The 144,179-nt window shown below is 40.9% G+C and overlaps 1 protein-coding gene and 3 pseudogenes across 1 annotated transcript; 2 read left to right on the top strand and 2 right to left on the bottom strand.

The window, feature by feature from the left end:
* Positions 1-27,094: 27,094 nt before the first annotated feature.
* Positions 27,095-120,727, top strand: LOC148775438 (patched domain-containing protein 3-like; annotated as a pseudogene).
* LOC129554663 (ankyrin repeat domain-containing protein 26-like) lies at positions 34,052-102,733 on the bottom strand. Its single transcript, XM_088844333.1, has 15 exons — positions 102,504-102,733; positions 96,967-97,036; positions 92,272-92,423; positions 90,661-90,834; positions 88,680-88,713; positions 87,675-87,801; positions 84,763-84,973; positions 83,862-84,045; positions 82,790-82,921; positions 79,739-80,692; positions 77,688-77,840; positions 73,316-73,385; positions 41,494-41,626; positions 34,780-34,955; positions 34,052-34,194 (listed from the first exon to the last, which is right to left on the bottom strand). Exons 1-15 carry the CDS (start codon positions 102,731-102,733, stop codon positions 34,052-34,054), a joined length of 2,943 nt encoding a protein of 980 aa, XP_088700459.1.
* Positions 120,728-120,830: 103 nt separating the features above from the next.
* On the top strand, positions 120,831-125,133 carry LOC148775437 (patched domain-containing protein 3 pseudogene; annotated as a pseudogene).
* A 2,811-nt stretch (positions 125,134-127,944) lies between these two features.
* Positions 127,945-131,070, bottom strand: LOC148775436 (patched domain-containing protein 3 pseudogene; annotated as a pseudogene).
* Positions 131,071-144,179: the final 13,109 nt, after the last annotated feature.

Raw genomic sequence — 144,179 nt, 5'->3', positions numbered from 1 at the left:
ACCCCCCCCCCCAACCCCAACAATGCATCGCAAGGAGACTCAGGATGAGAAAGCATAGTATATTGGCCCCATTAGCTAAGATGCAGATCACAGCAATGATTTCAGTGAGCCCAGACTCTTGCATCTTCCCATACAAAAAACTGCTCAATTATTAACCTTGAGATGTCTGTTTTTCTTTAGTTACCAGTAATCTCTTGAAGTTCAAACTACCTGGTCTTTGTTGCAAAAACTGCTGTCTATCCTGTCTCCTCACCTCTTCAGAGTGTTCCCTGAGTGATCTGAGAGTCCTGTCTCCCAGGCTTGAAGTCCTCAGAGTGTCTGCTGAATAAAACTTAACTCTCAATTTTTAGGTTGTGTTTTTTTTCCAGTCAACAACTTCTAAGAGAAAACAGGGAGGCAGATATTTGAGAAGCCACTATGAACTTAGAAAAATTCAGCACAGATTGAACATAAGGGCAAGAATATCACTGAAAAAAACTGATTTTCTGAAGTTCATAGGCTCTTTAGCATTTCAATCCTTGTCTATGTTTGAACTACGCACTGCTGTTCTTATAACTCAATGTTTCTTTGTTGTAGTGTAGTCTCTGAGTTATGTCTGACTCTTTGCAACCCCAAAGTCTGTAATCCAACAGGCTCTTCTGTCCATGGGATTTTTCAGGCAAGTTTACTGAAGTGGGTTGCCATTTTCTTCTTCGTTTCCTTCCTGACCCAGGGGTCAAACCCACATCTCCTGCTTGGCAGGTGGATTCTTTATCACTGCGCTACCTGGGAAGGCTGAATGTTTCTTTTCTCATCCTCAGTCCATTTTTTAAGACAGCAAAAATTTTATTATTGCTGGAAAATGCCTGCTTCAGTGAACAGTAAGTTTCTTGGGGCCACATAAACCAAACCAAGAATCAATCAATCAATATCTCTCTCTCACACACACACATACACATATTTTTATTGTGAAATATTGTGAAGTTGCTCAGTCGTGTCTGACTCTTTGCGACCCCATGGACTGTCGCCTACCAGGCGCCTCTGTCCATGGGATTTTCCCGGCAAGAGTACTGGAGTGGGGTGCCATTTCCTTCTCCAGGGGTTCTTCCCGACCCAGGGGTCGAACCCCGGTCTCCCGCATTACAGGCAGACACTTTACTGTCTGAGCCACCAAGGAAGCCCCTGTGAAGTATTACCTATGTCTAAAATGTACATGTATAGTTTAACAAATAGTTTAAAACCATGTGCCAGTACAACCACCACCCAGGTCAAAAAATAGAAATTTTCTAACACAGAAGTGACTCATCTGTGCTGTCTTTTCTACTCCCAGCTCCCCTCCCATCCATGAGAGGATACCACTTATCCAGACTTTTATGCTAATCATTTCCTGCTTTACATTATATTATCATCATGCATGTATCCATAGATAATGTGTTTAGTTTTGCTTGTTTTCAAATTTCTTAAGTGGGATGATAAATTTTCTCTTGCTCTTAATTTTTTAAATAAGAGGTATCTATTTTGTGTGCAACTTTAATTTATCCAATTTCATTGCTATAAAAATTGTACTTTATAAAAATCCCACAATATCTTTATCCTGTCTGCCAGTGATGACAGTTTGAATTGTTTCCAGTTTTGGGTAATTTTATAAAACACACTGCTGTGAACCTTCTTGTGTATGTATCAGGATATAGCTAGGAGTGGAATTTCTGTGTCATACCTGGTAAGCATATCCTGAACATAACCATGTAGTGTGAAACCACCTCCCGAAGTTGTTTTGTCATGAAGTCACATCTGACTCTTAAGCGACCCCATGCACTGGAGTCCTCCAGGCTCCTCTGTCCGTGGAATTCTCCAGGTAAGAATACTGGAGTGGGTAGCTATTTCCTCCTGCAGGGGATCTTCCCAACCCAGGAACTGAACCCAAGTCTCCTGCATCTCCTGTATTGGCAGGAGGATTCTTTATCACTGTGCCACCTAGGATGCCCATTTAAATCAATAAATGTCTCTGAAATTTTTAATTTTTTTTCCTCTAAAGGGTTTTGTATATTTGAGAAACATGTATGCAGGTCAGGAAGCAATAGTTAGAACTGGACATGGAACAACAGACTGGTTCCAAGTAGGCAAAGGAGTACGTCAAGGTTGTATATTGTCACCCTGCTTATTTAACTTATATGCAGAGTACATCATGAGGAACGCTGGGCTGGAAGAAGCACAAGCTGGAATCAAGATTGCCGGGAGAAATATCAATAACCTCAGATATGCAGATGACACCATCCTTATGGCAGAAAGTGAAGAGGAACTAAAAAGCCTCTTGATGAAAGTGAAAGAGGAGAGTGAAAAAGTTGGCTTGAAGCTCAACATTCAGAAAATTAAGATCATGGCATCTGTTCCCATCACTTCATGGGAAATAGATGAAGAAACAGTGGAAACAGTGTTAGACTTTATTTTGGGGGGCTCCAAAATCACTGCAGGTGCTGATTGCAGCCCTGAAATTAAAAGACGCTTATTCCTTGAAGGGAAAGTTATGACCAACCTAGATAGTATATTAAAAAACAGAGACATTACTTTGCCAACAAAGGTCCGTCTAGTCAAGGCTATGGTTTTTCCTGTGGTCATGTATGGATGTGAGAGTTGGACTGTGAAGAAAGCTGATCGCTGAAGAATTGACGCTTTTGAACTGTGGTGTTGGAGAAGACTCTTGAGAGTCCCTTGGACTGCAAGGAGATCCAACCAGTCCATTCTAAAGGAGATCAGTCCTGGGTGTTCATTGGAAGGACTGATGCTGAAGCTGAAACTCCAATACTTTGGCCACCTCATGCGAAGAGTTGACTCACTGGAAAAGACTCTGATGCTGGGAGGGATTGGGGGCAGGAGGAGAAGGGGACAACAGAGAATGAGATGGCTCGATGGCATCACCAACTCGATGGACGTGGATTTGAGTGAACTCCGGGAGTTGATGATGGACAGGGAGGCCTGGCGTGCTGTGATTCATGGGGTCGTAAAGAGTCGGATATGACTGAGCGACTGAACTGAACTGAGTCTGATGTATTCATAGATAATTGACTTTGTTTGATGCTGTTGTAAATCGTAATTTTAAGAATTTGCTGCTTTACAGAAATACAATTGGAATTTGTGTACTGATTTTATATGGAGCTACCCTGCTAAACTCTCTTCAGTTCAGTTCAGTTCAGTCGCTCAGTCGTGTCCGACTCTCCGCGACCCCACGAATCACAGCACGCCAGGCCTCCCTGTCCATCACCAACTCCCGGAGTTCACTCAAACTCATGTCCACAGAGTCGGTGATGCCATCCAGCCATCTCATTCTCCGTCGTCCCCTTCTCCTCCCACCCTCAACCTTTTCCAGCATCAAAGTCTTTTCCAGTGAGTCAACTCGTCGCGTGAGTGAGGTGGCCAAAGTATTGGAGTTTCAGCTTTAGCATCAGTCCTTCCAATGAACACCCAGGATTGATCTCTTTTAGAATGGACTGGTTGGATCTCCTTGCAGTCCAAGGGACTCTCAAGAGTCTTCTCCAACACCACAGTTCAAAAGCATCAATTCTTCGGTGATCAGCTTTCTTCACAGTCCAACTCTCACATCCATACATGACCACGGGAAAAACCATAGCCTTGACTAGGCGGACCTTTGTTGGCAAAGTAATGTCTCTCCTTTTTAATATACTATCAAGGTTGGTCTCTTACTGACTCTAATATTGTATTTGTGAATTACATTGTTTCATCTACAAACACAACCATGTCATACCTGAATTATGCCAGTTTTATTTCTTCCTTTCCAATCATCAAACTGTTGTGCCTTCCTCTTGCTTTATTGCTCTGCCTAGGAGCACTACTAAAATGCTGAATTGAAAAAGAGGTAATGAACATTCTTGTCTTTTCTTGAACTCAAAGGGGAGCTTCCAATGACTCATCATTATATCTGAAATTTATGGAAGGTTTACTGGGTTGTTTACAAATAACTTATCTTCTATTCACAACTTCTGGGAATTTTTGATCATAAGTGGAAATGAATTTTATCAAACACATTTTTCTGGATCTGTTGAGGTAATTATAGGATTTATTTCATTTGTTAATTGCATTTATTGTTTTTCTAATGTTAAATCTGCATCTTTGGGCTTCCCTGGTGGCTCAGTGGGAAAGAATCCATCTGCCAATGCAGAAGACGTGGGTTTGATCCCTAGTCTGGGAAGACTCCACATGCTGCAGAGCAACTAAGCCCGTGTGTTGCAACTATTGAGCCTGTGCTCTAAAGTCCGGGAACCACAACTGCTAAGCGCACGAGCTACAGCTACTGAAACCCATGCATCCTAGAGTCCATGCTCTGCACCAAGAGAAGCCACTGCAATGAGAAGCCCATTCACTGCAAGAAGAGTAGCCCTTGCTCACCGCAACTAGATAAAGCCTGCATGCAGCAATGAAGACCCAGCATAGCCAAAAATAAATACATAAATAATTCTTAAAAATATCTTCATCTTTTATATAAACCTTTCTTGGTGATGATGGATGATCCTTTTTACATGTTACTCACTTTGATTTGCATATGAGTGTCCTTTCCTGTGTTGCCCATGTCAGACTTTAGTATCAAAGTTAAGCTTCTCTCACAAAGTAAGCCTTCCTTCTTCTTACTCCTATTATCTCCTATTATCTGGAAGAGTCTGTGCAGTATTTCCTTGAAGGCGACTTAGTTGTATCCCATTATATAAATGCATCACATGGGTTGTCATGACGGCTTAGAATCCCAAGGATCCTTATCCACAGATCAAGTCTTCATAGTCCTGTCAACTCTATCCCATGGGTTTTCGCTGAATACACACTGGTGCTGAGCCAAGGCCTGGGAGCAGGCAAGGAGAGCTGAGAGAAACTTCTGAAGGTTTCATTCAGTGTAAGGCATTGGCTGGCAGCTTCTTATGGCTAAGGGATGTCAGAGGGCTGACACCAGTCCCTCCCTGAGAGCACTGCATAGGCTTCCAAAGCCTGAGGGTAGGCTGCAGAGAGACCTCCTGAGCCCAGATTGGGAATCATAGATGAAAAGCGAAGAGAACTTCCCATGGACCCCAAAAGCTAGCAGCTAGCCTGTAGAACAGAGAGAGATCTCCCATGATTTAGCAAGCTGGATAACTTGGCTACAGAACGAGAGAACTGTAGGGTCCCATGCTCTGCTGAAGGGAAAGTGCTAGTTTTTCTCTCTAAACATTTAAAGCTAGTAACCTGAATCTAGAAAACCTGAAACAAAGTCCATACTCAGCTCAACTACAGATTAGATGGTAGCAGAGATGGTAAAGAATCTGCCTGCAATGCAGGAGACCTGGGTTCAACCCCTCAGTCAGGAAGATCCCCTGGAGAAGGGAATGGCAACCCACTCAAGTATTATTGCCTGGAGAATTCCATGGACAGAAAAACCTGACAGCTTATAGTCCATGGGGTCACAAAGATTCAGACACAACTGAGCAACTAACTCACACACAGATTAGATGAACTCAGGCCCCTAACCAGAAGGCCTTATTGAATAATTGAAATGCACTTTTCTGGAAATAAATATTATTAACTTCCTTCTCCATGTCTTGGTTAATATAAAAAGATACATTCAAAGAAGCAAGAACATATAAGCTAAGGTTGAAAAAAGAAATGGTCAATAAGAGCAAACCCAGAGATGGCCCAGATGTTAGGCTTGTCAGGGACTTTCCATAATTATAATAAATAATAAATGTTAAGGGCTCTAGTGGGTAGAAAATGGACACTGCACAAGTAGATGGGCAAAATCCACAGAGAACTGGAAGTTATAGAAATGTTAGAAAATATATAATAGATATAAGAATCATTCAATGAACTTAGCTGACTGGACACAGCAGATGAAAAAAAAATTGGTGAAGCTTGTAGACAAGTCAACTGAAATTATCCAAAATTAAACTATACAGAGGGAGGGAAGGAAGTTAAAAAGCAAAAAATCTGAGTTCTGAAAGATAATAGCAACAATAGCTGAACCCTGTACATGTAATAAAAATCAAAGGAGAAGAGAGTGGAGCACAGAAAAAATTTGAAGAAATAATGGTTGAGAAATTTCTTCAGTTGATTAGTGATACTAACCCACAGATTCAAGAATCTCAGTGGACTCCAAGCAGGATAAACACAAAGAAAACAGCTGGGGTGGGACTGTTGGACAGTCATGTCCAACTCTTTGTGGCCTCATGGACTGTAGTCCACCAGGCTCCACTGTCCATGGAATTTTCCAGGCAAGAATATTGGAGCAGGTTTTCATTTCTTACTCCAGGGGATCTTCCTGACCCAGGGATTGACCTGCATCTCTTGTGTCTCCTGCAGGCGGATTCTTTACTGCTAATGCCGCTTGGGAAGCCCTGACATACCAGAGTCAAACTGTACTAAAAAGCAAAGACAAAGAACAGATCTTAAATGCACCCAGATGGTGAAAAATCTTCACTTTCAGGGAAACAATAGTAAGGATGATGGCTAAATTCTCTCAGAAATCAAGAAGACCAGAGAACACTAGAACCATATCTTTAAAGTCCTGAAAGGAGAATTTGGGGGGTAAAAAGCTGTCAAGCTAAACTATTATATCCATTGAAAACCTCCTTTAAAAATGAAGGTAAAGACATTCAGTTCAGTTCAGTTCAGTTCAGTCGCTCAGTCGTGTCCGACTCTCCGCGACCCCATGAATCACAGCACGCCAGGCCTCCCTGTCCATCACCAACTCCCGGAGTACACTCAAACTCATGTCCACAGAGTCGGTGATGCCATCCAGCCATCTCATTCTCCGTCGTCCCCTTCTCCTCCCGCCCCCAACCTTTCCCAGCATCAGAGTCTTTTCCAGTGAGTCAACTCGCCGCATGAGGTGGCCAAAGTATTGGAGTTTCAGCTTTAGCATCAGTCCCTCCAATGAACATCCAGGATTGATCTCCTTTAGAATGGACTGGTTGGATCTCCTTGCAGTATAAGGGACTCTCAAGAGTCTTCTCCAACACCACAGTTCAAAAGCATCGATTCTTCAGGTAAAGACGTTACAGAGTACCATTGGGAGAACTCTTTCCCAACAGACAGTCACTGCAAAAAAAGTTAACAGGTTTTAGGTTGAAGGGAAATGATACCAAGTGGAAGCAAGACTCTTAAGACAAAATGAAAGGATCAAAAGTATAATAAATATGTAACTTTAGACTTGCTTGGCATAAAAGCTTGGCTTTAAAACCCAAGTCATGGTCACCAATCCTTTGCCCTAAGGGAACCAGAGCCTTTTCCTCTCAGAGTGCAGGCTCTCCAGCTGCAACAAAGAGTTGGCCCCTATCTCCAGCTCTCTGGTGACCTTGGGAAGGTGGCACAGTGGTAAAGAATCTGCTTGCAAAGCAGGAAGTGTGGCTTCAATCCCTGGGTTAGGAAGATCCTATGGAATAAAAAATGGCAACGTACTCCAGTATCCTTGCCTGGAAAATTCAATGGACAGAGGAGCCTGGCTGGCTACAGTCCATGGGATCATAAAGAGTCAGGGCTGTGTCAACTGAGCACAGCCCCTACAGATGTTATCCTTGGGGCTCTTTCTTTCTTCTTAACTATATTCTTTAAAAAATCAGTTTACATTGAAACAGGTTACTAACTGCTTGCATTGTGGCAGAATTTTTACCATCTGGTTAGATCTGGAAAGAAAGGAGCAGTTTGTGGGGCTGAGAGTGGGTCAGTGGGAAAGCTCTGTCCAGCTCACAAAAGAACTCATACGCAGAAGCCAATGGCTGAACGCTTCTTTGGTGTTTTGGTCCAAGAGCGTTCCTTGTTCTGGGCAGGCAGATGTGGTGAATTGACACCTTTTGCTTTATTGCTGTTACCACTGCTGCTTTAGTTTAGAATTCACAGCATGCAGAGCCCCAGAGCGTGTCCCTCAGCCCACCCCCAGGGACACGATAGTGCGCTTGTCTTTCAATGCTGCAAACAGCATTTTCTTTCCCCCTGAGTTTCCAGCACTGTTTCCAGTTGTTGGCCTTTTGTGTATCTTCTCAGGTATTTTAACGAAAAACTTAGGTTACATCAGGTAAGTCGTTTGTTTTTTTGACAACTTTTTATTACTTAAATTCATATGTACAGGAAAGTTGAAAGAATTTTACAGGAAGTTTCCATACACCTTCCACCTAGATTCAATACCTAAGGTATTGATTTTGCTTATTAATGATAAATTTTAAGACCCACAAAAGATAGTTTAAGCAGATTATTATTATGCTCATCCTCAGGACCTATGAACATTAAATATGCTTTATAATGTTAATAATAAAAATATTTAACCACAGAAAAACTGGAGTATAAATAATTTTTCTATAAATGATATGTCAGCATTACATTAATAAATGGAGAACTGAAGCAATCATTTTAACAACTCATGTTTCATAAAATTTTATTGAGACTTACTTGAATAAATTTTTACAATGATCCACCTCATTCTATAGATTAAAATTGGTTGAATAATGGGGAAGGAGAAATAAATGACCCAGATGTCAGTTTGGGCCTATGTTGTCCCAAGTAAAAATTTACCTAAACTAAAACCAATTTGGGCTTTTGGTGGCTCAGAGAGTAAAGAATTCAACTGCAATGCGGGAGACCTGGGTTCAATCCCTGAGTTGGGACAATCCCTTGGAGGAGAGCATGGCCACCCACTCTAGTATTCTTGCCTGGAGAATCTCCATGGACAGAGGAGCCTGGCGGGCTACAGTCCATGGTGTCGCAAAGCATCGGACATGACTGAGCAACTAAGCACAGCACATAAATCAATTTAGAATTCAAGACATCTCCTTTTATAGCTAATTTCTTTTAAAGGACATTATATAGTCATATGGGCTTCCCTGGTGGCTCAGACGGTAAAGAGTCTGTCTGCCTGCAGCAGTTTCTCGCAAGAGAATGAGAACAAGAATGAGAAGATTCTTGACTTTGTAATTCATCACCTTCCAACAGGCTCACAATTTGGGAGAAACCGACATCAGCCACTGGGCTGACTTCTTAGAAGCTGAAGGATGAAGGCCTCAAAGTCCTTTACAAGGAGCACTTCAACTCCAACTTCCTTTAAAGGGCTATGTTTTTATACCAAAACTTAGTTGTAATATTCCTCCACTTTACATTTTTCTCCTCGCAATACAGCATTTTAAGCAGCCCAGCCAAGGGATGCTAAAGCAGTCTTAAGTCTTACATAACAATTCCCTGCATATTATTTTTTTTTTTAAATTGCTTTTCCCTGGCACACATTACAAAGAAGTTTTCCTATATATCAAAACCAAAGCCTTGGACCGAGCCCATGTTTGTTTCAACTTGAATCACCACCCACCTGGGTCTGAGTCAGGCTGGCAGTCCAAAGGGAAAATTCTGCCTAAGTGTATTACTGCCTCTGGATCTGTCCCCCTGCTCAGGAGCACAGAAGCAGATCAACTGGGAGAGGCCACAAGGCAAATTTGCCTGGAGATGAATTCTGGGAGGCAGCAGGGTTGAGAGTAGCCTAGCCATTTGGCGGGGAGTAAGTTGCAATGACTTCTGAGAAGAACCATTTGAGAAAGAGCAAGGTTGCTCATGATTCCTAAGTCAGGGCTTGCTGAAGCATTTTTTTTAAAGCTAGAAATGCTTTCAAGGCAAGCTTTTTCATTTTGGAGAAGTTTAAGACCTGAAAACCGGCCACCTTTGGTTATTATAAAACTTCAAAATGTATATAAAAATTTAAAACAAAGACGTTCAAGAATTTACTTAAAAAGTAACTAGAATTGATTCATTCTTTGCTTCTAGAGGTCCTTTTCAATTCTAGATTTTACATATTCTAAAAGTAGAATCTTTTTCCAATATAACTTTCAGGAAAAGGAAAGGTGGTTTTTATTTACTAATTGTGGCTCTTTCCTTTTTCCCATTGACCAGATTCTTCCAGGTGATTAAACTGCCAGTTGGCTGAGTCCAGCTGTCAAGTATCTTTAGCCCTCTAAGCCTCTAGGATATTGCTCATCAAGGACAGGCATTAATTCTTCTCTGTCAAAGGGTCTAGCAATGTGCTGGGTGAGAAGCTGGTGAGGAGGAGGTATTCTGTGCCTTATTTGGGGTTAGTCAAGAACCTGGAAGCCTGGGAGACCATACCGGCTACTCTAGGAGGTTTTATGGCTGTGACTGGAGAACATCATTTCCAGCTCCCCACTGAGTGGCTGGATAGATTGGGACATGTTACTTCACCTCTCAGGCCTATTTCCTCATCTGTAAAATGGGGCTAATGGTAACAACCACATCAATGCACTATTTTGTATTTTATAATGTATTTTTATTTTTGACTGTGCTGGGTCTTTTTTGCTGTGCAGGCTTTCCTTTCGTTGCAACAAGCAGGGGCTACTCTTTAGTTGCAGTGCTTAGGCTTTTCGTTGCAGTGGCTTCTCTTGCGGAGCACAGGCTCCATGAGAGCCTGGGGAGTGTGGGCTGCAATAGTTGCAGCTCCCGGGTTCTAGAGCACAGGCTCAGTAGTTGTGGTGCTGGGTTTAGGTGCTCTTCCTCATGTGGGATCTTCCCAGACCAGAGATGGAACCCGAGTCTCCTGCACTGGCGGGCAGATTCCTCACCACTGAGCCACCAGGGAAGCCCCAGTGAGCTGTTTTTTAGATTAACTAAAATAGAAAGATCACAAAGTAAATGTTAAACCTACGTCAGCCATTGCTATCAGACGTCTGAATGTGTGTTTGACGCATGTACCTGTACTACAACCAAATGTCATTTGCACCAGTACATCTGCACTGTCAGCTCTAGCCAGATAGATCTAGTCAGATATAAACTTCTTTCATGACTGTGAAAAGATCACCAAGAGGAAACAGTGAATTGACTGCTCCGGCAGGGGGAGAGCCGGAATCTTTAGGGCATTTGCCCCCACCCTCCTTTGCAGCTCTCTCCACCTTGTTTGGACCAAGAGAAAGCACTCCTGGGAGCCTCTTATAGCCGGGGTCCCCAACCTCCAGGATCTAATGCCTGATGATCTCAGGTGGAGCTGATGCAATAAAAATAGAAAGTGCACAATAAATGTAGTGGACTTGAATCATCCAGTAACCATACACCCTTCTATCCACAGAAAAACTGTCTTCCACAAAACTGGACCCTGGTGCCAAAAAGGCTGGGGACCATTACTGTACGGAGCAGGCTTTGTGTGTTTGTGTGTGTTTAAAGTTCTTCAACAAATACACTAAGTTCTGCTTTGGGGCTACATCATGGATCCACAAAGAAAACCCAGTAGAAAGAAACATTATGGATGCAGAAACATCATCAAGACCTCACAAATGCTTGAGTACTTTTGCTGCCTGTATGTACAAACAGACCCTTGAAAGGACTCAAAAGGTGGCCCAAATAGTCACTACGTGATAATGCTTTAAATTTCACTAGTGCCCATATGGCTACAGTTTAGTTTCATATAAATTCACATTAAATAAAATTACAAAATGCAATTTCTCCCCCCAGGGGCGATTTTATTGATTTTGCATCAATTTTCCTAAGTATATTTTCAAAGTAGAGGTGTGTATACTTTGTCATAGTAAATAAAATTAATAGATACTAGAAAGTGGGCATCACTGAAAGATATTCAGATTCTTTCATATCTTCTGCTTTCTAAATGAAATGTAATTAGTTTTGGCTTCTGTTGCCAAAGAAACATAGGCGAACTCTTCCTTTCATTTCCATTTGAGAACCAAAAATCCGATCTCTTTTTCTGTGCCCAATAGCAGACAGTTGTTTAACTTGTTCCTTGTTAATGAATATTTCTATTAAACAATTTGATCCCATTTTACAGGTGAAGACTAGAGAGAGGTACAGGGAAATGAAGTAATTCACCTAATCTCATGCAGGCAGTAAGTAGAAAACGTAGTGTTCTGATCCAGAGTCTACCTCCTTTACTACTTCCATTGTCTTCCTGCCAACAAGGGGAACTATAATAATACTTATCTACTGTATTAAGGAAGGTGTCAGAGGCTTCCCTGGTGAAGAATCTGCCTGCAATGCAGGAGACCTGGATTCGATCCCTGGGTGGGGAAGATCACCTGGAGAAAGGAATGCCTCCACACTCCAGTATCCTTTCCTGGAGAATCTCATGGACAGAGGAGACTTGCGGGCTACAGTCCATGGGGTTGCAAAGAATCAGACACGACTGAGCGACTATCACTTTCACTTCACTTTTTGAGCAAAAGCTGAAACTCCAATACTTTGGCCACCTCATGCGACGAGTTGACTCACTGGAAAAGACTCTGATGCTGTGAGGGATTGCGGGCAGGAGGAGAAGGGGACGACAGAGAATGAGATGGCTGGATGGCATCACTGACTCGATGGACATGAGTTTGAGTAAACTCCGGGAGTTGGTGATGGATAGGGAGGCCTGGCGTGCTGTGATTCATGGGGTCGCAAAGAGTCGGTCACGACTGAGCGACTGAACTGAACTGAACTGAACAGAGTGTACACACTGTGGGCTTTAGCAGTGTCTGTAATATGCTATTTCCTCAACTTAGGTCATGGATTCACAGGGATTTATTTTCATGTTTCCTAATTTACATCAATGTCACTTATGAACTTTTATATGTATCATCTACTACACAATTAAAGCTGTTAAAAAAATCTCAGGACTGGTATAAAGATGCGTGGGTAAAATCTAAAGACTAATTCTTTAGGCTGCTTTAAAATTTGACTTGTTCCTACATGGCTGGGGAAAGGAGAGACTGGAATGGTGATATAGGAAAATGTGGAGAGCAAATCTCGAATCTGGTCACACACTGACTGGTAAGACAACTTGTTCCTCTCAAATCCACTTTTCTCAGAACTACTCTTTCTCCAGTAATTCGTGATTATGGTGGGAGATGAATGATTCCACTTCCTGGATACCACTGATTGGAACCAAGAGTGCTCCCTGGAGAAAAGATGCTGTAACTCTGGTAATTCATTTCCTGGCCTGAGTCGATCTATCTTTAAGCAGGCACGTGATTCAGGCTAAGCCAATCCGTGTCCTTTACCTAGAATTTTAGGACCAGAATTGGAATACTGTTAACATTTAAACTCAGATCTGGTAGTATATTTTTGGAGAAAAATTCATTTGTATTCAAAAAAGGACAAGCCACTGGGAATCTTGATGGCATTCAAGGTTTGATTCCAGAAGTTCTGAAGGCCCAGCTACACCCAAGACCTTCCAAAGATAAGTTGTTTTCTAAGAATCCACAATATACATTTAATAAAGTACCTTTTTAAAGTACTTTTTAAAAAGTTTTTTTATAGCCTATTAGAGTTCTAATTTCCTTACATTAATTAATCAGCAGGTGGTACTGCAAAGGGGAAAGAAGACACTTATCCAGATAATAAGGACTTTCTCTACTAGTCACTGAGAGTTGAAGAGGTTATAGGCTCACAGCAACTATTTCTACTGAACAGCCAAAAGAAAATACAAATAGCAAACCAAGAAGTATACCCGTGTGTGTGTGTGTACGCGCATGTGTGCTTGCGGTCAGTTGCATCCAACTTGACTTTGTGACCTCATGGTCTGTAGTCCACCAGGTTCCTCTGTCTATGGGATTCTCCAGGCAAGAATACTTGTGTGGGTTGCCATTTCCTCCCGCAGGGGATCTTCCCATCTCAGGGATCGAACTCTGGCATCTCCTGGATCAGCAGGCAGATTCTTTACCACTGAGCCACCTGGAAAGCTATTGGTCATGTCAAAAAGCAGACAAAAGAAAAATCACCAGAGTTACAAAAAAGAGGATTAAAAAAAAAAATTGAGAGGCAAAGTAGGAATAACAGCTCCCAATAAACATGAATAAACTATTTAAATTCTGTGCAAACACATCAGTTCAGTTCAGTCGCTCAGTCGTGTCCGACTCTTTGCAACCCCATGAATCACAGCACGCCAAGCCTCCCTGTCCATCACCACTCCCGGAGTTCACTCACACTCATGTCCATCGAGTCAGTGATGCCATCCAGCCATCTCATTCTCTGTCGTCCCCGTCTCCTCCCACCCCCAATCCCTCCCAGCATCAGAGTCTTTTCCAGTGAGTCAACTCTTCACATGAGGTGGCCAAAGTATTGGAGTTTCAGCTTTAGCATCAGTCCTTCCAATGAACACCCAGGATTGATCTCCTTTAGAATGGACTGGTTGGATCTTCTTGCAGTCCAAGGGACTCTCAAGAGTCTTCTCCAGCACCACAGTTCAAAAGCATCAATTCTTCGGCGATCAGCTTTCTTCACAGTCCAACTCTCACATCCATACATGACCACTGGAAAAACTATAGCCTTGACTAGACGGACCTTGGTTGGCAAAGTAATGTCTCTGCTTTTTAATATACTATCTAAGTTGGTCATAACTTTCCTTCCAAGGAGTAAGTCTCTTTTAATTTCCTGGCTGCAGTCAGCATCTGCAGTGATTTTGGAGCCCCAAAAATAAAGTCTGACACTGTTTCCACTGTTTTTCCATCTATTTCCCATGAAGTGATGGGACCAGATGCCATGATCTTTGTTTTCTGAATGTTGAGCTTCAAGCCAGCCTTTTCACTCTCCTCTTTCACTTTCATCAAGAGGCTTTTTAGTTCCTCTTCACTTTTTGCCATAAGGGTGGTGTCATCTGCATATCTGAGATTATTGATATTTCTCCCAGCAATCTTGATTCCAGCTGGTGTAAAATAAAAGGTGTAGACCAGATAACTGCCTACCTCCTTACTAGCTCTAAAATTCTTTAGCTCTGATGTTAAAAACATCAATGGTAATTTATAATGTTTTTAAAGTCCTCAAAATGTGACAAATATTAAAAATGGAGGTCTTAGCTAACTTAGTACCAAGGATAGAATCAGACCAACTGGTTCAGAATCTGCTTTATTGGCTAGTTATCAAGTTTGCATTGGTGAAAAATTGTTACTGGTGCTCAGAGGTGATTTGTAAGTATCAGATATAGCCCAGGCTCTGTAGATGCTAAAATTACATAGAAATGGTGTATAAGGACACAAGAAAGCAAAATCCAATCCCTATCATTTTATTTCTTCATGGTTTTTAATTTGAAATCACTACTCAAGATCCAGCTCACATTTATTTTCCTTTTAAAGTCTAGTTTGTTTTTCCGTTCACACCCGTGGTCCACTTTATCATAAATATTTTCTCTATTGTAATTTAGTATAATATGTATATAGACAGAGTAATGATTACAAAGTATTTTTGACAAGTATGGAAAATAGTAGTTAATGTTTTCCATCTGCTTGCTGTATGCTGTGTCATGAAAAGAACCATTGGTCCTACAGAATCAGGAAACACCTATGCAAGTACATGACAGAAATACAAATGCTTAATGAATTAATTTTGATCACTTAGACATTTTTGTAAATGTTACCACATGTTGTTTAAATTACCCATTATCAAAACTAGTGCCCAAATGCTATCACTTCCCAGAGCTTCACTATGGAAACTTTTAAAACTTGTAATTATTTAAATTTATTTGTGGAAAATGAACTCATTTCTTTCTAGATATCTGATTTCTAAAGCTGAAGTTCAGGTTCTGAAATCTTCCTTCTAAGAACTTTTGCAGCACTGCCACAAAGAGTTTTGTTTAGTAGACTTAAGTTCTCCAAAAAAAGTCAAAACCAAGAACTCTATCTAACAACCTCAGATTCAAACTACTGATTGCAAAAGGGAATGCAGAATGTGTCACAATTTTGATCTGCAGGCTTGGAAGGCATTGCAGATTGTCCATGTTCTAGGAGGTCAGGTGGCGCTAGTGGTGAAGAATCCGACTGCCAATGCAGGAGATGCAATAGGTGTGGGTTTGATCCCTGGGTTGGAGAGATCCCCTGGAGAAGGAAATGGCAACCCACTCCAGTATTCTCGCCTGGGAAATGCCATGGACAGAGGAGCCTGGTGGGCTACAGTTCATGGGGTTGCAAAGAATCGGACATACCTGAGTGTGCACACACAGGAAGTCACCAGAGCTTGGTTCCATGTAGGGATCCAACTGTCCTCACCTCACTCCATTCTTCCAAGGGATTGTGCCAGAGGAAGAGAGCTCCGTCAGGACAACACGGAGGAGTCTAGGAACTCTTTCTAGACAAGTCTGTTTCACCAATTTGGCACAGAGATCAGAAAGGCTTCCCATAGCCAAGGTAATTGTTCTAAATATTGCAAATACTGGCATAGGAATTTGTTGTTTCTTGAATAACGATTGGGTTCTTATAAAAGCAGCACTACCTCAAACTCCTTGAAGGTAGGTGTTCTAATTATGCCCATTTAAATGCCCAAGGTGACACACCTAAGATGTTGCCCAGCAAAGGGTGAACACAGGTGCCTGACTATGGAGCTGGTGTTCTCAACACTGCATAAGGTAAAGGGCTAGATATTGGTACAAATGACACAAATAGAACTTCTTGTCTTAGGCGATGTTATAGGGGATTTTGGGCTTCCCTGGTGGCTCAGAGGTTAAAGCGTCTGCCTCCAATGCGGGAGACCCAGGTTCGATCCCTGGGTCAGGAAGATCCCCTGGAGAAGGAAATGGTAACCCACTCCAGTATTCTTGCCTGGAGAATCCCATGGACGGAGAAGCCTGGTAGGCTACAGTCCACCTGGTCGCAAAGAGTTGGATATGACTGAGCGACGGAACAGATAGGGGATTTACTGAGCAGATTTCCTGGGCTGAGTTTTTTAGTCTTATATTAATGTTTACAGAATGTGGTTTATCAAAATTCATATTGCACATACAAATTTCACACAGTGAAAATTCAAAGAAAAAAAACAGGCATGAAATCACACAGCTCGTCCATCTGGAGTACTGGCAGAGTAGGTATCAAAGACTCTGCACTGTACTGCCTTCTCCAAATAATTAAGCCAATGTAAAGTCCACAGCGGCCAGGAGCTCCTAGAAACAGGAAAAACCTTGAATACACACATACACATGTACATTTTGCCTGAGGAGAGGTGACATATTGGATATTCACATCCCAAAACATGAAGAACCACTGCACTAAAATCTTTTAAATTGTAGAACTGTGATTCCCCCCATAACTTTTATTATATTGGAAGAATGTTTATCCACAAAAGAAAACCTGCCCTGTTTGTTATATTTCTCATGGTAAGGTAATAAATTAGTATTGTGATTTATTAAAAAGCAAAGTAAGAGAAAAACTAAAAATGCACTAAGATTTACAATGCATATATAATACAACCATGTTAAAAAGCAACATTAAATTGGGATAAAGTGAATTGTTTCATCATTAATACAGGTCTTAGAGTCTCTGAGAAATCTTTATTTTACTCAATCCTGAAGGGAAAGGAACAAATGGCTCCTTTCTGCTTGAAACACCTTACAAAGTCACTGCTCTGAGGTTACATCTTAGAGATAATCCATCTTTAGCTTTCATGTTGGAATTCAAATGCATTGTTAGAACAGGATTTAAAAAACTTCAATTGAATGTGGGTAATATGGTGCAATCACTGAACATCTTTGATGAAAAGCACCTATTGTGCTGAGAAATGGCAAATTTTAGTGATTCAACAACTGACTTGAATCCTCAATATCGTGGTACAAAATGGAGCAGGGAGTGTGAGAAAGAAGGGTTTGCTGATGTAGATATTATCAGCTTGAGAAGACTGAGGATTTTCAGTCTGAGGAAAAGACACATTACAGCACAGAAATATAAAAATCTGACCCAGTCCTAATCTCTCTTTTATGTAGCAAATGAGTACACATCATCTTTAGTGTCTGCAAGGAAATTGCATTGGAACCATACAACCTCCTCTTATTGAGTTTTGTATTATGGAAGGGATTATTATAATCCCTTTTGAGAGTTAACAAATATAAGGATTTCTCCTTTCAGGGTGTAGGAAACAAAACAGAGAATTTATATTCTTGTTATATATTATCACTATATGATAATATACTGATTGGAAGTATTTGGATCTAGGATTGTCAATATAAGTTGACAAGCTAACTTATTCAATAGGTTATAATTCAACAAGTAAGTTGAATAATATATAAGAGAGGAATTGTATGGCACTTTATACAAGAAAAGTTTTTTCCAAAGTGGACAATAATATTTGATCTCTGTGCTTCTTTTTTGAGGAAATTTAACTCTAGAAGTTCCTGGTCCTATGGGGCTCAGGAAATAGACTGGCAGTGGACGGAGTGCTTGCTGAATAAAATGAAGTATGCTCAGACACAAGTGCTCAGGGACAGATTCTGCATTGGTGAAACCATACTGGCCACTTTAATAAATAAATCCCAACATTTTGGTGACTTACCACGATAAGAGTGTAATTCTCATTCATGTAACAGTCACTGTTGATGCTCCTAGTCAGTGAGTGGCTATCTTGAACCCAGTAATTCAGAGACCCAGGTTCCTGCCAACTTCTGGTGTCAGAATCCAAATGGCCTCTTCTGTTGCCTGTGTTTAGATGGCAGATGGGACAGAGAGCTTCTTAAAGGTCTTGGCCTACAGGTGACACACATCACTTCCATGTACATTTTGTAGTGACTACTGGTCACGTGGCCACACACAGAAGTCAAAGGAATTAGAAAATGTAGTCCTTGATTGAGCAGCCATGTTTCAGTCAAATTTCATATTATGGAAAAGGAGCAAACTTTCCCTTGAAGCAAGCATTCAATGTCATTGACTTTTAACCACTTTACATTACATTAAAATAAATTTCCAGACGGATTACTTTTAAATGCAAACTTTTCCCTCTTCAGCAAGTGGTGCTGGAAAAGCTGGACAGCTGCATGTAAATCAATGGAGTTAAAACACACCCTCTAACCATACACAAAAATAAACTCAAAATAGCTTAAAGATCTAAGTGTAACATGACACCATAAAACAATTTAAATATAACCATGACACCATAGAACATAGACAAAACATTCTCTGACATAAATCACACTGCTGTTTTCTTAGGTCAGTCTCTCAAGGCAATCAAAATAAAAACAAAAATAAACAAATGGGACCTAATTAAACTTACAAGCTTCTGCATAGCAAAGGAAACCATAAACAAAATGAAAAGACAGTTCTAATGAGGTGGATGAAACTGGAGCCTATTATACAGAGTGAAGTAAGCCAGAAAGAAAAACACCAATACAGCATACTAACGCATATATATGGAATTTAGAAAGATGCAAATGATAACCCTGTATACGAGACAGCAAAAGAGACACAGATGTATAGATCAGTCTTTGGGACTCTGTTGGAGAGGGTGAGGGTGGGATGATTTGGGAGAATGTCATTGAAACACGTATGTTGTCATATGTGAAATGAATCACTAGTTCAGGGTCAATGCATGTTATAGGATGCTCGGGGCTGGCATGCGGGGATGACCCAGAGGGAGGATAAAGGGAGGAAGGAGGTGGGAGGGGGGTTCAGGAGGGGGAACTTATGTAAACCCGGGGCGAATTCATTTCAATGTATGGCAAAACCAACCAATATAATATTGTAAAATAATTTGCCTCCAATAAAAAATAAATTAATTACAAAAAAAAAGAAAAGACAACCTACAAAATGTAAGAAAATATTTGCAAAAGATGTGACTGTCAAATGACTTATTTCAAAAAATACAAATAACTTACATAATAACAAAAAAACAACTCAGTCAAAAAATGGGCAGAAGACCTAAATAGACATTTCTCAAAAAAAAAAAAAAGAAAAGACACAGATGGCCAATAGGCACATGAAAAGATGTTCAACATTGTTAATTATTTGTTTAGTTGCGAAGTCCTATCCTACTCTTTCTTATCCCATGGACTGCAGCCTGCCAGGCTTCCCTATCCTTCACTATCTCCCGGAGTTTGCTCAAATTCATGTCCATTGAGTCAGTGAAGTTATCTAACCATCTTATCCCCTGTCACCCCCTTCTCCTCTCACCTTCAATCTTTCCCAGCATCAGGGTCTTTCCCAATCAGCAGGCCAAATCATTGGATCTTCAGCTTCAGCATCAGTCCTTCCAATGAATATTCAGGGTTGATTTCCTCTAGGATTGATTGGTGTGATCTCCTTGCAGTCCAAGGGACTCTCAAGAGTCTTCTTTCAGCACCACAATTCTAAAGTATCAATTAACCAGCACTCAGTCTTATTTATTGTCCAACTCTCACATCTGTACATGACTACATGGACTTCTGTCAGCAAAGTGATGCCTCTGCTTTTTAATACCGTCTAGGTTTATCACCTGACCTGCCTCTTGAGAAACCTGTATGCAGGTCAGGAAGCAACTGTTAGAACTGGACATGGAACAACAGACTGGTTCCAAATAGGAAAAGGAGTACGTCAAGGTTGTATATTGTCACCTTGCTTATTTAACTTATATGCAGAGTACATCATGAGGAATGCTGGGCTGGAAGAAGCACAAGCTGGAATCAAGATTGCTGGGAGAAATATCAATAACCTCAGATATGCAGATGACACTACCCTTATGGCAGAAAGTGAAGAGGAACTCAAAAGCCTCTTGATGAAAGTGAAAGAGGAGAGTGAAAAGGTTGGCTTGAAGCTCAACATTCAGAAAACAAAGATCATGGCATCTGGTCCCATCACTTCATGGGAAATAGATGGAAAAACAGTGGAAACAGTGTCAGACTTTGTTTTTTTGGGGTCCAAAATCACTGCAGATGCTGATTGCAGCCATGAAATTAAAAGACGCTTGCTCCTTGGAAGAAAAGTTATGACCAACCTTGATAGTATATTAAAAAGCAGAGACATTACTTTGCCAACCAAGGTCCGTCTAGTCAAGGCAATGGTTTTTCCCGTGGTCATGTATGGATGTGAGAGTTGGACTGTGAAGAAAGCTGATCGCTGAAGAATTGATGCTTTTGAACTGTGGTGCTGGAGAAGACTCTTGAGAGTCCCTTGGACTGCAAGGAGATCCAACCAGTCCATTCTAAAGGAGATCAATCCTGGGTGTTCATTGGAAGGACTGATGCTAAAGCTGAAGCTCCAATACTTTGGCCACCTCATGCGAAGAGTTGACTCACTGGAAAAGACTCTGATGCTGGGAAGGACTGAGGGCACAGTGAACTAAAATGGACTGGAATGGGTGAATTTTCTGTGATTATTATTTCAGTGTGTCTGCCTTCTAATGCCCTCTTGCAATACCTACCGTCTTATTTGGGTTTCTCTTACCTTGGTCGCGGGGTATCTCTTCACAGATGCTCCAGCAAAGCGCAGCTGCTGCACCTTACCTTGGACGAGGGGTATCTCCTCACAGCTGCCCCTCCTGATCTTGCACGTGGAGTAGCTCCTCTCGGCCCTCCTGCACCCGCGCAGCCACCACCACTTGGACGTGGGGTAGCTCCTCTCAGCCGCCGCCCCTGGCCTCGGGCATGGGGTAGCTCCTCTCAGCTACGCGACACTGGGCTCCGAGCACGCAGACATGACGCCAGGCTCTGCGACTGACCACGCGCAGAAGCGTGGCTGAGAGGAGCTACCCAATGCCTGAGACGAGGGGTGGCGGCCAAGAAGTAGGTGCTAGGAGAAAAATTAAGGTGAAAGGGGGGGCTCTGATTATACATCAAGGGGGGATGTCTCCATGATTATTGTAACAGGGGCAGCCTGACCTCAACTACAATCTCCATTTGTCATCTGTAGGGAGGGAAGTCTCCAGGAGACCTGGTTTTCATTAGCAATAGTTTCGTCACTCTTGGGCAGGGTTCAGGCCCAGTTTACATCCTGTCTTTAAGATGGATGACAGGCCTCAAGATGGAGTCTCTCCTGCTTTCCTCACAAAAGTAACACAATATTGTAAAGCAATTATTCTCCAAGTAAATAAATAGAAACCTCCTGAAAGGCTGTTGCTGAGCTATGAAAGAGGCTGGGATTCTTGGCCTCCAGAGGAGAGGAATTCAATCCGGGACCAGTGACGAGACTTGATCGTTCAGAGCTTTTGTGTGATAAAGTTTTATTAAAGTATAAAAGAGATAGACAAAGGTTCTGACATAGAAATTAGGAGGAGGCAGAAAGAGTGGCCCCCTGCTAGTCTTCAGCAGTATGTTATATTCCTATCAGTAGGCTGTTAATTCGGAGAAGGCAATGGCAAGCCACTCCAGTACTCTTGCCTAGAAAATCCCATGGATGGAGGAGCCTGGTACGCTGCAGTCCGTGGGGTCGCTGAGGGTCGGACACGACTGAGCGACTTCACTTTCACTTTTCACTTTCACACATTGGAGAAGGAAATGGCAACCCACTCCAGTGTTCTTGCCTGGAGAATCCCAGGGACAGGGGAGCCTGATGGGCTTCCGTCTATGGGGTCACACAGAGTCGGACACGACTGAAGTGACTTAGCAGCAGCAGCAGCAGCAGCAGGCTGTTAATTAGAGAAAGGAAATGTCTCAAAACTCAGAGTGTTATCAGGCCCCTCATCCAAAACATACATTTTGAGATAACATTGGCACAAGGTGAGTTGTCTCAGGCCATAAAATGATTGACATGAATTTTGAAGAAAGGCAGGTTTCCAAGCAAAGACATAGTCTTATTAACATAACTTAAAAGAATATTTGCAAGAGTAAAATATACTGGTTTGTCAAGTGGGTTCTGAGTCTTAGGTGGAACCAATCTGAAGAAAGAGTGTTCAGTTCAGTCGCTCAGTTGTGTCTGACTGTTTGTGACCCCATGGACTGCAGCATGCCAGGCCTGGACCAAACACCAGCTTCCGGAGTTTACTCAAACTCATCTCTATTGAGTTGGTGATGCCATCCAACCACCTCATCCTCCGTTGTCCCCTTCTCCTCCCACCCCCAATCTTTCCTAGCATCAGGGTCTTTTCAAATGAGGCAGTCCTTTGCATCAGGTGGCCAAAGTATCGCAGCTTCAGCTTCAGCATCAGTCCTTCCAATGAATATTCAGGACTGATTTCCTTTAGGATGGACTGGTTGGATCTCCTTGCAGTCCAAGGGACTCTCAAGAGTCTTCGCCAGCACCACAGTTCAAAAGCATCAATTCTTCGGTCCCCAGCTTTCTTTATAGTCCAACTCTCACATCCATACATGACTACTGTAAAAAACATAGCTTTGACTAGACAGATCTTTGATAGCAAAGAAATGTCTCTGCTTTTTAATATTCTGTCTTGGTTGGTCATAACTTTTCTTCCAAGGAGCAAGAGTCTTTTAATTTCATGGCTGCAATCACCATCTGCAGTGATTTTGGAGCCCCCCAAAATAAAGTCTGTCACTGTTTCCATTGTTTCCCCATCTATTTGCCATGAAGTGATGGGACTGGATGCCATGATCTAAGTTTTCTGAATGTTGAGCTTTAAGCCAACTTTTTCACTCTCCTCTTTTACTTTCATCAAGAGGCTCTTTAGTTCTTCTTTGCTTTCTGCCATAAGGGTGGTGTTATCTGCATATCTTAGGTTATTGGTATTTCTCCCGGTTATCTTGATGCCAGCTTGTGCTTCATCCTGTCCAACATTTCTCATGATGTACTCTGCATATAAATCAAATAAGCAGGGTGACAATATACAGCCTTGACATACATCTTTCCTAATTAGGAACCAGTCTGTTGTTACATTTCCAGTTCTAACTGTTGCTTCCTGACCTGCATACAGATTTCTCAAGAGGCATGTCAGGTGCTCTGGTTTCCCATCTGTTTAAGAATTTCCACAGTTTATTGTGATCCACACAGTCAAAGGCTTTGGCATAGTCAGTAAAGCAGAAATAGATGTTTTTCTGGAACTCTCTTGCTTTCTCAGTGATCCAACGGATGTTGGCAATTTGATCTCTGTTTCTTCTGCCTTTTCTAAATCCAGCTTGAACATATGGACGTTCACAGTTCATGTACTGTTGAAGGCTGGCTTGGAGAATTTTGAGCATTACATTGCTAGCGTGTGCGATGAGTGCAATTGTGTGGTAGTTGGAGCATTCTTTGTCATTGCCTTTCTTTGGGATTGGAATGAAAACTGACCTTTTCTAGTCCTGTGGCCCCTGCTTGGTTTTTCAGATTTGTTGGCATTTGAATGTAGCACTTTCACAGTATCATCTTTTAGGATCTGAAATAGTTCAACTGGAATTCCATCACCTCCACTAGCTTTGTTCATAGTGATGCTTCCTAAGACCCACTTGACTTACATTTTAGGATGTCTGGCTCGAGGTGAGTGATCACACCATCCTGATTATCTGGACTGTGAAGATCTCTGTCGTGAAGAAAGACAGAGTCTAGGGTAAATATATAGTTCATTAACATAGGTTAAGAAAAACATTTCCACAAAAAAATGCTTTGCTTAGCTCAAGGTTTGAGAAAAGTTAAGTTCAAATGGAACCAGGTGTAGTGATAGCAACACAGAATTTTAAAAGAAATCTCCTTTTAAATTTGTATAGAGAAGGGAAAAAATCTGACACTTGTAGTACTTGTAGTTTGTTTCCTCCTGCCGCTTAAGAGAGAGATAGAAATGTCTAACACTTGCAGCCTATTTTCTCCCTTTGGAGACCCCTAGCCTTCCTGCCTGTTACCTTCTCACTCCCATCTTTTGTTTCAGCAAATGTGAGCTCAGCTTACACTGAGGTCTCTCTGCTATTGCAGTAGCCTGAATAAAATGTTTGGCCACCTTAAAAAATAAAATGTATACTTAAATGTATAGCTGAATCACTGTGCTGTACACCATAAATTAACACAACTATAAATCAACTATGCTTCAACAATTTAAAAAAGGAATATATGGACATTTTAAATATTATATTATATTTGATTATAATTATATTAGATTATAATTACTGCAAGGGAAAGTGAAAATGAAAGTCGCTCAGTGGTGTCCGACTCTTTTCGACCCCATGGACTATATAGTTCATAATACTGGAGTGGGAGCCTTTCCCTTCTCTAGGGGATCTTCCCAACCCAGGGATCAAACCCAGGTCTCCCGCATTCCAGGCAGATTCTTTACCAGCTGAGACACAAGGGAAGCCCTAGTGCAAGGGAAACGACTGTTTATTATATAACAAAATCCAGAACTCATTTAAAAAATTAAGTTAATTCAACTACAAACATAAGGCTTGGCAACCAGGAAAATGGGGATGGGAGAACAGGGTAGGGGGATATTTATCGCTCAAAATACAGGAACAAGTGATTGTTTCCTTAGTACATGAATAGTTTCTGTAGTGAAGAAGAAAATTTGAATCGCCCAAAAGGGAAACCAGGAAAAGGTTAAGATGACAATTTACCCAAAGAGGAAATATGGTGAGTCTAAGTAACAAATTAAGAAGCACAAGCTGGAATCAAGATTGCTGGGAGAAATATCAATAATCTCAGATATGCAGATGACACTACCCTTATGGCAGAAAGTGAAGAGGAACTCAAAAGCCTCTTGATGAAAGTGAAAGAGGAGAGTGAAAAGGTTGGCTTGAAGCTCAACATTCAGAAAACAAAGATCATGGCATCTGGTCCCATCACTTCATGGGAAATAGATGGAAAAACAGTGGAAACAGTGTCAGACTTTATTTTTCTGGGCTCTAAAATCAATGCAGATGCTGATTGCAGCCATGAAATTAAAAGACGCTTACTCCTTGGAAGGAAAGTTATGACCAACCTTGATAATATATTGAAAAGCAGGGAAATTACTTTGCCAACAAAGGTCTGTCTAGTCAAGGCTATGGTTTTTCCTGTGGTCATGTATGGATGTGAGAGTTGGACTGTGAAGAAAGCTGATCACCGAAGAATTGATGCTTTTGAACTGTGGTGTTGGAGAAGACTCTTGAGAGTCCCTTGGACTGCAAGGAGATCCAACCAGTCCATTCTAAGGGAGATCGATCCTGGGTGTTCATTGGAAGGACTGATGCTAAAGCTGAAACTGCGATACTTTGGCCACCTCATGCGACGAGTTGACTCACTGGAAAAGACTCTGATGCTGGGAAAGGTTGGGGGTGGGAGGAGAAGGGGACGACCGAGAATGAGATGGCTGGATGGCATCACCGACTCTGTGGACATGAGTTTGAGTGAACTCCGGGAGTTGGTGATGGACAGGGTGGCCTGGTGTGCTGTGATTCATGGGATCGTGGAGAGTCGGACATGACTGAGCGACTGAACTGAACTGAACTGAAGTAACAAATTAAAAAAGGAAAATCAAAATAAGATACCAATGACACAAATCACTTTAATAACATTCTGGGATAGACTGTGCAAAAAAGAACTTCATGAGGGTGTAAATTGATACAACTTGTATGAGTGAGTGAGTGAAGTCACTCAGTGGTGTCCAACTCTTTGTGACCCCGAGGCCCATAGCCTGCCAGGTTCTTCTGTCCACTGGATTTTCTAGGCAAGGATACTGGAGTGGGTTGGCATTCCTTTCTCCAGGGGATCTTCCCCACCCAGGGATCAAACCCACATCTCTGGTGTCTCCTGCATTGCAAGCAGATTTTTTACCTGCTGAGCAATTGGGAAAGTCCGACTTCTATGAATTTTATCAATAACTCTGAAATTTAAAATGGGATATCCTTTGGTCCAGTAAAACCCCTTCTATAAAATTATCTCACAAATACCGTTCTTGTGTTCTTAGAAAAAGATTAGTTCACTTAGTACTGTCCATATCAGCAAAACATTCTAAACAACCTACAGATCTATCAATAGTGTTATGGCTAATTTATGTTTCACCCATGCTATGGAAAATTATAAAGCAACTCAAAAGAATAAGGTAAATCTACATATAGTTACATGTTAAGATCCTTTGATGTATTTGGTGAAAAATGTCATCTGCATACACAGATTTTTTTTGTTGTTTTTTTGCTCAGTCCTGTCTGACTCTTTGCCACCCCATGGACTATACAGTCCATGGAATTCTCCAGGCCAGAATACTGGAGTGGGTAGCCTTTCCATTCTCCAGGGGATCTTCCCAACCCAGGGATCAAACCCAGCTCTCTCATACACAGATAGTGCAATAATATTTATGGAAAAGATATACTTGCATATATCTGGATATGCTTGCAAATGCAAAGAAAACAGTTTGTAAGGATAAGGGCCCACTTTCTAACACTTCTGTTAAGAAGAGGAATGCGATAAAAGGAAGTTTTAGAACTGGGGTTTGGGTTCTTCCTTTCCCACTTTTTATTTTATGCATTTACTTCTAACTTTTTACAAGGAGAATGTTATGTCTGTAAAGAATAAAAATAAGAAACTGTGCTGGACCAGGTTCACCAAAGTCTTACCTGAGAACCATGCTTCTGGATGATCCTCTCAAAGGTGAACTCTGCCACTTAGAACACAGGGAAAATCTGTGCCTTTCGTGTGTGTGTGTGTGAGAGTGTGTGTGTTTGAGTGTGACTGTGTGTGTTTGAGTGTGAATGTGTGTGTGTGTGTGTATACCCAAACAAGCCAAATTCTCCCAATCAATTGTAGGTTGTGTAAGCACTCATTTCATTTGCCTTTAAGAAGTGCCTCTTGTATTAACTAAATCCTGAGATGATGGGTGCCAGGGACAAATTGGTGGCTAGTTAGAACATGGCATTTGGTCCCATCACATAATGGCAAATAGATGGGGAAACAATAGAAACAGTGACAGACTTTATTTTGGGGGCTCCAAAATCACTGCAGATGGTGACTGAAGCTGTGAAATTAAGAGACACTTGCTCCTTGGAAGAAAAGCTATGACCAACCTAGACAGCATATTAAAAAGCAGTGATATTACTTTGCTACCAAAGGTCTGTCTAGTCAAAGCTATGGTTTTTCCAGTAGTTATGTATGGATTTGAGAACTGGACTATAAAGAAAGCTGAGCATTTAAGAATTGATGCTTTTGAAGTGTGGTGTTGGAGACTCTTGGACTACAGGGAGATCCAAGCAGTCCATCCTAAAGGAAATCAGTCCTGAATATTCATTGGAAGGACTGATGCTGAAGCTGAAGCTGCAATACTTTGGCCACCTATGCGAAGAACTGACTCCTTGAAAAAGACCCTGATGCTGGGAGAGACTGAAGGCAGGAGGAGAAGGGGAGGACAGAGGATGAGATGGTTGGAAGGCATCACCGACTCCATGGACATGAGTTCGAGCAAGCTCCGGGTGTTGGTGAAGGACAGGGAGGCCTGCCGTGCCGCAGTCCATGGGGTCGTAAAGAGTCGTACGTGACTGAATGACAGAACTAAACTGAGGCTACCATGTGACTGCCAACGACGTTCTAGCATCCCGGCACGAGCAGCCCGGGTTCAAACGGATTCGCTTAGAAGTTCCCCAGGAAACCGTTGGGTGGGTGGAGAGGAGTGCTCGGTCCAACGGCTCCTTCTGATCTTCTGTGCTCTTTCCTTCCTGGAAATGAGCCTTAATCCCTCGAAGGTTGCACCAGAGCCAGAGCGGGACGCGGGGCAACAGCCTGGGTCCGAGTCCCAGGGGTCCGGGTTGGAGCTGGGGCCTGACCCGGACAGCGAGAGCTGGCTGCCCGCAGGGCCTGGCCCAGAGCCGGAACCACCCGCGGCCTCCGGTCAAGACCGGGAACCGAGCTTGGCTGGGTGGTCGGGCAGAGCGCACAGCCCCCTCCCGAGTCGCGGCGGAGGATCCGCCACCTCCGGCCAGCATCGCGGGCTGAAAACCAACTGGCCCAGCGGCCCCGCTGCCACACCAGCTGCCTGGAGGCGCCACTGTCCCGGGCCTTTCGGTAGGTGACCTGGAAGGCGGGACTCGCACCCATGGATCTGCTGCTGCCCATGACGTTAAAGGCCTTTCTCGGCACTGGCCTGACTTACCAACTCCAGGATGAAGAAGATGACCTCGAGGAGCAGTACATCCCGGTAGGGAGCCCCGGCAAGGGTGAGTGATGCTTTGTGCAGGACATTTCACCGCCAACGACTCTCTCTCATCTTCTCCGTCTCTAGGAAGAGCACCGAGGTCAATTATGCCTCCATCCTAGTGGTCTCCAACACCGAGACACTGCTGGAGCTGGAAATCTTAGAAGAAATTTGCAAGATGGATGACCCGGTGCAGGTTTTGATTGTGACACAGAACAGTGGAACCCAGATCCCCTACAACAAGGTATGGACTAAGAACCAGGGCTCCTGTGTCCCCCCCCCACCCCCCCACCCCCCGCTCCAATCCAGTCTTGTTCGCCTGGAAAACGAATAAGGGCCTCAACCTGAAAACCATCACCTTCCCCATCTATAGCCAAGCCAGTCAGATCATTTACCTGGCCATCCTGGGAGGAACTGCGGGAGGATTGGGCTGAGCCAGTTACTCCTCCAGGCCAAAGCCATGTGGCTGCAATACTACCTGAAGACAGGAGAAAGAGAGGAAAACTAAGGTAGCAAGGCGTGGATGATCCATTTCCTGAGAAGATTGGCAGACTTGAAAAGAGTCTGCCCTTGAAGAAAATCAAGGTACCTAGTGGCTGGGCTGGGAGGCCAGGAGAAGGTGGGAAGGTTAAGAGGACTTGTTCCAAGGACCATAGCAGCAGCACTCTCAGGTTATCAGATAGAGTCCTTGACTGGAAGCTTGGTGTGCTCTGCTCTAATTGATCCTTAATCCAACCTTCTTAAAATGGCACACTGAAAAAAGCCAGGAAAGAATCTAAAAAAAAAGTGGATATGTGTATAACTGATTCACTTTGCTGTACACATGAAACTAACACAACATTGTAAAGCAACTATACTACAATAATTTTTTTTATTAAATTAAAAAGAGATAGGTCCCTAAAAAAAAAAAAAAAAAGAAGAATGCCACAAATCTTAAATCCTTGATAGAATTCTGGTTAAAAACACAAATTGTACATTCTCAGGGTAGGTTTGTTCAGTACAGATGTTGATCTTCAAGTTTAATTTGGTTTTCTGGTCAAATTGCTCTGAAATTCTTACTTCCAGTTTAAGCCTTTGCTGTTTCTGGGGGCCTCCTAAACTTTGGAGTTCATTAGAATAAAAAGACAAAACTTTAAATAAAAGTTACATGATATTTTTGAGAAAGAAAGATGAGCATTTAAAAAGTAAATTATAGCATAGTGCCAGGCACATATTAGCTGTTCAGTAATTTTTGGGCTGGCAAACCTAGTACTCTGAATAAAACTGGTGAAAATGAGAAGACACCTTCTGGAAAAAGCCTTTTAATACTCAGTTTCTGAAATGGTGTTTGTGCAGTTAAAATAGTAAAAGATAACAACCTAATAGAAGTTTAGAAAAAGTCATAATGTCTATAGTAATTAATGCTTTCACAGTTTTGTATAAGATTCAGATTTTGTATGTTCAGGAGTTTTAAACTTTAGATTTTTGAAAGAAGCTTTGAAAAGCATGCCAGAGATTTGTGGGAAGAAGCAAATCTTTATTACCTTCTATATTCTAAAATCATAATCCATATATTTTGATTTTTTACTGAATTTTAATGTTTAAATCAATAAACTGTGTTGTAATATCATATATAACTCACACACAATATCAGAATTGAAGGTTATTTACCTGACTATGTTTTTGTGGCAGGTCCTCTACTTTATATCACTTTCTAGACAACTGGAATTTGAGGCAACTTCTATGGCAGTGGTCCCTTTGTTTCAGCTGGCATACCTTCTAATCATATTGGTTGCAATTGTATCACGTTAAAGGTAAAACAATTTTATTAGTAAACTCTAAAATATATTTTATTGTGCAATAAATGTAATGTCTAGATATGTCTGGATAGTATGTAATTTCCTCTTCACAGCAAAGATTTGACACACAGTGGAACAATGTTACAGCTCTGTTATGGCTCAGAGTTTTATTCAGCAAGCAAAGGAAACTATACCCTCAAGGTATGAGGGCAGGCTGACCCCAAAGGGGAAGCCTCAATCCATCTTGGCTTCCTGTTTTTATACATTTGTCTCCTCCCCCTGAGTCTGCACTATGTAAACCGGGCTAGCCAGGAGGGCTGTTTGTTTCACTTGAGGTTCTCACTTCGGTCCTCAGGTTTTCTTTTGTTCCATTTTTGCGTGCTTTTTCCTTTCTTGTCTTTTAGCCACCACCATTTGGAACTCCTTTTTCCTATTCTAACTATCTAACATTCCCACCTCAAGAGATGGGAGGCCCAATTCTTTGGGAAGTGGGGCGTTGAGCTCTCCCTGGCTACTTCCTGCTGATGTGGGATGGTGAGGGGAAAAGGACCTCCCTTCTTGCTAGTCTGAAGCCTCAGAGTCCTTATAGTGGTGTCCATCTAAGAGTGAGTGATATTTTCCGTGGTTGGGTGTAGTTTTATATATCCTTGTTGAACTGGCACTGCATGTTGCAGCTTGTTGACCTGGGCAGAGACAAAATGGGTTAAACAATAGATCATACATGGAGCAATCATAAGCAGCATCAATATGGTGATAACAGGGATTAGTAGGGTCGTTAGTCAAATTCTAACTCCAAATTCTCCATCACCAGAAGGAGCCCCCAAAGAGAGATTGTAGCCACCCTGAGAACTCTGCAGCTTGTTCTTTGAGATCCTGTAGGATATGAATGTTTTTCTTGAGGACTGTGAGACTTTCTTTAACTTAGCTGGAGGTACTTACCCAGAAACAACACATCTCATTCAAGATGGCTCAAGTCCCTCCTTGTTCAGGGATCAGGAGATCTATCTCTTGTCTATTTTGGAGTACAACCCCTGCCAAGCAGTGTTGGCTCTTTAGATCTATCCTGAGAAATCTTATCCCCAGAAACTTAATTTTGGGGGCATTCATTAGAATGGCGCTCATTTGTAGTCCTGAATAGGTATCTGAGATCTCTCAGGGGCTCACAGGTGTATTGAGTGTCCTCTTCTCTTTCATTCCATGGCTTGACTCATGAGTAGTGAATCCAGGAGTTGTGCCCTGGTACCTTGACTGCTGTGGGGGTAGAAAGTATTACAGGATAGGTAGGAGCCCTTCCATGTGGGTTGGAGATGAGCCTTTGGGGACCCATCTTTCCAGACTTTAAATAGGACTTGAGTCCCTGGAGCATACAGTGGTGGCTCTTTAGAATCTTTTAGGTCCTGATTGTCACCCTACAAGTATGTATCTTGTTGGAATTGCCCAATGGCCATGGTATAAGACCAGAGGATCTGAGCCTCTGGATCTAGGAAGAGGTCATTGACATAAACAAAAGGTCTCCCATATTGCCTCTCATAAGGACTAAGACCAACCTTTTCCTTAGGGGAAATATGGGTGCAGAGGAGAGCTATTGGTAAAGCCTCTTTCCATCCCAGGGAGGTCTCCTGGGCTTATCCTTTTTATCACTGATTTTAAGAGTTGGTTGGTTCTTCCTACTTTTCCTGAAGACTGAGGCCTCCAGGCACAATGGAGATAATAAGTAATGCCCAATGCTTTAGAGACCTCTTGAGTGGCCTTAGAAGTAAGTGATTTCCCATTGTCATTTTGTAATGATCTGGGCAGACCAAATCTCAGAATGATTTCATGGAACAGTTTTGTTGTTTTATTTTTTACCACCTCCTCAGCCTTCTCAGTCTGGGTGGTAAAGCCTTTAACCCATCCTGTGAATGTATCTATCATGATAGTAGGTATTTATATCCTTGAGAAACTGGCATCTGGGTGAAGTCCATCTGCCAGTCCTCTCCTGGGTAGGTCCCACACCTTTGGATGGGCTGGGTCAGCTGGGGTCTTCGAGCTCCTATGGGGTCATTTAATTGGCAAATGGGACAAGAGGAGACCACTTGCCTTATAGTCATGTGGAGGCCTGTTCCTCTGAAGGACCTTTCTAGTAATCTTTGGAGGCCCTTCTCCCCTAAATGAGTGGTGGCATGTAAGGAGTTAACCAACTTCCATTGGAGGTTCCCAGGCGGAAAAAGGAGTCCCTCCTTTTGGAACCATCCCATATGATCTTTATGAAAGCGCTTACTCTTAGCTTTAAGAGTCTCACCTTCAGTATATGAAGGAGTTTCTGGCAAAGTAGTCTGTGGAACTAGGGTGGCAACCCCATCAGGTCATTATTCTGTAATGCTGCTCTCTTAGCTGCTTGATCTGCTGTTTGGTTCCCTCGTGCCACTTCCATGCTCCCTTTTTGGTGTCCTTTACAATGGGAGACTGAAACCTCAGCGGGCAGGTGGATGCCTCCAAAAGCCTAAGGACTTGATCACCATACTTGATTGGGGACCCTTGGGTGGTCAAGTGGCCTCTTCCTTTTCAAATAGCAGCTTGTGCATGTAGCACCAGAAAGGCATACTTGGAGTCAGTGCAAATGGCTACTCTTTTTCCTTTTCCCAACTTTAAAACTCGATTCGGGGCTATGAGCTCAGTCAATTGGGCTGAAGTACCTGGTGGCAAAGGTTTAGCCTCTATGGTCTCAAAATTGGAGCTTACTGCATATCCAGCTCTTCTTTTTCCACTCAAGACAAAGCTACTTCCATCAGTGTACCAGATTTCCTCAGGATTGGTCAGAGGATCTTCTGACAATCCTTCTTGGGGTTTTGTCCAGTGGTCCAAGGTTTCTAGGCAAGAGTGAAAGGTGAGAGAGCCCTCGGGGGTAGGCAGGAGGGTAGCAGTATTAAGAACCTCACAAGGGGATATAGGCAGGCCTGGATTTTCCATCAGTACTACTTGATGTCTAAGGATCCTTTGATCAGACACCCATAAATGGCCTCTCCCATTCAGGAGTTGGTTCACCTGGTGACTGGTAAAAATAGTTTGCCCCCAAGAGAGAGTTTCGGAGAAGGCAATGTCAAGCCACTCCAGTACTATTGCCTAGAAAATCCCATGGATGGAGGAGCCTGGTAGGCTGCAGTCCATGGGGTCGCTAAGGGTTGGACACGACTGAGCGACTTCACTTTCACTTTTCACTTTCACACATTGGAGAAGGAAATGGCAACCCGCTCCAGTGTTCTTGCCTGGAGAATCCCAGGGACGGGGGAACCTGGTAAGCTTCCATCTATGGTGTCACACAGAGTCGGACACGACTGAAGTGACTCAGCAGCAGCAGCAAGAGAGAGTTTTAAAACATCTTGTATCAGGACTGCAGTAGTTGTAAGATTTCGAAGGTAGAGAAAGATCTCTTACCAATAATGGAGTAGGATACTCAGGAACCACCAGAAACTGGTGGGAAAATATTTGTCCATTCCAGCAACAAAGAAGTGCTCAGGTGAATCTTTTTATAGTTGTTTTTCTTATAGCACCAAAATGGTACAGGTTTGGGAGGAGAAGGCTCTGGAGTAGGAAGTCAGGACAGAGTAGGTAGCCCTGTGTCAACCAAGAAATTCTTGGACCTACCTGCCACATCCTGTTGCATCCTTGACTCCAGCCCCATGATGGTTATCTGTGACAGGCAGGCTGGCTGGAGTGAGCCGCTTCAGTTCTGTTGCACCCTCGTGAGGGAAGGCTTGGCACTTGACCTTGAGGTTCTTGGGTCCTGAGGGCAGAGTGCTGCCCAATGTCCCAACTAATGGCATTTGTAGCAAGCTGTTTTAGGAGACTTGTCACGGTTTGGATACTCTTTGGCCCAGTGTCCCACCTGTCTGTAGTTTAGGCATTTGCCTCATACCTTGTCATTTAAGGACTTGGGGTTTGCCATAGGGCTCCCCTGGAGCAGGGCCAGCATCTGGGCATGGCTTGTCTCTTTCCTTTTCTCCCTTTCCTGGGCCTTGGCATCCTTCTCCTGTTCTCTGTTATTAAAAGTATTGGTGACTATCTGGACCATCTCATTTAAAGAGTCAGCAGGGTCCTGCAGTTGTAGCTGTTGTACCTTTATCCTGATGTCTGATGCAGATTGGAACAGTAATTTGTCCTTTAAAATCACCTGCCACTCATAAGAGTCTTAAGTCCAGATTGGTAAACTTTTGGAGGGCCTCTTTTAGACTTTCCAGAAAGGCAGTGGGGTTCTCGTTGGACTCCTGAGTTATTGCTGAGACTGGGCACAGTCCCACAACTAATAGGCTTCCTTTTATTTCCATGGGTGGACTTCCTTAGGGGTAAGTCTTTTTGAAGCTTATCCTACCCGGTGCTGTTGTAACCTGAGAGCCAAGAATCCCCGGGTCAGGGTACAGATCCCCAGGCAGGTTGAGGAGTGACAGCCTCCTGGAGATGGAATCCCGGGGCAGGTTGAGGCAGGTCGACCTCCTGGGACTCCCAGACTGGAGTTGGGTGTCTCCAAGGTCTCCAACATGGCTAGTGCTAGATAGGATTAAGGGGCTGTAATCTTAACTCATTGCTGGTTTGTCCACTGAGGATGGAAATAGATACCATGAGGTAAAGCAATCCAAGCCTGTGCCCTGAGACTGGGAACCTGGTGAAATAGTCATAAGCCTTATGCTCTTATTGCTCTGAGGTAATGTAAGTCACTGATTTCCTCCCCTAGTCCTCCATAAGAGCATTTTAGGGTGTTTCCAATGGTAAACATTTTGTTGTCATAGACCCACTTTAGGTAATAGCAGAAGAAATGACAAAGGAGTAGGTTATCTGGTCCTGCTATGGGCATTAAGAGTATTTTAATAATAAGTGGGGTGGAGTGATGTTGCCTACAACGGGGCAGGGTCCTGGTTGTAGGAATTAGTAAGTGGCTTAAGAACATATTGATAAGAGGCAACAAATCAGATGTTCCATAAAAGTGGAGTGGAGATTTGATCCAGGGGTATGTTTGTAACTTTAGGAGAAGGGTGGTAATGGTTTGGGCCCAAACAGCCTTCAGGGCTAACTCCCAAAGTGGCAAACATTATCGCTAGAAGCCTGCCCAATTGCCCTTGGAGGGATGCCACCAACAGATGGAGTTCTAGCAGGCATTGTGTGTCTGTCACCCGCCCTAGCAGGTTCACTGAGAGATGCTGTTATTGCACATGTTGTAGGAAACATGGAAGATGAAGGCCTGAATATCTAGAGGGATTGGATATTACACAGTGTTTCCCTCCCAAAGGCCAGCTATCTTCTGGTTGTCCCTCCAGAAGATTGTAGAGGCAACATTGTGGGCCCAGATGGGGCTCAGAAAAAGAGCATGAAACAGGAGCAAAGGGGGCAGAGCACAACTTTTGAAAGAATGACATAGCCCAAGGGCATATTATAAACTGATTAAGATGACAGACAAGTCAAATTCAACTAAACCTTGATTCTCAATCTGCAAGCTAAATGACACACGCAGAGGCAACAGGATAGTTCCAAGACACTATCAAAAGACCAAGGAGTGGCTGGTTCCCCAGTTGTTGGAATGATTCTCCCACTCATTAGCATATGAAATCACCCAGCTTTCAAAAACTAACCACACCACATTCCATGTCCACTGCACTCTGATGGCCCACGCCCTGTGGAGTGTGCTTCTCTCTAAATCTGAACAAATCTACCTCTTACCTATCACTGTGTCTCTCACTGAATTCTTTTTGCAATGAGACATCAAGAACCTGAGCCTCATTAGGTCCTGAAACCAGGCACTGTGGGTTTTGGCCGGGCTCAAGTCCCAGTCAGACACGACTGAGTGGCTAAGTATAGCACAGAGTCACGTGGGTTTGAGTCCCAATCTTAGGTAAACGGTTTCAAACACAACTTTTCCCCTTCAGGAAAGATGATGACCTGCCCAGTACTTAGTAAGCAGTGGCGTAGATGGAGAGAGGAGCTGAAGGATGGGATGAAAAAGCAGTGGGAAAACATGCTGAGGAATCCCCTTCAAAGCCTGCTGGAAAATCTGCTAAATACCTGACCTGTGCTCACAGTTTTCATTGGTCTGATTCTTGGCACAAAGAAGATTAAGGACAGAAGAACCCTCACCCACTTGGGCAACAGCTACTAAGGTACAGCAGATAGTAGAGCCTTCGGGACACACCTGCCAGAGTCCCTCAATGCACCCAGTGCCTCTTGCCTGTTTGCAGGGGGTTCAAGGAAACAAGAAATGAGAGATTGTAAAGGAATTAAGATTTTGTTAGCCATATGTCCTTCCAGCCATAAGGGTGAGGACCTCCTACCTTAACCAGAGGTCTTCTGGAATATGAGATTGAGTCACGTGAGCTTTCTGCCACGTTTGTTTTTGCTGTCCTGGCTTCCAGCATGCTGGCCTTCTTGTCACTTGCATTGCACTGGGTTTTCTTCACATTCAGCTTCCACTGCGGGAGCTTTTGAAGAGTTGGTTTCTGCTGTGCTTGGCCTCTACCTCATAGGGGCCAAGACGAGGTTGTTTCAGCCAGGTGAAATCTGAGTTACGGCACAAGATATGTCTGGGGCGTGTGTAATTCCCTCAGTTCTGTCTCTCTGCAGGAAAGATTTGAAATGGTGGCCGGGTGTTTGAGCTTGATTACAGCTTAGAGTTTTATTCAGCAAGCAAAGGAAAATATACCCTCAAGGTGTGAGGGCAGGCTGACCCCAAAGGAGAGATCTCAGTCCCTCTTGGCTTCCTCCTTTTATCCATTTGTCTCCTCCCCCTGAGTCTGCTATATGTAAACTGGGCCAGCCAGAGGGGCTGTTTATTTCATCTGAGGTTCTCACTCTGGTCCTCAGATTTACTTTTGTTCCATTTTTGGGGGCGTTTTCCTTTGTTTGTCTTTTAGCCACCACAATTTTGAACTCTTTTTTCCTGTGCTTCCCTGGTGGCTCAGAGGTTAAAGTGTCTGCCTCCAATGCGGGAGACCCGGGTTCGATCTTTGGGTCGGGAAGATCCCCTGGAGAAGGAGATGGTAACCCACTCCAGTATTCTTGCCTGGAGAATCCCATGGACAGAGAAGCCTCGTAGGCTACAGTCCACGGGGTCGCAAAGAGTCGGACACGACTGAGCGACTGAACTGAATGGAACGGAACTACCTAACATATAATATTTCTACCATAAAATGTACCATTTCAAAAAACACTTTTAAGTAGACAGATCAGTGGCATTAACTGCATTCATAGTGTTGTGCAATCATCATAACTATCTATGAATATTTTCCATCACCCCAAACAAACTCAGTAACCATTAACTAATGTTTCCCCATTGTCTTCCCCAAATCTCAGCTAATTTTTAATCTAGATTCTGTTTCTATGAATTTGCATATTCTAGAGATTTCATATAAGTGGAATCATATAGTATTTGTCCTTTTGTGATTGACTATTTCACTTATAATGTTTTCAAAGATTATCCATGTTGTAACATGAGTTCCTTTACATGGCTGAATAATATTCTATTTTACATATATACCACATTGCTTATCTGTCATCTCTTGATGGGCACTTACTGCCAATTGACACCCATAATCACAGAAACAATAGCAAAAGTTCCCCACAAAGCACACAGGGGATGAGGAATTAACAATCAGGAAACAGTGAACATAGCTGTTGATGCAGCAGTCCCATTTTGAACAGTGTTTCTAATGTTGCAGAATACTGACCAAAATATACGAATCCCTAATGGTATACAACCATCCCTAATGGTATACAACTTCACACTTCTTGGCCATGTCTCGGAACTGGTGTCACATCAGTTTCTTATTGAAGAAGAAATACCCATGGTTTGAATGAAGGCCTGGGAACAGTTGATTTCCTGTGATGGTGTAATATTAATGTTATATACAAAAAGTGGAAATTCCATTTAAAAAGTGGGTTCATTGCTTAGAAAAATGTCTTATCATTTATATCTCGATGGAGGTTTTCCATATATTTGACATATTCTCGTAACCAAAACTCTGTAAGGATTTTCTCGACGTACTCACTGTTTTCAAACTCTGCCAGATGACCTTTCTCCAATTTTTGCCTCTTTGTTTCTTTATCCCAGTAGTCGAGAATCTCAGTGATGAGAAGCATAACCGTGGGACCATAAGTTGACAAATGTTCTTCTTCCACGTTACAATATGGTGTGATGGAGGAGTTGTAACTTGCCAAATTTTGGAGGCCTAAAGCTTCCTGCACTTGGAAACATCCATATATACTAGTTATGATGTAGAAAAAGTATAGGCGAACTACAAGAGCTTGGACTCAGAGCTTGTGAGAAAAGGATGCTGCTGCTGCTGCTAAGTCACTTCAGTCGTGTCCGACTCTGTGTGACCCCATAGACGGAAGCCTACCAGGCTCCCCCGTCCCTCGGATTCTCCAGGCAAGAACACTGGAGTGGGTTGCCATTTCCTTCTCCAATGTGTGAAAGTGAAAAGTGAAAGTGAAGTCGCTCAGTCGTGTCTGACGCATAGCGACCCCACGGACTGCAGCGTACCAGGCTCCTCCATCCATGGGATTTTCTAGGCAAGAGTACTGGAGTGACTTGCCATTGCCTTCTCCAGAGAAAAGGATAGGCTCTCTCAATAATAGATTCACAGGACTCCATAGGTAAAATAGAGCGTCAACAGGAATTTGCTGTATGGCTCAGGAATTTCCCACCAGAGGCCTTTCCCACCACGATCTCCTCCCTCACATCCCCTCGATCTGTCTCTCTGCAATCAACAGTAGCCCTCGCCCTGGGATTCCTCCACAATCTCTAAACTCCAGCTCCCAGCTGCTGTACCTTCCAGAGGTCCTGCATCCCTGTCCATGGTTTATATGGCTGCCACAAGGACTGTCTGATTCCCATTCCATTTAGGCTGCAACAGATCAGCTCTTTCACTCTCAGCCGTAAATGTTTCTCCTCTGACTCAGGTAGTTGCCCCGATGTGTGGATCAGACCCCCGCTTCAGTTCCCCTACCAGCCAAAGGCAGGTCCAGTCCTAAGACTCTTGTTTTTCCCCCTGGTTCCTTCATCCTACCGAGTTTTGCATGGTTCTGTATATTCTTTTCCACTGGCCAGGTAATCCTGTCCGCTCTCAGCTGGTGTTCTGCATGCACTTCTGTGTCTGAAGGTGTATTCCTCATGTATCTGTGCAGAGAGGTGCACTCCACGTCTACCTACTCCTCTGCCATCTTGTTCTCTCCCCTCTCAGGATATTTTAAATAGCATTTTTAAATGGTACTTCCAAGCCAGGAAACGTGCCTTTGCTTTTAGTCTATTGACTATTCTTCATAGCGCATTTTCATCATATTCAGTTCAGTTCAGTTCAGTCGCTCAGTCGTTTCTGACTCTTTGTGACCCCATGAATCACAGCATGCCAGGCCTCCCTGTCCATCACCAACTCCCGGAGTTCACTCAAACTCATGTCCATCGAGTCGGTGATACTGGATTGGGCCAATCAGGAATTCTGCAGTTGGTCATTGATTTGTTAGTGGCCTTTCAAACTAACTTTCAAAACAAGGTTAAGAATACTGGGATAAAATTAGGCCATGAGCAGCTCCAAATACCATCACAAGAAACGATCTGAAAAAATGTCCTGAAGATGTATGCTTTGGCTGCAGATAGGACACACATCCCTATTATTGTTGAACCTACACTCTGTAGCACAGTGTAGCCTAGCAGATTCAATGTCTCCGTGGGTTTTCAGTTTACTGAGGGCTCTGAACTGGAAACACATGCATAAGAAATGTGAGCAGAAAAGTCAAAGGAAAACCCTATTCAAATGACAAGATTAATCTTGGCAATGATATCAAGATTGTCATTCCAGAAAGCCTTAAAACCCATGACGCCCATAATCAGAGAAGCAATAGCAAAAGTTCCCCACAAAGCACACAGGGGATGAGGAATTAACAATCAGGAAACAGTGAACATAGCTGTTGATGCAGCAGTCCCATTTTGAACAGTGTTTCTAATGTTGCAGAATATTGACCAAAATATACGAATGCCTGGTTGTATACCATTAGGGAACTTCACACTTGGCCACGTCTCGGAACTGGTTTCACATCAGTTTCTTATTGAAGAAGAAATACCCATGGTTTGAATGAAGGCCTGGGAACAGATGATTTCCTGTGATGGTGTAATATTAATGTTATACACAAAAAGTGGAAATTTCATTTAAAAAGTGGGTTTATTGCTTAGAAAAATGTCTTATCATTTATATCTCAATGGAGGTTTTCCATATATTTGACATATTCTCGTAACCAAAACTTTGTAAGGGTTTTCTCGACGTACTCACTGTTTTCAAACTCTGCCAGATGACCTTTCTCCAATTTTTGCCTCTTTGTTTCTTTATCCCAATAGTCGAGAATCTCAGTGATGAGAAGCATAACCCTGGGACCATAAGTTGACAAACGTTCCTCTTCCACATTATGATATGGTGTGATGGAGGAGTTGTAACTTGCCAAATTTTGGAGGCCTAAAGCTTCCTGCACTTGAAAACATCCATATATACTGGTTATGATGTACAAAATGTATAGGCGCACTACAAAAACTTGGACTCAGTGCTTGTGAGAAAAGGATAGGTTCTCTCAATAATAGATTCACAGGATTCCATAGGTAAAATAGAGTGTCGACGCAAATTTGCTATATGGCTCAGGAAACCCAGACGAGCTCTGTATCAACGTAGAGGGGTGGGATATAGAGGGAGTTTGGAGAGAGTTTCAAAAGGGAGGGGATATATGTATACCTATGACTGATTCATGTTGAGGTTTGACAGAAAACAACAAAATTCTGTAAAATAATTATCCTTCAGTCAAAAGAGAAATTAAAAAAGAATAGACTCATTGGATGGATATCAGCTTTATGTTCATCTTGGAGAAAGTACATGGGAGGCAGAAGGACTATTTTAATGAGGAATATTTTGGTCAGGAGTTTCCTGTGTCTTCAGCCAGTGTGGACAGACTACTTCTCTTTTATCATCCATGGCCATAAATGCTCCAAAACAGGGCAATGTTATGAAAATAACAAAAGAGCAGGGTTGTTCCAATATAAATGCAAAAGTGTTGTACAGACCTGACAGAGGTCATAATTCCTGTATAGAAAGCGAGGACATTGGTGATGGTGGTGCTTGTCACGGATACTGCCACTTTTGAGTAGACATTGGACATCTGCTTGCTTATGCTATTCATTTCATCAACCCCAACACCTGTTAGAGAAAGAAACAGAGTCTCCATACGTTTTTAACATCCATCAAAAATTAACAAGATCAACCCAAACCGTTTTCTTTACCTGTCTCTCAAGATCTCACACTGATCTTGCAGGGTGCTTGTGTGAATGAATTACATGTCCTGAGCAAAGCAAGTGATGGGCCATGCTCTGGGGTTTTGCAGTGCCTTGAAATGACTGAAGGCAGACCCCCAAATGGGAGCCTTGTTGGGGTTTATATACTGACCTCCCAATGCCAAGAGACCCAACGTCCCTGCGAGGGCAGCGGCCAGAAATGGGTGAAGTGTGTGGACTGAATTTTCTTTTCTCGGTCACCTTTTCCTGGTCTCTTTGACCATTCTATAATTGCATGGGGAATTAGAACTACTAACCTAATCTGTCAGATCATAGACTTTCAAGGGACTTGTGATCCATGCCGTTACTCTGTACTTTTACATAGACCTCAAACTATATGGATGGAAGTGCCTAGCCTTGCTAGGAGCTGAAAGTTACAGGAGCACGTTTGGGAGTGAGGTGTAGCTCTAGTTCCAGGAACGTCTCTCAGACTAGAGGCCATTCTCTTGGCTGCCTGCCTCAGGGGCCAGGGTCCTAAAAGTAAGTCTTTGTCATGGCTGTGCCTCTGATCTATGTGGGTAGCAGCATTGCTGGTGACCATGAGGTTTTTGAAGACACAGATCGGGAATTGCAGGATCTGGTCAGATTGGAAGTAGGGTGGGCTTCTTCCTTTGGTAGGGCTAGCTCTTAGCAGACCAGAGAAATCTCTCCAATGGCTTGTCCCTCAACTCCCTAGATATTCCTTTTGTGAAATCACTAGGAATGAACTGGAAGGATTGGCCTTAGTAGCTTGAGGACAAAAATCATTTTCTTCTCGCTGGCCGACCCTCCACTCCCTCTTTTGCTATCACATATACTGGTGTGGTAACACTCAGAAGAGACATCTTGGGTTTTTTGTTCATCTCTTTATAACTCAACACTTCTACTGTTGTCAGGACTATACTTGGGAATGTGTGCAGGCACATGGAACATGGATGCTTCGCCTAGTAGTCCTAGCTTGGGAAAAATTCCGGAAAAGCTACTCTGCTCCACCCTCGGTGGCATCAGAGGAGAAGCGAAAATCAGACAAAGGTCTTAATGGTGAGGAACTGGACATCAGTCTGAGATGCCATCAGGTCTACCCCTGGTGCATCTCCACCCCGCTTCGGTGGTAGAACTGGGAGGTACGGGTAAGGCACCTGTGTCGGTAAGGGACAGACTAAGTCTGAGCATGGAAGGAAAACTTCGGTGGAAAGTCTGTGTAGACCCCCATCGAGAGCAGGGAGGGACGCCTCCGGTGAAAAGAAGCCATGGCTGTGGATGCCACATGTTTCTCTTTTACAGATGGGAGCTAGCAGTTCCAGAATCACTTTAAAATGTATTTTTAAAAACTAGGACAAGTTTGATCCCCAGAGTTTAAAAAAAGACAGGCCTGATCTTTTTCTGTGATACCGAATGGCCATGGTATCCTTTGGAAGATGGGGAACACTGACCAGTTGAATGGTCTCAATTATAATACAGTTTTATGATTAGATCAGTCCTGCAGAAAACAAGAGAAATGGGTAGAAGTGCCATATGTATTGCTCCTTATCTGTCTGCGAGACATGCCAGACTTATGTCCTAAGGGTGAAGATTTCGGTGTGAAACCTTCAGCTGCCTCCTGTTCTCTTACTTTGCCCCTGTATCTGGGGCTCCCAACTTAACAGGCTGAGCCATGGTACCCTTCCAGAACAGGTTGTCTCAGTCTCAGTAGAAACTCAAACAGTCCCAATTCATAGAAGCCTTTACAAGACTAACTTTATGACCTTACTTGGAGAGATATAATGTATGTCTTGGGACAGATGCTGACTCTTGACCTGAGAACTCAAGTTTTGGGATGAATGGCTTGAGCATGAGACAAGGGGAAAGAGGGAACACAAAAGAGCCCTCCTTCCTACTAAGAGCCAAGCAGTTCCCACAACAGAGCCAGAATGGGACTATAGCATGGCTAAAAGGTAGGATCAGAACCACTTTGCCAGGTGTATTCTTGAAGGACTCAAGGGAATTCACACTAAGACTTTAAACTACGCTAAGTTGGCTGACATAGAACAGGGAGAGAAGAAAACTCCTGATAAATTCCTAGATAGACTACAAGAGGCTCGGCTCTCTGCTGATCCCGAAAGTACAGAGAAAGGAATGATCTTAAAGATAGATTTCTTATTCAGTCAGCTCCAGATATCTGCCATAAGTTATGAAAACAGGCGTTTGGACCAGATCAGTCTTCAAAAAACTGTTACAGCTGGCTCAGATGGTATATTATGGTAAAGAATACAAAGAGGAAAAGAGAAAAAAACCTGGCAAAAGACTGAAGCCCCAACAATGGCTGTTAGATCCACTCTGAAACAGCCTGTGAGAAGGGCCCAGAGTAACCCAGGTGAAAAGGAGTGGACTATTATTATGGTGGAAAGGAGAGGCATCTCAAGCGGGATTGCCCTCAGGCACCTAATCTGCACCTGGCTTCATGTCTGGTCTGTAAAACGACCACACCTGAGGAGAGACTGCCCTCTGAGACATAGGACCCAGGGGTTAGACTCTCGAGGCAATTGGGACTGAAAGTGCCCAGGAGTCCGCAAACAAGCTCCCATCCTAATTATATCTGTGAAACCCTGGGTATTAATAACTGTGGAGGGCCAGTCAGTCGACTTTCTTTTGGACACTGGGACAACTTTCTCTGTGCTCACTGAAGCCCCTGGCCTGCTTTCCTCCTGATCCACTACTGTAACGGGACTGTCAGGATGAGCCAAACACTATTATTTCAGTCATCCTTTAAGCTCAACTGGAACTCTGTGCTGTTTTCTCAGGAGTTTCTGATCATGCTGGAGTCTCCCTCATCCCTTCTAGGGAGGGATATACTGAACATGGTCCAGGCTTCTGTTTTCACGAATATGGAGCCTGCTCTTTTAAGTGAACAAAATGTAAATCCTATTGTGTGGGTTGATGGAAAAACTGTGGGTTGAGCCCAAAATGCTGTTCCTGTTATTATCAAGCTCAAAGACCCTCGCTTATTTTCACATCAAAAGCAGTATCCACTAAAGCCTGAGGTTAAGGAATGGGCGAAACCTTATTGTACTGACTTCTCATGAAGTCAGTGGGATCTTAAACTCTAAAGTTCAGAGAAACAATGGTCCATCTTAAAGCTACTGTAACTCAAGGAGTGTCAAAAGTTCTAGAAATAGAATATCACTTACACTGATCCTGGAGATCCCAATCTTCAGGAAACGTTGAAAAGGCCAATGCCGTTATTAAAAGATATCCGTGTAAGCTAACTCAGGAAACACAAGACAGTTGCTTGAAAGTTTTACCCGTGGATTTAATGAGGGCTTGAACTGCCCCTAAGAAGGGACTGTGTCTATGACAGACTGTTTTTGTGCACAGATATTGTCATAGATCCTAAAACCTTAGAATTAACTATGTGACTCAGCTTTCAGCTTTTCAGCCTCCTCGTCAGGGAAAGGCTTTGTGTGGTGGATTTCTCTGCTTCAAGGGAGGACTTTCTTCAACTCTGTGAATACCTTCACTGACAACAATTGTATATGACACCTCTTCTTGATCTGATGACATCAGTTCAGTTCAGTTCAGTCGCTCTGTCGTGTCCGACTCTCCGCGACCCCATGAATCACAGCACGCCAGGCCTGCCTGTCCATCACCAACTCCCGGAGTTCACTCAAACTCATGTCCACAGAGTCGGTGATGCTATCCAGCCATCTCATTCTCTGTCGTCCCCTTCTCCTCCCGCCCCCAACCTTTCCCAGCATCAGAGTCTTTTCCAGTGAGTCAACTCGTCGCGTGAGGTAGCCAAAGTATTGCAGTTTCAGCTTTAGCATCAGTCCTTCCAATGAACACCCAGGGTTGATCTCCTTTAGAATGGACTGGTTGGATCTTCTTGCATCAAACACTCCTAAAATGGACTGATGTAATTATGGACATAATGTAACTTTTAATTTTGATTATGTTTTAGGTTGGTTTAATGTCTGTTTTGCCTTAGATCTGTAACTGTAAAACAGGGTTTGTCTCTAACCGTCTGAAAGCTTTTAAGTTATGAAAGGTTGTCCAGGCTCCTATGAGTGCCCCAGCCTCCTCCAACTATTACTTGGGGCCCCTGGATCAGAGACCCTCAGTATGAGGGTTAGGAGAATATGTTGCATCAACAACTTCGGGACAATGCCCCTCAACAGCAGGAAGTAATTATGGAATGAAAACAACAGCCCTTTCCCTAGGCAACATGATTCTCTTAAAAGAAAAGGGGGAATGAGAGAGTCAATTCCTAGGTAGGTTGATAAGTCCAGGGTCCCTGAGGAAGGAGGAAGGGGTCTGGAGCCCTCAAGAAGGAGAAAGGGGTCTGGGGCTCCCAAGGAGAAAAGGACAAACATTCTTTTCTACATTGCTTTTTCTTAGTGAATATAACAATGTATCTTGCTCAAGGACATGTTTCTCCTTAACAAGAACCTTCTGACTAATCCTGTCATCTTAAAATGTATATTATGGGAGTGGATCTGGTAAGATCTTTCTATTGTTTGTTCTAATCTTGTTCATTTAAGATGTATATTGTGGGAGTGGGTCTGGAAAAAGTATATAAGGGCTTGATAAGACTAGCTAGAGGGACACTCTGCTTCCCCCTTCTGATGTCTATGTCAGAAGCATGCTCTGTCCCATTTTATACTTTAATAAAACTCTGCTACACAAAAGCTCTTGAGTGATCAAGCCTGGTCCCTGGTCCAGAAGAAGCTGAATCTTCTTCTTCAGAGATCACAAATCCAACATCATTCACCATAAGCTATCATACAATTAGCCTGTTTTTGTTTTTTCCTATTCTAAATCACACTGAAATGAACATACTTATTCTATTTTGTGAGCACCTTTCCAATAAATAGGACAAATTCCCAGAAGTGTAGTTGGCAGGTCAAAGTTACTCCGTTTTAAATTTTTAAGTCTTTTGATTTGTTGCAAAGTTATATTTTAAAAGTGTACCAATTTACAAATTTTCTTCAGCAGAATATGTGTTCATTTGCATAGAACTTTCCCCAAACCTTCAGTCTTGCTATAATATGCATTAATCTAATAAGAAGACAAGGTGTCTCACTTTTGGTTTAACTTGCATCCCTTCATTAATCGAAAGGTCTAAGATTTCTTTCTTATATTTTGAGTGATTAGTATTTTGGATTCTGTGTGTGTGTGAAATGACTGTTCATGTCCCTGGTGTGTGTTTTTCCATTTGGGGTACTAGATTTTTCCAACTCTTAAAGGCACATAGTTCCATTTGATTTTCTTTAACTCCTGATTCCTCATTTTGGATCTGTAGAGTCACCTATATATAATTCTTTAGCTTAATCTAACACAATACCCTTCCTTTACCCACCCCACACCCCCACATACACAGTGTGCAGCCTCACACTTTGTTTTACTTACCTAGAATAAGAAATGGTGAATTTGCAACTATGATCTCATATGGTACCCCAGCATACAACATCAGGCTAAAGCTGCTCACCACTGCCAAGGCAGCAGAAATGACTCCAAAGGCTGCAACCCACATTTTGTTTTGTATTCAGTCATACCTGTAAATTTTGAGGGAAAAGTCACGGAACTTGTGCTGGTAGCTTCCATACTGAAATTCTAGGAATTCATAACATTTTTGACTCAGACACCTCCTCAGAGCCCTCTTATGCAATAATTCCCATACCTGTCTGCTGGAGAACTTCAATTTCCAGGCACTATCCCAGACCAGTTGAACAGAAGAAGGAGGGGGAGGAGGGGACAGGAAAGTTGGGAATCTGTGCTGTTACCAAATTACAATGGTTGATTCTAATGCAGCAAGCCAAGCATGAATCCACCAACTGACCTTTCAGAACCACAAAGATATACTAAAGCATTGCAAATAGCTATGATCTTCACTCTGATCTTCAAAGGAGCGTGAATGGAAGCAAGCAATATGAAAGTGCCTACGTCTAGGTATCTTCTCACCTACTTATGAGTCCACTTAGCCATAAACACAATCCTAAATATCTCCTGTATGTCAAAGCTTATTTAACATATATTGTAGCTAACAAAAAGAATGAAAGCCTCCTTCTAGAAGATTTTCGTGGTTCTACTCTGCTAGAGAAGTGTGCTCTAGAAAAGAGGCTGTGTATGTGTGTGCTCAGTTGATTCAGTCATGTCCAACTGTTTGTGACCCTATGGACTATAGCCTACTAGGCTCCTCTGTCCATGGGAGTCTCCAGGCACATAATAGTGGAGTCGGTTGCCATGCCCTCCCTCTAGTGGATCTTCCCCACCCAGGGATCAAACCCATGTCTCCTGCAATGCATTTCAGGTGGATTCTTTACTGTTGAGCCACCAGGGAAGCCCAAGAAAGGTGGCTACTAACTCCAAAAAAAAAAAAAAGTAACGTGCTCCATTTTGCATAACACGTCTTATGCCTGTTTCTTGGTTGGACCAACAAAAATGGGAATATATATATAGCATTTTAAAAAGACTGGATTTAATACTTTAACTCCCCAACAACCACAACTTTACATCTTAAAATATTGACAACAATCTCTTCATTTTTTATGTTTTACTTCATTGCTAACTGCTTCAAAACAATTGATGGATAACTGCCTCCAGAAACTTTTAGTAGGAGAGGGAAACTCAATTTGATTTGAAGACTAGCAAAGTCAGTTATGGAAAAGCAGCTACTGATTCCCAAAGAGCAAGAATATAACTAAAGACCTTATACATGCAGGCTACATTAAAATAACTAAACTTTCTTCTTATTAAAACAACTCTGTGTGTCTGTATTTCATTTTTTCTCAAAGTATTGGTGCTATTAGTTAAACTCAGGGCCCCAAAGCAGCACACACACACACACTCAGGGCCCCAAAGCAGCACACACACACACACACACCCCCCCCCCCCAAAGCAAAAGGATTTTTTTTTTGTTACAGAAAAAAATTTGATTACAACCAATACTTTCTGTGGACTTCCCTATAGCTCAGATGCTAAAGAATCTGCCTTCAATGCAGGAGATCTGGGTTTGAACCCTGGGTCAGGAATATCCCCTGGAAAAGGAAATGGTAATCCACTCCAGTATTCTTGCCTGGAGAATCCTATGGACAGAGAGGCCTGGCGGGTACAGACCACAGGGTCACAAAGAGTTGGACATGATTAAGTGACTAACACACACAAACACACAATACTTTCTTAAAGCAACAATATTGGTTTACAGGAGTTTAAGATAAAAGTACCACAGATGAACCTTGAAATCAGAAAGATTAACAGGATAAAAGCTACATGTGACATGTTTAGCCCTATTCCCTCTTTCAGTTTTCTGGATTGGTGGTATAAATTTTTCAGAGGATGGGGGGAGTGAAGTATATTATTGGCTAGAGCTATTTGACTTTGACTAGCCGCTGTGTTGATTCTCCCTAAATGACCTTTATTTTTAATAATCAATAGGCAATGGAAGGAAAGATATGAATGCAGAACACTAGTGAATACACTTGGAGATTTTCTAGTCCCCAAGAAGGACTTTGGTTAAACAGTTTATCAGAATGACTTTGGATAGTCTTAGAACTTTAGATTCCTGCAGTCCTGGAACACAGCTCTGCAGACTCTGAGCTACAGTTCGTAGATAAGTTGCAGAATCCATGTGTCTAAAAATGTCTTCATGTGATTCCAGTGCCCAGGCTGACTTGGGCATCACTGGCAGCAAATGACCAATCAAATCAGCTCACTATTAAAAACAGAAACTATACCAGGAGTTCCCCGGTGGTCCAATGGTTAGGACACCGCAGTGCTTTCACTTCTGGGGCCTGGATTTGCCCCCCAAAAAGGCATAAATTGGTGAAATGAAGGATCAGTTCAGTTCAGTCGCTCAGTCGTGTCCGATTCTTTGCAACCCCATGAATCACAGCATGCCAGGCCTCCCTGTCCAACTCCTGGAGTTCACTCAAACTCATGTCCATCGAGTCTGTGATGCCATCCAGCCATCTCATTCTCTGTCATCCCCGTCTCTTCCCACCCCCAATTCTTCCTAGCATCAGACTCTTTTCCAGTGAGTCAACTCGATGCATGAGGTGGCCAAAGTACTGGAGTTTCAGCTTCAGCATCAGTCCTTCCAATGAACACTCAGGATTGATCTCCTTTAGAATGGACTGGTTGGATCAATAAGCTATGATTTATACAGAATATTAAATACCCAAACAATAGAAGTAAGTCCTTCCTTGTCAGCAATTATTTTAAATCTAAACAGATTAAACTTTCCAATCAAAAGGATATATTGTCAGAATGGATAAAACAGCATGATTCAACTATATGCTGTTTACAAGAGATTCCCTTTAGATCCAAAGACATAAAAAGATTGAAAGTTAAGAGGACTGAAAAAGATACTCCCTTGAATAGTAACCAAAAGAGACTAGGTAGGAGTGCCTATATTGATAACAGACAACATAGATTATTTCAAAAACTGTTAAAAGTTTTGAGACATAAAGGCATTACTTATGTATAAAAGGGCCAGTTAATCAAGAAGATATAATAACTATAAACATAAATGGACTTCATAACAGAGACCCAATATATATGAAGCAAATATTAACAGTATTATAGAGAGAAGTATATAGCTCTACAATAATAGTTGGGAAATTCAATACATCACTTTCAATAATGGATAAAACATCTAGGTAGATCATCTATAAGGAAAAGGAAAACATACAAAATACCATAAAACTTAGGAGATGTAGTGACACCAGTGCCCAGAGGTAAATTTATACTACGTTCCAAAAACAGAAAAGATCTCAAACCACCTTGTGGATTTAGATACCTTGTGGAACCAGAAAAAGAAGAGAAGGCCAAACACAAAGCTAATGGTAGGAATAAAATAAGAACAGTGATAAATAAAATTGAGAATAGAAAAACAATAGAGAAAACCAACAAAGCCAAACGTTGGTTATCTAAAAAATCAACGAAATTGAAAGACATTTATCTAGAGTGATAAAGAGGAAAAAAAATATAAATAACTAAATCAGACATGATGAATGGGGACTTCCCTACTGAATTTACAGAAATAGAAAGGATTTAAGAGATTACCATAAGCAACCTATGCCAACAAACTGGATAACATAGATAAAACACAAATCCCTAGAAATACACAAAGACATAACACTGACTCAAGATGAAACTCTCAACAGAACATGTAACAAGTAAAAGGATTGATCCATAGTCAAATACCTCCCCCCACCTTCAAAATAAAGTCCAGAATTGATGGCTTCACTAGTGAATTTTATCAAATATGTAAAGAAGAATTAATACCAATTCTTTTCAAACCCTTCCAAAAAAAACTGAAAGGAAGAGAACACTTCTTAACTCTTTTGATGAGGCCATGATTACACTGATAGCAATGCCAGACTAAGACATCACAAGGAAGCTACAGATAACACTTCTTATTAATATAGATACAAAAGTCCTTAACAAAATTCTAGCAAACACAATTCAATAAGCCTATGAAAAGTATACATCATGACCATATGGGAAAGGAAGAGTGGTTCAACATGACAGCATCAATCAATGTAATGCAGCACACTACCAGAACAAAGGATAACAACCATACGAATCCCTCACAAGGTACAGAAAAGGCACTGGACTGAACTCACTGTCTCTTCATGATAAAAACTCTCAAAAACAAGGAATGGAAGGAAAGTTCCTCAAAATTATAAAGGCAGTTATGAAAACTGCATGGCTAGGAACAAGATAAGGATGCCCACTTTTATTAGTGACATTCAAAGATATGATGTCCATGTGTAGAGTCTTGTGTTGTTGGAAAAGGGTGTTTGCTATGACCACTGCGTTCTCTGGGCAATTAGCCTTTGCCAATAGAGTTTTTGCTGTATATATTCAGCAAAAACAAGACTGGGAGCTGACTGTGGCTCAGATCAAGAACTCCTTATTGCAAATTTAGACTTAAATTGAAGACGGTAGGGAAAACCACTAGACCATTCAGGTATGACCTAAATCAAATCCCTTATGATTATAAGTGGAAGTGAGAAATAGATTCAAGGGATTAGATCTGACAGACAGAGCCCCTGAAGAACTATGGACGGAAGTTTGTGACACTGTACAGGAGACAGGGATCAAGATCATCCCCAAGAAAAAGAAATGTGAAAAAGCAAAATGGCTGTCTGGGGAGGCCTTACAAATAGCTGTGAAAAGAAGAGAAGTGAAAAGAAAAAGAGAAAACAAAAAAAGATACCCATTTGAATGCAGAGTTCCAAAGAATAGCAAGGAGAGATAAGAAAGCCTTCCTCAGTGATCAATGCAAAGAAATAAGAGGAAAACAACAGAATGGGAAAGACTAGATCTCTTCGAAAAATTAGAGATAGCAAGGAAACATTTCATGCAAAGATGGGCACAATAAACGACAGAAATGGTATGGACCTAACAGAAGGAGAAGATATTAAGAAGAGGTAGTAAGAATACAGAGAAGAACTCTACCAAAAAGATCTCATAACCCAGATAATCACAATGGTATAATCACTCACCTAGAGCCAGGCATCCTGGAATGTGAAGTCAAGTGGGCCTTAGGAAGCATCACTAAGCTAATGAGGTTGATGGAATTCCAGTGGAGCTCTTTCAAATCCTAAAAGATGGTGCTGTGAAAGTGCTACACTTAAAGTGCTAGCAAATTTGGAAAACTTAGGACTGGAAAAGGTGTTTTCTTTCCAATTCCAAAGAAAGGCAATGACTAACTACCACACAATTGCATTCATCTCACATGCTAGCAAAGTAAAGCTCAAAATTCTCCAAGCCAGCCTTCAACAGAATGTGAACTGTGAACTTTCATATGTTCAAGCTGGATTTAGAAAAGACAGAGGAGCCAGAGATCAAATTGCCAACATCCACTGGATCATACAAAAAGGAAGAAAGTTCCAGAAAAACATCTATTTCTGCTTTATTGACTACACCAAAGCCTTTGACTGTGTGGATCACCATAAACTGTGGAAAATTCTTAAAGAGATGGGAAACCAGACCACCTGACCTGCCTCTTGAAAAATCTGTATCCAGGTCAGGAAGCAACAGTTAGAATTGGACAGGGAACATCAGACTGGTTCCAAATAGGAAAAGGAGTACTGTCAAGGCTGTATATTGTCACCCTGCTTATTTAACTTATACGCAGAGCACATGAAGAGAAGCACTGGGCTGGATGAAGCACAAGCTGGAATCAAGATTGCCGGGAGAAATATCAATAACCTCAGATATGCAGATGACACCACCCTTATGGCAGAAAGTGAAGAGGAACTCAAAAGCCTCTTGATGAAAGTGAAAGAGGAGAGTGAGAAAGCTGGCTTAAAGCTCATCATTCAGAAAATGAAGATCATGGCATCTGGTCCCATCACTTCATGGGAAATAGATGGGGAAACAGAGGAAACAGTGTCAGACTTTATTTTGGGGGGCTCCAAAATCACTGCAGATGGTGATTGCAACTATGAAATTAAAAGACGCTTGCTCCTTGAAAGAGTTATGACCAACCCAGGCAGCATATTTAAAAGCAGAGATATTACTTTGCCAACAAAGGTCTGTCTAGTCAAGGCTATGGTTTTTCCATTAGTCATGTATGGATGTGAGAGTTGGACTATAAAAACGCTGGGCACCGAAGAATTGAAGATTTTGAACTGTGGTGTTAGGGAAGGCTCTTGAGAGTCCTTTGGACTGCAAGGACACCCAACCAGTCCATCCTACAGGGAATCAGTCCTGAATATTCATTGGAAGGACTGATATTGAAGCTGAAACTCCAATACTTTGGCCACCTGCTGTGAAGAACTGACTCATTTGAAAAGACCCTGATGCTGGGAAAGATTGAAGGCAGGAGGAGAAGGGGACGACAGAGGATGAGATAGTTGGATAGCATCACCGACTCAATGGACATGAGTTTGACTAAACTCTGGAAGTTGGTGATTTACAGAGAGGCCTGGCGTGCTGGAGTCCAAGGGGTTGCAAAGAGTCTGACACGATTGTGCAACTGAACTGATTAAATATAAAAAGTACAATTTTATTGGAAAAACCACTTTTTATCAGACTTACTAAATTAAGATGCATCTATTTCCTAAAATAGATTTCAATCCTCACCAACATTATTCTCATTTTACATTGTTGTTACAGTTATTGTACACACTATGAAATCTTTTTCATGAAAACGAACATGAAAATGGAACGAACTCTATCATAGCAATGTCCGTTACTGAGCTGCCTCTGATAGGGTGATTTATCATCAGCATGATTTTTAACGATCTAATTTCTGGGGCTCAATTAGGTTATCCATCAATTTTCATGAAAGCAAAGTATTAGAAATCATCTGAGTGGCAGAAAGATTTAATACTAAATGAATAGACTCATTCACTTTCTCAAAAACAGCACTCTGTCTGGCACCTGAGAAATCTGTGGGCCCTGGAGAAACTCATCACAGTAAGCAGAGGGAGAGAGGCAGGTCTCACCTTTATGGGGAGGTCTTTGTAGAAAGTGAGACCCTCCACCCCACTGGGACCGCTCACAGTCTCTCAGCCCTCGGCAGAGCAGCCTCTGGAAAGTGTGTACAGGCAGGCTGGGGAGCTTCGATTTCTTTTTAATTCATGTACTGATGTAACCTTAGCAAGCATTCACATAGCACCAAGCATGTGGGGGCCCAATTGTGAAGGCTACCCACTTGAAAAACATTTGGGAAAATCTTTTTATTTCCCCCTCTTAGACATTAAGCTAAGAATATTAAAATCTAAAGAAAGCTGTTTCACTTTTGAATTTTTGAAACCAGTTTGCTCCCCCACCCCAATCTTTTTTCCCGAAGAACACACAGTTGTATAGAAAGAGACTTTAAGTTATCTGCTCTGGTCCTCAGAGCTCCAAACTGAATCTCCTGTGAGTTCATATGTGGCCTGATGTGTTCATGACGACTACAGGCCTCTCTAGTCTCCAGGGGACCTGAGATTGGTTGGTTTTCATGGACTGTTACCTGCTAGGGCAGTGTTCCTCTGTGCCCCAGCCTTCCTATTCAGATTATCCATTTTTAGATGGACATTTTGGTACAACAGGAAGGTGTCTGTGCTACTGATGTGGGGGCAACACCCACTGCAGCCATGAACTTGAAGCCTTATGATCAGCTCTCAAATAACCACCAGTGGATGGTCAATTTGATGCCTCCCTAGCTGTCTCTCTGGGCCCCATGGTCCATGATGGTGTGGGCCAAGTCAAGAGAGGACTATGATTAGAGGCAGAGTACAAGTAAAATCCAAACATATATGAGTGGTATGTGTGCATGAGAAAGAGACTGTGTCTCATCAAATGACTGCTTTTTATTACATCCAGAGCCACGTGGATTGTAATCATCTGGTTTGAATTGTCCATCTTTTCATTGCCAAACACAAAGAGTTGGCCGCATTATCATGATGAAGGTGAGAAAACACAGTTCAAGTACCACCTCTAGGGAGAGATGTCCCTGAAGCTGTTCACTCTATGGAAAGAGGGCCGGGTCCCCTGACTTGGGTCACATTTTGGAACATCGCAGGCATATGATCTAAGACACCACCACTGACAATACACAGGAACAAGTCCCTGCTAGCCTTTCCTCCAGGAAGACTCCAGGACTTGAAGTTAGAAATCAGTCATTATGCTATGCATCAGTGCTGAACATTTTGGTTAGCATGGAGATCCAGTCAGACTCTTCACTCTGACTACAGCTCAGAACTCAAACAAATCAGTCATATCTGCTGGGAAAGAAGGTTGGAGAGCAAGCTGGTGGAGCGTCTCTGTTCTTGGAACACAGGAACCGTGAAGTGTGTCTGCCTGTATCTTCATTCCACACACTGCCTTCACTCTACACAGAACAAGAGTGCTGGTGAGAGCCGGAGGCCAACCGCGTGGATGACTGGTCCAGCCTCAACCGGAACTGGCTTGGCCCTTGGGAAGCCTGTGTTCTCACCTGTGAAGCTGCAAAATAACCAGTGCATTTTTATAAGCTTCTGCAAACTGAGGAGAACAGAAATCAAAACAGCTGGAAGAAACAAGATAAGGCATCGAAACTAGTTTTTGATCTTAAAACCACTGGAGGTTTCCTGGGAAATTATCCTCCCAAACTCCCATTTATGGAGAAGGAAATGGCAACCCACTCCAGTATTCTTGCCTGGAGAATCCCAGGGATGGGAGAGCCTAGTGGGCTGCCATCCATGGGGTCGCACAGAGTCGGACACGACTGAAGTGACTTAGCAGCAGCAGCAAACTGAGGAGAACAGAAATCAAAACAGCTGGAAGAAACAAGATAAGACATCAAAACTAGTTTTTGATCTTAAAACCACTGGAGGTTTCCTGGGAAATTATCCTCCCAAACTCCCATTTATGGTAAGACAAGGAGAGCAGAAATCAAACAGTTTGCTTACAGGTGAAGGGGTAGAGCTCTCAGTGCTTCAGGTCATGAGTTCTAGATGCGAAGGTTCAGGGAAACATGCCAGTGACGTGCCAGGAAATAAACACCACACAGCGAGGCCATGAGCAGGATATTCTACATGCTCAGTGAAAACTCCTGGACAAATTCGGCTTAAATATTTTATCCTTAACGCTTTGTAGAAGGGCTGGGGAAGGAGAGCAGGGTGAGGAAAACAAGGCAGCTAGATTAAAATTTCTTTCATGTAATGAGATAGGCAAAATATAGCTAAAAATAATAATATGTCTAAGTGTAAGTCTTGAGGAAGACAGCTCTTTTTATTCAATAAGTAACTTTTAATTAGACTAATGTTCCTCCTTTGGTTTCAAATAGTTCTGATTCTCTTCTTAAGATGCTAATTGTCTACACCCTTCATGTGGCTTATGACCGTAATTTTAAGTTTTTAAAGCAGCTGCATGATGTAAATATGAATCTGTGAAAAGCAGGATATACATACAATACTATATATATATATATATATATATATATATATACACACAATAAATATGTCATGTTAAGCTTTCCTATCATTTACCAACTTATTAAATTTTTTATAAAAATGGTTCAATTGGCACCAGAACACTGAAAAAACAAGGAGATATGTTGCTGAATCAGAAACTTCTGGCTTCTCATCTTTTATAACTCCTCTGAAGGTAGTTAGCAAGATTCTTCTTTTAACCCTGGCCATGCTTTGCCACTCTGCTATCTTTAGTGTAGGTTTATGGATGTTCATAATGTCCTTGCTTAACAACTGTCATAGGAAGCAAATTCTATTCATTCATCTCAAATATCCGGTTCACTCCCCATCAATCAGGGCCCAAGCCGTGTCCAAGCCCCTCCCAGAGTTGTCCTTCTCTCCTGACCACTCTAGTGCACATCCATGCAACTTCTTCCTAAATTCCTGCAACACTCTCTTTGGTATCACTGAAAATTCAAAACTTACCGCCTGACATTGTCATTTATATATATAGACATATAATATATAAAATGCCGTATGTAAGATATATGTAAAATATAAATATATAAAAATTATATAGAGTCCCTTGAAATAAAGAATTCCATTGAATTGGTTTCAGATGACTTGGTGTATTTTTTCTTGTCCTCTACTTGTGTGATATCCATCTGAAATTCAATTATTATTAGAACTGCAAGAAATAGAGGAATAGGATCTTACCTCCTAGAGGTCCCATGTCAGTACACGTTCCCTGGTCTCATGCTCCCTTGAGCTCTCCTCTCTCTTTCATCTCCAACTTTTTATTCTTTTTATAGTTTTTTGTACAATATTTTCTCTTTACCTTTTTATTTTGAAGTATGTTTCATAACTTCCATCTTTACTGTATAATCTTTCTCAGAAGACCAAGTACACACTCCATCCTCACACCAGCTCTGTGTTTAGGAGCTGTTTGACTGGGTTGTCTCTGTGTTTGACTTACATTTGCATATTCCACAATATTACCACATGCCAGGAGAGGCAAAACATTTTCCTGTCTGTTTCTCATTTTGACCCATGTCACGCTAAAATGAAGCAAAAGAAAGGGTTGCAGACAGACCATTGAATGCATTGTTTAACATGCTGGCCTTTTATAATTGCATTTCATATTTTCCAAAGATGAGCCCATGCATCAGAGCTCTGGCCAGTCATTTGGCGCCTTCTGCAGGACACAAAGAGCCTCAGGCTGGGAAAATCAGATCTGATTTAATGAACATCAAGGTGGCCACCACATTCCTAGAACCACTCTGAATAAACCATTTCCTGCTGTCAAAATAACTATACTACCCAAAGCAATCTACAGATTCGATGCAATGTCTATCAAATTACCAATGGTGTTTTTCACAGAACTAGAACAAAAAATTTTACAGTGTGTATGGAATTACAAAACACCCTTAAGAGCCAAAGCAATCTTGAGAAAGAAAAGCAGGAGCTGACAGAATCAGGCTCCCTGAGTTCAGACTGTACTAGAAGCTACAGTAATGAAAACACTGGTACTGACACAAAACCCAAAAATATATGGCATAGTTCACTAGAACAGGATAGAAAGTTCAGAAAGAAACCCACACACCTATGGTCAATTAATCTAGGACAAAAGAGGTAAAATGATGCAAGGAGAAAAGACAGCCTCCTCAATAAGCTGTGCTGAGAAAGCTGGACAGCTAGTATAAGAATGAAATCAGAATACTCCCTAACACCATCCACAAAAATAAACTACAAATGGATTAAAGACCTAAATGTAAGGAGAGACAGTATAAAATTCTTAGAGGAGAACATAGGCAGAATACTCTCTGCCACAAATCACAGCAATATCTTTTTTGACCCACCTCTTAGAGTAATGAATATAAAAACAAAAATAAGCAAATGGGACCTTACTAAACTTAAAGGCTTTTGCACAAGATACCATAAACAAAACAGAAGACAATCAACAGAACGGGGGACAATATTTCCAAATGATGCAACTGACAAGAGATTACTCTCCAAAATATTCAGGCTTTCCAGGAGTCATGTACACATGTGAGAGTTGGACTATAAACTAGACTGAGCACTGAAGAATTGATGCTTTCATACTGTGGTGCTGGAGAAGACTCTTGAGAGTCCCTTGGATAGCAAGGAGAATGAACCAGTCAATCTTAAAAGAAATCAACCCTGAATATTCATTGGAACGACTGATGCTAAAGCTCTAATACTTTGGACACTTGATGCGAAGAGCCTACTTACTGGAAAAGACCCTGATGCTGTGAAAGACTGAGGGCCAGAGGAGAAGGGGGTGACAGAGGATGAAATGGTTAGACGGCATCTTCAACTTGATGGCTGTGAGTTTGAGCAAACTCCGGGACATGGTGAAGGACAGGGAAGCAAGGTGTGTTGCAATCCATGGGGTTGCAAAGAGTTGGACATGACTGAGCAAGGTAATAATAACAATAACATGCAGAGGTTCACAAAGAAATGTGACTGGAAGGGGAAACTACAACTGGGAGTTGACATCACTCACTTCAGTTCCGTCGCTCAGTCCTGCCAGACTCTTTGCGATCCCATGGGCTGCAGCACGCCAGGCCACCTTGTCCATCACCAACTCCTAGAGCTTACTCAAACTCATGTTCATTGAGTCAGTGATGCCATCCAACCATCTCATCCTCTGTCATTCCTTTCTCCTCCCGCCTTCAATCTTACCCATCATCAGGGTCTTTTCCAATGAGTCAGTTCTGTGCATCACGTGGCCAAAGTATTAGGAGTTTCAGATTCAGCATCAGTCCTTACAATGAATATTCAGGACTAATTTCCTTTAGGATTGACTGGCTGGATCTCCTTGCAGTCCAAGGGACTCTCAAGAGGTTTCTCCAACACCACAGTTCAAAAGTTTCAATTCTTCGGCGATCAGCTTTCTTTATAGTCCAACTCTCACATCCATACATGACTATTGGAAAGACCACAGCTTTGACTAGATGATCCTTGGTTGGCAAAGTAATCTCTCTGCTTTTTAAAATGCTATCTAGGTTGGTCTAGCTTTTCTTCCAAGGAGTAAGCGTCTTTTAATTTCATGGCTGCAGTCACCATCTACAGAGATTTTGAAGCTCCAGAAGACAAAATCTCTTATTGTTTCCATTGTTTCCCCATCTATTGCCATGAAGTGATGGGACTGGATGTCGTGATCTTAGTTTTCTGAATGTTGAGTTTTAAGCCAATATTTTCACTCTCCTCTTTAACTTTCATCAAGAGACTCTTTAGTTTTTCTTCATTTTCTGCCATAAGGGTGGCATCATCTGCATGCTGCTGCTGCTGCTGCTGCTAAGTCGCTTCAGTCGTGTCCGACTCTGTGCGACCCCATAGACGGCAGCCCGCCAGGCGCCGCCATCCTTGGGATTTTCCAGGCAAGAACACTGGAGTGGGTTGCCATTTCCTTCTCCAATCATCTGCATACCTGAGATTATTGATATTTCCCCTGGCAATCTTGCTAATTTAACTTATATACAGAGTACATCATGTGAAATGCCAGGCTGGATGAAGTACAAACTGGAATTAAGATTGCCAGGGGAAATATCAATAATCTCAGGTATGCAGATGATTATTGATATTTCCCCTGGCAATCTTAATTCCAGTTTGTACTTCATCCAGCCTGGCATTTCACATGATGTACTCTGTATATAAGTTAAATTAGCAAGGTGACAATATACAGCCTTGACATACTCCTTTCCCGATTTGGAAGCAGTCTGTTGTTCCACAGCCAGTTCTAACTGTTGCTTCTTGACCTGCATACAGATTTTTAGGAGGTAGGTCAGGTGGTCTGGTATTCCCATCTCTTTAGGAATTTTCCACAGTTTGTTGTGATTCCCACAGTCAAAGGCTTTGGCATAGGCAATAAAGCAGAAGTAGATGTATTTCTGGAACTTGCTTGCTTTTTCGATAACCCAATGGATGTTGGCAATTTGATCTCTGGTTCCTCTGCCTTTTCTAAATCCAGCTTGAATATCTGGAAGTTCATGGTTCAAGTTCTGTTGAAGCCTGGCTTGGAGGATTTTGAGTGTTACTTTGCTAGCATGTGAAATGAGTGCAATTGTGCAGTAGTTTGAACATTCTTTGGCATTGCCTTTTGCTGGGATTACAATGAAAACTGCCCTTGTCCAGTCCTGTGGCCACTGCTGAGTTGTCGAAATTTGCTGGTATATTGAGTGCAGCACTTTCACAGAATCATCTTTTAGGATTTGAAATAGCTCAACTGCAATTCTATCACCCCCACTGGCTTTGTTCATAGTGATGCTTCCTAAGGCCCACTTGACTTCACATCCAGGATGTCAGGGTCTAGGTGACTGATCACACCATCATGCTTATCTGGGTCATGAAGATCTTTTTTATATAGTTCTTCTGTGTGTTCTTGCCACCTCTTCTTAGTGTCTTCTGCTTCTCTTGGGTCCATACCATTTCTGTCCTTTATTGTGCCCATCTTTGCATGAGATGTTCCTTTCGTATCTCTAATTTTCTTGAGAAACTTCTATTCTTTCCCATTCTATTGTTTTCCTCTATTTCTTTGCATTGATCCCTGAGAAAGGCTTTCTTATCTCTCCTTGCTATTCTTTGGAACTTTGCATTCAAATAAGTATGTCTTTCCTTTTCTCCCTTGCTGTTAGCTTCTTGTCTTTTCTCAGCTATTTGTAAGGCCTCCTCAGACAACCAGTTTGCCTTTTTTGCATTTCTTTTTCTTGGGGATGGTCTTGATCACTGCCTCCTGTACAATGTCACAAACCTCCGTTCATAATCTTCAGGCACTCAGATCTAATCCCTTGCATCTATTTGACACTTTTACTGTATAATCGTAAGGTATTTGATTTAGATCATACCTGAATGGCTGCAAAGAATGTAATCAATCTGATTTCCGTAGTGACCATCTGGTGATGTCCATATGTAGAGTCTTCTCTTGTGTTGTTGGAAGAGGGTGTTTGCTATGACCACTGTGTTCTCTTGGCTAAACTCTGTTAGCCTTTACCCTGCTTTATTTTGTACTCAAAGGCCAAATTTGCCTGTTACTCCAGGCATCTTGTGACTTTCTACTTTTGCATTCCAGTCCCCTATACTGAAAAGGACATCTTTTTTTGGTGTTTGTTAATTCTAGAAGGTCTTGTAGGTCTTCATAGAACTGTTCAACTTCAGCTTCTTCAGCATTACTGCAATTACTGGGAGTTGATATACTACTTAATAAATGACAGGGAGTAGGGGAAAAAGGCATCTTGTGAAAAACAGGTGACTTGGTGAGGAGGGATACTTATGGGAGAACAAATAACATTTAGGAAAGATAAATGGTACCTCAGGTGTATGTATGGGAGATAAGGGAGTTTTGTGAAAATGTTTGTTTGGTGCTTTTTCCAAGACTTTTTCCAAAAAGCAAAGCAAAAATAGATAGATAGGTAGGTAGATAGGTGAAGAAAAGGTGAAACGTCTTAGGCAAATCTTATTTATCCATGAGGAACTTTCTCTAATTTTAACACTGTCTCCAAAAATAAATCAAAAGTCAATTAAAACAGACTTAAATGCATTCCTTTTTATAGCTGAATAATACACAGCTTCTTTATCCATTCATCTGTTGATGGTCATCCAGGTTACTTCCATTGTAAATAGTGCTGCAATGAACACTGGGGTACATGTGTCTTTTTGGAATTTGCTGTATGATGCAGGGAACTCAAAGCTGGTGCTTTGTGACAACCTAGAGGGGTGGAATGGGGAGGGAGGTGGGAAGGAGGTTCAAAAGGGAGGGGACATATGCATACCTATGGCTGATTCAAGTCAATGTATGGCAGAAACCATCACAATATTGGAAAGTAATTATCCTCTAATTAAAAATTTAAAAAATTTTAAAGTTCACTCATTTAAAAGGCGAAAGCTCTGGCAAATCTTATTTCTCCATGAGAAAGGACCTATGAATCTGTGTTTAAAGTTACATATAGTAAGTTTTATGCCTATATTAACAATTGTAATACATCAAAACATTGATGGTAGCCATAACAGCAGTATCTAAATCTTTGGGTCTATATATAGTGATAAAAAGTGGAACATACAAAAAAGCTATCAATCAATACCACTAAATATTAATGACAAGTCTGGCTCTTTGGGTGCTGTTTAAACAGCTGGTATTAGGGCTCAGTCTGAGTTTGTAAAGGGCATCCCTGGTGGCTCAAATGGTAAAGAATCCACCTGCAATGCATGTGACCTGAGTTTGATCCCAGGGTCTGGAAGATCCCCCTGGAGAAGAGAATGGCTCCCAGGCTCCAGTATTCCTGCCTGGAGAATTCCATGGACAGAGGAGCCTGGTGGGCTACAATCCATGGGGTCGCAAACAGTTGGACATGATTGAATGACTACATTATTGCTTAGAATATGGAAAATTCAACAGTGCTGGTTTTTAAATCTGCTTAAAAGTAAGTTAGATGCAGAGAAACATCACTTAAAATGCTATGTAAATTTTCATCATACACATGCAATACAAAAAAATTTTCCTTTAGTAAAGATTTTCTCATCATCTTTAATGGGAAACAACGAAATGTCATGGAAACAGTCCAGTAGGGAAACTTTTTATGATTTATCATTCTAAATCATATATTTTTCCTTCAAAATCTGTGTATACTCTGCTTTTGCTTTCAAAATGTGGTCATCATGCACATTTGACCCATCTGCAGATACTCGAGGAAACACTGTAAAAGCATCAGATGCAAATTCAGCATCAACTGGAAAGAAAAGGAAAGGATTATATTCTTTACATAAAATACTTGGGTTAACTAAGTATTAGCAAGAAAAACAAAAAACCCGCCAAAAACCTGAGACCTTTCCTAGTGTTCTGAAAAATGAAATATATCTATAGATGGCGCGACATAAAATACAAGATTACAATTTTATAATCTGCTCATGGTTGCATGTGTGGCTGAGTATCAGAGTTTCTGGTTTTCTCATCCTTCATTCATTTATGCAGTAACTATGTGCAAAGGTGCGCATAGTGACAAGCACTGGAATTATAAGATGAAGCTGACCCAGTCCACCCTGAAAAATGAAAAGGAAACTGGAAAAATAGACAAACGGGCAATTTCCATACAGAGTCATAAATACTAAGACAGATATAAAAGATGGCACATGGAACACTCAGAAGGGACAGCCAGCTTTGTGTCAATCCTGCTAGCTTTTTGGTGGAAGTGATATATATGTAGCTACCTGAAGGACAGGAAATAGTACAGGAGATGGAGGGGAGAAGCACATATAAAGATCAGAGATGAGGAAGCGCACCTGTGGGATCCTACACAGTGTGGCTGGTTAGATGCAGAGCTGAGGGGCAGAGGAGGGTAAAGAGATAAGGCCAACTTTTTTGGCAGGACCCAAATTGATGTGGGTGTTTGGAACTTTTACTGAGAATAAAAGATAAACTGGTGACAAAGTAAGTGACAGAGAAATTTTAAAGTCACCCACCAAGTGACAGCTACACAAATGTGACTGCTTGAGTCTGGGTTTCCTAGCCTTAACCACTACCAACACTTGAGAAGTTGATGAACTCCACGTTTTCTGAAAATTGTGTCAGGTGTAGGCAGATAGTTCTACAGGGATGGAGGAAGTAGAAGAAGGATATAGCCAGAAATAAAAAGAAATACACAGACCTTTAGAGATTGTTTTTCAAGCTATGGAACATGATGAATAAATGAGGAAGAAGGATATTTTTCACTATGACTGCTCATACTTTCACATTTTTCATTAGCTATGTATAAGAAAAAATACTTAACATGGCATCTGCTATCCAAACAATGGAGAGATCCCATTTACTACTTACAGTGTATTTCAGAAATCAATGTCTAAATTTAATTTTTATGTTTTAGCAACATACCTTTTCTTATTTCTCTAGCTATACTCCTGTCCAACTCCTGCTGCATCTGAAATAAGTCATATATTATTTATGTTTAAGATAAACAAGAGATAGTATCATCAGTTCAGTTCAGTTCAGTTCAGTCGCTCAGTCGTGTCCGACTCTCCGCGACCCCATGAATTACAGCACACCAGGCCTCCCTGTCCATCACCAACTCCCGGAGTTCACTCAAACTCATGTCGACAGAGTCGGTGATGCCATCTAGCCATCTCATTCTCTGTCGTCCCCTTCTCCTCCCGCCCCCAACCTTTCCCAGCATCATAGGAATGACATAAAACTTACTAAATGCGACTTTTAAATAATATTTTTAGATACTAGACCTAACTTCAACATTACTTCAGTAGAAAAAAAAAATCACATAAATAAAAGAAAATGAATTCCTACTTATTCTGCTTACAGATAACAGAACATATATATGGAATGCTATTTAGATTAATCTGATAAAAAATACAATAAATATCAGTCTATAAAGAAATGCAAAAGAGCGAAATGGCTGTCTGAGGAGGCCTTACAAATAGCTGTGAAAAGAAGAGAGGTGAAAAGCAAAGGAGAAAAGGAAAGATATAAGCATCTGAATGCAGAGTTCCAAAGAATAGCAAGGAGAGATAAGAAAGCCTTCCTCAGTGATCAATGCAAAGAAATAGAGGAAAACAACAGAATAGGAAAAACAAGAGAGCTCTTCAAGAAAATTAGACATTCCAAGGGAACATTTCATGCAAAGATGGGCTCGATAAAGGACAGAAATGGTATGGACCTAACAGAAGCAGAAGATATTAAAAAGAGGTGGCAGGAATACACAGAAGAACTGTACAAAAAAGATCTTCACGACCAAGATAGTCACGATAACGTGATCACTGACCTAGAGCCAGACATCTTGGAATGTGAAGTCAAGTGGGCCTTAGAAAGCATCACTATGAACAAAGCTAGTGGAGGTGATGGAATTCCAGTTGAGCTATTTCAAGTCTTGAAAGATGATGCTGTGAAAGTGCTGCACTCAATATGCCAGCAGATTTGGAAAACTCAGCAGTGGCCACAGGACTGGAAGAGGTCAGTCTTCATTCCAATCCCAAAGAAAGGCAATGCCAAAGAATGCTCAAACTACCGCACAATTGCACTCATCTCACACGCTAGTAAAGTCATGCTCAAAATTCTCCAAGCCAGGCTTCAGCAGTATATAAACCGTGAACTCCCAGATGTTCAAGCAGGTTTTAGAAAAGGCAGAGGCACCAGAGATCAAATTGCCAACATCCGCTGGATCATGGAGAAAGCAAGAGAGTTTCAGAAAAACATCTATTTCTGCTTTATTGACTATGCCAAAGCCTTTGACTGTGTGGATCACAATAAACTGTGGAACATTCTGAAAGAGATGGGAATCCCAGACCACCTGACCTGCCTCTTGAGAAACCTGTATGCAGGTCAAGAAGCAACTGTTAGAACTGGACATGGAACAACAGACTGGTTCCAAATAGGAAAAGGTGTACGTCAAGGTTGTATATTGTCACCTTGCTTATTTAACTTATATGCAGAGTACATCATGAGGAACGCTGGGCTGGAAGAAGCACAAGCTGGAATCAAGATTGCCGGGAGAAATATCAATAACCTCAGATATGCAGATGACACTACCCTTATGGCAGAAAGTGAAGAGGAACTCAAAAGCCTCTTGATGAAAGTGAAAGAGGAGAGTGAAAAGGTTGGCTTGAAGCTCAACATTCAGAAAACAAAGATCATGGCATCTGGTCCCATCACTTCATGGGAAATAGATGGAAAAACAGTGGAAACAGTGTCAGACTTTATTTTTTTGGGCTCCAAAATCACTGCAGATGCTGATTGCAGCCATGAAATTAAAAGACGCTTGCTCCTTGGAAGGAAAGTTATGACCAACCTTGATAGTATATTAAAAAGCAGAGACATTACTTTGCCAACCAAGGTCCGTCTAGTCAAGGCAATGGTTTTTCCCGTGGTCATGTATGGATGTGAGAGTTGGACTGTGAAGAAAGCTGACCGCCGAAGAATCGATGCTTTTGAACTGTGGTGTTGGAGAAGACTCTTGAGAGTCCCTTATACTGCAAGGAGATCCAACCAGTCCATTCTGGAGGAGATCAATCCTGGATGTTCATTGGAGGGACTGATGCTAAAGCTGAAACTGCAATACTTTGGCCACCTCATGAGACGAGTTGACTCACTGGAAAAGACTCTGATGCTGGGAAAGGTTGGGGGCGGGAGGAGAAGGGGACGACGGAGAATGAGATGGCTGGATGGCATCACCGACTCTGTGGACATGAGTTTGAGTGAACTCCGGGAGTTGGCGATGGACAGGGAGGCCTGGCGTGCTGTGATTCATGGGGTCGCGGAGAGTCGGACACGACTGAGCGACTGAACTGAACTGAACTGATAGTACACATAAGTTCAGAGAATTAGGGAATGACCCATAATCCTAGGAATGACCCACAAGATTACTATCTTCTGCCCTAACAGCTCCTGCCCTAAATATGTACTTCTGAGACCTTTGATTTCTAGGTGAGGATCGTGTTCAAATGAAGGAAGTAGTCTGAAGTCGAATGTTAATAAGGAGAACACATCTGCAATTTTCTTTAAACTTCTCCATTTAACGAAAAGACAGAAAGGTGGGAAAATTACACACAAGAAACGATGTACCAGCAAGTTTCAACTCTGAAGATGTTTAGTGAGAAGTATTCTCTCATAAGTGTTAGTTTCCGAATTATGTCCCATAGAAGGGGAAGGTCCCACAGGGGTCACTGCAGGGTTGAGAAACAGAGAAGTCACAGCTGCAGGGCCTCTGGCTACTCTTTAGCTAAAAGGCTCTATACTTGGCTCTGTTTTATATAACATGGTTCCATGCAGAAGTTTTTTTTTCAAAGAAACATTGTTTTCTTTGAAAAAAAAAAAAACTTTTTTTTTTTTTAAGGTATCAGAGTCATTGATTTAGTCAAAGTTCCTAATTCTACAAAAGAAGTAACAAAGGCAGTGTCCTTCTTACTGAGTCAAGAGTCCTATGCCAGCTACTTCCTCAGATTAAGGAAAAAACACATAGATTTTTAACTATAACATAGATAAAATGAATATGTAAAACCATAATAATAATGCTTGTGGCATGACATGACTTACTAAGTAAATGTGTTTTAAATGCATGAACAAGAATAAAATCGATATCAAATTCCTATTTGTATCAATCGATATAGTTAATTTAGAAAGCATAAATGTTTTTTAAACACAAGACAGGGAACTTGAAGGAATCTTTAGTTGATCAAGCAGGCCAAAACTGAAGAGATTCAACCTTAAAAGGATATTTGTTCATTTCTTCTGTGATAAAACCTGGCTTACTAAAATGAGCCAACAATGAATTATCCACATTCTGGGTTATTGAGGACAAAATTTAAAATACACAACAGGGGTCTCTCTTTACTGTTTAGCATACTTCTATCCAAGCTCTCATCATCAGTTGGTATATACAAAAAGTATGCATGTAATCTCAATTATAATCTAAATCCAGTCAGAAACTGCAGTTGAACTTCATTTCCTCAGCCTGAAGTTTCAAGGGGAGGACTTATACTCCTACCCTCCTTATGAGAAGCGAAGAGATTTACCTAACAGGTGAGTCTGGGAGAAGGAACTAAGAAGTGCTTGCTTGGTTCTGAATCTCTTCTTTGAAAAGATGTATGTGCCCACAGCACCGTGAACTTGGGTCTACAGTAAGCAGCCTGCCCCTGGGATGGGGGTCAAGCATTTGCTTCCTCCTCTTAGGCCTGCGTGGGGAAGTGTCTGACTTGGGATGAAGTGTTTGGAGGCCCACTGTGACTGCACAACTAAAGCACATCCTCCAGGTTCATGGCTCTCAAGTTCTAAGACCCAACGTAGCTGCAGTGCTTTCGAAGAAACCTTAGATTGCTCTTCTACGATGGGAAGAAGCCAAATGAGAAAACAGGTTGAGACTGCATTTAACAAAGGCTATTTTTCTCTGCATCACCAACATCATGAAAACAACATCAAAACCATAAACCCGTGTTCACTGACTGAAATGGATATTTTAATCACAATGATTACACAATGAAAACTAGCTGCAATTTAAAGACTCCCCATCATTGCTATCTCAGTCATCATTCATTCAGGTAATGTCAAAACAAAGACAAAAGTGAACTTCATTTACAATTTTTAAATATTTGATTTAACTACAAACTTAGAAACATTCTAAAATTGCTTAGCAAGATTTTTTTAGAAATTTAAATCAAAATTCTGTAAGTAAAACAGCAGTTAAAGATGTACTCTTGTATAAGAAAATAACAAAAAATGTTAACCTAAAACCAGAAATTAATCTTTAAGTATTACAAGTTTGTTTAGTTCATAAAAAGGATTTATTTAAGATTCCTTCAAATAAAAAACATCCATATGTGGTTAGTGTTTAGATGCGAGTCATTCACTTATGCTTCAGTTCAGTCAGTCAGTTCAGTCGCTCAGTCGTGTCCGACTCTCCGCGACCCCATGAATAACAGCACGCCAGGCCTCCCTGTCCATCACCAACTCCTGGAGTACACTCAAACTCATGTCCACAGAGTCAGTGATGCCATCCAGCCTTCTCATTCTCTGTCGTCCCCTTCTCCTCCCGCCCCCAACCTTTCCCAGCATCAGAGTCTTTTCCAGTGAGTCAACTCGTCGCATGAGGTGGCCAAAGTATTGGAGTTTCAGCTTTAGCATCAGTCCCTCCAATGAACATCCAGGATTGATCTCCTTTAGAATGGACTGGTTGGACCTCCTTGCAGTACAAGGGACTCCCAAGAGTCCTCTCCAACACCACAGTTCAAAAGCATCGATTCTTCGGCGATCAGCTTTCTTCACAGTCCAACTCTCACATCCATACATGACCACGGGAAAAACCATTGCCTTGACTAGACGGACCTTGGTTGGCAAAGCAATGTCTCTGCTTTTTAATATACTATCAAGGTTGGTCATAACTTTCCTTCCAAGGAGCAAGCGTCTTTTAATTTCCTGGCTGCAATCAGCATCTGCAGTGATTTTGGAGCCCAAAAAAACAAAGTCTGACACTATTTCCACTGTTTTTCCATCTATTTCCCATGAAGTGATGGGACCAGATGCCACATTCAGATATGACCTCAGTCAAATCCCTTATGATTATACAGTGGAAGTGAGAAATAGATTTAAGGGACTAGATCTGATTGATAGAGTGCCTGATGAACTCTGGACGGAGGTTCGTGACATTGTACAGGAGACAGGGACCAAGACCATCCCCATGGAAAAGAAATGCAAAAGAGCGAAATGGCTGTCTGAGGAGGCCTTACAAATAGCTGTAAAAAGAAGAGAGGCAAAAAGCAAAGGAGAAAAGGAAAGATATAAGCATCTGAATGCAGAGTTCCAAAGAATAGCAAGGAGAGATAAGAAAGCCTTCCTCAGTGATCAATGCAAAGAAATAGAGGAAAACAACAGAATAGGAAAAACAAGAGACCTCTTCAAGAAAATTAGAGATTCCAAGGGAACATTTCATGCAAAGATGGGCGCGATAAAGGACAGAAATGGTATGGACCTAACAGAAGCAGAAGATATTAAGAAGAGGTGGCAGGAATACACAGAAGAACTGTACAAAAAAGATCTTCACGACCAAGATAGTCACGATAATGCGATCACCGACCTAGAGCCAGACATCTTGGAATGTGAAGTCAAGTGGGCCTTAGAAAGCATCACTACGAACAAAGCTAGTGGAGGTGATGGAATTCCAGTGGAGCTATTTCAAGTCTTGAAAGATGATGCTGTGAAAGTGCTGCACTCAATATGCCAGCAGATTTGGAAAACTCAGCAGTGGCCACAGGACTGGAAGAGGTCAGTCTTCATTCCAATCCCAAAGAAAGGCAATGCCAAAGAATGCTCAAACTACCGCACAATTGCACTCATCTCACACGCTAGTAAAGTCATGCTCAAAATTCTCCAAGCCAGGCTTCACTTATGCTTAGGGGTAGAAAAACTGTGGTGGTTGCAGCAGAGCCTGGAAATGATTATGAACCACTGCCAAAGTGAAATAATTTAGAAATTAAATCAAATATCTGAAAGTATACTTTCGGTTACTAGACAATAAGATTTCTAAAGTTGAATTTAAATGCAACTTTTCAAGAAATTTAAGAATTTAATAAGTATCTCTTAAAACTCAGAGATCTAGAACAAAAATATCATTAAATGTCTCCTTGATTATCACATTTAAGTATGGTTTTACTTAGTGTGCATAAGTCAAAGAAATAACTCAGAAGTTCACCAAATTAAAAACAAGGATCATTCATATCAGAAATCTGAAATCCAATGAAAAAAATAGAATAGAACTAACCTTGGTCAAGTAAGTCTCCATGCTGTCATTTGAAGGGCATGGAGTTGAGGTAGAAAATCCTCTGTTTGCTCTTGAAATAATATTTCTGTTGAACCCTGAAGCAGGATTGAAATTTCCAACAGAAGAGGACTCCAGGACTGGCCTCGTGCTAAAAGTGTTGTATAAAGATCTGTTCTGCTGTTTCTCCACCTTAAGTTCAGAGCTGATCTCTATCAGCCTCTCATCAGTCCTGGGTAAGATGGAAAACACCAATTTCGTTCATGTTTCCCTAAATGATTGGCATTTTTTAAAGTTGCCATATAGTAAATGGAATTCCCATTAAACTGTTCGAACACGAAAAGACAGAGCAGACCTACTGTAAACAATGAACTACAGTTGTAACCTTGTTTTAAAGAAGTACACATGTGTCTGGGGCTCCTCAAGTAACAAATCACAGTTGGGAGAGGAGAGAAAGGGCAACGGAGAGAAAGGGAGGTGGCCTCACAGTGACTACCTGCTGCCCTCTGGGACACACCTGCCTCCAGGAAACAGTTCAGGGATGAAGAAACACACAAAGTCACTTTCAAGTGCTTCCTTTTACCACCCTGTATATACGTTTCACTCATGACCTTGGAGAAATTAAGCATTTGGCTCTGAGGTATCATCTAGAGCCACAATCTCAAGGGGAGGACGAGAAAGTCAGTGGGTGAGACTGAAAAGAGCTAAAACAGCCCCAGGCACAATTACAAATATCTCCTGCTTTCCCAAAGTTCACTTTATGTTACTTCACTTCTACTATGGGCCTATGTCAGCACCTGTTTCTGATGGTCAAAAAAAAAAATCTGAAGACAAATTTTGGTCTCATTTAAAAAGCCAAAACCCTAAACAGTAGTGTGCATTTTAGAGTGAGAGGCATCACGCTCCCCAAGCAGGGAGACCGACCCCACTGAGCTTCTTCCCTGGGAGCCACACCCCACATCAGCCATCAAGTCGCCACAGCCCTGAACCTTGTCTGGGAGCACCTATGCTTCGCTTGGGCATATTCATTTTAGCATCGACTAGCAGAATGTGTCCTCGGGTACCTGCTTCTTTGCTTTATGCTGTTTTGGTTTATGAAAGGCATCCTAGGAATGCTCTGCTTTCAGATAGAGGGGAAAGCTGGACTAGGCACTGGAGGTGGGATCTGCCCTTTCCATCTTTCACACACTCCCTCAGTCAGGTCACTATATTATATTTAGCCACTTTGTGATTTATCCTGCCTTTCACCCCTGTGTTAATTTCCCCCCTTTTCACAAGCATGCCTCTACACAGTGTAGAAAAACTTGATACAGTACTAATAGTTTGTCTTAAGGTGCCCCCTTAGCAGTGACTATCCAGTTAGCTTTCACTTCCTAGTAATCTCAGGAACTGTGCTCGATAAAAATTAGGCTTTAGAGACAAATTAATGAAGTAAATTTATTTTCTGTGATTCTGTGTTTTGACTTACTTGTCTAGTTTATCTTGCAATGACTTTCTTACATCAAGTTCTACTAGGTAGAGATGCTTATATTTTTCCAACTCTGCTTTATTAGAATCTCCTTGCAAAGTTTTCATCTTAGAGAGTTCAGATTCTAGGTCTTTAATTCTGAGTTCCATCTGTTGAGATCCTGCTTGTATCTAAGGGAAATTGAAATAGATAACATTTTAAAAATAATTCTAACCTGGAAAATTATATTTGTTTCCTTTAGTTTTGAGTCAGTGATTCAGAGAATGATTACAAAGGTGAAAAAAAAAGAGAAGAAGTTTAAAACAATTATCATCAATGTGAAGTGAATTAAATCTGAATTATAAAATTAAAGTAGAATGACTGTTATAGTAGTACTTATGTAATCTGATAATTCAAAGAATAAGAGGATCAACTTAAAATTTTTAAAATTGAATGAGACAAGAATAATTCAAGAGGATGGTATAAGTTCTAAACCACAATATTTTCTTTTCTTCCTAATGGTCTTATTTTATACCAACTGGTCTTATAAGTAAGAGGATTCTCTAGTGAGAATCATTCTGATAGGACAATTTAGTGATAACTGTGGGGGAAACTGAAATATTTAAAGGGAAAACAAGTGCCCCCCTTCCTTCCAGAAATCTACAAAGCATACTGCTCTAAGGGAGGTAGAGGAAACACACAAGTTGTATATGTCTGAAATGTAACATACAGTGAAAGTGATTTCAAGCACATGACAGATCAACAAATTAACCTACAAAAATAGGTTGACTTCTTTTAATTTCTCTGCTTAAGATTCTGTCTCACTCTTTCTTCAGTAGCCTGTTGATACTGCTCTACTTGACTATGTTCTATCATATTCATTTCTATATGACTTTTGAGGGTCACTACATCTTGCTCCAACTTCTTTTTCTTCTCCCTAGTTTATTCACATTTCTTTTGCATTCATTTCATGATAATAACTCCTGTTGAAATACTTGATTTTTCTGCATCCAGGTGCAGACATTTTGAAGACGCAGTTTCCAGCTCTGCTGGAAAATCATCAATCTTCAAGAAGAAAACAATACCATTTGGTAGGCGGAATGTGGATTAAGCACAGCCTGATTCAAACCCAGGATCAAATTAAAACGATGGTATCTGTATTGTAGAATGTAGGACCAGGGATTACTCAGAGAATCAAGAAAGATGTTCACACTACCAAGATTCACAAAATATATTCTTCACTGTCATCTTTGTCAAACAACATTTGCACTTGATTTTATACTCTTTTATTGTTCTACAATAATATTTTTCTATCTTTCCTCCATAAAATGACTACAAGTCCACTCTTAGTAGAACGTCTCTTAATCCTTCCCCCATCTTAATGTCCCAGGGTTTTAAAATAGTTTAAGGGATACTATATTGAGTTATCTAGGGCTAAGTTAATAAATGCCCCCCAAAGAAGGCTGTGAGAATAAGACTCTAATTAATAGGTCTTATAAATACAGATTCTAATCCCATAATCCTTTTTCTGAACTACAAAGACTTTTTGCCAATTTGAATTGCAGTCCAAAGAGAAATGATTTGCAAAGATAAAGAAATCCCATCCCCTAACAGTTTACAGAGATGATCCGTACATTTTTCTGAACAGCAACAACAAAAAATGCCTCATTCTTGTAATCCTTTGTTACCGACCTTTTATGCAAGACAGTTCAGTTCAGTTCAGTTGCTCAGTCGTGTCCAACTCTTTGCGACCCCATGAATCACAGCACGCCAGACCTCCCTGTCCATCACCAACTCCTGCAGTTCACTCACACTCATGTCCATCGAGTTGGTGATGCCATCCAGCCATCTCATTCTCTGCCATCCCTGTCTCCTTCCGCCCCCAATCCCTCCCAGCATCAGAGTCTTTTCCAGTGAGTCAACTCTTTGCATGAGGTGGCCAAAGTATTGGAGTTTCAGCTTTAGCATCAGTGCTTCCAATGAACACCCAGGATTGATCTCCTTTAGAATGGACTGGTTGGATCTCCTTGCAGTCCAAGGGACTCTCAAGAGTCTTCTCCAGCACCACAGTTCAAAAGCATCAATTCTTCGGCACTCAGCTTTCTTCACAGTCCAACTCTCACATCCATACATGATCACAAGAAAAACCATGGCCTTGACTAGACGAACCTTTGTTGGCAAAGTAATGTCTCTGCTTTTTAATATACTATCTAGGTTGGTCATAACTTTGCTTCCAAGGAGTAAGTGTCTTTTAATTTCATGGCTGCAATCAGCATCCACAGTGATTTTGGAGCCTTCAAAAATAAAGTCTGACACTGTTTCCACTGTTTCTCCATCTATTTCCCATGAAGTGATGGGACCAGATGCATAATCTTTGTTTTCTGAATGTTGAACGTCAAGCCAATCTTTTCACTCTCCTCTTTCACTTTCATCAAGAGGCTTTTTAGTTCCTCTTCACTTTCTGCCATAAGGGTGGTGTCATCTGCATATCTAAGGTTATTTGTATTTCTCCCAGCAATCTTGATTCCAGCTTGTGCTTCTTCCAGCCCAGCGTTCCTCATGATGTACTCTGCATATAAGTTAAATAAGCAGGGTGACAATATACAACCTTGACGTACTCCTTTTCCTATTTGGAACCAGTCTGTTGTTCCATGTCCAGTTCTAACTGTTGCTTCCTGACCTGCATACAAGTTTCTCAAGAGGCAGTTCAGGTGGTCTGGGATTCCCATCTCTTTCAGAATTTTCCACAGTTTATTGTGATCCACACAGTCAAAGGCTTTGGCATAGTCAATGAAGCAGAATTAGATGTTTTTCTGGAACTCTCTTGCTTTCTCCATGATCCAGCGGATGTTGGCAATTTGATCTCTGGTGCCTCTGCCTTTTCTAAAACCTGCTTGAACATCTGGAAGTTCACGGTTCACATATTGTGGAAGCCTGCCTTGGAGAATTTTGAGCATGACTTTACTAGCATGGGAGATGAGTGCCTTTGTGCGGTAGTTTGAGCATTCTTTGACATTGCCTTTCTTTGGGATTGGAATGAAGACTGACCTTTTCCAGTCCTGTGGCCACTGCTGAGTTTTCCAAATTTGCTGGCATATTGAGTGCAGCACTTTCACAGCATCATCTTTCAGCATTGGAAATAGCTCAACTGGAATTCCATCACCTCCACTAGCTTTGTTCATATGATGTTCTCTAAGGCCCACTTGACTTCACATTCCAAGATGTCTGGCTCCAGGTGAGTGATCACACCATCATGATTATCTTGGTTGTGAGGATCTTTTTTGTATAGTTCTTCTGTGTATTCTTGCCACCTCTTCTTAATATCTTCTGCTTCTGTTAGGTCCTTACCATTTCTGTCCTTTATCGAGCCCATCTTTGCATGAAATGTTCCCTTGGTATCTCTAATTTTCTTGAAGAGATCTCTTGTTTTTCCTGTGCTGTTGTTTTCCTCTATTTCTTTTCATTGATCGCTGAGGAAGGCTTTCTTCTCTCTCCTTGCTATTCTTTGGAACTCTGCATTCAGATGCTTATATCTTTCCTTTACTCCTTTGCTTTTCGCTTCTCTTCTTTTCACAGCTATTTGTAAGGCCTCCTCAAACAACCATTTTGCTTTTTTGCATTTCTTTTCCATGGGGATGGTCTTGGTCCCTGTCTCCTGTACAGTGTCACGAACCTCCGTCCGGAGTTCATCAGGCATTCTATCTATCAGATCTAGTCCCTTAAATCTATTTCTCACTTCCACTGTATAATCATAAGGGATTTGATTTAGGTCACATCTGAATGGTCTAGTGGTTTTCACTACTTTCTTCAATTTAAGTCTGAATTTGGCAATAAGGAGTTCATGATCTGAGTCACAGTCAGCTCCTGGTCTTGTTTTTGCTAACTGTATACAGCTTCTCCATCTTTGGCTGCAAAGAATATAATCAATCTGATTTCAGTGTTGACCATCTGGTGATGTCCATGTGTAGAGCTGTGCATATCTAAAAATATTCCCTGTAACACCAATGTATACTTAGACAAGATTCCCCCTCATGGAAAAAATGGCAACAGTGTAAAATTAGGGGCTAAACTCTTCCTCAGAGACTAGATAAAATGGCTGAAGTGAAAAGGCTCCATGAGAGGTGGACATTCAGGAAAGCTCCATGAAGGAGGAGAGACTGGGCACCAGGTCTCAAATAATGGAGGCCTAGTCAAGAGGAAAAGAAACTGTAAAGACAGAAAGGATAGCCTGAGCAAGGGCCAAGAAAGCTGAAATCAGCCAGTTACCTCTGAGGATAAAATTCAACCACAGGGAAATAAAAACATGTCTACACAAAAACGTGTAAATCAGTGTTAACAGCAGCATTATTAATAGCCCCAAGGTGGAAACAACCCAAAGCTCCATCAACTGATGAATGGATAAATGGTTTAGCCACGTACTATTGATTGATTGACAACCAACAAACAGAAGAACTGATACAGTGCAATCACACAGATGAACCTTGAAAACATGACGTCAGATGAGAAAAGCTAATCCCAAAGAAGCACATATTGTATAATTCCATTTATATAAAATACCCAGAACAGGCATGTCTACAAAGACAGATATTAGACTAGGGGCCGCCTGGGGCTGAGGGATGGAAGGCCACGGGTGGTGGCTAAGGGATGCAGGGTTTATTTTGCAGGGTGATGGAAAAGCTCTAAAATTGACTGTAGTCACAGGTGACATGTCTCTAGACGAAGAGATATTGAACTACACACATTGAGTGGGTGAATTCTATGATATGTGAATTATATCTCAATAGCTTTTTAAAAAAATCCAATGGTAGGATCTAGATAATCTTCTTAATTCTCTAGTTTGGATGTACGTACTATATCTCATATACTTAAAAAGAAAAGGAAAGAAGGCAATGCCTGTATTTCACCTGGTTTTTATAATACCCTTTCTGCACAAGTTATTCTGAAATCCATGAAATAAATAAATACATAACTCTACAGCCAGTCATACAAAGAAAGATGAGAAATGATAAATTTCTGGAACCTTCCATTAAACATTATCCTCTGATTTTATCTGGCTAGCCTCATTATGTAATACAGCTATCACTAAAACAAAAAAGTATTATTTCAAAGAAAAAATGTCTCTCAACTTGTGTGAACAATGAGGCACAATTCTCAACTTTCCTGAGGGTAAATAATATAAGAAAAAGATATATAATGCAAATGGCAGAATGAAAGTCAGAGTTTAAGAAATGAGTGCATTATAAAGATAAGAAAATTGTAATAAATTACTTGTAATAAAAATACAAAAGAAAGCTGACCGTGAAAATGAGTGTCCTAAAACACTTCATCCTTCGTATTACTTGCTGACATGTTCAATTTCATACATACCTGACTTGTGGGTTGATGTAAGTTGTTCTTTAAATCCTGTATCTCAGCTTCTAAGTTAGCAGAATAACGTGACATGATTTCCAGTGAAGTCTTTGACCCAGACCACTTTTTCAGGGCATCAGTCAGTTCTTGCCGAAGTTGTCTCACAACTGCCTAATAAGATGCTCTGTCACTGAGTTTATCAAATCACTTTAATATTCCGTTAAGAATAGGTAACTCCAACATATGTACTTTGAAAACTATCACCACAGACAGCAACTCACCTTCTTTTCCCTCCTCACTGAATCTGGTTACAGACATGGAAGGGGCCACCTTCCAGCCTTTCTGATATTAAGTTATTCAGACAAAAGATGGAGACACGCTGTCCACGCCCTGCCCCTCCCAATAAATCTGCAGAGCTTCACCACCTCACAGCCAGAAAGAAATAGGTTTGAATGTGGGACAAGTGGTGGAAAGTTCCACTCTGTGGAACATTTTCCCTCTTTCTATATTAGAAACTTCGATTAACTTCAGAGATCTTCACATATTCCAACCAGTGCTCAGATCTTTCCAACAGATTCCTACCTCAGCAGAAAAATGAGTCCATTCCCTTGTGGCTTATCTATTTTCTATCTAGCAGTATGTCTATCGGAGAAGGCAATGGCAAGCCTCTCAAGTACTCTTGCCTAGAAAATCCCATGGATGGAGGAGCCTGGTAGGCTGTGTGGGGTCGCTGAGGGTCGGACACGACTGAGCGACTTCACTTTCACTTTTCACTTTCATGCATTGGAGAAGGAAATGGCAACTCACTCCAGTGTTCTTGCCTGGAGAATCCCAGGGACAGGGGAGCCTGTTGGGCTTCCGTCTATGGGGTCTCACAGAGTCGGACACAACTGAAGTGACTTACAGCAGCAGCAGTATGTCTATATTAATCCCAAATTCCTAATTTATCCCTCCTCCCCACCTTTGCCCTTGGCTAACCATAAGGACCTACTGTAGAGCACAGGGAACTCTACTCAATTTTCTGTAGTCACCTACGTGGGAAAAGGAACTGAAAAAGAATGGATATGTGTATAAGTATAGCTGAATCAATTTGCTGTACATCTGAAACTAACACAAAATTGTAAATCAACTATACTCCAATATAAAAGAAAAATAAAATTTAACAAATGAGGTTGCCCCCATGGTCTTCAAGGAGCCTCGTTAACGCGGCCTCTTCTACCTGTCTCTGGACCGCAGACCCTACAACCCTCCCCCTGACTCACTTCATTCCTGCTGCTCGTGAATCCTGACACCCTTCATTTTTAGTGGACAAGCTTGTATCTGAATGATAGTATTTGATACTGAAAATGAGAATTATGAGCAAATTGTTGTAAAAATATCCTGAGTAAATCATAAATAGCAGTGGGAAGATTAAATCAAGAAGAATTTTGCTAAAGCTCGCCACTTGAGTCCCAAATTATGTTTTAATGATAAGTAGATGCATTTAAAGGGTTGAGAGGCTTTAAGAATAAATGACTCAAGGCTGAAATGTTTCCCGTATTAACTCAAATTGACGTGAATAAACATAATATTATACCAACAAATATGACACAAAGCTATGACAAGCTACCAAAGCCAAAGTATGATATAGCCTCTGGGAAACCTGGAATTGACTGTCAAGGTAATCCATGTAACTGAAGCTTAATTTTGAAATGTTCATTTTAGGTTTGAGCATTTCATTTATCTGCTTCATCACAATACTGACATGTGGTAACATAAAGATTAAAATTATACCTTAACAGTAAAAGAGTAAATTACTAATATCTGTCTGTTATTAACAATCTAGAACTGAATCTCTTAATATTTCGTAGGACATGATGTCTCTACTCAAAGTAAAGCATTTCCTGGGTCTAATTTTTATTTGCTGGATACAAGTTGTGCTTTTAGGCTGGTTTAGAGACCATGGACTCACAACCTATGTATTTTTTATATTCAACTAGATTCAACATTTAGCCAGAATCAAGCCAAAATCAAAACTTTGAATTTTCTTTCAGGAAGTCTGAGAATTATTTCTTCTTCTGGATACTTACTTCTGTTTCTGCTTTTTCATTTTCGTACTGATACATTCTCTCTTTTAAATAATTCCATTCATTGATTAACTCCTTGTTTCTTACTTCCAGCATCAGACCTTGTTTCTCACTTTCAGCGTGAAGTTTCCTCATGATCTGCTGAAGCTGGTCTTGGATGGTAATGACTGTCTTCTTACTGTCAGCTTTGTTTTGTACATCATCCAGTTGCTGTTGGAGCAACATGTTTTCACTCTGGAGTTGAGATACTGTTTCCTCTAAGGAGTCCACCTTTCCAAGGTATTCATTCACTTTGCCTTGTTCATTCTGATACATGTGTTCAATTTCCTGCTTTTGACACTCTGCTTGGCAAAGGTCTCTCTGGACACATTCTAACATCAAAGTTTTTTCTCTAAGATTATCTCTCGTGTGCTGCAACTTGATTTTTAGCTCACTGAATTTACTTTTCACTGTAGAAAGTTGCTGGGAAAGCGCCTCATTCTTATCTTTTAGGTTAGCCACATCAGACTTCATTTTGTCCTGCAAGCATAACCACTCGTCTTCTGCTTTCTGGAAGGCAAGTTGCAGGTCTCTTTGTAATGTCTGACCTTGATCATGATTGTGAAAGGCAGCAGCCAGTCTAGAACGGTAGGATTCCACTTCTGTTTGCAGTCTTTGTTTGCTTTCTTTTTCTTTCTCCAGCTTAGACTTTAGCATCGTATTCTCAGCTGTCAGAGCACTAAGCTGGCCTGCATACTGGGATATAGTTTTTGCCAACATTTCTTCATTCAGTTTTATTGCCTTTTGAGCATCCTCATTCTTTGCCTTGATAGCTTCAATGTCCTCAAAATGGTTCTTTTCCTTTTCCAGGTTCTGGTTTTTTAATGCATCTATTTCCAGTCTTAGCATGGCAATTTCATCCCGCAGCATGTGGTTTTTGCACACCAGGTCTTCTGCTTCTTCACAACCAGCAGAAGCCTAAGTGAAACAAAGGAGATTTTTAGTTAGTACACAATAAAGTAACATTTCATGATTTCCTCTGAAATGAAAGACTATCCTGTATGTTTATACAATGAAAGGCTGCACCAAGTGTGTCTCCAAACAGAAAAAATAAGGCTTGATACAAACCTCAGGCTTTATAAAAGCAGAAATTTTCAAGCGTTCAAAAATTTAATTGAATACAATGAATCCATGAAAGTAAAAAAGAAATCCCAAGAGACTTTTCAAGAAGCTCAGACCTGGAGAGTCTTTTCTCTGAACTACAATAAACCCAGAAGGCTTAAAATATAAGATTTATAGATCTGACTACACTTAAAAATTGCATCTGATGTGAATATTTATACAATGAAAAACTGCTAAATCATAAAAAAGAATGATATAATGCTATTTGCAGCAACAGGGATGGACCTAGACATTATCACCCTAAGTGAAGAAAGCCAAAGACAAGTATTATATCATACTGTTTATATGTGGAATCTAAAATGAACTTATTCACAAAACGGAAAGACGTAGAAAAAACACTTATGGTCATCATAGGGGAAAGGTGGGGAAGGGGAAGGGATAAATTAGGAGGTTGGGATTAACATATACACACTAGTAGATATAAAATAACCAACAAGGATCTACTGTACAACATAAGGAACTACACTTAATATTCTGTAAGAAGAATCTGAAAAGGAAAATGTGTGTGAGTGTGTGTGTGAGTGAGTGTGTATGTGTGTTAGTTACTCAGTCATGTTTGACTCTTTGTGACCGCATGGACTGTAACCCACCAGGCTCCTCTGTCCATGGAATTTCCCAGACAATACTGGAGTGGGTAGCCATTTCCTTCTCCAGGGGATCTTCCCAACCCAAAGATTGAACCCAGGTTTCCTGCATTGTAGGCAGATTCTTTACAGTCTGAGCCAGCAGGGAAGCCCCATTTATATAATATACACACAAATATACAAATATATCTGAATCACTGTGCTGTATACCTAAAACTAATGCAATATTGTAAATCAACTATAATTCAATAAACAACACCACTTGCTGGCTTCATAAATACTGCATCTGATACCTCCTTTACAGCCACTTCACTGTAAGAGTGATCACTGTGTATATATTTAAATTTATTTAAATGTATCAAATAGGTTAATTTAATATTTACATTTTATAGATTTAAACAGATTAAATTTCATACAAAGATTTTCCTTGAGAATATGCTACCTTCTAACATTTTCATAGTCAATTATAAGAATTATACCTATTAACAACTGTACTAAGTACTTCTACAAACATCAATTAACACATTAGCTATAATGATTCTGGAAAGGGAGAAGTTAAACATATAAGTAAGCTGCAGGCATTTGGCCACGTCTTCTGACTCTACTAGTCATCTTACATCAAACCACAGTTACTTCTCTAGTACAAACATATCAATACAAACTAAGCCTCCTATTTCATTCACGGCACATACACTAATGGTAAAGAAGGTAACATTTAGAGAACTCTTCTTAGAAAACCATGAGATTATTTGCTGCTGCAATAAATTTCATTATCTTTCCATAATGTTTAACATAGTAAGATGGGGGAAAGACAAGGAAAAACACTTAATAACTATCACTAAATATATATGATGGCGTATCTATCACTGTTTTCAAAAGTTCCTTGTACTGAAATGAGACACTACGCAGAGTGTTCATTTTCTCACAAGTAGAAGAATGACTTCCAAATATGTTCTCTGAACTGCCGATAGTTTCCTCCTTACCATCAGGGGAAGTGATAAACTACCCTAATGATGGATCGAGGAACTGAATTCACTACCAAAACCCAGGATATCTATTATTAGTAGCAGGTGCTTTTTTTTCCCCCCTTGGTGGGGGAGAGGGCCTTTTATAAGTTTATTCTAAAGAAACAACTTTTTAAAGTGCTCAAAAATGTTTTTACAATGGATGTCGCCCTTTTTACAAGTTGAAAAACAATAAATGATGTGAAAAGGTCGTTGACAGGGTATTGGTTAAAGAAATGACAGTGGAGCCAAGAATGAGCTCTGATTTAGACACTGAAGGTGATGACATGCGTGGAGTGACAGACACCATCACCCAAAGCAGAGGGACTTTGTCGGGTAGCGCAGTCGATGGGGGAGCACACGCGGTCGTCCTGGCCTAAACCACAATCAGGGTTCCGGGTCCTTCGAGACAGTCGCAAAAGATTTGAGATCAATTCCTATGGAAAATAATAAAGGCCTGTCCTTGGATGAGGCCATTGTATATCCCTACCTGACTGCTGTAGACAAATGGATTTGAATTACAAATAGTACTTTCCTGAGCTCTCCCTAAGAGCTTTTCGTTGTGGGAGACCTGCTGCTAGGACCTCAGGGATGAGACCCAGTCTGTATTTGAGAGGGATATCGGGCAGGGGAGTGAATTCCTCTGCTCTGAGATGCCCCTCGAGAACTCTTTAGAATGAAGGACAATCAACTTCAAGAGTGTCTGGTTTCTACCAACTGCTGGAAAAAAATTCCATGGTGAGCATTCCTGCACCTCTCGAGGATGCCAGTTAACAACTATCCTTGAGGACTCCACTGTGAGGGACAACTCAGCTGGGAAAGCTGGAGCCAGCTCTGAGCTGTTCACGGGGAAGGTGGACTGGAGGGCTGATGGGCACAGAGGGAGGGGGGTTCATGACCCTCAGCCACCTGCCAGATTGAAGGCCAGAGGTAAGTTGATGTAAAATTAGGTACCATCTTCCCTCCCAGTGCCCCTTCTCTTCTAGACCTATTCACTCTTGAATGGTCCCTCAAGGCAGAAGGATCTGTTGCCTGAGGTGGGCAAAGAGCTTAACCTCTAGTTTCTACACTGATCTCAACCCTGTGGTTTCTCAGTATCTATTGTGTGAGCTACTGACCATGATCTCTTCGTCCTTCTGATCATAAAAGTGCACCCAGCATTTCGGGATTATAGAATTCTTATTTCCAGCTCTGTTACTTTGGGAATTTTGAATTTCTTCGCTTTTGTTTTTAAGAAGTAACCTAAACTTTCCTATAACACTAAATAACTGGTACAGCACAAAATAAAATGGTACTTTTCAAAAAAAGGGGGATATTAGAAACAATATTGATGAAATAGTGTTAGAAATTTGAAATTTTCACCAAAGATAACTCTACCTGATTCCGATTATTTGTCACAGTCCTCAGTTCCATTTCTAGTGCTTGGAGAATGTGTTCAAATTGCTGCTTCATTTCAACTTCTTTACTATATTCATCTTCTCTTGTTCTTAACTGCTCCCTAATTTTTTCGCATAACATATTGGCATTTCTTCTGTTCTCTTCTTCTTGCTTTAAAGCGAATCTGCAAAATTTAGAGATCTCTTCTTAGAAAATTATGAGATTATTCACTGCTGCTAGAATAACTTTTGATCCCTCTTCACAATGTTTAAAATAGTAAAAATGGGGGGGGGATACAATGAAAAACACTTAATAACGATCACTGTTTCCATACAGAGGGTTAAAAATGAAACTGCGTAAAATTTTGTTTTTATTTTGTCTTGAGAAAAATGGCTACTTCATACATCTGGGAGTCGGAATGTAAAACAATATAAGCTTTCCTAAGAATAGTTTAGAAATATAGATCACAGATCTTCTTTAAAACTTCTCATACTTTAACCCAATGATACAATATTATTGAAGAAAATGTATTCAAAATAATTAGAAAGGTAGAAATGAATTTATAGAAAAGATGTTCCTTTCAGTATTAAATAGAATACACAAAAGTGGAAAACAAGCGAAAGTCAATTTGGTAAATAATTAATGGGGTTTTCATTATGGTGGACTTCTGTATGGTCATCAAAATAATGATTTGGAAAAACATACATTAAGTTATTAGAAGCATTCACTGTTAAGAACCTGCTATATTATTTCGAAGAATTTCACACTCCACAATACTAATGATGTTTTCTCCCCTGTAAAATCTGAGAAGGTAAGTTAGTCCTTATAATACGTCTACATCTCTGCAGTATTCAAGGAAACAACAGTTCAAATATGTCTTTAAATGTGAGATGTATGGTACCTCAAGCTGCCGAGCTCTCGTTCCCACTCCACTTTCTGATGCTCTAACTGTGATTTCACTTCTTTGGTTTCTGACAGCTCTTTTTGTAGCCCACGAAGCTCGCTTTTCATTTTGTGAACTTCTCTAAGTAGTTCACAGTGGCTTCTTTGAAAATCTACTAATCTGTCAGGTGAAACAATTGCATCCTGAAGTTTCAACAAGCTACCAGAATCTGCATGACGAAGAAAACAAAGATAGAAATAAACAAAAAATTTATGTGAGTAATTTTTTAATATAAAGGACTGTGCCTTTCACAGTCACTCATCCACACACTGAACAAATATTAAGTGTCTATAATGTGGAAGACATTACTCTAAGGTCTGAAGATAAAACAGATGCCCCTGGCTCTTGTTTAGCTTGAAGTTTAGTACAAGGGAAAGACAAATCAAATAATTATGACCTCAGATAGATACTATAAGAAAACAGAGTTCTATGATAACATAACAGAACTTGACACAAATTGAGTGCAGGAAAAATTTCCCTGGGGAAGAGATGTCACACTGAGAAATGGAGGCCGAGCAGGAAGTAGTAAGCAGAGTAGAGGAACAACCCTGTGGACAGTCTCCAGCTACCATATGTTTCTAACCAACACAGAGTTAACAGCTACCGATTTACCTTCCTAAGTGGAACAAGCAAAAACAACACCGACAAAATGCATTAAACAATGATTTTCATGACAAGGACTTCAGTAAATGAAGGACAATGATCCCCGAAACACAGGAGGTTAGCCTAAGGAACGTCCCAGCTCACTCCAGGCCCCGACACAGGGAGAAGGAATGGAAGCACAGTCCACTGGACTCCCCAAGTGGAGGTGATGAAGCTGAGTCTGGTGAAACCAACGCTGGCAGGGTTCCGTTCTCACAGGACAGAAGCGTGGAGAGGAGAGAGGGGAACACAGAACAAGGACCCTGGAGATCTAAGGAGGAGCCCCTCAGACAGTGCACACGTGTGAGAGACCACCTGAGACCAGGGAGAAACCACCTGGAAAGACTACAGGAAACCATGCCCGGCGCTCACTCAGGCGCAGGAATTCTATCTATTCTGCTGAACCAGCCTGGAAAAGCTCCTACTTAACAGCAAGGTCTTGCCTCCAAGGCAGGAAATAATCAGCCCTAGCCCCAGGGCCCCTTTGGATGCAACTAACAAATAAACTGTGGAAAATTCTGAAAGAGATGGGAATACCAGACCACCTGACCTGCCTCTTGAGAAATCTGTATGCAGGTCAGGAAGCAACAGTTAGAACTGGACATGGAACAACAGACTGGTTCCAAATAGGAAAAGCAGTACATCCAGGCTGTATATTGTCACCCTGCTTATTTAACTTGTATGCAGAGTACATCATGAGAAAGTTGGGCTGGAGGAAGCAGAAGCTGGAATCAAGATTGTAGGGAGAAATATCAATAACATATCATATCAGATATGCAGATGACACCACCCTTATGGCAGAAAGTGAAGAGGAACTCAAAAGCCTCTTGATGAAAGTGAAAGAGGAGAGTGAAAAGGTTGGCTTGAAGTTCAACATTCAGAAAACAAAGATCATGGCATCTGGTCCTATCACTTCACGGCAAACAGATGGGGAAACAGTGTCAGACTTTATTTTTCTGGGCTCCAAAATCACTGCAGATGCTGATTGCAGTCATGAAATTAAAAGACACTTACTCCTTGGAAGGAAAGTTATGACCAACCTAGATAGCATATTAAAAAGCAGAGATATTACTTTTCCAACAAAGGTCCATCTAGTCAAGGCTATGGTTTTTCCTGTGGTCATGTATGGATGTGAGTTGGACTGTGAAGAAAAGCTGAGTGCTGAGGAATTTATGCTTTTGAACTGTGGTGCTGGAGAAGACTCTTGCAAGTCCCTTGGACTGCAAGGAGATCCAACCAGTCCATCCTAGAGGAGACCAGTCCTGGGTGTTCATTGGAAGGACTGATGGTGAGGCTGAAACTCCAGTATTTTGGCCACTTCATGTGAAGAGTTGACTCACTGGAAAAGACCCTGATGCTGGGAGGGATTGGGGCCATGAGGAGAAGGGGACGACAAGAGGATGAGGTGGCTGGATGGCATCACCGATTTGATGCACATGAGTTTGGGTGAACTCTGGGAGTTGGCAATGGACAGGAAGGCCTGGCGTGCTGTGATTCATGAGCTCGCAAATATTCAGACACGACCGAGCAACTGAACTGAACTGAACAAATCATGAGAAGCAAGAGCACAGAAGGATCTCTGGAAATCTCTCAATATTTGGAAACTAAGTCACATGGATCTAAATAACCCCTGGATCAAAGAGGTAATGAAAAGAGAAAGTACAAAATATTTTGAGCTGAAGGAAAGTGAAAACATTAAGATCAGCAGACATTTTAGGAACTAGACAAGCTGATTCTAAAATTCATGTAGAAAGAATGGTAAAAAAAATAAAACCAGATGAAGCTAGAGAATTGTGACCTTTAACATGCAGCAAAAAGAATCAACAGTTGGGCTTTAAGCAAGGCGGGAACATGATGAGGCCTGAATTTTTAAAAATAGGTAATAATTACAGTTGCTGTGCAGACCGAGGTTCCGTGAGGTGGAGTGGCAGGGAAAGAAGTCCCTGAGATTATTGCAGTTATTCTAGGAGGAAAATGATGCTGACCTGACCGTGGGTGAAGGCACAGGAAAGAAGAAGAGTCAACAGAAGGTATAGTGAGTGAGACGATCATAGGCCTGTGGCTCAGAGTATACACTCACTTTCATGTTCCTTTAATGCAAAAAATACTTCTGAGATGCACAGCACTGTGACATATCCCTGACTCTAGAGCAGTGCTGACAAAGTATGCATATATCACTACTCTATACACAGACAGACTTTCTGATAACATTTAGACTGCAGTCCTACCTTTACACCCCACGTCAAGAGTTTCTACTTGCAACGTGGAATTTGTAGAGTCGCTATCTTCAGAAAAAGTCTCAGACGACTGAGTTAAGTCATCCAGGTCATTCACGTAATTAATTTGTTCTTTGACCTACACACAAATAATACTGTTTCACAAAGTCCTTAAAATATGTATAAAATATACTAGGTGTACAGAGGTGGTAAATATCTCTTTATCAAAGCAAAAACAGACATTTCTTAAAAGAAGAGAGTTTTATCAAAAGGATAACTTTATCAACAGTGTTTCTAAATGATGCATTCCCAAGTAAACTTCTCTACGACAAAGGAAGATTTTTTACTTTACCACTATTCCTTTTACAAAGTATTTTTGACAAGGATAATATTTTTGAAAGTTCATTTTTCATGAGAAACCAGAACTATAAAGGTTGCATAGAAATACAAGAAACTATTCTTAAGTAATCTTTTAAAACTTTGAACAGAGTTACAGATTTTACCATTTGGTATAAACTGGTATATATAATTTAACCAGAACCATAAGAAAATTAGTATTGTGTGAATTCTGAAGCACTTTCAACGTGTTGTAGGAATAATGTGGACTTTCTTGAGTTTTACACATTCGTAAGTAAATGGTCTGTATCTCGTGCCTTTGTTGGTTTTCTGTGAGCTGTAGTTTCTGGGAAGTGAGCAGCTCTCATTCCTGTAACTCTTGTAATCCAGTCATTCGTGTGCCTCCTTCATGAGGATTCAATACGGCTGTGGTGCTGTTATCCCTCTGAAAGGAACTCTAACTTGGTGTAAAGCCCCAAAGGTCTGTTACTTATTTTTATTTTATATTGTACTATATTTCATTTACAGTGTTGTGTTTGTTTCAGGTGTATAGCAAAGTGATACAGTCATATATATATATATATCATTTGGTGAAATTTTAACTGTTAATGTTTTTGGCATTGTGCTTTGTACCATTTATTAAATAAAAATTTTTTTAAAAAGTTCATTTTTTTACTATACCTTCTTTTTTTCATATGGTGTTTTCCTTGCAGGCCTAAAAGAACAAATGATTCTCTTCAGGCTAATAGTAAATATTCAAAAATACAAACAATACCTAAAGTTTTCTCTTTTTATATAAACTCTTTGCATTGGCAAGTAATTTTCTATAAAAGGATGCAACAATAAACAAGAGGAAAATTAAAGGACAAAGAAAATATGTCAGTAATATTAATAAAGTATTAAAGTTAGATCCAAGGAAAAGGAAAAACATAATATTACTTGCGTTATGTGATAGGAAACAGTATACCAGTGTTTTTTGAGCCTGTCCTTTTCAATAAGAACTTTCATGGCAATAAAATCTATCTGGGAGGTATTCTTTCAGTCCTTCTAAGAAAGAAACCTATTTGAATAACCAAGATATTAGCTTTCTGAGGACTTCCTAGGCATTGGTTATGCATTATTAGAAACACTTGACATGTCTTAAAGGCATTTTAATCCTCACAGTCATTCTGGGAGATAGGTATAGAAAGAAATGGAGCACACAAAGGCTGAGGAACTTGCCGAAGCTCACTCAACATGTCACCAACAGACCCAGAATTCAAGCCCAGGAAATCTGGCTTCAACACTGCTCTTCCAAAATATGCTGAGAAAGTAATATTGAAAAGTCTTGTTAAGTAATATGAGAGCAAATGAATCTATAGTATTATTCCATGTCTAGCTATAGCTAAAAATAATCATTTCTGAATCTTAAAACATATTTTTCAAAAATTATAAAGACTTCAGAGATAGGCAAGCCTAGAAATCTACTTTAATAAAGTTTTGTTTTTTGTAAAGAAATTCATCAATAGGCATTCATTCAACCATTCTGTTTCTTCATACATCTGACTTACGTTTATTGAGCACATATGTGTTAATGACATTCTTAGTACAGGAAGCATGGTTTTTGTCATTTAGATCTTTATCATCCAAAAGGAATAATTTGTGAAAGATTGTTAATAATTTTTTTCTATTGAATATAAACAAAATCTTCCCCTTTTGCCTGGAATCTGTAAACAACTGTGAAGTTAATATGATGTGACGTTTCAGAGTATCTTACAAAATCAAAGCTACTCATGATGTTACTATCAACTAGAATCATCAAGGAATGATCAAATCCTATTCAGTATAGCCTAAGTGTTTGTAAATTCACAATTATATAATTTTTGAAAATCTATATATGATAGAACTAGTTTAAGGAATCATCTGCATATTCTATTACATAGGAATATTACTCTTCAGAACCAATGAGCAAGCCCTTATCATAATACTAATACATGAACAGTATTAGTTCATATATTGTACTAAATGTACAGAAATATTATGTACAATTAGTTTACTGTAATACTTTAAAGATAATGTCATACAATCAATAAGCTTTCTAGTATTGGAAATGCAAACAAGATGAAACTAAATAAACATATCCTCTGCTGGCTCATTTCCAATAGCATACATACTCTAAAAGCTCCCTTCTTAATATAGAACAAGAAACACCTTTGAACTCCACATTCCCCTTCAGTTACCATCCAGTTCTTCATTGCCTGTCCCAATAATATTCCCTAGACCTGGGTTCGATCCATGGGTTGGGAAGCTCCCTGGAGAAGGAAATTGCAACCCACTCCAGTACACTTGCCTGGAGAATCCCATCGACAGAGGAGCCTGGTAGGCTACAATCCACGGGGTCGCAAAGAGTCAGACACGACTGAGCGACTTCACACACACACACACACACACAGGGAATGTTCACATGTATTCACTACAGTCCAGCTTCCAAGGGGACTATTTTCTGAAATGACTTCTGGCCAAAGGCACTGGTCCTCACCTTAACCTTTCAGCAGTGTTCATCCACTAGAGTTGAGGAATCTCTTGTCTTGGCCTGAGCACTGTATAATGCTGCTCTATTTCCAGAAGAGGTATTTAATGCTAATATTTCTTCTCCTACAAACAAAAAACCTGTAGAATGTACCTGTCATCATCCTGATCCACTTCCCTTACAATGCTGTCATCATTGACATGCAGCAGATCACCAGTCAGTGAATTGGTCTTTTCAAATATTGGTGCAATCACACATTCTTCTGGTGTCCATTTGTCACTGTTCTTTTTCTTTACTTCTTTCTTCCTGTGTACACCAGGATCGCTACTTTAAAAGATCCACAAAAAAACCCAATGTTTTCTAATAATTTGATTGATAAAGAATAAAAAAAGTTTTTATAAACTCTTACCCGTCTGAAGTCATTGATTAATTCACAAAACAGTTATGAAGTACCAACCATATGCAAGGAAACAAATTCTTCCTTCAAACACAGATATATAATTATGATACAATATGATATGTAAAAGTTGACATATGAAAGCAGTAAGTGAAATAAGGAAGGATTTGCAGAAGTGGAGAGAGGAGGTCATGAGAAACAGAAAAGGAAGAAAATCATTCACTTGGAGATTCGAATATGAGCACAAACATCAGGCACATGGCATCTAGGTTGTTTCCTAGGAACCTGGAAGGAAGAGTACAAAATACATGGAAGAAAGTAGAGAGATGCCTCTGGAAGAACATTGAGAAGAACCTCAAGAACTACACCAAAAACCTGGATGGAGTCCACTGGCTAAGCATCTTGACTTTTAGACATGGGAGTCATAATTAGATTTACACTATATTTGTTATTTTGCTTCTAAATATAATAATGGTGAATTTAGGGATTTCCCTGGTGGTCCAGTGCTAAGGAGTCCACCTGCCAATACAGGGGGCACGGGTTCAATTCCTGGTCAAGGAAGATCCTGCATACCATGGTGCAATTAAATGCGTGCTCTGTAACTATTGAAGCCAGCACCCTAGAGCCCATGCTCAGCATCAGGAGAAACCACCACACTGCGAAGCCCAGGCATTGCAGCAGCAAAGAACCAGTGCAGTCAAAGATAAATTTAAAAAGAATTCAAAGAAAAAAGTAACAATTTAGATGATATTTTAAATGACATGAGGCACATATACCATGAAAGAAGAAATCAAGGAAATATTTGGAAAGGGGAGGGGAGTTTACTTTTAAACATGATGGGGTGACATCAGCATCATGGCTGAAAGACAGGGGTCTCCTCAGTTTTCTCACCACCAACAACAATTTGGCCTCCGTCCATGGACATACTCAAAGTGCTAGGAGGAAAAAATCTGCCAACTAAGGGTACTCTATCCAGAAAAGTCTCTCAGAAATGAAGGAGAAATAAAAACTTTCCCAGACAAAGCAAACCTGATGGAGTTCATCACCACTAGTCCCGCCTTATAAGAAATGCTGAAAGAAGTCCTCAAACTGAAATGAAAGGATATTAATTAGTGACAAAAAATAAATTTAAACATACAACACACTGGTTAAAGCAAGTATGCAGTCAAATCCAGAATACTCTAATATGTAACATGATGGTATGTTAACAAAGGAACTCTAGTATTAAGCCTAAAGGACAGAGTGTTAAAAATAACTATATCTCTAGTAAAATAGAAAATCTGTAAATCACAAACATTAGCTCAAGTTGAAATTATTTTATAGGAAAATAACAAGTGACCTGCTGTTAAATATTGATATAGGATTACCTATCAGAACCTTCAATCTCCATAGCAGGAAACTCCTGGTTGCCGTTTCCTCCACTCTTTCTCTGCTGAATCAATCCACTCTTATCAGCAGCATTGCATACGTTGTCTGGTACTTCCACGTCACTACTTTTGTGCTTCTTTTCTTCTTCAATCTTTAATGAAAGTTTGACATTAAGAATAATTGTTACTTCTTTACTATAAAGATCTTTGTTTTCAATTTTATTATTTGACTCAGTGTTTGCCCTGAATTTAACTGACAAAAATATTTTTCTGTTTATTTTATCACTTACAAGTCACAGAAATTTTTGTAAAATCTGCTCCTTTCTGTTTGAGGAAAAGAAACAAAATTCCCAAAATTTCAAAAATGGCTTTCTTAATCAGTTCAGTTCAGTTCATTTCAGTCGCTCAGTCATGTCCGAATCTTTGAGACCCCATGAATCACAGAACGCCAGGCCTCCCTGTCCATCACCAACTCCTAGAGTTCACTCGAACTCATGTCCATCGAGTCGGTGATGCCATCCAGCCATCTCATTCTCTGTCATCCCCGTCTCCTCCCACCCCCAATCCCTCCCAGCATCAGATTCTTTTCTAGTGAGTCAACTTGTCGCATGAGGTGGCCAAAGTATTGCAGTTTCAGCTTTAGCATCAGTCCTTCCAATGAACACCCAGGGTTGATCTCCTTTAGAATGGACTGGTTGGATCTCCTTGCAGTCCAAGGGACTCTTAAGAGTCTTCTCCAGCACCACAGTTCAAAAGCATCAATTCTTCGGCGATCAGCTTTCTTCACAGTCCAACTCTCACATCCATACATGACCATGGGAAAAACCATAGCCTTGACTAGATGGACCTTTGTAGGCAAAGTAATGTCTCTGCTTTTTAATATACTATCTAGGTTGGTCATAACTTTCCTTCCAAGGAGTAAGCGTCTTTTAATTTCATGGCTGCAATCAGCATCTGCAGTGATTTTGGAGCCCCAAAAAATAAAGTCTGACACTGTTTCCACTGTTTCCCCATCTATTTCCCATGAAGTGATGGAACCAGATGCCATGATCTTCGTTTTCTGAATGTTGAGCTTTAAGTCAACTTTTTCACTCTCCTCTTTCACTTTCATCAAAAGGCATTTTAGTTCCTCTTCACTTTCTGCCATAAGGGTGGTGTCATCTGCATATCTAAGGTTATTGATATTTCTTCCAGCAATCTTGATTCCAGCCTGTGCTTCTTCCAGCCCAGCATTTCTCATGATGTACTCTGCATATAAGTTAAATAAACAGGGTGATAATACACAGCCTTGACGTATTCCTTTCCCTATTTGGAACCAGTCTGTTGTTCCATGTCCAGTTCTAACTGTTGCTTCCTGACCTGCATACAGATTTCTCAAGAGGCAGGTCAGGTGGTCTGGTATTCCCATCTCTTTCAGAATTTTCCACAGTTTATTGTGATCCACACAGTCAAAGGCTTTGGCATAGTCAATAAAGCAGAAATAGATGTTTTTCTGGAACTCTCTTGCTTTTTCTATGATCCAGCGGATGCTGGCAATTTGATCTCTGGTTCCTCTGCCTTTTCTAAAACCAGCTTGAACATTTGGAATTTCACGGTTCATATATTGCTGAAGCCTGGCTTGGAGAATTTAAAGCATCACTTTACTAGCATGTGAGATGAGTAAAGGTGTTCAGTTCAGTTCATTTCAGTTCAGTCGCTCAGTCGTGTCCGACTCTTTGCGACCCCATGAATCACAGCATGCCAGGCCTCCCTGTCCAACACCAACTCCCGGAGTTCACTCAAACTCATGTCCATCGAGTCGGTGATGCCATCCAGTCATTTCATTCTCTGTCGTCCCCTTCTCCTCCTGCCCCCAATCCTTCCCAGCATCAGAGTCTTTTCCAGTGAGTCAACTCGTCCCATGAGGTGGCCAAAGTATTGCAGTTTCAGCTTTAGCATCAGTCCTTCCAATGAACACCCAGGATTGATCTCCTTTAGAATGGACTGGTTGGATCTCCTTGCAGTCAAAGGGACTCTCAAAAGTTACATCATCACAAATATATTTTATTTTATTTGCTGCCATTGTTTTATTCAAATATATTCATATTTACACCAGGAAGTAGTTAATATGACAGGATTTTAAAGACAGCATCATGGAAAAAACAAAAACTTATAAGCAATGCTCCAGAGAGGACATTAAGCACACTACACACTGTACATATGAGTATGAAAGTGTAATTAAAAAGCAAATTTGGCTGTAAAAAAATGCCAAATAAAGATGGTAACAGTCATTCTAAAACAAACTGCAGAGTCAAGAGGAAAGAAAAGATTGGCAAGTATAATTTAGAATGATTACTCTGGCAGCAACATAAAGATGAACATCAGAAGAGCAAAACTAGAAAAGAATATTTCAAGATCATAGTTGAGAAATGAATTAGGGTAATAAAATATGAAAAATGTTAAGCAGGTATAAAATACTGAACTTGCTGAGTGACTAGATGCAGTAACTTCAAGAAAGGAGGAGTCCAGAGTTTTTCCTGCTGTGGCATTTCAGTGATTCTGTCTACTAGGATGGGGAAGACAAATAACAAGGTAGCTTACAAAGAGGCAGGAAGAAGGGACAGGTCAAGGACAACGGCTTCAGTTTGGGGTGTAAGAAATGAATTTGAGGCATGCGAGGGACTCAAAAGAAAAGATTTGGATAAATACCATTGGGCTAGAAATAGAGAAACTTTTTCAGGAAAAGCATATACCCTTAGGATAATTATTTGTGAAATATACTAAGCTGGTATAATTAGTATAAACATAGGCAGAATTCTGAACTTTTGAAAATAAAACAATACCAGGGGAACAAAACTATGAGATTAAAATTGTCAGCTATATATTTCAACATCTGTTTCAAAGATATGAAGCTGTAGTTTCATAAATATATGAAATATTCACTTGTGGGATATTAAAATAATAAGCATTTTTAAGTTTAGTGAAAACATTTAATTGTAAAATGCCAATTCAAGATGTGACAAGAAGACTCCTTTTTAAAATTGATCTTAAACAACAAGTTTGAAATTGTAGAAGATGAATGCTTATGTGAGGATGTAATTATGAATCATTTTAAAGTACTAGCATGCTATAAGAAAGAAATAGAAAATCCTATTTGAAAAGAACTCATACAAAATTGATAGAGAAATCAGAAACTTTACAGACAAGTAGAAGTTAAGAGAATTTAGCACCACCAAACTAGCCTTACAACAAATACTCAAGGGACTTATGTATCCAGTAAACACAAGAGAAATGAAAGACCTACAAAAACAAACCTAAAACAATTAAGAAAATGCCTATAGGAACACATATATCGATAATTACTTTAAATGTAAATGGATCAAATGCACCAACCAAAAGATACAGAATAACTGAATAGATACAATAATAAAAGCCATATATATGTTGCCTACAAGAGACCCACTTCAGACCTAGAGACACACACACAAGTGAAAGTACAAGTGGAAAAAGATATTCCATTCGAATGGAAACCAAAAGATATGTACTCCTTTCCTGATGTGGAACCAGTGTGCTGTTCCATATCAGGTTCTGACTGTTGCTTCTTGTCCTGCATACAGATTTCTCAAGAGGCAGGTCAGGTGGTCTGGGATTCCCAACTCTTTCAGAATTTTCCACACTTTGTTGTGATCCACAGAGTCAAATGGTTTGGCACAGTCAATCAAGCAGAAGTAGATGCTTTTCTGGAACTCTCTTGCTTTTTTTATGATCCAGAGGATGTTGGCAATTTGATCTCTGGTTCCTCTGCCTTTTCTAAATCCAGCTTGAGCATCTGGAAGTTCATGGTTCACGTACTACTGAAGCCTGGCTTGGAGAATTTTGAGCATCACTTTGCTAGCTTGTGAGGTGAATGCAATTATGTGGTAGTTTTAACATTCTTTGGCATTAAACTGACTTTTTCCAGTCCTGCGGCCACTGCTCAGTTTTCCAGATTTTCTGGCATATTGAGTGCAACACTTCCACAGCATCATCTTTTAGAATTTGAAAAAGCTCAACTGCAATTCCATCACCTCCACCTGCTTTGTTCCTAGTGATGCTTCCTAAGGCCCACTTGGCTTCACATTCCAGGATGTCTGGCTCTAGGTGAGTGATCATGCCATCCTGGTTATCTGGGTCATGAAGATCTTTGTTTGTATAGCTCTGTGTATTCTTGCCACCTCATTTTAATACATTCTGCTTCTGTTAGGTTCATACCATTTCTGTCCTTTATGGTGCCCATTTTTGCATGAAATGTTCCCATGGTATCTCCAATTTTCTTGAAGAGATCTCTAATCTTTCCCATTCTGCCGTTTTCCTCTATTTCTTTGCATTGATCAAAAGGCTTTTTTATCTCTCCTAGCTATTCTTTGGAACTCTGCATTCAAATGGGTATATCTTTCCTTTTTTATTTTGCCTTCTGCTTCTCTTCTTTTCTCAGCTATTTGTAAAGCCTCCTCAGACAACCATTTGTCTTTTTGCATTTCTTTTTCTTGGGAATGGTCTTGATCACTGCCTCCTGTACAATGTCATGAATATCCGTCCATAGTTCTTCAGGCACTCTGTTAATCACATCTAATCCCTTGAACCTATTTTTCACTTTCATTGTCTAATCATAAGAGTAAATACTACATGAAACTAAATTCAGAGCAGGAAAATGAATTTCACAACAGAACACTTTACCTTGGTTTTAAAATCTAAGATTTCAGCATCAGATTTAGGCCCTAAATCAACGCCAGCTTTATTGGGAAACCTTTAAAGCAAAAACATACAATAAAAATGAGTGAGTTCATTTCTTTGAACAAACAAACAAACAAAAAAACAAGTGAAAGTTTTCTATATATTAAATGAACTTTCTTGACATGAATAAAATTTGGCCTGTTTTAAAATAGCTTTTTTTTTTTTTTTTAAAGATTTTTTAATGTGGGCCAGTTTTAAAGTCTTCATTGAATTTGTTCCAATGGTGCTTCTCTGTTATGTTTTGGCTGTCTGATCCCAAGGCATGTAAGATCTTAGCTTCCCTGACTGAATATTGAACCCACGCTGCCTACACTGGAAGTCTTATTAACCATCTTAACCACTGAAACCCCAGGCAAGTCTCCAAAAAAGTTTTTAGTTACCTATTTCTGCTTCCATCTCTCCCAACCTATGAAATATCCAGTTAACACTCATTCTTAGTTTCCATAACAGAAAATGACAGCCAATATATTGGCAGAGCCTAAAAATAATGTTTTCACCAAAAGTTCTAATAGCTGAACAGAAAATCCAATTGATGGATTGAAATAATTTTTGTTTGCCCAAACTGGGAATAAGCCTGATGACTTAAAACAAAGTGGAAGAATAGGCTTTTCCTTCTCCATTGTCTGTTCCTGGTTCAAAGACTAATCTGAGTCCGTCCAAAAGGGGAGTCTAGGTCCATCAGCAGGGAAACCACTTATTGAGAAGGCACCAGTTCTCTCCTTTACTCTAAAAGGGAGTACAGGGAGTTTCCCCACAATGTCAAAACTTAAAATGTAGACAAGTCAAAGAACTAATTTATATCTATCTTTAACTTATATGCTATATGGGTACTTCTCAGTCTCTGCTGATGGACACGGGAGTAGATGTGGGAGCCAGGAAAGCCAACTGTCAAATCACAGGCCAACTCATTTTAATCACGGAATCACAGGTCAATTCGTTAACCTCCTGAAACCAGAGTTGCCTAATTAAGTAAAAGTAGGACACAGCTACTTTACAAAGCTGCTGTGATGACTCTATGAGGTCACAAATGTTAAGCATGTAATACAGTGTGTAACCCAGAGTAGAACGCTCAGCAAACATTAGTTTCTCTTCTCCATGTTCCCTTAGTCAAACATATAATTTAAAACATCCTGAAAATCCTACCTGCTTAAAGAATCTTCTTCAGAACTCTCATCCAGATGCATTTTAAATCAACAAAAGGAAAATACAGAATATTAAAACCTCAAGACTGATGCTTTGTTTAAAAGTATTCCTTTCAAACCACATCTGGGGACCACACTAGAAGGAACAGTGATTGTACTATACTCGTAGGCCACGAATGCCTAAGAACCACTCCTCCCCTTTATAGTCATCAAATGCAAAACAAAAAAATAAAGAAAGAATTGCTGTTTACAATGACCATAATCCTAACCAAACTCCAGGAGACTGACAGAAAATGATATTATACCATTAATTGAATCAGTACTATAAACTGATCATAGCACCCTTAAACAGCACAGTATTTCTGGACTTCCATTGCCTGGAGCAATGAACAGAGACTATAGGTGTCTTGCGGGGACATGACAACTTCTCTGACTGTTCAGTTCACAACAAAAATGCCTTATCACAGGGAAGCTTGGTCTATAGGCACTGAACTTCAGAGCGCGGTAAAACATAGGAAGCAAAGTCTTCTCTTCCTGGCCCTCTTTCCAAAGGCAAGAGAAGTATGAAAGATGTAGTGATTCCAGGTCTAGAAAGGATAATCTCTTGAAAGGGAGGTGGGGGAGGGCAAACGGGTAAAGGGGGTCAACTCGGTTGTGAGAATGGGGACTAGACTTGTAGTGGTGAGCATGCAGTAGGGTACACAGAAGCCGAACTTTAAAAAAAAGTCTAAATATATATATATATATACATATATACATACACACACACACTAATATGTTTAAAAAGAATCTCTTGAGATTCTCTCCTTCCATTGCTCAAGAGTATCTGGACCAAATAGAGCAGGATGGTCCAAACAGTGCTGTGTACTAGTGAGGGATATCATTATATCAATCCTCCCATTATATGTCAGATGTTTATAGAAATCATGCTTTTTCAGCTTGGAAGGCATACATCGTCACATGCTAAGCTGATGAACAAGGCAAGGGAGGGAAGGAGGGAGGGAGCCACGCACTCCGGTGCGTTTGGACAACATCTCCCAGTGGTCGTCATGGTCTGATGCTGGAGGGATGACTCACGTGCAGTCACTCCATGGGGAGATGAGCACTGCAAGCCTGAGCCTGGAGGGCAGGGGCCGTGATTGTTAAATGTTCGCACCCTGTGACATCAGAACACTACTGAGTACATAAAAGACTCTTGGAAGTTATCTGTTTAGTGAACAAATGAAGAAATAAATAGGCATGTTTTCTTTGAAAATTTTGTTTAGAAAAATACAGAAATTAACCAGAGACAACTCTTTTCTATTATGAATGTATTGAGGACCAAGGCTCTGTCATCTCTGTATCTCCTCTGACTAATATATTAAACCAACCTACTGTTCTTTGATAGATGTTTTTGTTGTTCAGGCATCAAATCATGTCTGACTCTTGCAACCCCATGGACTGCAGCTCACCAGGCTCTTCTGTCCATGGGATTTCCCAGGCAAGAATACTGGAGTGGGTTGCCATTTCCTTCTCCAGGGGACCTTCCCAACACAGGGATCAAACCGTATCTCCTGCATTGGCAGGTGGATTCGTTACTACTGAGCCATCTGGGAAACCCCCTTTGATTAGCTAGAGGTCTACTCAGTTAGAGGTATCCTCAGACACCCTGTGCAATGTGCTAGGTGCCACATTGAGAGGACCTAATGCTGTTTTTTTTAAAGTATTTTTTGTGCTTTTAATAGAACCTGCAGAATCCCAAGTTGATCTATTTGCATATCTATTATGATAATCTTTTAACTGATGGCAAGAGAACATCTTGTTCTTACAAAACTATACTGTCATGACAATTATCTAACACACAAAAGAAAATATCTGGTTCTAATGAAGTCAACCTACCTCACTCTATTTGGATCTGTAAGGAATGAAGTTGGTAATAGAGACCTGCTTGGTACAACAATAGGCAAAATAACTGGCTCTCAACCAGGCGTCGCTTTTCAGCCTTCTGTACTGTTGGTAGGTATCTTTCAGAAATAATCTCTCACTATTATGCTGCACACTGGCTCTGCTTTGGAGTTCTTATTGTTTATCATTTCTTATCCTACCAGGAAGGGATTATTCAGGTTCTCAGTTTTAATGATGGTAACTATTTTAGTGAGACTAATCACGACACAGTAACTACTAACTGTTCACTCACTAAATGCAAACCATTTCTAAAAATGAATGCTTACTTTCATAAGAAGTCCAATTTGATTTAATATGACTATAGATGAAATATATATCATACTAATTTAAATTTTTTTAAAATTTACACAAAGATCTAATATATGACTTTAGGGGCCATATTAAATACATGGATTTCTTTTCAGACAATACTGTCTTTGATGTTAAATCACCTACAATTAACTTCTTAAAGAATTAGGAATACTAGAGTATTAAGAAATTAATTTAAAAGATAAAACACACATGTAATTTACACCAATTTTATCATAGTTCTTTCATTATTGAAACTTCTCCACTCCTACTTTATCTATGGTAGAATCACCAAGAGTAATTTGGTATCAGATGATGTACCTGGGTTGCTATTTTCAGGAGAAGTTTCAGATCTCTATTCTTTATATTCAGAAATCAGTTGGTGAATGCTATGTATTAAAAATGTGATAAATAATATTTTAACACTAATATGAAAAACAACTACCAAATTCTTAGATAATTTCAGACAAAGTTGTCAGAAGATATCAATCCTCAAAAAAAATTCTAAGAAAAATTGAAAGCGACAAATTATTTTTGTTTGTACTACATTCCTATTAGTGCCAAAAAGACCAACCTGTCTGCTAATTCGACTTGCCTATAGACAGCTTGATCGACACAGTTTCAAACTTTTTTTGAGTTGTTAAAATGTTAATTCAACCTCCAGATTTCTTTTCATTTTTTTGTGTGTGTTTGTGCCAAAATCCAGGAAACTCCAGCATTCTTGCTTTTGAAATAATTCTTAGCAAGGTTTTTGGGGTGGAAGGGAGGCTCACAAGGAAGGGGATATATGTATACTTAGAACTGATCTATGATGTTATACAGCAGAAAACAACACAACATTGTAAAGCAATTATTCTCCAATTGAAAAAATTAAAGTTAAGAAGCAATAGAAATGGAAAAAAAAAAAGAAGGTCTCTGTCAGCAGGAAAAAACTATATAAATAGGTGAGTTTTCTTCTGGTACTTTTCTCACTGTGTATATTTAAAATATTTGATCCACACTGCATCTGAAACTTTTTGGTGAGATAAAAATCTAGTTACTTTTCTCTTTTATCAGGTTATTTCTCCACCATCTACACACAATGTGTCTTTCCTAACAGAAAATGTCATCAGTATCAAGTTCTAAAGTTTTACCTACATTTGGGTGTTTGGGCATTTTCTCTTCTGTTCCATTCATTTATCTATCCCCTTTACAGTTGTTAGTGAATGAATACTCTGTGGGCACTTATGGCACATTTTGATATCAAGAAGGGCAAGTTTTAGTCTACTATGTACAATTCTAATTTCATCGCAACAATTAAAGACAGCATATGTAACCCAAAATGTTTAAAATCATATGTTGATTTTGTTTAAATATAGAAAGACCATACATCCTAAGAAAATGTCTTCCTATTCAAGGACACAACAAGTTTCCTACTTCAAAGCTGTCTTCTAAGATCCTTCAGCAAAGAACATATACACCTAAGTGTTCAGTTCAGTTCAGTTCAGTTGCTCAGTCGTGTCCGACTCTCTGCGACCCCATGAATCACAGCACGCCTAACGAATACTGAATTGTATCTGAAGAATTTTTAATCCAGAAGTTGACCTCTCATGGGAATTATTTTGCTCACTAGGCAGTTTTCTGTAATATATAACCTTATGGTATAAAAATATGTACGTTAAAAATAAGATGCTGACACCATCAGAAATCTGTCCACTGCCGTGATCCACAATTAGCAATCCATGAAGAAGTGTTTTCATAAATCACATGAGAAAAAATGTGAGAGCCAAGAGGTTCCAGAAGATTTCTTGAAGGCTATAGAACTTGAGAACTCTTACTTGTAAGTACATCATGCTAACCCATGTAAATAAAAAGTGGGAGGAAGACAGAAAAAACAGATGCTATTCATGTTTCATTTCATTTCTGTGATTACTGACATTCAGTTAAATGACTTCAAAACCATCAGTAAAGTGCCCTATAAGGGGAATTACAAGTGGATCTGAAACAAGTTAAGGCTTTCCGCTGCCTCTAAAGTCTGTGGAGTGCTGGATCTCAGGAAGGTGTCCAAGAGCCTTGTAGGGGAAACTCACAGGAGGGACCCCTGCCAGGCCCTTCCACCCCGCTTACCTGTTCATCTTGTCCCTGTCATTCAGGTCACTGCTCCCGGGCAACAAAACCTGCTGCACTTGGGCTACATTGTGTACACTGGGAGCTTTGTTGATCTTTCTGAGGTCCTTGTCTTGGATGCAGGACCCGGGCTGGAAATTGGTTCTGTGACCGCTGTCTGTCACTGGGTTGATGGAGGAGCCAAAGGGCAAGATGCCCTTCTTACTCCCGAAGCCAAAAATCTTCTTCATGGCAGGGCTTACAAGCTCCAAACACACCTTACCTCCCCCTCAGCACTTCAGAGTGCCCTAAACCCAACACAAACAGTACAGGTAAGCCAGAGCAATCCTGCCACAACCTCCCAGTTGGGAAGTTCAACAGTTTAGAATCTTTCATCCCAGAATGATCGTTGCTAAGCGACACCTTGGAACACATTGCCCATGCGCACAGAGGCTTGGTGTGCCAGACTGACAAGTGTGCATGTGCAAGAACTGTAAGTTCATTTTCTGAAAGAAACAAACAATATCAATAAACCCTTACCTAAACTAAGAAGGAAAGACAGGAAACTGAAATAAACACAGAAATCAAAGCAGCATTAAAACTATATAACTGTCAAAATAACTATACTACCCAAAACAATCTACAGATTCAGTGCAATTTCTATCAAATTACCAATGGCATTTTCCACAGAACTAGAACAAAAATATTTTACAGTGTGTATGGAAACAGAAGGCCCCAAATAGCCAAAGCAATCTTGAGAAAGAAAAGCAAGAGCTGACAGAATCAGGTACCCTGACTTCAGCCTACTCAGCAAGCTTCAGTAATCAAAACACTGGTCCTAGCACAAAAACAGAAATATAGTGAATGATCAATGGAACAAAACAGAAAGTCCAGAGAGAAACCTATGCCCAGTGGTCAATTTATCTGTGATAAAGGAGGCAAGACTATACAAAAGAGCAAAGACAGCCTCTTCAACAAGTGGTGATAAGAAAACTCAACAGCTACATGTATAAGAAGGAAATTAGAACACTACCTAAAATCATACACAGAAACAAACTCGAAATGGACTAAAGACATAAATATAAGGACAGGCCCTATAAAACTCTTAGAGGAAAATATAGGTGCAACACTCTCTGACCTAAATTACAGCAGTATCTTTTTTCATCCACCTTTTAGAATAATGAAAATAAAAACAGAAATAAGCAAAGGGATTTAATTAAACTTGAAAGCTTTGGCACAGCACAGGAAATCATAAACAAGACAGACAACAACCCACATAATAGGCAACAATCTGTGCAAATGATGCAACTGACAAGGGATTAATCTCCAACATTTTCAAACAGCTCAAAGAGTTCAGTATCAAAAAGCAAACAACCCGATCACAAAATGAATGTAGTATCTAAATATACATTTCTGTAAGGAATACCTACAGATGACCAAAAAGCACATGAAAGGATGTTCAGAAAGGATGCTCCGCATCACTAATTATTAGAGAAATGCAGAAATACTACAGTGAGGTATCATTTCACACCAATCAGAATAGCCACTATCAAAAAATCTATGAACAATAAATATTTGAGAGAGTGTGGAGAAAAGGGAACCCTCCTACACTGCTTATGGAATGTAAGTAGGTACACCCACTGTGGAGAACTCTATGAGGTTTCTTTAAAAACTAACTATAAACTTGCCATATGATTCAGCAACCCCAGTCCTTGGCGTATATCTGGAGAAAACCATAATTCAAATAGGTACATGCTCTCCAGTGTTCACTGAAGAACTCTTGACAATAGCCAAGACACGGAAGCAATCTAAGTGTCCACCAACAGAAGAATGGATAAAGAAGATACAGTGTACACACACACACATACACACAAAATGGAATATAACTCGGCTATAAAAAGAATGAAATAATGCCATTTGTAGCAACACAGAAAGATCTCAAAATTACAAAACTAAGTGAAGTAACTCAGAGAAAAACAAATATCACATCACTTATATGTGGAATCTAATCAAAATAAGCTTATTTGCAAAACATAAACCAACTCACAGATCTCAAAATCAAATTATGTTTATGAAAGGGGAAACATGAGGGGAGGGATAAAGTAGGAGATTGGGGTTAAAACATAGATACTATTTTCCAGTAGTGGTGTATGGATATATGAGAGCTGGACCATAAAGAAGGCTGTGCACCGAAGAATTGATGCTTTTAAACTGTGGTGTTGGAGTAGACTCGCGAGAGTCCTTGAACTGCAAAGATATTAAACCAGTCAATCCTAAAGGAAATCAATCTTGAATATTCATCAGAAGGACTGATGCTGGGGCTGAAGCTCCAATACTTCGGCCACCTGATGTGAAGAGCCGACTCATCAGAGAAGACCCTGATGCTGGGAAAGATTGAAGGCAGGAGGAGAAAAGGGACAACAGAGGACGAGATGGTTGGAGAGCATCACCGACTCAATAGACATGAATGTGAGCAAACTCCACAAGATAATGGAGGACAGAAGGGTCTGGCAGGTTGCAGTCCATTGGTCACAGAGTCAGACATGATTGAGTGACTAACACTTTGAATCTGAAATTGGAAAACTTAACGGTGCTGGGTTTTAAATACGCCTAAAAGTAAGTTAGGTGCAGAGAAAATACTTAGTATCAAAAGTACTTAGATACTATTGCTTAAAGGTAGTATAAATACTACTTAAAATTAGTATTTTTAAAATACCATATAAAGTTTTATCATACACACAAAAATATTTCCCTTTAATAAAGACTTTCTCATCGTGTTTAATGGGAAACAGCTAAAATGTAATGAAAAACGTCCAGAAGGGAAATTTTTACTATTTACCTTTTAGATCACATATTCTTTTCTTCAAAACCTGTACATATTCTTGTGATATTTTCAAAAGTAGGTCCTGATACAGATTTGGCCCATCTGTAGATCCTAGAGGAGACACTCCATAGAACTCAGATTCAAATTCAGCAGCAGCTGGAAAGAAAAAGGATTACATTCTTTACCTATAATACTTGAGTTAATTAAGTATTAGTTAAAAAGAAAAGCAGAGATATTTCTAAGTGTTCCAAAAAATAAGACATACCTATAGATGACAGGAAACAAAATACAAGATTACAATTACATAATCTGCCCACGGTCCCACATGTGGCTGAGTATCAGAGCCTCTGGTTTTCTCATTCTTTGTTCATTTACTCAGTAACTATATGCAAAGGTGCTGTGACAAACACTGGAATTACAAGATGAAGGTGACCCAGTCCACCCTGAAAAATGATATCCTATAAACTGCAAAAACAGACAAACAGGCAATTTCCATACAGAGTCATGACTCTCAAGTACTAAGACCCAACGTGGCCACAGTGCTGTTGAAGAAACCTTAGATTGCTCTTCTGTGATGGTAAGAAGCCAAATGAGAAAACAGGTTGAGACTGTATTTAACAAGGGCTATTTTTATCTGTAAGACAAACATCATGAAAATACCGTCAAAACTGTAAACCCAAGTGCATTGACTGAAATGGATATTTTAATCACAATGACTACACAATGAAAACTAGTTGCAATTTAAAGACTCCCCATCATTGCTATCTAAGTCATCATTCATCCAGGTGATGTCAAGACAGAGATGAAAGTGAGCTTCAGTTATAAGTTTTAAATATTTAACTACAAATTTAGAAACATTCTACAACTGCTCAGCAAGATATTTTTTAGAAATTTTAATTAAAAGGCTATTAGTAAAATAGTAATTGAAGATGTACTCTTATATAAGAAAATAACAAAAAATTGTAACCTAGAATCAGAAATTAATCTTCTTAGTATCACAAGTTTGTTTAATTCATGAAAAGGATTTCTCTTACGATTCCTTCAAATGAAAAAAAAATCCATATGTGGTTAGTGTTTAGATGCCAGTCATTCACTTATGCTTAGGGGTAGAAAAACTGGGGCGGGTACAGTATGGCTTAGAAATGATTACGAAGCACAGCCAAAGTGAAATGAATTAGAAAGTAAGTCAAACATCAATATGTATACTTTCAGTTACTTGGCAATAAGATTCCATTTCTAAATTAGAATTTAAATGCAGCTTTTCAAGAAACTTAAGCATTTAATAAGTATCTTAAAAATGAGAAATCTAGGACCGAAAAAGGTCACAAAATTTCTGTGTCTTTGATTACCACAGTTCCTTATTGCTTTTACTTAGTGTGCATACGTCAAATAAACAGCTCAGAAGTTCACCAAATTAAAAACAAGAATCACTTATCAGAAATCTGAAACTCATGGCAAAAAGATAATAGAACTACCCTTAGTCAAGTAACCTTCAAAGCTGTTATGTAAAGGGCATTAAATTGAGGTAGAAACCACCATATTTGCTCTTGGAGTAAGATTTCAGTTGAGCACTAAAGTATTATAGACATTTCTAACACAACGGGGCTCCAGGATTGGCCTCGTGGTCAGAGTGCTGAATAAAGATCTGTTCTGCTGTTTCTCCATCTCAAATTCGGTGCTGATCTCTGCCAGCCTCTCATTAGTCCTTGGGAAGATGGAAAACACCAATTTCGTTCATGTTTCCCTAAGTGGCTTGCATTTTTAAAGTTGCCAGATAGTAAATGGAATTCCCATTAAACTGTTAGAGCAATGAAGACACAGAGCAGACTTACTATAATCAATGACAGTTGTAACCTTGTTCTAAAGAAGTACACATGTGTCTGGGGCTCCTCAAGTAACAAGTCACAGTTGGGAGAGGAGAGAAAGGGCATCGGAGAGAAAGGGAGGTGGCCTCACAGTGACACCTGCTGCCCTCTGGGACACACCTGCCTTCTTCAAAGAGTTCAGGGATGAAGAAACACACCATCCCACAAGTCACTTTCAAGTGCTTCCTTTTACCACTCTGTATATACGTTTCACTCATGACCTTGGAGAAATTAAGCATTTGGCTCTGAGGAATCACCTAGAGCCACAATCTCGAGGGGAGGACGAGAAAGTCAGTGGGTGAGGCTGAAGAGAGTTAAAACAGCCCCAGAAACAATTACAAGTATCCCCTGCTTTCCCAAAGTTCACTTTATGTTACTTCACTTCCACGAAGGGCCTATGTTAGCAACTGTTTTTGATTGAAAAAATAAAAAGAATATGAAGAGAATTTTTTATTTAATTTCAAAAGGCAAAAACTCAAAACAGCGTTCAGTGTATGTTTTTACAGTGAGAGGCACTGCACTCCCAAGCACGAAGAGTGACTCCACTGTGCTCCTTCCCTGGAAGCCACTCCCCACATCTCAGCATCAAGTAGTTCCAGCCCTGAATCCTCTCTGTGAACATCTGTGTTTCTCTTGTGTATACTTATTTTATGCACCAACTAGCAGAATGTGTTCTCTGTTAGCTGCTTCTTTGCTTTATGCTGCTTTGACTTAGGAAAGGTTTCCTAGAAATGTTCTGCTTTCAGACTGTGGGAAACCTGACTAGCACTGCAGGTGGGATCTGCCCTTTCAATTCTCCCCACACCCCCTCAGTCATGTCACCATGTTAGTTTTAGCCACTTTGTGAATTACCCTGCCTTTCAAACCTGTGTTAATTTCCCTCTATTTCACAAGCATGCTTTTAGGTACTGTACAAAAACTTGATAACAGTATTAACATAGACTGTCTTAGAGCGCCCTCTAGGAGGGACTATTTAGTTAGCTTTCAGTTCAGTTCAGTTCAGTCGTTCAGTCGTGTCCGACTCTCTGTGACCCCATGAATCACAGCACGTCAGGCCTCCCTGTCCATCACCAACTCCCGGAGTTCACTCAAACTCATGTCCATCGAGTCGGTGATGCCATCCAGCCATCTCATTCTCTGTCATCCCCTTCTCCTCCCGCCTCCAATCCTTCCCAGCATCAGAGTCTTTTCCAGTGAGTCAACTTGTCGCATGAGGTGGCCAAAGTATTGGAGTTTCAGCTTTAGCATCAGTCCTTCCAATGAACACCCAGGATTGATCTCCTTTAGAATGGACTGGTTGGATCTCCTTGCAGTCCAAGGGACTCTCAAGAGTCTTCTCCAGCACCACAGTTCAAAAGCATCAATTCTTCGGCAATCAGCTTTCTTCACAGTCCAACTCTCACATCCATACATGACCATGGGAAAAACCATAGCCTTGACTAGACAGACCTTTGTTGGCAAAGTAACGTCTCTGCTTCTTAATATACTATCAAGGTTGGTCATAACTTTCCTTCCAAGGAGTAAGCGTCTTTTAATTTCATGGCTGCAATCAGCATCTGCAGTGATTTTGGAGCCCAAAAAAATAAAGTCTGACACTGTTTCCACTGTTTCTCCATCTATTTCCCATGAAGTGATGGGACCAGATGCCATGATCTTTGTTTTCTGAATGTTGAGCTTCAAGCCAACCTTTTCACTCTCCTCTTTCACTTTCATTAAGAGGCTTTTGAGTTCCTCTTCATTTTCTGCCATAAGGGTAGTGTCATCTGCATATCTGAGGTTATTGATATTTCTCCCAGCAATCACTTCCTACTAATCTTATGCACCCGGCTGTATAAAAATTGTCTTTCCAGACAGAGTAATGAACTAAATTTATTTTTTGTGATTCTGTGTCTGGACTTACTTGTTTACTTTATTTTCCAATGACTTTCTGTCTCCTAGTTCTTCTAGGTAGAGTTGCTTATATTTTTCCCACTCTGCTTTATTATGATCTTCTGGCAAAGTTTTCATCTTGAAGAGTTCAGATTCCAAGTCTTCAATTCTGAGTTCCATCTGACTTCTTATGAAAATATTATTCTTGTTTTGCAACTACTCTAAGTTCCCTTGAGATGCTGCTTGTATCTAAGGCAAATGTAAAAAGATAACATTTTAAAAATAATTATAACTTGGATAATTATACTTGTTCCCTTTAGTTTTGAGTCAATGATTCAGAGAGCAGTTTTAAATGTGAAAAAATAAAGAGTGGAAGTTTAAAACAATTATCATCAATGTGAAGTGAATTAAATCTGAATTATAAAATTAAAGTGGAATCAATGTTTTAAGAGTACTTATATAATCGAATAATTCAAAGACTATGAAGATCAACTTGAAATTTTAAATGCTGAAGAAGACAACTTAAGAATAATTCAAGAGGATCGTACCGGTTCTAAACCACAATATTGTCTTTTCCTCCTATTAGTCTTGCTGTATGCAAATTGGTCTTAAAAGTAAAAGGATTCTCTAGTGAGAATCATTCTGAAAGGTCAGTTTACTGGTAACTGTGATGGAAACTGAAATATTTAAAGGGAGAAACAAGTGCCCCCTTCCTGCCAGAAGTCTACAAAACAAACTTCTCTGAGGGAAGAAAAGGGAACACATAAGCTGTATACATCTGAAATGTAATGTACAGTGAGGTGAATTCAAGCACTTGACTGATCAACAAATTAACGTGTAAAAATAGGTTGACTTCTTTTAATTTCTCTGTGAGATCCTGTCTGGCTCTTTCTTCACTCTCCAGTATACACTGCTTTACTTGACTGTGTTCTATCATATTCAGTTCTATATGACTTCTGAGGGTCACTACTTCTTCCTGCAACTTCTTTTCCTTCTTCTCTAGTTTTTCATGTTTCTTTTGCATTCCTTTCACAGATGATAACTCCTCTCAAAGTACTTGATTTTTCTGCATCCAGGTGCAGACATTTTGAAGATGCAGTTCCCAGCTCTGCTGCAAGGTCACCAGTCTTCAAGAAGAAAACAATACCATTTGCTAAAGAGGCAAGTGGACTGAGCATAGCCTAACTCAAACCGAGGATCAAATAAATATGATGATGTCTGTATTGTGGAACGTAGGACCAGGTATTACTCAGAGAATCAAGAAGGAAATTCAAACGACCGAGAGTCAGAAAATACACTCTTCACTGTCATCATCTTTCTCACACAACATTTGCATTTGATTTTATACTTTTATTGTTCTACAATAAATATTTTTCTACCTTTCCTCCATAAAATGACTGCAAGTCCCCTCTTAGGAGAACATCTCTTACTCCTCCCCACCCCCCACCCCCCATCTTAATGCCCCACGGTTTTCATAGAAGTGTGAGGTATACTGTATTGGGTTATCTAGGGCTCAGTTAATATATCCCTCCCAAAAGAAGACTGTGACAAGACTCTAATTACTAAATCTATAAATATGGATGCTAATCCCATAAGCCTTTTGATGAACTACAAATACATTTTGCTCATTTGAACTGCATTCCAAATCAGTTAAAGAAGTTCCATTTCCTAATAGTTTACCAAGATGATCTATACATTTTTCTGAGAATAAAAATGCCACATCTTGTCATCCTTTGATACTTTCCATTTATGCAAGACAAGTGCTGTGCATATTAATAAATATTCCCTGTTAGACCAGTGTGTACTTAAACAAGATTCTCCCTCATGGAAAAAATGATGACAGCGTAAAATTAAAGGCTAAACTTCTCTTCACAAACTAGATGGCAAGGTCTGAAGACAAAAGGTTCCCTGAGAGCTGGACAGTTAGAAAAAAATCCATGAAGGAGGAGAGACTGGGCACCAGGTCTGAATAAATGGAGGACTACACACGCTAGTAAAGTCATGCTCAAAATTCTCCAAGCCAGGCTTCAGCAGTATGTGAACCGTGAACTCCCAGATGTTCAAGCAGGTTTTAGAAAAGGCAGAGGCACCAGAGATCAAATTGCCAACATCCACTGGATCATGGAGAAAGCAAGAGAGTTCCAGAAAAACATCTATTTCTGCTTCATTGACTATGCCAAAGCCTTTGACTGTGTGGATCACAATAAACTGTGGAACATTCTGAAAAAGATGGGAATCCCAGACCACCTGACCTGCCTCTTGAGAAACCTGCATGCAGGTCAGGAAGCAACAGTCAGAACTGTACATGGAACAACAGACTGGTTCCAAATAGGAAAAGGAGTACATCAAGGCTGTATATTGTCACCTTGCTTATTTAACTTATATGCAGAGTACATCATGAGGAACGCTGGGCTGGAAGAAGCACAAGCTGGAATCAAGTTTGCAGGGAGAAATATCAATAACCTCAGATATGCAGATGACACTACCCTTATGGCAGAAAGTGAAGAGGAACTCAAAAGCCTCTTGATGAAAGTGAAGGAGGAGAGTGAAAAGGTTGGTTTGAAGCTCAACATTCAGGAAACAAAGATCATGGCATCTGGTCCTATCACTTCCTGGGAAATAGATGGAAAAACAGTGGAAACAGTGTCAGACTTTATTTTTTTGGGCTCCAAAATCACTGCAGATGCTGATTGCAGCCATGAAATTAAAAGACGCTTACTCCTTGGAAGGAAAGTTATGACCAACCTTGATAGTATATTAAAAACCAGAGACATTACTTTGCCAACCAAGGTCCTTCTAGTCAAGGCAATGGTTTTTCCCGTGGTCATGTATGGATGTGAGAGTTGGACTGTGAAGAAAGCTGATCGCCGAAGAATTGATGCTTTTGAACTGTGGTGCTGGAGAAGACTCTTGAGAGTCCCTTGGACTGCAAGGAGATCCAACCAGTCCATTCTAAAGGAGATCAATCCTGGGTGTTCATTGGAAGGACTGATGCTAAAGCTGAAACTCCAATACTTTGGCCACCTCATGCGATGAGTTGACTCACTGGAAAAGACTCTGATGCTAGGAAAGGTTGGGGGCGGGAGGAGAAGGGGACGACAGAGAATGAGATGGCTGGATGGCATCACTGACTCTGTGGACATGAGTTTGAGTGAACTCCGGGAGTTGGTGATGGACAGGGAGGCCTGGCGTGCTGTGATTCATGGGGTCACGGAGAGTTGGACATTACTGAGCGACTGAACTGAACTGAACTGAACCCAAGAGGAAAAGAAACTGTAAGGACAGAAAGGACAGTCTGAGAAAAGGCCAAGAGAAAGTGAAATCAGCCAGTGAACTCTGAGGATAAAATCCCACCACAGGGAACGCCCACACAGAAACATGTAAATCAATGTTCACAGAAGCATTATTAATAGCCCCAAAGTGGAAACAACCCAAAGCTCCATCAACTGATGATGGATATGTGGCTTAGTCACATACTGTTTATTGTTTGACAATCAACAGAAACAGAAGAAATGATATGTGCTATTACATGGATGAACCCAAAAACATGACATCAGATGAGAAAAGCTAATCCCAAAGGACCACATTCTGTATGATGCTGTTGAGCTGTGGTGTTGGAGAAGACTCTTGAGAGTCCCTTCGACAGCAAGGAAATCCAACCAGTCCATGCTAAAGAAAATCAGTCCTGAATATATATTGGAAGGACTGATGCTGAAGCTGAAACTCCAATACTTTGGCCACCTGTTGCAAAGAACTGACTGATTTGAAAAGACCCTGATGCTGGGAAAGATTGAAGGCAGGAGGAGAAGGGGATGGCAGAGGATGAGATGGTTGGATGGCATCACCGACTCAATGAACATGAGTCTGAGTAAACTCCAAGAGTTGGTGATGGACAGGGAGGCCTAGTGTGCTGCAGTTCATGGGATCGCAAAGAGTCGGACACGACTGAGTGACTAAACTGATCTGATTGAACTGAAAATAAGAATTATGAGCAAATCGTTTGCAAAAATGTTCTAAGTAAATCATAAAGAGCAGATGGAAGAGTAAATCAAGAAGAGTTTGGGTAAAGCTCACCACTTGAGTCCCAAAATGATTCAGGCTGAAATGTTCCAAAATTAATTTAAATTGGCATGAAGAAAAATAAAATTATCCCAATAAATATGACAAATACCTTCAATAAACACCACCCCTTGGTTACCTTTTAAAAAAATACATCTGATACATAAGTTATACAGCTACCCCAAAGTGAGAACCTTAGCTCTGTACATATTTAAACAGATTAAATTTTGTAAAAAATTTTTTTCTGGAGAATATGCATATCATTCTCATATGCTATCATAGTCAATTACAAAATTATACCTATTGATAGCAGCACTAAGCACTTGTACAAATATCAACTAACTCATTAGCTATAATGATTCTGGGAAGGAAGAAGCTAGAAATATAAGTAAGCTTCATGTTTTTCACCAGGTCTTCTGACTCTATTAGTCCTCTTACATCAAACCACAGTCACTTCTCTAGTAGAAACATATAAATACAAAATAAGCCTCTTATTTCATGCATGGTACATACACTAATGGCAAATAAGGAAAAATATACAGAGCTCTTCTCGGACAATCATGAGATTATTTGCTGCTTTCATAACTTTCAATACCTTTTGTAATGTTTAAAATAGTAAGATAGGGCAAAAGACAGTGAAAAACACTTATGAATTATCACTAAATATATATTATGGCATATCTATAAAGCATCACTACGAACAAAGTTAGTGGAGGTGCGGGAATTCCAGTTGAGCTATTTCAAATCCTAAAAGATGATGCTGTGAAAGTGCTGCACTCAATATGTCAACAAACTTGGAAAACTCAGCAGTGGCCACAGGACTGGAAAAGGTCAGTTTTCATTCTAATCCCAAAGAAAGGCAATGCCAAAGAATGCTCAAACTACCGCACAATTGCATTTATCTCACACACTAGTAAAGTCATGCTCAAAATTCTCCAAGCATTATTCAGAAATACATGAACTATGAACTTCCAGACGTTCAAACTGGTTTTAGAAAAGGTAGAGGAACCAGAGATCAAATTGTCAACATCCGCTGGATCATGGAAAAAGCAAGAGAGTTCCAGAAAAACATCTATTTCTGCTTTATTGACTATGCCAAAGCCTTTGACTGTGTGGATCACAATAAACTGTGGAACATTCTGAAAGAGATGGGAATACCAGACCACCTGACCTGCCTCTTGAGAAACCTATATGCAGGTCAGGAAGCAACAGTTAGAACTGGACGTAGAACAACAGACTGGTTCCAAATAAGAAGAGGAGTACATCAAGGCTGTATATTGTCACCTTGCTTATTTAAATTCTATGCAGAGTACATCATGAGGAACGCTGGGCTGGAGGAAGCACAAGCTGGAATCAAGATTGCCAGGAGAAATATCAATAACCTCAGATATGTAGATGACAGCACCCTTATGGCAGAAAGTGAAGAGGAACTCAAAAGCCTCTTGATGAAAGTGAAAGAGGAGAGTGAAAAAGTTGGCTTAAAGCTCAACATTCAGGAAACAAAGATCATGGCATGTGGTCCCATCACTTCATGGGAAATAGATGGAAAAACAGTGGAAACAGTGTCAGACTTTATTTTGGGGGGCTCCAAAATCACTGCAGATGCTGATTGTAGCCATTAAATTAAAAGACGCTTACTCCTTGGAAGGAACGTTATGACCAACCTAGATAGCATATTAAAAAGCAGAGGCATTCATTACTTTACCAACCAAGGTCTGTCTAGTCAAGGCTATGGTTTTTCCTGTGGTCATGTATGGATGTGAGAGTTGGACTGTGAAGAAAGCTGATTGCCGAAGAATTGATGCTTTTGAACTGTGGTGCTGGAGAAGACTCTTGAGAGTCCCTTGGACTGCAAGGAGATCCAACCAGTCCATTCTAAAGGAGATCAATCCTGGGTGTTCATTGGAAGGACTGATGCTAAAGCTGAAACTCCAATACTTTGGCCACCTCATGCGACGAGTTGACTCACTGGAAAAGACTCTGATGCTGGGAAGGATTCGGGGCAGGAGGAGACGGGGACGACAGAGAATGAGATGGCTGGATGGCATCACCGACTCGATGGACATGAGTTTGGGTGAACTCCGGGAGTTGGTGATGGACAGGGAGGCCTGGAGTGCTGTGAGTCATGGGGTCACAAAGAGTCGGACACGACTGAGTGACTGAACTGAACTGATATTTTCTCGTATCAGTATAGGCACTCCTAGTCTCTTTTGGGAGAAGGCAATGGCAAGCCACTCCAGTACTCTTGCCTAGAAAATCCCATGGATGGAGGAGCCTGGTAGGCTGCAGTCCGTGGGGTCGCTAGGGGTCGGACACGACTGATCGATTTCACTTTCACTTTTCACTTTCACACATTGGAGAAGGAAATGGCAACCCACTCCAGTGTTCTTGCCTGGAGAATCCCAGGGACGGGGGAGCCTGGCGGGCTGCCGTCTGTGGGGTCACACAGAGTCGGACACGACTGAAGTGACTTAGCAGCAGCAGCAGTCTCTTTTGGTTACTATTCATAAGTGAAGTTGCTCAGTCATGTCCGACTCTTTGTGACCCCATGTACTGTAGACTCCCAGGCTCCTCCGTCCATGGGGTTCTCCAGGCAAGAGTACTGGAGTGGGTTACCATTTCCTTCTCCAGGAGATCTTCCCGACCCAGGGATCGAACCCAGGTCTCCTGCATTGCAGACAGACGCTTTACCATCTGAGCCACGAGGGAAGTTCGGTTACTATTCATAGGGAGTATCTATTTCTGTCCTCTTATCTTTCAATCTATTTAACTCTTTGGATCTAAAGGGAACCTCTTGTAAATAGCACATAGTTGAATCATGCTGTTTTATTAATTCTGGCAATATCTGCCTTTTGATTAGAAAGTTTAATCTGTTTAGATTTAAAATAATTGCTGACAAGGAAGGACTTACTTCTATTGTTTGAGTGTTTAAATTATGTATATAATATAGATTATTATCCTTCATTTCATCCACTGATGCCCTATTTTGGGGCAAACCCAGGCCCCAGCAGTGAAAGCACCTAGGAGTCCTAACCACTGGACCAGCAGGGAACTCCTGATTTATGCTTTCTTTAATGTGTAGTTTCTGTTTTTAATAGTGAGCTGATTTGATTGGTCATTTTGCTGCCAGTGATGCCCAAGTCAACCTGAGCACTAGAATCACATGAAGACATTTTTAGACACATGGATTCTGCAACTTATCTACAAATTGTAGCTCAGAGTCTGCAGAGCTGTGTTCCAGGACTGCAGGAATCTAAAGTTCTAAGACTCTCCTAAGTCATTCTGATAAACTGCTTAACCAAAGTCCTTCTTGGGGACTAGAAAATCTCCAAGTGTATTCACTAGTGTTCTGCATTCATATCTTTCCTTCCATTGCCTATTGATTATTAAAATAAAGGTCGTTTAGGGAGAATCAACACAGCGACTAGTCAATCACTCTAGCCAATAATATACTTCACTCCCCCCATCCTCTGAAAAATTTATACCACCAATCCAGAAACCTGAAAGAGGGAATAGGGCTAAACATGTCACATGTAGCTTTTATCCTGTTAATCTTTCTGATTTCAAGGTTTGTCTGTGGTACTTTTATCTTAAACTCCTGTAAACCAATGTTGTTGCTTTAAGAAAATATTGGTTGTAATCAAAATCTTTTCGGTAATCAGAACAAAATACTTTTGTGTGTGTGTGTATGTATGTTGATTTGGGGCCCTGAGTTTAACTGATAGCACCAACAGTTTGAGAAAAGTGAAATACAGACACACATAGCTTTTTTAATAAGAGGAAAGTTTAGTTATTTTAATATGGCCTTGCATGAACAAGGTCTTAGTTATATTCTTGTTCTTTGGGAATCAGTAGCTCCATTTCTATAGTTGACTTTGCTAGTCTTCAAATCAAACTCAGTTTCTCTCTTCTACTAAAAGTTTCTAGAGACAATTATCAGTCATTTGTTTTGAAGAAGTTAGCAATGAAGTAAAACCAAAACCTAGAGATTGTCGTCAATATTTTAAGATGTAAAGTTGTGCTTGTTGGGGAGTTAAAGTATTAAATCCAGTCTTTTTAAAATGCTGTGTATATATTCCCATTTTTGTTGGTCCAACCAAGAAACAGGCATAAGACATGCAAAATGGAGCATGTTACTTTTTTTTTCTTTTTGCAGTTAGTAGTCACCTTTCTTGGAGAAGGCACTGGCGACCCACTCCAGTACTCTTGCCTGGAAAATCCCATGGATGGAGGAGTCTGGTAGGCTGCAGTCCATGGGGTCGCACAGAGTCGGACACGACTCACGTGACTTAGCAGCAGCAGCAGCAGCGGCCACTTTTCTTGGGCTTCCCCGGTGACTCAGAGGTAAAGAATATGCCTGCCATGCAGGAGACACGGGAGATGAGGGTTTGATCCCTGGGTGGGGAAGATCCCCTAGAGGGAGAGGATGGCAACCTACTCCACTATTTGTGCTTGGAGACTCCCATGGACAGAGGAGCCAAGTGGGCTACAGTCCATAGGGTCACAAATAGTCAGACATTGCTGAATCGACTGAGCCCATGCGCGCACGTGCGCGCGCGTGCCCACACACACACACACACACACACACACAGCCTCTTTTCTAGAGCACACATCTCTAGCAGAGGAGAACCACAAACAGCTTCTAGAAGGAGGCTTTCATTCTTTTTGCTAGCCACAATGTATATTAAACCAGCTTTGACATACAGGAAATATTTAGGGTTGTCTTTATGGCTAATTGGACACATAAGTGGATGAGCAGAAACCTTCACGTGGGCACTTTCATATGCTTGCTTCCATTCACGCGCCTTTGAAGATCAGAGTGGAAGTAGCTATTTGCTGCTGCTGCTGCTGCTAAGTCACTTCAGTCGTGTCCGACTCTGTGTGACCCCATAGACGGAAGCCCACCAGGCTCCCCCGTCCCTGGGATTCTCCAGGCAAGAACACTGGAGTGGGTTGCCATTTCCTTCTCCAATGTGTGAAAGTGAAAAGTGAAAGTGAAGTTGCTCAGTCGTGTCCGACCCTTAGTGACCCCACAGACTGCAGCCTACCAGGCTGCTCCATCCATGGGATTTTCTAGGCAAGAGTACTGGAGTGGCTTGCCATTGCCTTCTCCGAGCTATTTGCAGTGCTTTAGTATATCTTTGTGGTTTTGAAAGGTCAGTTGGTGCATTCATGCTTGGCTCACTGCATAAGAATCAACGAGTGTAGTTTGGTAACAGTACAGATTCCCAACTTTTCTGTCCGAGGTTCCCCACTTCCCATCTTCTGTTCAGTTGGTCTGGGCTACTGCCTGGAAATTAAAGTTCTCCCACAGACAGGTATGGGAATTATTGTGCAAGAGGGCTCTGAAGAGGTGTCTAAGTCAAGAATGTTATGAATTGCTGGAATTTCAGTATGGAAGCTACCACCACAAGTTCTATGACTTTTCCCTCAAAATTTACAGGTGTGACTGTATACAAAACAAAACGTGTGTTGCAGCCTTTGGAGTCATTTCTGCTGCCTTGGCAGTGGTGAGCAGCTTTGGCCTGATGTTCTACATTGGGGTGCCATTTGTGATCATAGTTGCAAATTCACCATTTCTTATTCTAGGTGAGTAAAACAAAGCATGAGACTGCACACTGTGTATGTGGGGGTGTGGGGTGGGTAAAGGAAGGGTATTGTGTTAGAGTAAGCAAAAGAATTATATATAGGTGACGCCACAGATCCAAAATGAGGAATCAGGAGAAAAAGAAAATCAAATGGAATTATGTGCCTTTCAGTTCAGTTCAGTTCAGTCATTCGGTTGTGTCCAACTCTTTGCAACCCCATGGACTGCAGCATGCCAGGCCTCCCTGTCCATCACCCACTCCCGGAATTTACCCAAACTCATGTCCATTGAGTCGGTGATGGCATCCAACCATATCATCCTCTGTCTTATGTGCCTTTAGGAGTTGGATATCTAGTACCCCAAATGTAAAAACACAGACCAGGGATATGAACAGGCAGTTCACAAACACACACACACACACACACACACAGAATCCAAAATACTAATCATTGAAAATATAAAAAATAAATGTTTGACCTTTTGATTAATGAAGGGATGCAAGTTAAACAAAAAGAGAGACACCTTGTCTTCTTACTAATGAATATTATAGCAAGACTGAAGGTTTGAGGAAGGTTGTATGCAAATAAACACATATTCTGCTGAGGGAAATTTGTAAACTGGTACACTTTTAAAATATAACTTAGCAACAAATCAAAAGATTTAAACATTTAAAACAGAATCTGACCTACCAACTCCACTTCTGGGAATTTGTCCTAATTATTGGATAGGTGCTCACAAAATAGAATAAGGATGTTCATTTCAGTGTGATTTAGAATATGAAAAAACAAAAACAGGCTAATCGTATGATAGCTTATGATAATGATGTTGGATTTGTGATCTCCGAAGAAGATTCAGCTTCTTCTGGACCAGGGACCAGGCTTGATCACTCAAGAGCTTCTGTGTAGCAGAGTTTTATTAAAGTATAAAATGGGACAGAGAAAGTTTATGACATAGACATCAGAAGGGGGAGGCAGAGTGCCCCCCTAGCTAGTCTTATCAAGGCCTTATATTCTTTTTTCAGACCCACTTCCACAACATACATCTTAAATGAACAAGATTAGAACAAACAATAGAGAGTTCTTACCAGACCCACTCCCATAATATACATTTTAAGATGACAGGATTAGTCAGAAGGTTCTTGTTAAGGAGAAACATGTCCTTGAGCCAGAGGCCTTGTTATATTCACTAAAGCAATGTAGTAAAGAACACTTTCCCTTTTCTCCTTGGAAGCCTCAGACCCCTTTCTCCTTCTCGAGGGCTTCTGGACCCCTTTCTCCTCCTCGGGGACCCTGGTCATATCAACCTACCTGGGAACTGACTGTCTCATCTCCCCTCTTTTCTTTTAGGAGAATCATGTTGCCAAGGGAAAGGGCTGTCGTTTTCATTCCATAATTACTTCTTGCTGTTGAGGGGCATCGTCTCTAAGTTGATGAGGCAACATATTCTCCTAACCCTCATATTGAGGGTCTTTGATTCAGGGGCCGCAAGTAATAGTTGGAGGAGGCTGTGGCACTCGTAGGAGCCTGGACGACCATTTGTAACTTAGAAACTTTCAGATGGTTAGAAACAAACCCCATTTTACAGTTACAGATGTAAGGCAAAATAGCCATTAAACCAAGTTAAAACATAATTGAAATTAGAAGTTACATTATGCCCATAGTTCCATCAGTCCATCTTAGGATTGTTAGACGTCATCAGATCAAAACGAGGCGTCATATACAACTGTTGTCAGTGCAGATATTCACAGAGCAGAAGAAAGTCCTTTCCTTGAAGTGGAGAAACCCACCATGTGAAGCCTTTCCCTGATGAGAAGGTTGAAAAGCTGAGTCACATAGTTAATTCTAAGGTTTTAGGATCTATGACAATATCTGTGCACGAAAACAGTCTCATAGAGACAGTTCCTTCTTAGGGGCAGTTCAAGCCCTCATTAAAGCCATGGGTATACATGGATTTCCTGAGTTAGCTTACATGGATATCCTTTAATAATGGCATTAGTCTTTTCAACCTTTCCTGAACACTGGGGCCTCCAGGATCAGTGTAAGTGATATTCTACTCCTAGAACTTTTGACACCCCTTGAGTTACAGTAGCTTTAGGATGGAACATTGTTGCTTTGAACTTTAGAGTTTAAGGTCCCACTTACATCATGAGGAGTCAGGACAGTAAGGTTTCACCCATTCCTTAACCTCAGGCTTTAGTGGATACTGCTTTTGATGTGAAAATAAGTGAGAGTCTTTGAGCTTGATAACAACAGGAACAGCATTTTGTGTACAACCCACAGTTTATCCATCAGCCCACAGTCTAGGATTTACATTTTGTTCACTTAAAAGAGCAGGCTCCATATTCATGAAAACAGAAGCCTGGACCATGTTCAATATATCCCTCCCTCATAAGGGTGAGGGAGACTCCAACACGATCAGAAACTCGTGAGAAAACAGCACACAGTCTCAGGTGCAGCTTAAAGGATGACTGAAATAATAGCGTTTGGCTCATCCTGACAGTCTGATTACAGTAGTGGATCAGGAGGAAAGCAGACAAAGGGCTTCACTGAGCACAGAGAACGCTGCCCCAGTGTCCAAAAGAAAATCAGCTGATTGGCCCCCCACAGTTATTAATCCCCAGGGTTCCACAGGTGTAATTAGAATGGGAGCTTGTGTAGGGACCCCCAGGCACTTTCAGTCCCGATTGCCTTGAGAGTCTAACCCCTGGGGCTTATGTCTCAGAGGGCAGTCTCTCCTCAGGTGTGGACATTTTACAGACAAGACATGGAGTCGGGTGCAGCTTAGATGCCTGAGGGCAATCCCACTTGAGATGACTCTCCTTTCCACCATAATAACAAATCCACTCCTTTTCACTTGGATTATTTTGGGCACTTTTCCTCAAGCTATTTCAGAGAGGATCTAACAGCCATTGTTGGGGCTTCAGTCTTTTTCCGTTGTTTTTTTTTTTTTCTCTTTTCCTCCTTTGCCTGGGTCCAGCCTCAGCAGAGTCCAGGGGTACCCTCAGGATGAGCAGCGTCGGCGAGAAAAGAAAGAAAAAAATAGGCAAGTCGAGTCTTGGTAGAGTGCAGAATCAAGACTGCTTTATTTTTCTACATCAGTGCTTATATACCCTAAAACCAGCAATACTAAAAAGAGAGGAGGGATTGTCTTGATAAAATTGTGCCAGGAATGCAGTCATAGACCATCTTCTAGAACAGTCAGTACCTTTACGCATAACTCTTAAACAATGGGCTCTTAAGACATCAAGGCCACAAGGCATGAGAAATGGCTTTATTTGTGTATCAGTTAGGCAACTGTAAAAACTGTTAGCAAGCCTTATTTTGGGAGCCTCAGTTCTGGGCAGACTTTGTGACTCCCTAGGTAGCATGGTATCTGTTTTTGGGCTCTACCCCCATACATCTGCAGAGACAATTTTCTACACTAATACTATATGCTTATTCATTTTGTTATCAACCTTTATCTCTATGTTTTCTTCTAGTGTACTCCCAGGCACACCATGGGGGCAGGGAGACATATCAGCGAGCACTGGTATGTGACCTTGAGGGCCAAGAGTCTCATGAGCTCCCTCCAAATCTCACTCTAAGGGGCCCTTCTAAACTCGTGAAAGGCTTTGTATCTATTTTGCTTGTGGAGTGTTTAGGCCTATTGTTAGCAGACTTAGTTTTATGCCAGGGGCGCTTTATGCAGTCCTGAGCATTCCAAATTTTAAATTAACAGTTATAACCCCAACAGGGCCAGAAAGATTAGGTTGTTCTGTGTAAAAATATTTTCTTCATTCCTGGCCTGTTTATAGGGCCCATACACCCCCAGGGACTGTATTACTACCATGCAAAGGCTTCAAGGGGGATATTTGAGCAGGAGTCAGAAGAATTCTTAGAAAGCACAGAGGACTACCAATCATCAGAAGAAGAAAAGACAGAGGCCCGGGAGTAGATGATGGGGCATCCCCGAGAAATCCCTAGAGGTCTGGATGGCCTTGCGCGCCAGCTCCTCAAGCCAAGACCTTGTCATGGGCGGGGTCTCTCATGCTGGCTCCCAACACTCCTTGTATTCTTTACCATGATATACCATCTGAGTGAGCTGTAACAGTTTTTTAAAGACTGATTTGGTCCAATCACCTGTTTTCATAACTTATGGCAGATATCTGCAACTGAGTTGAGAAATCTGTCTTTCAGATTTTTCCTTCCTCTGTACTTTTGGGATCAAAGTCAGTACACTTGCAGAGAGCCTCTTGTAGTCTAAGAATTTATCCAGAGCTTTCTTCTCTCCCTGTTCTATGTCAGCCAATTTAGCATAGTTTAAAGTTTTAGTGTGCACTCACTTGAGTCCTTCAAGAATACACCTGGCAAATACACCTGGTTCTGATCTCACCTTCTTTTAGCCATGCTATAGTCCCAGTCTGGCTCTGTCATGGGAACTGCTTGGCTCTCAGTAGGGTGGAGGGCTATTTTGTGTTCCCTCTTTCCCCTTGTCTCATGCTCAAGCCGTTCATCTCCAGAAGTAGTAGCTTCTCCCAAAACTCAAGTTCTCGAGTCAGCATCTGTCCCAAGACATATGTTACATCTCTCCAAGTAAGGACATAAAGTTAGTCCCGTAAAGGCTTCTATGAATCGAGACTGTTTGAATTTCTACCGAGACTGAGGCAACCCCTTCTGGAAGGGTACCATGACTCAGCCTGTTTAGTTGGTATCCCCAGATACAGGGGCAAAGTAAGAGAACAGGAGGCAGCTGAAGGTTTCACACCCAATTCTGCACCCTTAGGACATAAGTCTGGCATGTCTCGCAGAAGATAAGGAGCAACACATATGGCACTTCTACCCATTTTTCTTGTTTTCCACAGAACTGATTTAATTGTAAAATAGTATTATAATTGAGACCCTTCAATCGGCCAGTGTTCCCCATCTTCCAAAGGATACCGTGGCCATTCAGTATCAAAGAAAAAGATCAGGTGTGTCTTTTTTAAACTCTCAGGATCAAACTTGTCCCAGTTTTTAAAAATACATTTTAAAGAGATGGTTTTGGATCTGCTAGCTCCCATCTGTAAAAGAGAAAAAAGCGACATCCACAGCCGTGGCTTCTTTCCATTGGAGGCATCCCTCCCTGCTCTAGAAGGGGGTTGTAGACAGACTTTCCAATGAAGCTTTCCTTCCCCAGTTGGACTTAGTCTGTCCCTTGCCAACACAGGTGACTTATCCGTCCCTCCCGGTTCTACGACCAAGGCGGGGTGGAGATGCACCAGGGGTAGACCTGATGACATCCCAGACTGATGTCCAGTTCCTCCCCATCCCACCCCTCTAGTTTGATACAGAGCCCCTGTTTGAGTTTTCTGAGCCACACAGCAAATTCCCATTGGCTATCTATTATACATATGGAATCCAGTGAATCCATTCTTTAGGGAATATTTTAGTCCTTTTCTCACAAGCACCGAGTCCAAGTTTTTTGTAGTGCTTCTATATATTTTGTACATCATAAGTAGTATATATGAGTGTTTCCGTGTGCAGAAAGGTTTAGACCTCTGAAATCTGGCAAGTTATGACTCCTACATCACACCATATTGTGATGTACAAGAAGAACACTTTTCAAGTTACGGTCCCAGGGTTACGGTTATCGTTACTGAGACACTTGACTACTGGGATAAAGATATTAGGCAAAAACTGGGAAAATGTCTGGCAGATTTTGAAACCAGTGAATAGGTATATAAAAACCTTACAAAGTTTTGGTTATGAGAATACATAAAATATATGGAAAACCTCCATCAAGATACAAATGAGAAGACAGCTTTTCTAAGCAATAAACCCACTTTTAAAATGGAATTTCCACTTTTTGTGTATAACATTAATATTACATCATCAAGGGAAATCACTTCTTCCCAGGCCTTCATTCAAACCATGGGTATTTCTTCTTCAACCAATAAGAAACTGATGTTACACCAGTTCTGAGACATGGCCAAGAAGTGTGAAGTTCCCCTAATGATATACAACCAGGCATTCGTATATTTTGGTCAGTATTCTGCAACATTAGAAACACTGTTCGAAATGGGACTGCTGCATCAACAGCTATGTTCACTGTTTCCTGATTGTTAATTCCTCATCCCCTGTGTGCTTTGTGGGGAACTTTTGCTCTTGCTTCTGTGATTGTGGGCGTCATGGGTTTTACAGCCTTTTGGAGTGTCAATCTTGATATCATAGCCATTGACTTTTCTCCTCACATTTCCTATGCATTTGTTTCCAGTTCAGAGACCTCAGTAAACTGAAAAACCATTGAGACATTGTATCTTCTAGGCTAGCCCATGTTACAAAGTGCAGTTTCAACAATAATAGAGGTTTGTGTCCTGTCTGTAGCTAAAGCCTACATCTTCAGGACATTTTTTAAGATTGTTTTCTTGTGATGGTATTTGGAACTCCTCATGGTCTAATTTTTATCCTAGTATTCTTAACCTTTTTTTGAAAGTTAGCTTGAAAAATCACTAACAAATCAAAGACTAATTATAGAATTTCTGATTAGCCCAACCCAATCTGATGAAAATGCACTATTCAGTTCAGTTCAGTTCAGTCGCTCAGTCGTGTCCGACTCTCCGCGACCCCATGGATCACAGCACGCCAGGCCTCCCTGTCCATCACCAACTCCCGGAGTTCACTCAAACTCATGTCCACAGAGTCGGTGATGTCATCCAGCCATCTCATTCTCGGTCGCCCCCTTCTCCTCCCGCCCCCAACCTTTCCTACCATCAGAGAGGAGAGAACAAGATGGTGGAGAAGTAGGTGGATGTGGAGTATATCTCTCTCCATGTACACATCAGCAATACACCTTCAGAGACAGAAGTGCAGGCAGAACACCAGCTGAGAGTGGACAGGAGTACCTGACTGGTGGAAAATAATATATAGAACCATGCAAAACTCGGTAGGATGAAGGAACTGGGGGCAAAACAGGAGTGGGAGATCTCAGATGCCTATTCAGGACTACAAATGACTGCCATTCTAATGGTCACCCCCAAGATTAAGTTTATGGGGATAAGATTTCTCAGGATAGATCTAAAGAGCCAACACTGCTTGTCAGGGGTTGTACTCCAAAACAGACAGGAGATAGATCTCCTGATCCCTGAACAAGGAGGGACTTGAACCATCTTGAATGAGACATGTTGTTTCTGGGTAAATACCTCCAGCTAAGGTAAAGAAAGTCTCACAGTCCTCAAGAAAAACATTCAGATCCTACAGGACCTGAAAGAATGAGGTGCAGAGTTCTTGGGGTGGCTACAATCTCTCTTTGGGGGCTCTTCTCCTGGAGATGGGGAATTTGGAGTTGGCTAATGCCCCTACTAATCCCTGTTATCACCATATTGATGCTGCCTATGATTGCTTCATGTATTATTGTTTAAACTATTTTGTTTTTGCCCAGGTCAAGAAGCTGCAACATGCAGTGCCAGTTCAACAAGGATATATAAAACTACACCCAACCATGGAAAATATCACTCACTCTTAGATGGACACCACTATAAGGACTCTGAGGCTTCAGACTAGCAAGAGGGGGAAGCCCATTGCCCCTCACCATCCCAACTCAGCAGGAAGTAGCCAGAGAGAGCTTGACACCTCTATTCCCAAAGAAATGGGCCTCCCATCTCTTGAGGTGGGAATGTTAGTTAGAATAGGAAAAAGGAGTCCAAAATGGCAGTGGCTAAAAGACAAAGAAAGGAAAAAGCACACGAAAATGATACAAAAGAAAATCTGAGGACTGGTGTGAGAACCTCAGATGAAACAAACAGCCCTTTTGGCTAGCCCAGTTTCCACAGGGCAGGCTCAGGGGCAAGAGACAAACGTATAAAAAGAGGAAGCCAAGGTGGATTGAGGCCTCCCCTTTGGGGTCGGCCTGCTCTGACACCTCGAGGGTGTACTTTCCTTTGCTTGCTGAATAAAACTTTGAGCTGTAAGCGAGCTATAACACTGGTCTGCTGTGCTTCAAATCTTTGCTATGGAAAGACAGAACAGAGGAAATTACATACTCCCCCGACATAGCTACACATTATATTTATTATCACAATAAAATACTTTTTAGAGTTTACTAATAAAATTGTCTTACCTTTAACATGATACAATTGCAACTAATATGGTTAGAAGGTATGCCAAGTGAAACAAGGGCGCCACTGCCATAGAAGTTGCCTCAAATTCCAGTTGTCTAGAAAGTGATGTAGAGGACCTGCCACAAAAACATATTCAGTTAAAGAGCTTTCAATTTTGATACTGTGTGTGCTACATATGATATTGCAACACTACAGCTTATTAAACATTAAAATTCAGTAAAAAGTCAAATATATGGATTATGATTTTAGAATAAGAAGGTAATGAAGATTTGCTTCTTCCCACAAAGCTCTGGCATGCTTTTCAAAGTTTCTTTCAAAAATCTGAAATTTAAAACTCCTGAATATACAAAATCTGAATCTTATACGAAACTGTGAAAGCATTAATTACTGTAGACATTATGACTTTTTCTAAACTTCTATTAGGTTGTTATCTTTTACTGTTTTAACTGCACAAAGACCATTTCAGAAACTGAGTATTAAAAGGCTTTTTTCCAGAAGGTGTCTTCTCATTTTCACCAGTTTTATTCAGAGTACTAGGTTTGCCAGCCCCAAGATTACTGAACAGCTAACGTGCCTGGCACTATGCTATAATTTACTTGTAAGATGCTCATCTTTTATTCTCAAAAACATCATGAAACTTTTGTTTAAAGTTTTGTTTTTTTATTCCAATGAACTCCAAACAAAGTTTAGGGGGCTCCCAGAAACAGCAAAGGCTTGAACTAGAAGTAAGAATTTCAGAGTAATTTGACCAGAAAACCAAACTAAATCTGAAGATCAACATCTGTACTGAACAGACCTACCCTGAGAATGTAAGATTTGTGTTTTTAACCAGAATGTTACCAAGGATTTAAGATTTGTGGCATTCTTTTTTTTTTTAGGTCCTATTTCTTTTTACTTAAAAAAAAAAATTGTTGTAGCATAGTTGCTTTACAATGCTGTGTTAGTTTCATGTTTACAGCAAAGTGAATCATTTATACACATATCCACTCTTTTTTAGAATCTATTGTGGCTTTCTTCAGTGTACTACTTTAAGAAAGTTGGATTAAGGATCAAATAAAGCAGAGCACACCTAGCTTCCAGTCAAGGACTCTATCTGATAATCTGGGAGTGCTGCTGCTATGGTCCTTGAAACAAGTCTTCTTATACCTCCCACCTTCTCCTGGCCTCCCTATAAACCCCAGCCACTAGGTACCTTGATCTTCTTCAAGGCCAGATTCTTTTAAGACTGCCAGCCTTCTTAGGAAATGGATCATCCACACCTTGCTATGTTCATTTTCCTCTCCTTCACCTGTCTTCTGGTAGTACTGCAGCCTCATGGCTTTGGCCTGGAGGACTAACTGGATCAGCCTCATACTTTAGCCTAAGATAGTTCCTCCCAGGATGTTGGCCAGCTAGATGATCTGACCCGCTAGGCTGTAGATGGGGAAGGTGATAGTTTTCAGGTTGAGGCCCTTGATCCTTTTCCAGGAGACAAGAGTGGGTTAGGGAGCAGGGGGACACAGGAGCCCTGGTTCTTAGCACACACCTTGCTGTAGGGGATCTGGGTTCCATTGTCCTATGTCACAGTCAAAGCTTGCACCACACCTTCCACCTTGCTAATTTCTTCTAAGATCTCTGGCTCCAGCAGTGTCTCAGTGTTGGAGACCACTAGGATGGAGGCATAATTGACCTCTGTGCTCTTCCTGGAGATGGAGAATATGAGAGAGCTGTTGGCGGTGAAATGTTCCTGCACAAAGCATCGCTCACCCTTGGCGGGTCTCCCTACCTGGGTGTACTGCTCCTCGAGGTCATCTTCTTCATCCTGGGGCTGTTAAATCAGGCCAGTGCTGAGAACAGCCGTTAACACCATGGGCAACAGCAGGGAGATCCAGGGGTGCGAGCCCACCTTCCAGCCCACCTACCGGAAGGTCTGGGACAGCGGTGCCTCCAGGCAGTTGGTGTGGCAGCGGAGCCGCTGGGCTAGTTGGTTCTCAGCCCGCGATGCTGGCGGAGGTAGTTGAGCCTCAGCCGTGACTCGGAAAGCAGCTCTGCGCTCTGCCCCACCACCCAGCCAAGCTCGGTTCAGGTCTTGACCCGAGGCCGAGGGCAGCTCAAGCTCTAGGCCAGGCCCTGCGGGGGTACAGATCTCTCTTTCCAGGTCAGGCCCCGACTCCGACTTGGGCCCCTGGGACTCGGACACAGGCTCTTGCCCTGACTCCCACTCCGCCTCCGGTGCAACTTTGAGGGATTAAGGCTCATTTCCAGGAATAAAGACCAAGTTCTCAAACAGCACAGATGATCACAAAGGAGCTGTTGGACTGAGCGCCCCTCTGCCCCCACCCAGCGGTTTCCTGGAGAAGTCCCAAGCAAGTCTGTTTGAACCCAGGCTGATAGTGCCCGAATGCTAGAGTGTCCTTGGTGGTCACGTGGTAGCCTCAGTTCATTTCAGGTCAGGTCAATAGCTCAGTCGTGTCTGACTCTTTACGACCCCATGAGCTGCAGCTTGCCAGGCCTCCGTGTACTTCACCAACTCCCTGAACTTGCTCAAACTCATGTCCATCCAGTCAGTGATGCCATCCAACCATCTCATCCTCTGTCATCCCCTTCTCCTCCCGCCTTCAGTCTTTCCCAGCATCAGGGTCTTTTCCAATGAGTCAGCACTTCGCATCAGGTGGCCAAAGTATTGAAGTTTCAGCTTCAGCATCAGTCCTCCCAATGAATATTCAGGACTGGTTTCCTTTAGAATGAACTGGTTGGATCTCCTTGCAGTCCAAGGGAATCAAGAGTCTTCTCCAATACCTCAGTTCAAAAGCATCAATTCTTCAGTGCTCCACTCCAGTACTCTTGCCTGGAAAATCCCATGGACGGAGGAGCCTGGTAGGTTGCTGTCCATGGGGTCACTAAGAGTTGGACACGACTGAGCGACTTCACTTGCACTTTTTGCTTTCATGCATTGGAGAAGGAAATGGCAGCCCACTCCAGTATTCTTGCCTGGAGAATCCCAGGGACGGGGGAGCCTTGTGGGCTGCAGTCTATGGGGTCGCACAGAGTCGGACACGACTGAAGCGACTTAGCAGCAGCAGCAGCAGCAGCAAATGAACATATGTCTTTTTCTTAGAGCACAAGAACTGTGTCTGTAAGATGATTTTGTAGAAGGGGATTTACTGGACCAAAGGATATCCCATTTTAATTTTCTTAGTTATTGATAAAATCCATAGAATTTGGGCTTCCCCAGTGGCTCGGCAGGTAAAGAATCTGTTTGCAATGCAGGAGACACAGGAGAAGCAGGTCTGATCCCTGGGTGGGGAAGATACCCTGGAGAAGGAAATGTAAACCCACTCCAGTATCCTTGCCTGGAAAATCCCATGGACAGAGGAGCATGGCAGGCTTCAGTCCATAGGGTCGCAAAGAGTCAGACAAGACTGAGCAGCTTCACTCACTCATGCACTCATTGAAGTTGTATCAATTTACACCCTCATACGTAGTGTATGACGTTCTTTGTCACTGCCTATCCCAGAATATCATTAAAATGTTTGTTTGTGTCATTGGTCTCTCAATTTGATTTGACTTTTTAAAATTTGTTGTTTAGACTCACCATATTTCCTCTTTGGGTGAATTGTCATAGCTTTTCCTGGTTTCCCTTTTGGACTATTCAAATTTTATTCTTAACTATTGAAACTATGAAATTAAAAGACACTTGTTTCTTGGAAGAAAAGTTATGACCAATCTAGACAGCATATTAAAAAGCAGACATTACTTTGCCAACAAAGGTCCATCTTGTCAAAGCTATGGTTTCTCCAGTAGTCATGTATGGATGTGAGAGATGGACTATAAAGAAAGCTGAGCACCGAAGAATTGATACTTTTGAACCGTGATGTTGGAGAAGACTCTTGAGATTCCCTTGGACTGCAAGGAGATCCAACCAGTCCGTCCTAAGGAAATCAGTCCTGAATATTCATTGAAAGGACTGATGCTGCAGCTGAAACTCCAATACTTTGGCCACCTGTTGCAAAGAGCTGACTCATTTGAAAAGACCCTGATGCTGGGAACAATTGAAGGTGGGCGGAGAAGGGGACGACAGAGGATGAGATGGTTGGATGGCATCACCAACTCAATGGACATGAGTTTGAGTAAACTCTGGGAATTGGTGATGGACAGGGAGGCCTGGCAAGCTGCAGCCCATGGGGTCTGAAAGAGTCAGACACAACTGAGTGACTGAACTGAACTGATAGAATATAATCATGTACTAAGGAAATAATAACTTGTTACTGTATTTTGAGTGATGAATATCCCCCACCCTGCTCTTCCACCCCCATTTTGCTGGTTGCCATGCCTTAAGTTTTTAGTTGAATTAACTTAATTTTTTAAAATGAGTTCTGGATTTTGTTGCATAATAGACAGTCGTTTCCCTTGCACTATGGCTTTCTTTGTGGCTCAGCTGGTAAAGAATCTGCCTGCAATTTGGGAGACCTGGGTTTGATCCCTGGGTTGGGAAGACCCCTGGAGAAGCGAAAGGCTACCCACACCAATATTCTGGCCTGGAGAATTCCATTTGCAAAGAGTCAGACATGGCTGAGCAACTTTCACACTCACTTTCCCTTGCAGTAATTGTAATGTACTTAAAAATTTAATTATATTCCTTTTCTAAATTGTTGAAGTATGCTGCTGCTGCTAAGTCACTTCAGTCATGTCCGACTCTGTGTGACCCCATAGACGGAAGCCCACCAGGCTCCCCCGTCCCTGGGATTCTCCAGGCAAGAACACTGGAGTGGGTTGCCATTTCCTTCTCCAATGTGTGAAAGTGAAAAGTGAAAGTGAAGTCGCTCAGTCGTGTCCGACCCTTAGTGACCCCACAGACTGCAGCCTACCAGGCTCCTCCATCCATGGGATTTTCTAGGCAAATAGGAAGTGCAGGAGAGAATAAATAAATCCAGTATTATTTTAAAAAGGAATAAAAGATGGTTCTTTCACTTCTAGCACCCAGACTACAGTTTCTAAATATCATTTCCCACTAAAAGGAAGCAGAGCTCTTTAGAAAAACTGTTGACTCCAGGTATAGGGCAGGAAATGTACAAAATTTGTCATATCAGAAATCAATTAAGCTATCCAAGTCTTTTGGAGTTAGGTCCAAGGGACTTAGAAGTCAACCTGAAGAGACTCCCACTAACTAAAATGTGATAATTTGGGCATCAGTAAAATAGTAATAATAACTGCAATGGATTGAAACACAACAAAATGTTTACATTCATGACTTTAAAATGGAACTTAGAAAAAAATTGATTTTCACCTTTTCGAGGATACTAGGGAACCAATTCATTTTTCTGAGACCAGGATACATCAAGCATTTTACCTGCTTTCCTATACGAGCTGTACCTCTAGGAAAACAAATACTTGGTGAAAACTGATCCCTACTGAAATAATCCAACTAAAATGAAAAAATTATATACAGGCATAACTCATTTTATTGCACTTTACATATACTACTCTTTTTTTAATTAAGGTATGTATATTTTTTAGGCCTGCTACTCCACACTTTAAATAGACTACAGTTTAGTGTAAACATAATATTAATATGCACTGAGGAACTAAAAAATTCATGTGGCTCACTTTATTGTGACACTCACTTCATGGCAGTGGTCTGGAACCGAAACCGAAATTATCTCTGAGGTACGTATGCACTTACAATACAATCATTTTGCAAATCCCTGATGAAAAAAATTAATCTAGGTATAAATCAATTGCCACTATATGAGATGAGAGATATATGGACATTAATGAGCTTCCTAGAGGAAGTATACCATCACCTGTGAAGCATTCATGATTTAAAAAAAAAAGTAAATATGGGGACTTCCCTAGTGGTTCAGTGGTTAAGAACCCACCTGCCAATGCCAAGGACATGGGCTGATTGATAGATGGTCTAAGAAGATCCCACATGCCATGGAGCAAAGAAGCCTGTGCACCACAATTACTGAAGCCCACCCAGCCTAGAGCCTGTGCTCCACAAGAAGAAAAGCCACTGGAACAAGAAGAAAACACACCACAGCTAGAGTAGCCCCCACTTGCCACAACTAAAGAAAGCTTGCATGCAACAATGAAGACCCAGCGCAGCCAAGAGAAAAAAAGTAAGTCTGAATCTGATTAAGCCTTTGGATCTAACAACAGATTTACTGGACATTGAGAGAATATAGGAACGTATTAATGACAGCATTGAAGTATAGTTGTTTATAATTGTGCTAATTTCTGGTGTATAGCAAAGTGATTCAAAATACGTATAAGTTTATTTTTTGTTTTTTAAGGTGGTCAAACATTTTATTCAGCTATTGCAGTAGCAGAGAGACTTCAGTGTAAGCTGAGCTCATCTTTGCTGAAACAGAAGATGAGAGTAAAAAGGTAGCAGTCAGGAAGGCTCAGTTCAGTTCAGTTCAGTCGCTCAGTCGTGTCCGACTCTCCGCGACCCCATGGATCACAGCACGCCAGGCCTCCCTGTCCATCACCAACTCCCGGAGTTTACTCAAACTCATGTCCACAGAGTCGGTGATGCCATCCAGCCATCTCATTCTCTGTCGTCCCCTTCTCCTCCCACCCGCAACCTTTCCCAGCATCAGAGTCTTTTCCAGTGAATCAACTCGTCTCATGAGGTGGCCAAAATATTGCAGTTTCAGCTTTAGCATCAGTCCTTCCAATGAACACCCAGGATTGATCTCCTTTAGAATGGACTGGTTGGATCTCCTTGCAGTCCAAGGGACTCTCAAGAGTCTTCTCCAACACAACAGTTGAAAAGCATCAATTCTTCGGCGATCAGCTTTCTTCACAGTCCAACTCTCACATCCATACATGACCACGGGAAAAACCATAGCCTTGACTAGATGGACCTTGGTTGGCAAAGTAATGTCTCTCCTTTTTAATATACTATCAAGGTTGGTCATAACTTTCCTTCCAAGGAGTAAGCATCTTTTAATTTCATGGCTGCAGTCAGCATCTGCAGTGATTTTGGAGCCCCCAAAAATAAAGTCTGACACTGTTTCCACTGTTTTTCCATCTATTTCCCATGAAGTGATGGGACCAGATGCCATGATCTTTGTTTTCTGAATGTTGAGCTTCAAGCCAACCTTTTCACTCTCCTCTTTCACTTTCATCAAGAGGCTTTTGAGTTCCTCTTCACTTTCTGCCATAAGGGTAGTGTCATCTGTATATCTGAGGTTATTGATATTTCTCCCAGCAATCTTGATTCCAGCTTGTGCTTCTTCCAGCCCAGCGTTCCTCATGATGTACTCTGCATAGAATTTAAATAAGCAAGGTGACAATATACAGCCTTGACGTACTCCTTTTCCTATTTGGAACCAGTCTGTTGTTCCATGTACAGTTCTAACTGTTGCTTCCTGACCTGCATACAGGTTTCTCAAGAGGCAGGTCAGGTGGTCTGGTATTCCCATCTCTTTCAGAAGAAGGCTGCTGCGGCTGCTAAGTCAGAAGAAGGCTAGGGGTCTCCAAATGGAGGAAATAGGCTGCAAGTGTAAGACGTTTTTTATCTCTCTCTTAAGGGGAAGGAGGAAACAAACTACAAGTGTCAGATTTTTTCCTTCTCTATACAAATTTAAAAGAAGGTTTCTTTTGAAATTCTGTGTTGCCATGACTACACCTGGTTCCACCTGAGCTTAACTTTTCTCAAACCTTGAGCTAACCGATGAGTTTTTCTTATGGAAGCATTTTTCTTAAGCTATGTTAATGAACTATGTATTTACCCTAGACTCTGTCTTTCTTCAAGTCTGTTCTGCCTAAGACCTAGAACCAACTTGACAAGCCAGGATGTTTTACTCATGCAAATACTCACTTAAGCTATGTTAATGAGACTATGTCTTTGCTTGGAAACCTGCCTTTCTTCAAGATTCATGTCAATTGTTTTATGGCCCAGGACAACTCACCTTGTGCCAATGTTATCTCAAAATGCATGTGCTACTCTTAGTTTTGAGACATTTCATTTCTCTAATTAGTAGCCTGCTGATAGGAATATAACACACTGCTGAAGGCTAGCAGGAGGACACTTTCTGCCCCCTTCTGATGTCTATGTCAGAAGCTTTGTCTATCTCTTTTATACTTTAATGAAACTTTATCACACAAAAGCTCTGAGTGATCAAGCCCGAATTCAACTCCTCTGCTCTGGAGGCCAAGAATCCTAGCATCTTCCACAGCTCAGCAACAGCCTTTCAGAAGGTTTCTATTTATGTGTTTACTTGGAGGATAATTGCTTTACAATGTTGTATTACTTTTGTTGGGGCCAGTGTAAGGAAAGCAAGAGAGACTCCATCTTGAAGCCTGTCATCCATCTTAAAGACAGGATGTAAACTGGGCCTAAACCCTGCCCAAGAGTGAAGAAACCATTGCTAATGAAAATCAGGTCTCCTGGAGACTTCACTACCTACAGATGGCAAACAGAGACTGTAGTTGAGGTCAGGCTGCCCCTGTTACATTAACCATGGAGACATTCCCCTGTGATGTATAATCAGTGTTTCCCTCCTTTCACCTTAATTGTTTGTTCTCATAGCACCTACTTGTTGTAAAATGTATACAACAAGGAGGTTGCTAACATGTAACCAGTCACGTAGCAGTATTAGGGGAAGCACACTGACTGAAACCACCCACCCTGGCCAGGCGCCATAGTAACCATCTGCATGAGTTTTAAGACAGGAGGTCCTGGTAAGGAACACAGAACTAATAAGCCACCACCAACTGGAAGAGTTCAGAAAAGGTCAAAAGGAGACAACACATGTCCGACCATCTCCCAAAATCTCTAGCATCCATCTTTGCTGAACAAGGCGTGTACCACCAGGAAGGAATCTGAGTCAGAATGATTGGCTAAAGACAACCCGGAAGCTAATCTCATCACCATAAAAACCGGAGACTGTGAGCCTGGCAGAGCCATTCTCCTGGGTTCCCTTACCCTACTGCTCCCCACCTGGGTGCCCTTTCCCATTAAATCTCTTGCTTTGTTAGCACATGTGTCTCTTTGGACAATTCATTTCTGAGTGTTAGACAAGAGCCCAGTTTTGGGCCCTGGAAGGGGTCCCCCTTCCTGCAACAGCAGGGGGTATAAAACTGGGCCTCTAAGAAACATCAGGGTTCCTTGTTGAGAACTGATTCCCCTTGGACCCAGCTGGTGTAATAAACTCTACTCCACCGTCTTGAGTGTCCTCTGAGGTATGTTTTGCAACTCCAGATTCCACAACACTTTCTGCTGTATAGCAATGTGAATCAGGCATAACTATATATATATATATCAGTTCAGTTCAGTCGCTCAGTCGTGTCCAACTCTCCGCGACCCCATGAATCACAGCACGCCAGGCCTCCCTGTCCATCCATCTTGAGCCTCTCTCCCACCTCACCCATCCTACCCCTCTAGGTCATTGTAGAGTGTCAAGCTGGTCTCCCTGTGTTATATAGCAGCTTCCCACTAACTATTTATTTCATACACGGTACTGTTTATAGGTCGACGTTACTTTCTCAGTTTATCCCACCTTCTTCTTCCCCCACTGTGCTATAAGTCCTCTACGTCTGCATCTCCATTCCTTCCCTACAGATAGCATTATCAGTACAATTTTTCTAGATTGAACATATGTGTAACAGGCTCTAGGTTCATCCGCCTCACTACAACTGACTTAAATCCATTCCCTTTTATAGCTGAGTAATAATAATCCATCGTATATACATACCACAGCTTCTTTATTCATCCATCTGTCCATGAACATCAAGGTTGTTTCCATGTCCTGGCTATTGTAAATAGTGCTGCAGTGAAGATTGGGGTACATGTGACTTTGAATTGTGGTTTTTCTCAAGGTATATGCACAGTACTGGTATTGCTGAGTCATATGGTAGTTTTATGTGTAGTTTGTTAAGGAATCTCCGTACTATTCTACATGGTGGCTGTATAAATTTGTATTCCCACCAACTGTGCAGGAGGGTTGCCTGTTCTCCACATCCTCTCCATAATGTATTGTTTGCAGATTTTTTGATGATGGTCATTGTGAACAGTGTGAGGTGATATCTCATTATAGTCTTGATTTGCATTTTTCTAATAATTAGAGGATGAAGCACAAGCTGGATCAAGATTGCTGGGGGAAAAATCAATAACCTCACTTATGCAGATGACACCACCCTTATGGCAGAAAGTGGAGAAGAACAAAAGAGCCTCTTGCTGAAAGTGAAAAATGAGAGTGAAAAAGTTGGCTTAAAGCTCAACATTCAGAAAACTAAGATCATGGCTTCTGGTCCCTTCATGGCAAATAGATGGGAAAAGAGTGGAAACAGTGGCTGACTATTTTTTTTTTTTTGGCTCCAACATCACTGCAAATGGTACTGCATCTATGAAATTAAAAGAAGCTTACTCCTTGAAAGGAAAGTTATGACCAACCTAGACAGCATATTAAAAAGCAGAGACATTACTTTGTCAACAAAGGTCTGTCTAGTCAAGGCTATGGTTTTTCCAGTGGTCATGTATAGATGTGAGAGTAGGACTATAAAGAAAGCTGAGTGCCAAAGAATTGATCCTTTTGAACTGTGGTGTTGGAGAAGACTCTTGCGAGTCCCTTGGACTGAAAGGAAATCCAGCCAGTCCATCCTAAAAGAGATCAGTCCTGCGTGTTCATTGGAAGGACTAATGTTGAAGCTGAAACTCCAATACTTTGGCCACCTCATGCGAGAGCTGACTCATTTGAAAAGACCCCGATGCTGGGAAAGATTGAGGGCAGGAGGAGAAGGGGACGATGAAGGATGAGATGGTTGGATGGTATCACCAACTCAATGGACATGAGTTTGGGTAAATTCTGGGAGTTGGGGATGGACAAGGAGTCCTGGCATGCTGCCAGTCCATGGAGTCACAAAGAGTTGGACACGACTGAGCGGCTGAACTGAAGTAAATAATTAGCAAATTATTATATTTATCTATAAAATTATTATAAATTCTCTGTCTCCTGAGAAACCTGTATGTGGGTCAAGAAGCAACAGTTAGAATCAAACATATAACAACAGACTGATTGAAAATTGGGAAAGGAGTATGACAAGGCTACATATTGTCAGCTTGTTTTTTTAACTTTTGTGCAGAGTATGTCATCTGAAATGCCAGACTAGATGAATCACAAGCTGGAATCAAGATTTCTGCAAGAAATATCAACAGCCTCAGATATGCAGATGTGTTGTTGTTTAGTCACTCAGTTGTATCTGACTCTGCAACTGCAGCACTGCAGGCTTCCCTGTCCTTCACCATCTCCTGGAGCTTGCTCAAACTCATGCCCATGGAGTCGGTAATGCCTTCTAACCATCTCATCCTCTGTTGCCCCTTCTCCTCCTGCCTTCAACCTTTCCCAGAATCAGGGTCTTTTCTAAAGATCCAGTGCTTCCCATCAAGTGGCTAAAGTGTTGGAGCTTCAGCAGCAGTCCTTCCAACGAATATTCAGGACTGATTTCCTTTAGGATTGACTGGTTTGATCTCCTTGCAGTCCAAGGGACTCTCAAGAGTCTTCTCCAACACCACAGTTCAAAAGCATCAATTCTTTGGTGCTCAGCTTTCTTTATGGTCCAACTCTCACATCCATACATGACTACTGGAGAAACCATAGCTTTGACTAGATGGACCTTTGTTGGAAAAGTAATATCTCTGTTTTTTAATATGTTGTCTAGGTTGATCATAGCTTTCTTCCAAGGAGCAAGTGTCTTTTAATTTCATGGCTGCAGTCACTATCTGCAGTGATTTTGAGAGCCCAAGAAAATAAAATCTCTCACTGTTTCCATTGTTTTGCTGTTTATTCGCCATGAAGTGATGGAACAGTATGCCATGATGTTGATCTTTTGAATATTGAGTTTTAAACCAGCTTTTTCACTCTCCTCCTTCACTTTCATCAAGAGGCTCTTTAGTTTTGCTTCACATTCTGCCATAAAGGTGAATGTAGAAAATGATACCACTCTAACGACAGAAAGTGAGGAGAAACTAGAGCCTCTTGATGAGGGTGAAAGAGAAGAGTAGCCCACCATGCTCCTCTGTTCATGGCATTTCCCAGGCAAGAATACTGGAGTGGGTTGCCATTTCTTTCTCCAGGGAATCTCTCTGACCCAGGGATCAAACCTGCGTCTATTGCATCTCCTGCATTGACAGAAGGATTCTTCACCACTAGCATCACCTGACTTCCTAGAACATGGACTATCTGCAGTGCCTTCCAAACCTACAGATTGAAATTGTGACACACTCTGTATTCCCCTTTTCTGTAGTTTGAATTTGAGATCGTTAGATAGAGTTCTTGGTTTTGACCTTTTTAGAGAATTTAAGTCTGTCAAACAAAATCCTTTGTGACAGCTCCATGAAAACTCTTAGAAGGAAGATTTCAGAACTTGAACTTCAGCTTTAGAAATCAGATATCTAGAAAGAAATGACAGCTCATTTTCCACAAATAAATTTAAATTACAAGTTTAAAACTTTCCAGAGTGAAGCTCTGGGAAGTGATAGCATTTGGGCACTAGTTTTGATAACGGGTAATTTAAACAACATGTGGTAACATTTACAAAAATGTGTCAGTGATTAAAATTAATTCTTAAGTATTTGTATTTCTGTCATGTACTTGCATAGGTGTTTCCTGATTCTATAGGATCAGTGGTTCTTTTCATGATATAGCATACAGCAAGCAGATAGAAAACATTAACTACTATTTTCCATACTTGTCAAAAATATTTTGTAATCATTACTCTATATATACTTATTGTACTAAATCACAATAGAGAAAATATTTATGATAAAGTGGACCACTGGTGTGAATGGAAGAATAAACTAGACTTTAAAAGGAAAATAAATATGAGCTGGATCTTGAGTAGTAATTTCAAATTAAAAACCATGAAGAAATAAAATGATAAAGATTGGATTTTGCTTTCTTGTGTCCTTATACAACATTTCTATGTATTTTTAGCATCTACAGAGCCTGGGCTATATCTGATACTTCACAAATTACCTCTGAGAGCTAGTGACAATTTTTCATCAGTGCAAACTTGATATCTAGCTGATAAAGCAGATTCTGAACCAGTTAGTCCAATTCTATCATCAGTGCTAAGTTAGCTAAGACCTCCATTTTTAATCTTTGTCATAGTTTGAGGATTTTAGAAATGTTATAAATTACCATTGATGTTTTTAACATCAGAGCTAAAGAATTTTAGAGCTAGTAAGGAGGCAGGCAGTTATCTTGTCCATACCTTTTATTTTACACCAATCTGATGCATTTGCACAGAATTTAAATGGTTTAATTCATGTTGATTGGAAGCTGTTGTTTCTACTTTGTCGCTTTTTTTTTTAACCTTTTTTTTTGCAAAAGAAATTCGGCAACTCTGTTGATTTTTCTTTTGTCTGTTTTTTGATATGACTAATAGCTTTCCAGGTGGCTCAGTGGTAAAGAATCTGCCTGCAGATCCAACAGATACCAGAGTTAGATCTCTGAGATGGGAAGATCCCCTGCAGGAGGAAATGGCAACCCACACCAGTATTCTTGCCTGGAGAATCCCATGGACAGAGGAACCTGGTAGACTACAGACCATGAGGTCACAAAGGGTCAAGTCAGACGCAACTGATTGTGTGTGTGTGTGTGTGTGTGTATGCATGCATGCACACACACAGGTACACTTCTTGGTTTGCTATTTGCATTTTCCTTTGGCTCTTCAGTAGAAATTGTTGTTGTGAGTCTATAACCTCTTGAACTCTCAGTGACTAGCAGAGAAAGTCCTTATTATCTGGATAACTGTCTTCTTATACCTTTGCGGTACCACCTACTGATTAATTAACGTAAAGAAATTAGAACTCTGTTAGGTTAAAAAAACTTTTGAAAAAGTACCTTAAAAAGGTACTTTATTAAATGTACACTGTAGACTCTTACAAAACAACTTATGTTTGGAAGATCTTGGGTGTAGATGGGCCTTGGGAACTTCTGGAACCAAGCCTTGAATGTCATCGAGATTCCAAGTGGCTTGTCCTTTTTATTTTTGGTCTTCCTTCTTTTTGAATACAAATGAATTTTTCTCCAAAAATATACTACCATATCTGAGTTTGAATCTCAACAGTATTCCAATTCTGGTCGTAAAATTCTAGATAAAGGACACTGACTGGCTTAGCCTCAATCACGTACCTGCTTACAGACAGGTCAACTCAGGCCAGGAAATGAATTACCAGAGTTACAGCATCTTGTCTCCAGGGAGCGCTCTTGGCTCCAATCAGTGGTATCCAGGAAGTGGGATCATTCATCTTCCACCAAAACCATGAATTACTGGAGAAAGAGTAGTTCCAAGAAAAGTGGATTCTGGAGGAACAGTTATCTTATGGGTCAGTGTATGACCAGACTTGAGATTTGCTCTCCACATTTTCCTAAATCACCATTCCAATATCTCCTTTCCCCAGACATGTAGGAATGAGTCAGAAATTTTAAAGCAATCTAAAGAATTAGTCTTTAAATTTTACCCACACATCTTTATCTGGGATTTTTAACAGGAATTATGCAATTACAATTTTTAATTGTGTAGTAGATGATACATATAATAGTTCAAAAGTGACATTGATGTAAATTAGGAAACATAAAAATAAATCCATGTGAATCCATGACCTAAGTTGAGGAAATAACATATTATAAACACTGCTAAGCCCTCAGTGTGTACACTCTGTAACCTTCCTCAAAAAAGTGAAGTGAAATGTTAGTTGCTTAGTCACGTCTAACTCTGCGACCCCATGGACTATAGCCTACCAGGATCCTCTGTTCACAGGATTCTCCAGGCAAGGATACTGGAGTGTGGAACCATTCTCTTCTCCAGGTGATCTTCCCCACCCAGGGATCAAATCCAAGTCTCCTGCACTTGAGGCAGATTCTTCACCAGGGAACCCTCTGATGCCTTACTTAATACAGTAGATAAGTATTACTATAGTTCCATTTGTTGGCAGGAAGGCAATAGAAGTAGTAAAGCAGATAGGTTTGGATCAAAATTCTACCTTTTCCACTTTCTACACGCGTGAGATTAGGCGAATTACTTCATTTCCCTGTACTTCTTTCTAGTCTTTACCTGTGAAATGAGATTAAACGGTTTCCTTTAATAGACATATTCATTAACAAGGGACAAGTTAAACAACTGTCTGCTATTGGGCCCAGGAAAAGAAATCAGATTTTTTGTTTTCAAATGGGAATGAAAGAAAGAGTTCTCCTGTGTTTCTCTGGAAATAGAAGCAAAAACTAATTACATTTCACTTAGAAAATAGAAGATATGAAAGAATCTGAATATCTTTCAGTGATGCCCATTTCCTCATATCTATTCATTTTATTTTCTATTACCAGGTATACACACCTCTACTCTGAAAATAAACTTAGCAAAATGGATGCTAAAGCAATAAAATCATCCCCTGGGGAGAGAAATTGCATTTTGTAATTTTATTTAATGTGAATTTATCTGAAACTAAACTGTAGCCATGTGGACACTAGCAAAATTAAAAGCATTGTCATGTAGTGACCATTTCAGCCACCTTTTTGAGTCCTTTCAAATGTCTGTCTGTAAATACAGGCAGCAAAAGTATTCAAGCATTAGTGAGTTCTCAATGTTTTTTCATAATGTTTCTTTCTACAGGGTTTTCTTTGTGGATCCATGATGTATCCCCAAAGCAGAACTTAGTGTATTTGTTGAAGAACTTTAAACACACATGCACGTTCACACACACACACGCACACACACACACACACACACAGCCAGCTCCATAGAGCAACGGTCCCCAGGCTTTTTGGCACCAGAGATCAGTTTTATAGAGGACAGTTTTCCTGTGGATGGAGGGGTGGATGGTTTTGGGATGACTCAAGCATACTACATTCATTGTGCACTTTCTTCCTATTATTATTATATAAGCTCCACCTGAGATCATCAGGCATTAGATCCTGGAGTTTGGGGACCCTGGATTTAAGACGCTCCCAGGAGTGCTTTCTCTTGGTCCAAACAAGGTAACTTTCACTGGTGGCAAGAGCTGCAAGGGAGGGTGGGGGCAAATGCCCTAGAGATTCTGGATCTCCCTCTGCCTCAGTGGTTAATTCACTGTTTCCTCTTGGTGATCCTTTCACAGTTGTGAAAGAAGTTTAAAAACATGTATATCTGACTAGAGCTGACAGTGCAGAACTACTGGTGCAAATGACACTTGGTTGTAGTACAGGTACATGCGTCAAACACACATAGAGACGTCTGATAGCAATGGCTGACATAGGTTTAACATTTACTTTGTGATCTTTCTATTTTAGTTAATCTGAAAAACAGCTCACTGGGGCTTCCCTGGTGGCTCAGTGGTAAAGAATCAGCGTGCCAATGCAGGAGACTCGGGTTCCGTCTCTGGTCTGGGAAGATCCCACGTGAGGAAGAGCACCTAAACCCATGCACCACAACTACTGAGCCTGTGCTCTAGAACCCGGGAGCTGCAACTACTGCAGCCCACACTCCCCAGGCTCTCATGGAGCCTGTGCTCCGCAAGAGAAGCCACTGCAACGAAAAGCCTAAGCGCTGCAACTAAAGAGTAGCCTCTGCTTGTTGCAACTAAAGGAAAGCCTGCACAGCAAAAAAGACCCAGCACAGTCAAAAATAAAAATAAATTATAAAATACAATACAGCACATTGATATGGTTGTTATCATTAGCCCCATTTTACAGATGAGGAAATAGGCCTTAGAGATGAAGGAACATGTCCCAATCTATCCAGCCACTCAGGGGGGCAGCTGGAAATGATGTTCTCCAGTCACAGCCATAAAACCTCCTAGAACAGCCAGTATGGTCTCCCACTCTTCCAGGTTCTTGACTAACCCCAAATAAGGCATAGAATACCTCCTCCTCATGAGCTTCTCAGGAGACCTAGCATGTTGCTAGACTCTTTGACAGAGAGGAATTAATGCCTGTCCTTGATGAGCAATGTCCTAGAGGCTTAGAGAGTTAAAGATACTTGACAGTTGGACTCAGTCAACTGGCAGTTTAATCACCTGGCAGAATCTGGTCAATGGAAAAAAGGAAAGAGCCACAATTAGTGAATAAAAACCACCTTTCCTTTTCCTGAAAGTTATATTGGAAAAGGATTCTACTTTTAGAATATGTAAAATCTAGAATGGAAAAGGACCTCTAGAATCAAAGAACAGATCAATTCTAGTTACTTTTTATTGTAAGTGAATTCTTGAACGTGAGTCTTTGTTTTAAAATGTTATATACATTTTGAAGTTTTATAATAACCAAAGGTGGCTGGTTTTCAGAATAGGTGTTAAACTTCTCCAAAAGGAAAAGGCTCGCCTTGAAAGCCTTTCTAGCTTAAAACAATGTTTCAGCAAGCCCTTACTTAGGAATCATAAGCAACCTTGCTCTTTCTCAAATGGTTCCACTCAGAAGTCATTGCTATTTACTCCCCGCCAAATGACTGGGCTGCT

This window comes from Moschus berezovskii, chromosome 15, assembly GCF_049115385.1.
Source record: "Moschus berezovskii isolate FMDL1 chromosome 15, NW_MosBer_1.0, whole genome shotgun sequence".
Lineage (NCBI taxonomy): Eukaryota > Metazoa > Chordata > Mammalia > Artiodactyla > Moschidae > Moschus > Moschus berezovskii.
Note: the sequence above shows the minus strand (reverse complement) of the source record. Positions and strands in the feature narration are given on the sequence as shown.

Excerpts from the sequence above, each read along its gene's own strand:
- LOC129554663 (XM_088844333.1), bottom strand. The coding sequence starts at position 102,733 with ATGAAGAAGATTTTTGGCTTCGGGAGTAAGAAGGGCATCTTGCCCTTT. Across the intron at positions 87,802-88,679 it reads CACCATATGAAAAAAAGAAG|GTCAAAGAACAAATTAATTA; the intron begins GTATAGTAAAAA and ends ATTTGTGTGTAG. Across the intron at positions 77,841-79,738 it reads ATGAAAAAGCAGAAACAGAA|GCAGTTGTGAGACAACTTCG; the intron begins GTAAGTATCCAG and ends GCATCTTATTAG.